The sequence below is a fragment of the Xyrauchen texanus genome, chromosome 9 (assembly GCF_025860055.1).
Source record: "Xyrauchen texanus isolate HMW12.3.18 chromosome 9, RBS_HiC_50CHRs, whole genome shotgun sequence".
NCBI classification, from domain to species: Eukaryota; Metazoa; Chordata; class Actinopteri; order Cypriniformes; family Catostomidae; genus Xyrauchen; species Xyrauchen texanus.
The window spans coordinates 20,861,097-20,982,880 of record NC_068284.1 but is presented as its reverse complement, the minus strand read 5'-3'; the positions used below and the strand labels follow the sequence as shown (position 1 = coordinate 20,982,880).

Here is a 121,784-nt window from a genome sequence, read left to right as displayed (position 1 = left end):
GCACAATCATGATTTCAAGTTTGATTAAACTTACTAGTGCTTGATGCATGCACAGAGCGCTAGATGGTGCTATAGGAAGTGTAATCGAGCTTGAAGAAATGATCACTGGAGCCTTATGGATTACTTTTGTTGACTTTAACTCCTTTTTGGAGCTTTTGGAGTTCTGATCACCATTCATTGCATTATTTTGACCTACATAGCTGAGATATTATTTTTAAATCTTTGTGTTCAGCAGAAGAAAAATATCCATACACATCTGGGATGGCATGAGGGTGAGTGAATGATGAGAGAATTAAATTTTTTTTGGTGAACTATCCCTTTAACATGTAAATCTATTCAGTATATAAAAAATGTACATTTTTCTAGATTAAAATGGACCTCATTACTAAAATCAAAAACAAGATTGTCTAAATTATACTACTTAAACAGTTCTGTAATGTTAACTAAAATATTAGTTAACCTCAACCTTGCTATTGTAATTATTTTTGAATTATGTTAACATAAAACTAACCCATGAGCACCAAGTTACTGTACTGTAATTTATGACCTGTACATGTACAGTGTACTCACATGCACTTTAAATTATACAATATTTTATTTATTAATAAACTCTTCACTTTTACATAATTCATTGAAAATCAACAGAAGTCAATTACTTATATTTAATATATTAATGTTAAAATATGGTTGTTGTGTTTCTCAGTGGAAAGGAGTAGATAGCCTATTGTATATTAGGTAGATTATAATTAAACTGTAAAAACACTGCCACCTAGTGTGAGATTGCGATGCAAAGTCAACGAGATGAAGGAATATTTAAGCATATAAACATTTTATTTGAAATGTCAAAGTTACATTGAAGAATCCAAAATGAGCAAAAACATAATTGACTTATTGATGGAATTCTGCTAGTGATTGTTATTTGTTAAAAAGTGACGCCGTTGAAACTGTTATTGAAAAACAGATATGAATTATTAATTATTTTATGCAGTAAAATCTCGAAATTCATATAAGAATTATTATCAAAAGATAATAATAGCAGACTGGAAAAAATGCTAATAAACTAAAAATGCTTATGCTACATGACAGGCTGATGATATGGCACATTCACATTCAAGTGAACATATGATTTCTGGGAAGCACCACCGTCCTCTCATTCAGGTACATGTCCTTGTACGAGGACAAGAGATCACTGATTTTATTACCCTGCAAGACACAAACATTTACTTTAAGAGATGGCACCTGCTTCAGTTTTTGCATATGTAGTATGTTTATATTACTCTTACCAGTGAAGTTTCACAGAGTAGAGTGTTTCCCTGCACTAGGTTGCCAATGGACATGTGAAAATAGGTGTTTCCACTAGACCAGGAAGTGATCTTACTGAATGGAAGCATGACAAGAACTTCCTGCAGGCAAGCAAGCCAAAACTTGTTACAACTTTATAAGCAAGCCCTATGACATGCTAAATGTAGAGAATTAAATAATAAACGTTAACTGATACATACAAGCAGTGTTTAATCATCTGGGTTTAAGCCCAACGTTATCTTAATGCACCCATGTATATTAGTTGCATTATGTATGTACAGAGTCAAACATATTTTTACCTTTGTTGTAGGGTGGATGATGCTGACTCCTTGTTTACTGATGCAAATCAAAATAATACTGGGGTAACTCTTCTCTGATGTTTGCTGTGAGCAAGATGACAGTCAGTAACAAGAAAACAAACACCATTCTTATTAAGTTTACTTTTTAGATCACCCTGGTTACATTTATACTACAGTATATACTGTACATTTATTCAATTGGTAGACACTTGTATCCAACCTAACCCAAAGCAATTGACAGTGCAATCAACGTGTGTGTTTTGTTAGTATGTGTTCCCTGCAAGCACCATGCTCTGCCAGTTGAGTTCCAGGAGGTAATAGGAACTGGTTACCTTTACTTCGAAGAAAGCACATCCAAAGGTGGGCCATTGTGAGATCACCTTTAGGAACTGGAGTTTGGCTTCATCTACTGTTATACCTGCCTGATTGTTGTATGCATTAATGATGTGCTATAAACAAAAGGCAGAAACAATTCTGTCATTCATCACCAGCTTTCTATCCATATAGACATGAAAAAAAGTGTAAAGTTAAGTTATGGATAGGCAGGCCCAGACAAAATCTGCAGACATTTTTCACCGTGTGTGTGTGTGTGTGTGTGTGTGTGTGTGTGTGTGTGTGTGTTGATTTTGGGATAAAATCTGCAGAATTATTTGGATTTAAATGTGGTAAAATGTGTGAAACTATTTTAATAAAGCTAATTTAATAAATGAACAAACAAGGGCCAGGGGATGGTTAGAACTTGACTGTGTACTAAACAAACAAACAAAAATATCTACATCATAACTATAAAACATACAGTACACAGAAGCATAGTTACATACATTTATTATCAAATGATACTGAGCCATATTTATGCATGAGAATCACCTTTTTCCAGTCTTCAGCAGATATGATACTCTGCTGATCAAAAGGTACCAGATCTTTCAGCATCTTAGGGATCATGACGAACTGAGACTTATCCGTGTCTACCTGAGTACGGAACAGCAGCCCTGCCAGGCTGATTATGTCGTCTTTAGAAACATTGTGGTACCCCCGTAAATACTTTGGTAACTCCTGGGAAAACAAAAGGGAGCGCAAAGTTTCAAAGCACAACTTTGAACAGTTATACAAACATCTGACAAACTTTAGGGTAGATAAAACCACTATAAAGACTGATTGTAAAAGCTGATTTAGAAGTTAATATTTGACTAAAATGTAAGTGAATGGCAGAGTGTTTAGATAGACCACAGACCTGGGGAAAGTGGAAGGTCAGGTCAGCTGTTAGGTCTTTCCCTGGGATTACATTAAACCAGAGCTTTCGCATGTAGAGTACCAGGTAGGGCACAATAGTTGGAGTAGCTGTATTGGTATCAGTGATATTTATCATAGTTAGAGTCTATTTGATTGCAATGCACCTACTGACATTTTTATTACAGCATTTACTATGTGTTACATAGCTCACCCTCTTTGACTTTCTTTCCTTTTTTGATGACGTCTGTGAGTTGCCTCAGATTGTCAAAAAAGTACTCTTCAGAATTCATATTTACTACCTGAAAGTATTAGAATGAACAATCAAAGACTAGCATGGAAAAAAACAAATACCAATAACATTATTAAATAGGGGTGGGTAAAAATTTAGATTTTCCGATGCGTCGCGATCTTCATTTGAACAATCTCAATATCGATTCTTAAATCCCAAGATTGATCTTTTACTCTATGCGTAACCCTCCACTTTAAAGAGAGGAAATTACTTACATTTACAACCAAATTTCGCGTTATATATATATTTGGCAACTGGCTGGTAAATGTTTACATTTCACTCATCAGTAATTGTTTAGTTTAGTGGTGAAGTATTCAGCAGTGAGATTCTTTCACTGCATGTTGAGAGTAAAAGTTGTTCTGTCTGTAATGTGTCAAAGACGAGATCCACGTGACCCATTTATCATTGAATAATGTCTCTTAAACCCTTTCTGTTCAATACAGTCAGTTGTTGATAAAAAACAACAAAAAATAAACATTTCATTCTAATTATGCATAGTACAGATGAGATAAAGCCATTTGAGATGAGATTAAGCCTCTCTCGTTAACATACGCTCATATACAGATGCTCTTTACTGAAATGCCAATTTTGTTAAAGAGACAGTACAAGTTTTAGCATGTGTTCAACAAATCAATATAAATACTTACAAATTATGCAATTAAATAATAAAAATGTGACTCAAAATACTATATGAAATAAAATATCTTATTGATTGAATACATGGGTTTGTTCATTTTTAAAAAGCCAAAATGTGACTGAAATTATGAAAAACGAATAAAATATAATGATTAAAATGAATATTGATGTACCTAGTGAGAAGTTCTGCTGTATAATTAACAGTATTAGCTGGAAGAGAATTTCTTTCATATGTAAGCAAAAGGGACATTTTAACTAAAATATACCCGTATGAATTGATATCGAATCCATATCGGAATCAAAAGTTGTGAATCGGATCAGGAAATCTGTATCAATCCCCAACCCTACTATTAAATTGATTGAAATGGCTGATGTGTGAAACCTTGTCGGATGTTTTCACAAGGAGGCCATATCCATCTGCTGAGGAGAGGAAGAGCTCTTTGGCAATGTTGCGACATAAATCTCTGATCCTTGTGGTGGTGGTCACTTCAAATAACTGAAATTAAAACAAAATAATACAAAAAAAAGAGTTGAACGAGAGCAGCCTTAATATGGATGACAAAATGAAAGAGTAAAATAGATGAAATCTTGCTTCGTACTTCAGATGAATCGTTGGGAAAGTGAACTTTATGGAAGATCTGAGTGCTGTTGTTTTGAATGGCGTCTACTTCCACCTGGTGAGGAGGCAACTTCCTGCTCTCAATACTGTATGAGACAATAGACAATGAAGTGAAAAAAAAATAACAAAATTGTAGATTGATTTCAACATCGTTTTACTTAAAAAGCAACAAATAAAAAATGAAATGAACTTTTTTGTGGTTTATTATGTTGGCTTGACAAAGTCTTGTCATTGGGTTAAGTTTTTTTCAAAATCCTTAAAACGAGGCCAAAATATTTCAATGTAATTCGTCCTAGAGCTTTAAGTCAGCACAGACCATCAGACTGTTCTGACTTGGGTTGCTACGTCTTCTGTAACTGCTCAGCCTAGTTTTCCGATAACTGTTTGTATCCCCTAGACTTCCACTGAAAATGTTATTTTTTTTTATTTTATTCTTTCTTTCTTTCTGTATATTCTGAACACCTAAGCAACTACCTAGCAACCATTTACAACACCTTACCAACCCCCTAGCTACCACCCAGATCACCTTAGCAACCAAATACTTTTGCTTTCAACTTTCAAATCTATCTTTAAACTGCCTAAGTATTACTATTTTATTATTTACAGACCTACCTGAGCATAGCTTGCATTCTTAGATGGCAGGCAGAGGCCAGTGGATCTCTCGGTCTGGACTCCAGAAAACGCTGAACATGCCTCAGTAAAACTTGACTTGGAGGGAAGAGACCACAGCACAGCCACAGCAGTTGCCAACCCCTCTCCATACTCAACCTAAAAGACAAGAGCGAGAATCAAACAAGACTGCATTTAAGAAGCACACAGATGAAACAAAATACACAATATTATATCATAAATAGTTACATAAAACCAAATCAGTAAAAACCAGCTACTAACCCATTGTTGTTGCTGGTCAACTGCTTCATTATTTGGCAGTATATCTCATCTCTTAGTTCAAAGTGCTCTGTTGCTGGGCCAAAAATATAGTCTGTTAGCTCTATGGGTGTACGCACATGCTTGACTGGATAATCTCCCATATATTTAAGAATAGGTAGAGGATATGTTAAAGAAAATAGTAAGCATCAACAGTTAAACTTTAACAAGGCATGTACTGCAATTTTTTCTTCTGTCTTAACAGTTATGTGTTTAAAATCCCATGAAATTACTTAACAAACGCAGTTGATATACAGTATATTAGTCAGAAGCTATTTGCACTAAATGCAAATGTTAACAAAAAGCATCTTCTTTGCACTAAGTGCAAATAGTGTGTGATGAGGAGGAGGACATGGCCAGGCCGTGATGAGCATGGCTGGCTCTGAATCAACTGATCAGTGGGAGAGTGAGATAAAGGGGTGGCTGGCTCAAAAAAATAATAATTTCACTACAGTAACCATAGTATCACCATGGTGTTTTGTAGTAAAATCATAAAAACAACTAAATTAAACCTGGTTACTATATTAACAGCATATTACTGTAGTAACACCATGGTTAATGGCATTAAAACTGTGGCTTCCGTCAAAAACACATGGTTACTACAAAACCATGGTTAATTTTACCCGGATAAAACCTTTCTCTCAACACCTTGACCTTAAACGTGATCAGATTTTTATTTATTATTATAAGTAATATTAAAGGAAATATTAAAAATGGAGACAGGAAACAGGATGGGAAAAATTGGTACAATAGACAAATTTAATCCTGGGTTTAAAAAAAAAGAGCACAAATAGACCCACTACACCACTGCAGCAACACAGGGGGAGCAGTTTGTCCTCAATTTCAGTGTTTTCACTAGAATATTGGAATTTCAATAGCAACGCTGTGTTGCAGGTTCTATTTACACCTAGTGATATGCCTATAAACTATGTTGAGGAATTTCCAATTGAAACAGGAAGTTAGAGACGGACATATCAAAGAGTTTGTCCCACTTCTTAAATAGCCAATAGACTTTAGTTATGTCTCAGCCATGAATCATGATTAGCTACTTGCTAGTAGGTAGCAATGGTATTAGGTGGTCTGTACATTTTAAAAATCTACATCTGCTAAAGATACATTACTCCATCTTTTAAGAGTACACTAGCATAACGATGGTTTCAAAACTAACACACATGGACTAAAAGAAGCAAAACTCCCAATTGTAATTTTGTGTGGAAAAAGTCAATTTTGTTGCAATCAAGAACAAATGATTCATGTTTTCCCTCTCCTCATATGTTCTGCTGGTTTAAAGGATATCTGTGAAGCAGTCACAAGCGAGGTGGCAGAGATCTGAGTTGCCCTGCAGACTCTTGAGCAATGGCTGTTTGAGAGGCTCTTTACTGATGGCCCACAGTTTCTCTTTGGCCCCTTTGACCTTACCTGACTCCCTGTAATCCATAAAAATGGGTACAAGATGACATTATCATTTAAGAAGCTCTGACAGGTTAAATAGAATGACAACTGCAACAAGCTGCTGCTTTTTTTGGAGCAGTTATCATTTTAATCATGAGAGAGAATATCAAAGTGCATGTTGTTACCTGAAATACTCAAAGGAGAACTCCTTTAGTGTCATGAAGGCTACTCTCTCTGTGATCTCCTCCTTTTGTGGCAAGACCGGCATCACTGACTTTCTCCGTGCTGGGCTCAGATTTAGCAAATTCTAGAGGTATATGACATCACAGGCATAGAAATGAATCACATTGCAACACACAGATGGACAGGCTGTCAGGAATGTTGCAAACACAAACAAGCAGAGTAATACAAACAGTGACGTGTTCCCATGCTGTTATACTAAAAATCAGCACTCTTGGAACGTCACTTGTCCAATCAGATTAAAGATAAGAGAAATCACATGATTACCAGTATTTCTTCAGTGGGCTTATTCAGAATTGGAAGAATCTGAATAGCATCCATGGAAACAGCTCCGGTTTGATCTGTTCTCTCATTCCTCGCTTTGATCCAGCCTTCTTCAGGAACATAGTCTCCATCCTTAATGATATTCAGCAAATCACCCTTTCTGAAGCTCAGGAATGTGGTGTCCTCTACAAGAAAGAATAACCAAGAGCTATGAATGAAGACCAGTTCAACAGCCACTTTAAAAACTCAATGAACTCGCTTGATGAGTGCAGGTCATGTGTCGATGTATTTAGTTTTGAAACAGACATCTTGAGCTCGTCAATAAAAAATAAAAAAAACAGCTAACAGCCTTCAGTGCTATGACACGTGAACTATGACTTGATACTTGCTATTGCTTGTCAGAAGTCCCTCTCCTATTTGGGGAAAGAACATTCTCATTGGAAATTTTTATTGGAGTACCTTGAGTGTAAGATTATTTTGTATAAAGTCATCATTATTTTGGGTCTGTTTTCCCGGATGAGAAAGACTGTAAATTTGAATGAGTTTTAGGAAAAACACTAGAATATACAGTATCTGGCCTCAAATTTAATATAATGGAATAACAAAAAAATTTTACATTTTATAGGGTCTTTAAAGTTAACATGACATCAAAATGTACTCTATTTGTTGTCTTAAAGGGACAATACACCCAAAAATTAAGATTCTCTCATTTATTCACCCTCATGCCATTCCAGATGTGTATGACTTTCTTCTGTGGAACACAAAGATTTTTTGAAGAATATCTCAGCTCTATAGGTCCATACAATGAAAATGAACGATGACCAGAACTCCAAAAAAGTCTCTAGGCATGATCATGATTTCAAGTTTGATGAAACTTACTAGTGCTAGAAGTATGCACTAGATGGCGCTATAGGAAGTGTAATCGAGCTTGAAGTCATGATCGCCAAGGAGACTGCTGTCAAGATGTACAATGAAAAAGAAGTTACATTTTGGTCTTTTCTCAACCAAAACCAAGTGGATCGCTTCAGAAGACATTGATTAAACCACTGGAGTCTTATGAATTACTTTCATGTTGACTTTATCTGCTTTTTGGAGCTTTTGGAGCCCTGATCACCATTCAATTGCATTATATGGATCTACAGAGCTGAAATATTCTTCTAAAAATCTTCGTTTGTGTTCAGCAGAAGAAAGAAAGTCATACACATCTGGGATGGCATGAGGGTGAGTAAATGCTGAGAGAATTTTCATTTTTGGGGATCTATTACTTCAATGCATGTTACTGTTCTTATTGTGATCGATACATCTTTGTATTTGTTTTATATATATATATATATATATATATATATATATATATATATATAAAAATAATATAATATATATAATTTTTTACCCTTCTAATCTTTAATCAAAATGCTATAACTTGCTCTTCCGCTGTTGTGACCAAATCTCCTCTGCTGAAGTATGGGGGAGTGCTCGGCAGTTAAGCCAATAGTCAAAAGTTTTAAGTCAGTTTTAACCCCGCCCCTTTTGAGAAACTGTCATGTACACAAACCTGTCATAGAAATGATGAGGTGCATTTTTGGCTGTTTCCCTCCCAAAACCCTGTTCCATGCCCAAAACTACCTTGGTTATGGCCAGCTGGCTTAAATTTTTACAATTAGAAAAGGATGATTCATAGCAAACGTTGTTTGTGGCATTACATGCCTGAATGCTTCCAGAGGTGGTCACTTCTGAACAGAGCTTATATATATTTTTAATACAAGCATTTTGGATGGTATCTTGGGATGAACAGCACATGAAAGAGTTCTTTATTCTTTATATTTAGTGTTTTGTGATTCAAATCAGTGAAATGCAGTGTTCTTTTACTCACTTTCTTCTCGTTCATCTGCATTGAACTTACACATCGGCTCCAGCCTCGTCATAAGCAAAGACTGCAATGTGCTTCATTATTCATTTCTTAAATCAGTGGAAAAGTGAGCTGGTATTGGAATCGTCCTAATTGTCCCGTTAACCAGCTCTGGCATGAGCAGCACGGTGGAAATGGGTATGTGTGTGGCTGTAAACTAAAGCCTATTGGCTATATCTGTAAAAGGGACTAGCCATTCAACATGTCCCGACCCATTTTCCTGTTTCATTAGGAAATGTGTCAAAACACCAAAAAGAACTGCTCTCGTCAGGGCAATTCACTACAACTTTAAATATTAGATGGCTTTATTGATCATTCATAAGAATATAACGCAAATGAGAACACTAGAAGGAAAATCTATATTTTTTGTCAGTTGATAATCACTGTGAAAGAAGCACCTTGTCTGATATTGTCCTGCATTGCCACAGCATACACAGATCTTTCCTTGAGACCTGAAAGGAACATGTCGACCAGCTCCACCAACTCCTTTGCCTTCACAACCTTCAGTTCATACTCCCCCGTTGGAGTCGTCAAACTCACAATCCCACCAGACTTGTCCTCACTGTAGGAGAAAAGAAAAAAGGAAAGGAAATTGAGATGGTTCAACTCTGCAGAACTCTCAAGCAGTAGTTTTTCATGAACACTCAGGTGTAATTTAAGTGCATCTCCATATAGTTTTTACTGAAAAAGGGATTATTTTACCTATGCATTTTGATTCTTAACACTTCTGGATATGAACGCTGCAGAAATGCGGCTTCATTCCCATTCTGGAAGGAGACCCCGTTCCAATTCACGACTACCACAAACTTGTCTTGATGCAATAGCGGACCTCAACACAAAAATTCAGTGCTTCGCATTAACTTAAAAATACAACAATAAATAATACACTGATTCAAAGCATTAAGCAAAGAAGAGCTTTTTTTTTTACCTGAAATCTCGTAAGCCTCAAATAACTTGGAGAAATAGATTGGCCACTTGTTCCGTGCATATTGGACAATCTCAGCCTTCACTTCATCAACAGTTGAAGAAGAGTTTATGTGAGGACCCTGTGAAATCATGCAAGATCACTGCTTGTATTATTCTCCAAAAATAAAATTGTATTCAATAAAAAATATATTTATAAAATAAATATGAATATACCTCTGTGTGCGCGGAGTGGACCAGTTGTATCAGTTTGGCCAAAGACTTGTTCTCAATCAGACTCAAGCTCATAATCTCATGAACTATTTTCTGGGTTGTTTCCAAACTGCTTTCAGAGCCATGCTTTACATAGTAATGTTTGGCTGCAAGCTGCACATAATCATCCTCCTAGATAAAGATTTTAGGTCAGCAACACATTGAGACTAGAACTCATAAACACCCTGAAGGGGTGGAATTAATTCATTGTTCATATTATGATCAAATTAATCAAGTTATATTTTGTTTGAGTTCGAGGTCACAAATGTACCACATGTGTTTACTGACAACTAGGCATTCGAAGCAATTGTGACTAAAGGTTATTTCAGCTTAAGTTTGCACTGTTGCGTGTGGATGAATTGATATATCTTCATGTTTTTTCCAGCTGGTATAGACCTATGTTACAGTGAGGCCTGACTCAACCTTGAGGAAAGATAGCCCATCTCTTTTGTTCTGTCCAATGATGTCATTGCAGGGATTTTTTTGGAGTTTTGAGAGTGACTAAGTCAAAGGAACTGATGTCCTCTGTGATTTATGATGAACCTAGAACTCTTATGACACTTGTGTGTGTGTGTGTGTGTGTGTGTGTGTGTGTGTGTGTGTGTGTGTGTGTGTGTGTGTATATATATATATATATATATATACACTCACCTAAAGGATTATTAGGAACACCTGTTCAGTTTCTCATTAATGCAATTATCTAATCAACCAATCACATGGAAGTTGCTTCAATGCATTTAGGGGTGTGGTCCTGGTCAAGACAATCTCCTGAACTCCAAACTGAATGTCAGAATGGGAAAGAAAGGTGATTTAAGCAATTTTGAGCATGGCATGATTGTTGGTGCCAGACGGGCCGGTCTGAGTATTTCACAATCTGCTCAATTACTGGGATTTTCACGCACAACCATTTCTAGGGTTTACAAAGAATGGTGTGAAAAGGGAAAAACATCCAGTATGCGGCAGTCCTGTGGGCGAAAATGCCTTGTTGATGCTAGAGGTCAGAGGAGAATGGGCCGACTGATTTAAGCTGATAGAAGAGCAACTTTGCCCGAAGTAACCACTCGTTACAACCGAGGTATGCAGCAAAGCATTTGTGAAGCCACAACACGCACAACCTTGAGGCGGATGGGCTACAACAGCAGAAGACCCCACCGGGTACCACTCATCTCCACTACAAATAGGAAAAAGAGGCTACAATTTGCAAGAGCTCACCAAAATTGGACAGTTGAAGACTGGAAAAATGTTGCCTGGTCTGATGAGTCTCGATTTCTGTTGAGACATTCAGATGGTAGAGTCAGAATTTGGCGTAAACAGAATGAGAACATGGATCCATCATGCCTTGTTACCACTGTGCAGGCTGGTGGTGGTGGTGTAATGTGTGGGGGATGTTTTCTTGGCGCACTTTAGGCCCCTTAGTGCCAATTGGGCATCGTTTAAATGCCACAGCCTACCTGAGCATTGTTTCTGACCATGTCCATCCCTTTATGGCCACCATGTACCCATCCTCTGATGGCTACTTCCAGCAAGATAATGCACCATGTCACAAAGCTCGAATCATTTCAAATTGGTTTCTTGAACATGACAATGAGTTCACTGCACTAAAATGGCCCCCACAGTCACCAGATCTCAACCCAATAGAGCATCTTTGGGATGTGGTGGAACGGGAGCTTCATGCCCTGGATGTGCATCCCACAAATCTCCATCAACTGCAAGATGTTATCCTATCAATATGGGCCAACATTTCTAAAGAATGCTTTCAGCACCTTGTTGAATCAATGCCACGTAGAATTAAGGCAGTTCTGAAGGCGAAAGGGGTCAAACACAGTATTAGTATGGTGTTCCTAATAATCCTTTAGGTGAGTGTGTGTATATATATATATATATATATATATATATATATATATATATATATATATATATATATATACACACACACACACACACACATATGTATAAACCAGATGAGGTTAAATTCAATTTAGAACACTTTAACTAATAAAAAAATATATATATGCATTAAAATAAAACTATGGATGAATATTGTTGATGATGTTGAATGTGTTTATTTCTGGCTTCTGTTATAATTTAGAACTGAGCCGTACTACGTTTTAAGCCGACTATGAAGGAATAAATAAAAAAAAAAACTATTCAAACTATCGGTAAAATTTTTGCCAATAACTGGTAGTTTCAAAATGCAACTATTTGCACCAATTAATCAGTACAACCAATATATAGGTCTATGTCTAGTTAGATCCTCAACTAATTTTTTGTTTCTCTATTTTGCCTTTGGAAATGTGGAGAACTTTGTCTACAGTAAACTCGCTCTCAAATGATTGAAAGAAAATTTGGATTCCTGGTTCTCATTGTTCATATGGTCTCTTTAATGCATCAAGCTGTATTCCTCTTTAATGTAACTAAATGTTCAAGATAGGAAAACAAATGTTAAAGTTTAAAGGGATTTCTCATCCAAAAATGAAAACTCTGTCATAGAACATGAGTGTGAGTAAATGATGACAGAAATGTCTATGGTAGTTGTGATCTGTCTATAATTTATAAAATAAATGAAAGTTTCAAGCACATGAGATGATGGACTGACATACCTTATCAGATTGATAGTCTCCATGTTTAAGCCCATGTATTATCTGCCTGTAGATGAGGTCAGTGCTAATAAGGTCATCTGAACAGTTGTGCCATGGAGTGAAGATCTCTTTACGGAAGTAGAGGCGCCAGGGAGCGTGCTGTTCCTCTCTCCCCTGCCTCTTCTCTTCTTGCTCACACATAGACACAGCATCCAAAACATGCTGACCGCCACTGCCAAGAGACCACATCTGTAAGATGTGAGATATGAGAGCAAAAACACGATAAGTGTTTGTCTATGTTACAAATGTTCCACAAGACATTCAAAAGGAAAGAGGTAGAGTTATTTTAATGAGTTGAAATTAGAGGCACCATTGTGGTTGCTCTACGGTATATGGCTCAGGTCCCTCCTATAATATAAGTCTATTGCAATTTTTCTTGTCCACCATAGACACATTTGAAGTTCAATCACTTATAAAAGCATAAGCACACCTCTTCTCAACAAGCTGCATGAGTTGAGGTATGATTCATGTCAACAGCACAAACAGTGCCAGTGAGTAGTAATGTCCACTTATTACAAATGAAGTTGCTTATAGAAGTCATTAAAATATACAAATCACAAACCTTATCATTCATTGCAGCGTATAGGGAGAAGCCGTAGGTGTCCTGAAGGTTTATTTTCTGGATGATATCATTGCACACCTCTGCAGAAGTGCTGGCTGAGTCCACATGTAGGCTGATGCTTCTGCCATCCATCAGACCCACAGCCACTGTCATGGGGTTCTTGGTCTCAACAGCCTTGCAGTTTTAGGAAAGGCTGGTCATGTTTAGGTAATTTTAAAGAAGAGGGATGCATTCTCTATCACTTCAGTCAGAGGGATTGCCTACCTGTAGTTCAATCCAGCATGGTGGTTCATATCTTTCTCCATTTGCTAAAGTCCTCTGCAGTCTCTCTGCACAGTAGGAGGAATATTCACTTGACCCATGGTGTATGAAACTCTTCAAGTACTGTGGCAAAAAGTTTTTGGTGAACATAAAATAATATGTAGGGTATGATTCATTACTTTTTTCCCCCTAAATAACATTTATTGATTCAGACACATGAAACAGAAAAGAAAACATATATACACTGAATCAACTTTTAACCCCCATAATTCCCTTTCACCCTCCCAATTCCTAACCCCACCCTGACTCAACTCCATCAACTCCAACCATAAGACATGGGATACTTCATCATTGTCTGAACCTTGGATTTAGGATGGACCACACCGAACCTCACCGAAATGACCGGCCAGGTTGAACTGCGTTTCACATCCCTGATATCTGCCTGCATCACCTCGGTCTATTGATGGACTACACTCTTGAAATGGAATGCATAGACTAACAATTGCCAACAAAAGCCTTCATCAGCCAATTAACAAGGACAACTGCATCTATGTGAACTTCTGCAGTTAATCCAGGATGGACTTCAAAGACATTGGTCATTATCTTACAGTTCAAACAAAAATCGATGTTTAAACACTGACCCTTAACACTTAGTTTAATCATTTTAAACCATGATTTTAACTATACATAAGTAATATTTACATTATATTCATGATGTTAACCAGAGGGAAACTGGCCCCCACAGTGAGTCTGGTTTCTCCCAAGGTTATTTTTCTCCATTAATCAACATCTTATGGAGTTTTGTGTTCCTTGCCACAGTCGCCTTCAGCTTGCTCACTGGGGTTATTAATACAATTATTATTTAATTACTTATTTTTAAACACAATTAACAATCGTATTTTATCTAATTACACAATGATGATTCATCAACATTACAGACATTACAGTTTTATCTTCTGTTAATGTCTGATCTTCTGTAAAGCTGCTTTGAAACGATGTGTGTTGTGAAAGGCGCTATATAAATAAAACTGATTTGACTTGACTTGAAATGTAATCTGGGACGTTCACCATTCTAAATGAAGCACTTTGCTATGCTATCAAATTTAGGGAAATAAGAGAGGGGTACATCTACAGGGAGAGACTTTAATAACATTAACCTTCCCAAAAGATAAATGTAATGAAGCCCAAATGTCCGAAAACCTTTTTATTAAAGGGTCAAAATTAACACTAAATCACACAAATTTGCTGGAAATAAAATACCCAAATACTTAATGCCCTGTTTGGGCCACTGGAAGGTGCCCGGCTGAAAAGCCATTACCGGTCAGTACGCTGTCAGAGCCAAAGCTTCAGATTTAGACCAATTAACTCTGTATCCTGAGAAATTAGAAAAGGAACGAATAATTCTGTGGAGGCAAGGCATAGATATAGTAGGGGCGGAGACGAATAATAAAATATCATCTGCATAAAGCAAAAAATTATGCGCCATAGCTCCCACCACCACTCCTGGAAAACCGTCCTCTTTTCTTATTGCGGATGCTAATGGTTCCAGGGCAAGACAGAACAATAATGGGGAAAGTGGGCAACACCGACGGGTGCCCCAATCCAGAGAAAAAATAATCTTAAATTAATCCATTTGTTTAAACCACTGCTATAAAATAACTTGATCCATCCAATAAAAGTATTCCTGACCCGTATATTTCTAAAATGAGAAATAGGCGTCAAGTGAGATAGCAATGACCGGAGTCTGATCATTCGCCACTGACCACATGATATTGACGAAATGCCTAATGTTATCAGAAGATCTGCGGCCCTGAATAAACCCCACCTGATCTGTATGTATAAGAGATGTCATAACTTTAATGAATTGGTTAGCCAAAATTTTTTACAGTATTTTTACATCTAACTGGATCAGGGAAATTGGATGGATCAGGGAAATAACTCTTACCCTCGTTTGGATCTTTGTCCTTCTTAAGAATCAGACTGATCCAGACTTGTGTCAAGGTTGGTGGAAGCTTTATATTCTTTAATGATTCTGTATAAACTTCTAGAAAATGTGGAGCCAGTTCTGTAGCATAAGATCTAAAAAATTCAGCAGCAAAGCCATCTGGCCCCAGAGCCTTGCCTGTAGGCAAGGCCTTAATTAACTCGCCAAGCTCCTCCAAGGTTATCTCAGAATCAAGAGAATTGTTTTGCTCAGTTGTCAGTTTAGGAAGTTCTAATGGTTCCACAAAGTTTCTAATATAATCATCAGCAAACGAAGACGTGGAACTAAAAAGATCAAGAATTCGTAAAAGCATTATTAATATCAATGGCAGAGGTAAATATTTCACCACCAGCAGGTTTAACTGAGGGAATGATAGAAAAAGACTCTCTCTGTTTTATATATCTAGCCATAAGTTTCCCTGCTTTGTCCCCCGACTCAAAGTATGACTGTCTTGCCCTGAATTGCCAAAACGCCACCTTCCGTGACAAAATAGAATTATATCTGTATTTCTATCAGGTCAATTCTCTGAGGCAATTAGATAACATTCGGCACTTCAGCTCTGCCTCTACACGTTTAATATTTCCTTCCAATTCCATGAGGTCTTGTGCTTTGCATTTTTGGTGAATGAGGCATACTGTATGATCCGGCCCCAAAGAACTGCCTCCCAAGTGCCTCCCAAGCCACACCCACAGAGGATACTGAGGACCAGTTGGTCTCCACACAGACATTGATTTCAGCCTTTAGCATTTGTTGGAATTCAGGATTTTGCAAAAGGGATACATTAAAGTGATGACTATATGATTTATTTTTCTCCGTATGTGGCAACATCTCTATACACACAAGGGCGTGATCTGAGACTCAAAAAGATTAAATGAGGGACTTAGATATAAAAAATAAATAAATAAATAAATTCTAGAGAAAATCTTATGGACTGAAGAAAAAAATTTATAGTCCAACCAGATATGTTCAAAAGTCTCCAAATATCTGTAAGACCAAGATTTTTACACATTCTGTGAAGCGTCACTGTTGTGCTAGGTGGCTTACACACTTTTGCTTCACTATGATCAAGGACTGAGTCATCAAAAGATTAAAATCTAATCACCAATGCTAGGTGCATAAATATTTGCAAAAATAAGACTTTGTCCCTGAATTTCAGCTAAAACAATAATAACTCTTCCTAATTTATCTTCTCTGTTTGAGACATTTGAATTGAAGATGTTCACTTATCAATGTAATGACTCCCGTGCTCTTACTCGAGCCAGCACTATAAAAAAAAATGTCCACCCCATATCTCTCCAAAATTTTCAGCTTCCTGTGGGGAAAGGTCAGTTTCTTGAAGAAACACTATATCATATTTTTTACGCTTAATAAGGAAAGACAATCCACTCAAATTAACATTTGACATTTTGACATGTAAGAAAAAATAAATTGTGTGTCAAAAGCAGGATTATAAAACCACATTCCAACATTAGTGCAACAGTCAAACCCCAAACATTCTCCAGAACCAAACAAACAGACAAAAACATGTGCATTAACCCATGGCAGCGCCAACTGCCGTCCATCCCTCCAAACTCAAACAGTCCATGTACGCTTAAGAGAACTTCCACAACAACTTTGCCGTTGGATTACCCAAGTCTGGTGATTCTATAAAAATATTGTGAGACAGAATTACACAGCAAAAGTTAATCAATAAAACAAATTCCAGCCAATAGGCAGATTAAACACAAAGAGCATGTAGCTTCACCCATAATACTGTCCTGAAGGTGTAGTATTCTACTAAATAAACTCCAGCTGCTAGGCGGAACCAGCACAAAAAGATTGCGCAGATTCTTCAGGCAGTCAAACGAATGTTCAGTGAGCCGGCCCATTCAGCTGCAACATGAGTACAAGCAAAAGACTTACTCCAATGACTTTGCAAGAAATACTGCACAAAATAAGCTCCAGCCGATAGGCAGAATAAGCACAAAAAGCGTGTAGATTAATTTACAAAACCGTCCCGAAGGTGTGATGCGCTACAAAATAAACTCCAGCCGCTAGGCAGAACAGCACAAAAAGAGCTTCAAACAGTCAAGTGAATGTTCAGTGAGCTGGTCAATCCGGCCGCCACGTGAGCACCACAACACAACCCACTCACTCCATTGACTTTATGAAGGACATCACTTGCTGTTAGCATGTGAATGTTTTATGGCAATCCTTAGCATCTATTCTCAATTTGGCCGGGAATATCAGTGCAAAAGTTACCTTCCGTTGTTGTAAAAGTTTCTTGCATTCCTTGAATCGATTATGTTTCACTCATTGAGTACGCAAGTTACAAGAAAATGCTGTGGTTCTTCCAAGAAAGCCTTCCTTTAATCCTCACCTCACGTAACACAAGGTTTTTATTGGATGATCACAGAAATTTGGCCAGAATTGGTCGGCTCTGTCTCCCTCATCGGATCGCCGAGCCGGAACCCTGTGATCTCGCTCGATTTACAGCTTATGGCCTGCAATGTCGCGCAGACTTGGAAAGAGCCTTCCTAGGAATTCCACAATATTCTGTTCCTCCGCTACCTCCGGGACTCCCACGATAAGGGCGTTATCCAATAGGCTATGGTTTTCCATGTCCTCCAACTTCTCCCAGACACGCTCCAAATCCACCTTGGTCGCTAGCGGATTAGCAGATAATTCCCTCTCCGATGACTCCAGATAATCGGTCCGTTTCTCGACATCCCCCACTCTTGTGACCAGATCAGTAAATTTCACCTCCATCGCAGTAATCAATCAACAAATCACAGCAAGATCCTCCAAGTCAGCAATGACCTTTGTCAGCATTACCAACATGTTCAACATCTCTCGCCGCATTTCCCGCATCTCTCTGACCAAATCGACTCCCTGGTCTGTGGCCTTCTCAGGGGTGTCAGTCTGAGCATGTAAGTGTCTTTTAATGTCTCCAGAGCCAGAGGATTTTGAATTACTGTCATTGTCAGAATTATTGACATATTGTCCTCCTAGAACAGTTATGGAACAGAGTGTATCGAATCTCACCAGTTTATGTCATTAAAAGTTATTAAATCTAGAAAAGTGCGCAGAGCTCGCCGTTCACACGTCCAATCCTCGCATGGCGTCACATGACTCTCGATTAATAACATTTTTAAATATACTTTTTTATAAGTAATTGCATTAACAAACTAAATCGACAATGCTAATCATGGGAATAGAACAGATATCAAAATAATTAGGGCTGGTATTGATAAAGATGTCCCGATTCAGTTCAGATTCACAAGCTCTCGATTCGATTCAGAGTTTGATTCGATGTCGATTCATGTGGGTATTTTTCTGTTATAATGTCCCTTTTGCTATATATTAAAGAAATTATTTCCCAGCTAATGCTGTTAATTATAACAGTGGAACTTTTAACTAGATACATTACAAAAATATAAATTTTACTAATTATGTTTTTATTAGTTTTTCATCATTTTGATGACATTTTAGCTTTTTAAAAATGAACAAATCCATGTATTTAATCAATAAATAAGATATTATACTTAGTTTTTTTGTTACATGTTTATTTTTTAATTGCATAATTTGTACTATTTACAAGTATTTATTTTTGTATTTGTTGAACACGTGATAAAACCAGAACTGCCTCATTGTGAAAACCAGCATTTTTGTAAAAAGCATTTGTAAATGAGCACATATTAACGAGAGAGGATTGGAATGGCTGTATCTCATCTGTAATATGCATGATTAGAATTAAATGTTTATTACAACTGACTGTATTGAACAGAAAGGGCATTAAAAGAGACATTATTCAATGATAAATGGGAAGCGTGGCTCTCATATTTGGACACACATTACAGACAGAACAACTTTTTCTCTTAACATGCAGTGAAAGAATCTCGCTACTGAATACTTCACCACTAAACTAAACAATTACTGGTGAGTAAAATGTAAACATTTACCAGCCAGTTGCCAAATATGTACATTTTGGTCGCATAGCATGAAATTTGGTTGCAAATATGAGTGATTTCCTCTCATTGTAGTGGAGGGTTGCACAAAGTGTAAAATGTCAATCTTGGGATTTAAGAATCGATATTGAGATCGTTCAAATTAAGAAGGCGATCCATCGGATAATCAATATTTTAACCCACCCACAAAAATTATATTTCAGCCCCTAAAAAAAAAAAGCTTCATTTACTCACCCTCATGTTGTTCCAAACTCATATGATTTACTTTTATCCGTGAGACACAAAAGGAGATTAGAGGCAGAATAAAAGCCTTCATTCATTACAAATGGCAAAAAAGTCATGAGTCATTGGAACAACATTTTGGTGTGTAAATGATGACAGAATTTAAATTTTTCGATGAGCAACCCCTTTAAGGTATTTCTTACCATAGTGAGGCGGTCAGTAGGGGGAAAAATACCCAGACAGATGGACAGAAGGACCCAGCCTCTGTTCGTACTTTTCTGGCTCTTATTGTCTGTTAATTGCTTACAGATCTGACAGTAGATTTCATCTCTAAAAAACAAAAATAATATCATCAAAATTCTGTAACCATCATCTCTTTTTTGAGGAATGCAATATATCAGACATAATGAAGAATCAAATGACCCTTCTCCAAACCCATCAACAAGTCATTGATCTTAACCTTATATCTTGTCGTACAATAGCATATCCCACAATAATGTGTAATTTCTCCAAGGGTGTCATTGGGCGATCAAAAGTTGGTCCTTCTCCAAACAGCACATCCTCTTCCTCCGCAACAGCCTGCATTTTAGGTGTTGGTTCTTCAGGAGGCTGTAAATTTCAGTAGAATGATTAGTACTTTACACAACTTAAAAATAGTTGTTGGAGTTGAAGCTCGTAATATTGACTATTGACTTGAAAAATCACATCTAACCTCTTCTTCGGGAATGGTTGAGGGTTTTCTTCTCCTAGTCCCAGTTCCTTTCTGTTGTTTCGTTTTCTTTCTTAAAATTTTCTGCAAATACAAGTCAGACATGAATAAAGACATCGTTAAAATAAGCAGTGAAGGTTGTAAGTTTCTGTAGCATTAAAGGCAGTGTCTAAATTGTTTACATGATCTAATCCAACAAGGCTACTGAGTCGCCGTGCTTGTCTCTGACCGAGGTTCCTCTGGATGGAGTCAGCTATAGCAGACATACGCTCTTGCTTTGGCTCTGGAAGATCTCCCATAAATCTCAGTATGATCCACCAAACTGTCAAACAGGCCTGGTGAAGAATCATGAAAATATCAGAGAGATGAGAAAGACATAAAAGACTATATAAGATGTAATTTCACAACTTGGAAAAAAAAACATATACAAGTATTACATTTCAATAGTATTTGAGTAAAATACAAATTTCATAAAAACATTCTTCAGAATTGTTCTGAATTACAGATCCTCAAGTTCTGAGAATAGCACTTACAAGGATATCTCCCTCATCCTCATGATAGAGTAGGGGTTGACGTAGTCGCTGTTGGATGTTTGAGTGGTTAGAGGATCCTTGGAAGTGCAAAGATGCAAATTTAGAGAAAGAGAACTCCGTGAAATCCTCCTCGTGTTTTTTCTTCTCCTCGTGTTTTTCCTCCTCCACCTCATGTTTTTCCACCTCCACCTCATGTTTTTCTACCTCCACCGCATGTTTTTCCACCTCCACCTCATGTTTTTCCACCTCATGTTTTTTTTCCTCCTCCTCATGTTTTTCCTCCTCCGTATGTTCCTCTTCACGGTTGTCCAGCTGAAATGGCATCACCATCTCCCTCACAGGGCTTTCTATCAGTTCATCCTCTTCCAGCTTCAGTGGCTCTGTCTCAAGATCCTACACAAAGAGATGGATATTGGGTACAAATCATTTCAAGTTAGCCTTAGCTTAGCAGTAGTAGCAGCAGTCAGCATTACAACATGTCTTTGAACATGTCTTACATATTTTTACTGGAGAAAATCAGTTAAAATTATTAATGTGATTTTCTTACATTTCCTTGTGATAACTCTACCCTGATACCACACATATCTTTTTACGTTGTTTACTCATCAGCAATAGTCATATAAGATGTAAATCAATATCTAATGTCCCGGATGTCAAAGACATTCAGCAGATTAAAATTATTTTTAAATTAGATCTTTTAAAGATGTTTAACTGATGTAAATTAGATTGCGATGCTTTTCAGATAAAACAATCTAAAAAAAAAAAAAAGACGTGTGCTATCTGGGTATTTACCGCCAAAATGACAACATCTTAGGAGAAATATATGTCACATTAAGTATTTTCTCTCCCATTAAAATCCATTATAATACATAGTTACTTAAAACAAGACTTATAGTGACAGTGGAACTGGAAGGCCATTTTTTTTTACTGATACTATTTTTAACACATCAGTCATACACTGTCTACAAACTGATGAAATTTTAAACAGAATGCTGTTTCATTGACCTTTAAAAATCGATAAGGCTTAATTCAATTTAATTATGTGGAAGAAAAAGCTTGTCAGAAAAACATTGTCTTCCTTCATTGATTGCAGCTTTGTTCTTTTGGCAAAATGTTTTTATTAAAAGTGAAGATTGATAAAAAAAAGTTGGTTCTAAACGTATTAAGGGCTGTTTACAACAAGTGCTTTTTGTGTCCGCCTGTACTCTATTTTTCTATGTAAACAAGCTCTAGGTGGACCTCTTTAACTGTTGCACAGTTTCTTACACTGGAGATCCACTGACATTTGTAGTTGTACAACAGGAATTCTGCTTTCAAAGACGATTTTTAAACAACAAATTTGAAATAACACAGACAGAAGGCTTCAACAAAAATAATGTCAATGAACAACCTCATGGTACGTTTGTCTTTAAAGGTTTAAAGGTTAAAGTTACCACTGAAAATCTATTAGTCTATGGAAGAAATGAATGGTATTTTTACTTCCTGACCCAGACCGTTGCACTCTATATGGCTGGTAGAAAGTTGGCAGCCCTAAATGCAGTATTTATTGATTGATTGTGTATTAGGTTTATTGTCTTTTATTGCAAATAATTTTATGGCTAACAATGCATATTAAATCTGATGCACAAAATGTAATGTTGTACATAAAACGACCCAATTAACAATGAATCTTATCTGGACGTTATCTGTAGCATACTTTTTACCATCAAATAAGTGTCTTATTTCCTTATTCTGATGTAATGACGACTTACCTCAAATCCCTCAGGTGCCTGACCCTCTTGTCCTCCTATTGTACTGGGCAGGAAGCCAAAGATATTCTCCAGCATTTCCTCATCGTCCTCATTCTGGGATCTGGAGGCCTCTTCATTTTGTCTGAGCACTTCCTCTAGGCGTTGCTGGAGCTCCAATGCTGTCAGTTTCTGAGCCTCTTTTTCCTGCGAAGTCAAGAACTCCTGGAGAGGGATAAAAGTATGAATGCTAAATTAGTACATATAAGCATCATTAGCAAAAAGCTATATGTGCTAATAAGACAGCACACCACATCAACAAGTTCTCCAAAACAACATTGAGCAAAATAAATAATGAAAAACCCCTCTAAAAGAAAAGCTCACAGCAGCCTGACAAAGCTGAATAGGCTTGTGTTTTGGTGGTTTTTGAGGGGATTTGGGAACTTTTCTGCTGGTCATGGCCAACCAGCTAAACCAGTTAATCACTCTAGCCTGCTTTCAAAAACAACACAGAGCAAAATACTGTAAACCCCTCTGAAAGGAAAAGCTTACCGCTGATTTGTCTGGTCTGTTTAGTTGTTTTTTCAAGGGGATTTGGTCACTTTTCAGCTGGTCATGGCCACCTAGCTAAACTCCAACTGGAAGACCAGCTAGACCAGTATAGCACCAACTTTGTCAGGTTAAGAGACCAGCTAAAACCAGCAAACCACTCTAGCCTGCTTTAAGCTGTTTTTTTTTTCAGCAAGGAAAATAAGGCATATATAACAAAACACCCCCACATAAAAGCAGATCTACTACAAAGCTCTACCAAAAAGGAGTAGTGTCTATGCTACACTACTCCACCATGAACTCACATCCATTTTCATTTTCTTAAGGGTTTTCCTGGCCAGAAGTCCTCTGGTCTGTGCCTGCAGTAGTATCACTGCATCTCTTTTATGTTTCAGGTCTTTTCTTGCTAGGTACCCGCGTGTCTGCGTCTGCAGAGTGATGGCTGCAGCTCGTCTGCGTAAATACTGCATATTAAGTAGCCGACTGCGCACTTTCGCCTGCAGCCGAGCAAATCCCTGCTTAAGCTTAAGGGGGAAACAGAAACAGTGTGAGGAATATTTTATTAGGAGAGGACAACAAAGACACTGCATATCTTTTAGGGCTACTCAATGCTTTTCCTGCATATCTTACTTTGCAGAACTCTGTCCGGTCTCTGTGGCCACGCCAACACCTCTGTAATACCAGAGCTGCCCTCCTCTTCTTAACAAAACTCTTTCTGTATGTGGATGGAGGATGACTTAGCTTAAAATTGCTCTACCAATCAACTACATTAGTAAGACTTGGACAAAGAAAAGAGACAATGGGGAATGAACCTGTCTTTATGGGCGAGCATCACTCTCTGAATGACAATTGACTTCCTGTAAAGCTCTTTCTCTCTCTCCAGTTCTAGGAAGGAGTCGTGAAAATCCTGCCAGAGGAAGAAAGAGGAAAACACACAGTGGGGGAAAAAAAAGATAATTTAAACCAGAAAAAAAAAAGAAAAAACCTACATGTAAAACAAAAAAATGTTATGATGTAAAAAGAAGAAGAAATAGCATTCAACACTTTAAGTCACTAATAAAAAAGTTTATGACATTGACCATGCTAATGCAAATTCTCAAATAATGCTCAGTCGTTAGGTTTCGCACAAACTTTGCTGTTGTCGTTAAAGCAAAAGAGGTGCATACCAAATACAAAGAAATGAATGTCATTTTTTTCTATTTTCAATAAACTTTTCTTTCAAATTGTAATGCTGATAATATAATTTGGAATGGGCAAAAAATTAAACAAATTCAAACTTTTACAAAAGTTTTTTTCAGAATGAACCATCAACATTGACATATCAATATATCTGAGATACCCTAAGGAAGATCTTGTTTTTTCCAATCTTCCAATCATCTTCATTTTTGACCACAGCCCTGCAGATGGCTTCACAGCACTTGGCAGCAGGCTCCTGATTAACACAAATCATAATACTTAGTGTTAATGTAGTAATATTTAATGCACTTATATATAGATATATGCATTGGATATATGTATGTGCAGTTATATATCTTAGATGCACAATATGCTTGTGGTGAATAGAACTTTGAAGCTCAAAAAATCACATAAAAGGCAGAATAAATGTAATCCATACAACTCCAGTGATTTATTTATGTCTTCTGAAGTGATGCAACACTTTCAGAGAGTGGAGATTTATAGTAAAATAGGACTGAAATATTAATCTGTTTCTTACCCACATCTATTACACTGCTTCTGAAGACATTTATTTAACCACTGGAGTCATATGGATTACTTTATGCTAACTTTATGTGATTTTTGGAGCTTGAAAGATCTGGTCACCATTTACTTGAACTGAATGGAGCTGAGATATTCAATATCTTTGTGTTCAGCAGAAGAAAAAAAGTCAGACACATCTGTGATGGCATGAGGGTCAGGAGATGATGAGACAATTTTAATTTTTGGATGAACTTCACCTAATTCAACTACATTCATCAACTAACACTTTATTGACTAATTAAAATATTTTGTAGGGCACAACATCTGTGAATAATCACAATGTTCCTTACAGTTTTGGGGTCACAGTCTACGGTCTTCAGCAACACACGATAGCGGTACAGGAATTCTTTAAAGCTGTGGCGGATGGGATATCCTAACTTGCGTATTCTAATGGTCTCCATCATGCCAGAATAGCGAAGTTGCTGCATGCAGAGTTCCCTGTTAAAAGCCTGACAAAAAGATGAAGAATAAACAAGTGATAAAGAGTTTTCTGATGGCTAAAAAATATAGGATATGTAACTAAGGGCATTTGAGTTAATACCTTGGACATCTTTTTGTCATTTGGTTTGAAGCAGCGAATGAAGAATGGCTGGCAGAGAGACAGAGACTTCATCAGAGAATCCAGAGACTGACGGAACTGAACACTCAGGGTCGATATCTGCCTCCTTGAATCATTTCCTTGCTGCGTAACATGAAAGACAAACAATTTATTGCAAAATCATTGTCATTGTTGAACGCGGCAAGTCAATACATCTGTTTATATGTCTGTCTTATACCCGTAATGAGTTCTTTGGTGTTATGAGGATTTGGTTCATTTTGTTAGACGGCATGGTGTTGTTTTTATTTTGCTCAGTCTCAAAGATCTGATTCAACAACTTGTTGGGAGATTTCCGAATCATATCCATGATATCCATGCTCAGGGCATCTCTGTTCTTCTCTAGAAAACCTGATAAAACAAATCTCTTTCAGACCAGGAAATCCACAGACTTAAGAACTGACTTGCTTTCTCAATCAACTGTAGGGGCAATTCACTTCAGTATATGTCATGATGACCAAGGTGTACAATAATGAATTGTACCTTTGCAATCATAATAAACTGTTCCAGCAAAGTGCTGAACCCCAAACTGCATGCTGTGGTTGTTCTTGGACGGGATATAAAGGGGGTTCCCACTGTGTTCTTGATTCATTTTGTTTAACATAGTGGCATCGGTACCCTGGCATGATAAGAGAATAACACAGATGTGTTAGAACCAGACAAGAATAGAAAGCAGACATGTTGCCAGATTAAGCTTACCTTAGGGAAGTTGCTCTCCTCATTTATCAGTGCCAGTATGTTGAGAGGTTTAACAGCCAGCAACTCCAGGGTTTTCTGGTTGTCAGCAAATGCAATGCGATTCCACGAGATCCCTTCTTTACTGTACTCATCCTGCTCCAGTTTAAAGATGTGACTCACAAAGAACTGCTGCAGCTGCTCGTTGGCATAATTAATGCACAGCTGTTCAAAACTAAACAACCACACAAAGTTTATCATTAGATTTAGAAAGTCACCAAACGGAATTGCAAAAATAAAAATTGTTTTTCGAAACACTTCCCATGTATTATATAGTATTTGGTCGATTGAACGGATAGTCTCACTCCCAACTTATGTCATTGGTTGAGCCAATGTTTCTAAGTTAGGCTGGTACGTATGCTCAGATAAACAGCATTATTTTGATAGCCTTATTGAGCCGCTGTGTATAGATATTTCAGGAAAAATCAAGCTAAAAATGGCTAGTGTTGGGTAAGTTACTTACTCTGATTACAAGAATGTAAAATGTAATGAATTACACTACTTTTTTGATAAAAAAAATTTATTAGATTGCAGTAACTAAATACACCAAATGTCCTACTAATAGTTGTCTTGCATACTAAGCTGGGATAGGAAAAAGTTTTTCAAAATCTTTTTCATCAGATTTTATACACTTACCTGTTTTTATTGAAATTCTCAAAGCCAAAAATGTCTAGCAGACCAATGGACTTGCGTGAATTAGAGGAATCATCAGTCTGGGATTTGTGAATGGTGCTGTTCACTTTTGTAAACACCCACACAAACAACCTTCCATACATGGCCTGTTGGGGAGGACAAGGCCAAAAAATTACAAACATAAAATAACTTGCCATTTGCAATAAGGAGGCTGAATATTTAAACACGGTGAGGGTATCAGCTCATCCTTTATCCTAATTTGATGGGTACCTTGGCAAAAGCATCTCTGGTGTCTGTGGCCTGCTCTGAGCTCAGGGGTTTAGTGACTTTCTCTCTGTTTGTCATAAAGGAGCGATGGGTAAGACTATTTTCAAGATCGGCCTTATCCACCTACAAAGTGACATGAAATGCATCAAAATCATTTTGTAGCCAAATATCTGATTACATAAAACACTTCTGAAAAAATACTAATCTTAAAACAGCCTTAGGTGGTTTGCTGGCTTAAGCTAGCAGGTATCCAATCCCAAATTGGAGTTTATCTACTGGTTTAGCAGGTGAAGTAATCATAACCCCTATAAAACCATTAAAACGTACCAGCCTAACCATCTTGGCCTGGTTGGGAGACCAACCTCATGTTATTTTAAATTTCTTTTCTTTTTTTTTTCAGCAGGGAAATCAGTAAGTCTAAAAATATAGAAACAAACAAAATATAGCTCTGAAGAGGAATTTGTCTATACCTTCAACAACTTGGCAGTGATAGAAAAATGTTCAGATGACAGGATGTCACAGCTGTCCATGTTATTCATTACAGTGCCTAAAACAATTATCCAAAGCAATTTAATAACTTCGATTTATGTTATTAAAGGTTACCTATGATAACATTAGTTAATGGAATATTAGTTTACATAATATTAACAAGAAGATTGTCACTGACCTTGAAAGTCGATGTTCCCCATGTGCAGGATGGCAGCAAGTAATTTGAAGATTTCCCAGCAGTCATTGTCTGAGAAGGCAAGGATCTTTAGAGCAACACGGATCCGTCGGAACTCATCAGCATCATCCCGACCATCACTGGTCAAACAATCACCCTGAGACAACCATCAGGAAAGACAGTTATTGTACTTGCTCCAGAGTTAATGATTATCATTACCAAATCCTGATATGGGAATCTGAATTACTTACTAAACCCTAAATGAAACACTCACCTCGGTCAGATACTTGAACTTAGATCCATTACCAAGTGACAGAACTTTCTTTTGCTCATCTGGCATCCCATATAACAGGCAATAGAAAATGTGGTAGTTCTTTTCTTGGGGTGCCTTGAAAATAAAAAAAAAATTATAAAAAGGTTAGCACTACTTTTTTATATATATATATATATATTTGATGCAAGAAATTTTCTGAATTGACTCTTGTGATGTTTTTGTTCAAGTGTTGTCTCACCTGATGACAGACACGAGACTTCTCCAGCAGGTACTGCTCCATGTGAGCTCCCTCTATAACACCCTCTTTATTAAAGAACATCTCCACGTATTTCCCAAAGCGGCTAGAGTTATCATTCCGAATGGTTTTGGCATTCCCAAAGGCTGTGTGGATAGGCATAAGTGAGACAGTTTACTATGGAACAGACTGACATACTTAGTTTAAACAACTTAACACATAATTACCCTCCAGGACTGGGTCGGCCTGTATAATCTGCTGCTCTATCCAGGAGTGTTGTCCACTCACAGCAGCCAGGAACTGCAGGATGAGTTTAGTGCTCTCTGTCTTTCCTGCACCAGATTCTCCACTGGCACACACAAAATATGCATTTATAATGTATTTTTTATTATTAGCTTGAAGCTGGGATAGGCTCCAACATTACCCGTGACCCTACATAGGACAAGCGGCTACTGAAGGTGGATGGATTATTAGCTTGAGTTTGGATGCGATTGTACTTTGCCTCATTTGTAAAACACTTAGCATAAAAGCACCTTGTAAAAAAAGTTATTTAATTGACACAGGAACAGCACAGATATTAAATCAAAGGATGATGTGACCACCTTCACATCACAACTATAACTAGTCAAAAAAAGCATAGTCAATTAATGTAGTAATGCTTTATAATAAGTTTCCATTCATTAACATTAATTCATGCATTGGGTATAATGAAAAAACTATTAACAATATAACTAATGTTAACAAATTGAACCTTAGTGTAAAGTGTTACCATTAATGTTTATACACTGCAGGGGATATCTCAGTAACTATAAGGTTTTGAGTCAAAAGTCTAATTACACACACATGCGTTTCCTCTAGCAGTGGTTTAGTATGTTTGTTTCAAACACCTTGTTCAAAATCCTCTTAAATTAGAATAATTATTTGAAATGATATCCTCCAAAACACAAATTCCAGTATCATTTATAATTAATTTTGCTAGAGTTTTTTTGGTACACTGTAAACTAGAAAATGAGTTTTACAAATAAACATACACTAAGAAATATTTACTGGAGTAAAAAATTAGACAGCTTCATAATTTAAAAGTCCAACATTCAAAAAAGAAACCAGAAAGAAACTCTGTACTTGGAATATTCAGGGTTCTATACACATTTTGAATTGACAGTAACTGTGGCATAATATAGATTGCCACAAAATATTTTTAATTAATTAATTAATTAATTTTTAAGCAAAAATCAAGGTTACACTGAAGCACTTACAATAGAAGTGAATGGGGCCAATTTTTGGAGGGGTTAAAGGCAGCAATGTGAAGCTTATTATTTCATAACAGCACTAACCTACATTAAATAATTTTAGGAGTTACAGCTTTACGTCGTCATGGCAATGAATTTGTAAAATGTAATGTAAATTTACACAGAGAGGGTTAGAAAGTGATTTTATCACACTAAAACTATGTTAACACACATATTGTTTGTCTCATGGCTACACTTTTGAAACAGTATTTAACATTTACAGATTGGGCCCATTCAAGTGCCCAGATTTGTGCTTCATGTTTTTATTTTTTTATTTGTTTTTAATTTTTAAAAAATTCAATCAACATTATGCAACAAATGCGGTCAACTGAACTTAACTTGTATTGAACCTGGAATATTTCTTTTAATAAAGCATTATATGTCAATATTCCGTCAGAAGAAAAGCACAATATGTACCTAATAATGCAGCACTGGTTGCGCTGATCACGGCGCATGTTGAAGTAACAACTGTTAGCAATGGCAAAGATGTGTGGCGGCAACTCGCCCAGTTTACGGCCATGATAAAGTTGAACCTGCTCTGCTGTGTAGATGGGCAACATCTGATAGGGATTTACTGCCACCAGTACAGAGCCAATATAGGTCTGCGCAACACACAAAGGGAAAACACATTGTATATATATATGTATATGTATATGTATATAAAACAGAAACCCTATGGAGACAATTATCTGAACTAATCATTTTTGTTAAAGTGTAAAATAAGGTCACTTACATAGATAATGCCCTGTCTGTGGCGCAGCAGCAGATTTCTGAGCAAGCCGGCTTCACTGAGGTCTCCCAGTCTGATCATGTTATCCACACCCTCCACTGAGGTGGGGTGCATTGGCCTAAGACTGTCCCTCTCCCCCTCTGAGATAGGATGCTCCTGGGAAACCATGCCAATACCTCAGATTTAGTATGTAGAATATTTACTACACTAAATACATAAGCATGTGTATGTTGTAACAGTAAATACAGTGGGTTCCAAAACTCTGAGACCACATTGAATATCTGAGATTCAAAACCTTATGATGAACGTATGACCTTACCTAAACCAAAGGGCATGAGCAGCTAAAAGAGCAGCATATTTCAGCTACCACTTAGAACTTAAGTCAACAGAATAAGAAATGTAGTGTTGTCTATTTAAGTTCCATGATCGCAAAAGAATGGTTACTTTGTTAGTTAAGAGAGCAATAAATTATTAAAGAACATGGAGATAGGATCAAATATTGAAAATCTGGGATTCAAAGCAAGTATATAAAAAAACTTTCAGAATTTGAAAAACGTAAAAAACTCAAATAAAAAAATTTCATAACATAAAGGAAATGTTTAAGATTATCAGCACTATGTGTGGGTCAGTCATTAATAAAGCACATTTTTGTATAAAAGGTCAGATTCCTTTGCTTCCATTAAAGCACATATAATCCTTTCTCAGACAATTCTCAAATCATGCTGCAATAACGCAGATCATCATATTTTGTCATCAAAGCAAAAGGAGACATAACAAATACTAAGAATTGTTTTTTACACAAATTATTCTGATATTTTACATAATTTATATATTTTTTTAGAATACCTTTTGTACTAAATGAGAAATAAAATTCTAAAAGCAGACTTTTGAACCACATGATAGGATACCATTACTGTCGATTATTAGACTTTACGGTATTTCAACTGTCCTAAATACAAGAAGTCACATAATCATTGCGGAGTCGACTCTGTTTACCTGCCCATCATCATCGAGCAGATAATACTGTCCATTTTCTGAAATCTTCACGCATGCTCCAATAGGGATCCCAATGCTGGAGTCAATCCAAATGTGATCCCCCTAGATTCAGATTCACAATAACAATATTTAACAACCAAACATTACCCACCCATTAATTCAAAGCCACCTAAAATCATGACAAAAAATACTTTTATTTGATGAATTTAAAGAATCATAAAATAGATACACACCTTTTTTAACGTCACCATTTGAACAATCCCTTTTGTATCAGAAACATCTAATTAAAATGAAACGCATAAACAATAAATAAAAAATTGCGAGTAGATGAGTATATTAATTGATTGGAAATGTAAGCCAGATTTAAGAAAATATCTCTTCTATAACCTGAATCCTATGAACCTGTTCCTGTGCCTGGGGACAACAAACAATGCTGGCTGACTCCAAGAAATTAAAACAACATATGTATACAGTCATAAGTTTTCCACCAACTTGTATGATGGGAAGAAGGAAGTGTCCCTTGTGCTCATCTCTTTATGGCCTCCAGACTTTGCTCTGTCATGCAAAGTGATCTTGCCCCTTTACCATCAACAACCACTGTGAAGAGACGTCATCATCAATGTGGGAAATTGGCTCCTTTAGTTCCAATGTGCAATGCTGAATTGCAATAAAGGGGGAAAAACACTACTTAGGCAAGGAATTCAAAACCAAGAGTGTGCAGGTTTTGATGGCTTGAGAGAACTAAATTAATAAAATCTGAAATGCTGTCAGTCTTATCAATGGAATACCTATATATTAACTATGACTTCTGCTCAAGATTTGCCTTTTGGACTTCTTACGTCAGATGATACCAGTTTGATTATTTAAGTCAGTGGCTATTAAGCAGTAAAACTGAAATTCCAGTTTGTAAAATCATTCAACCTCAACGAACAGATACAGGACTGCAATTAATTATTTGCTGGGTGTTTCATATAAACAGTGGTTTCATAAGTGATGATAATATAACACACATCAATCACAAATGAGAGTAGCCAGCAAATTACACAGCAGTTAAGGTCATCTCAAAATACATTTTATTCCTGAAGGTTTAACTTGTTTTCAGCCATAAAAACCATAAAGGGCCAAGAAGCTAACAGTGGAAACAAAGCTTCAGTATTTCAGCTATGGCTTAATCTAATTAATAATCTTTATGGAATAAGGAAGGTTAATGGTTATTTTCATGTTACTAGTCTCCTTGGAGACAGGACAGTGAATCCAGCAGGACTATTAATTTACTAGCCAAGCCTATATAACAATAAATTACTTAAGAAAGGGGTGATCAATTATTTAAGTGCCTAGAAACTCCAAACGATACCATCACACCCTGAACACTGATAACCATTACTAGTCATAACTAGTGGCTTCATTTTATTGATAAAACGCCCTGGTAACGTCAGAGGGGCAATAAAACACAGCACCAGAGATTTTTTTGTAATGCTTTGAGTTTTTCAGTGAAAAAGCTACAAAATACTTAAAGGTGATGTGTTTAAGCTCCGATTGGCTTGCTAGAAAAATACAATTGTCATAATGTTAGTACAGTCTTGACCAACACAAAATATGTATCTTTTAAAAGCTTAAATATAGGCACTATGACCAAAAACTGAAATTTGCAGACTGTGACAAGGAGGAGGGTGTGGCCATGCCATGAGGACGCACGCACGCCCTGAATTGTCCTAATCAGCAAGGAGGGGGGTAAAGACGAGCTGGTTCCCACCTCCTCCTTGCCCATCCTGAAACACGATACATTGGTGCAGAAACCCAGGAAGGAGGAGGGATGCGCTGTCGTGGAGTCCTCGCCGCTGCCGTCCGCTGGGAAGCGGAGGACCCGCGGCCTTCCGCCAGTGGATAGAGTCGCCGCTGCCGGGAGTCAGAGGACTTGCTGCCGTCTGCCAGGGGAGCGATACACCCTGAACTGCGTTACACAGACAAATTTATTAAAAACATTTTCACTTTTTACATACTATTGTAATCAGTAAAATCGCTAAACGAATCTGACTGGAATCAGATTAGTGCAAAAATCATCCACATTTGGACACATGTGATCACCAGGAGATGGCACAAAGTACATGACACAGACATGTAGTTATTGTTGCGTTTACATCTGTAATTAAATCTTATGTACAATTATTGTGTTTTATTTGTTTGGAGAGGCTTTTGGATACTTGGAGATGTTTTTGTACACTAGGATAAATAATTTTTGTAATAGGCTACTATAAATTTTGATTGCCTTGTATTGATCGAGTTGTCATGATTGAGAACACAATAAAATAAGTTCCTCAGAGCAAGCTTATTTACACCCAGTTATAAAATAGTGTAAAATTATGGGGAAAAAATATTTATTTTGGCTAAAAAATATAGATATAGCATTTCAGCTATAAGCCTATATTTTTGGGTATCCCGCTGAAACAGGAAATTTTAAAAACGCCCTCTGAGCTTAAAGGGTTAATATGCAGATCCAACTAAAAATACACTAGAGCAGGTTGATTTCCCCCAAAAATAACAAAATAAATTAACACTGACTTTTTCAAAACAATGCTAAATTTAAGAATTTTGACAAGCTCACACGGCGACACTGGCTAAACCAGTTCTTTGAGACTGGGCTTCCTGTTTTTTTCTGACCACTGGAAGACGGGAATGTTCAGGAAAGCAATCGTTTCGCAATTATGTTTGATGATGCTAATGGTGCAGAAATGGCCAGCTTCACCTTTAAAATAGACCTTAGAGGAAATTAAATGTGTGTGTGAGATGATATATACACACACACACAGCTACAGTACATGCACAGTGTCTTCACTTCAGCAACAGTGCAACAATGTCATTCAAATGAAATCAATGATCAAACAGAATATAATGCTTTATATTTTCCGCAATTTTCAATGCTTAAAGCAACATAACGTAAAAAAAATATTGTTCAATTAGAATATATATAAAAAAAATAAAAAAAGAGGGCTTTTATATACTAAAGTTGAACTTAAGATACATAACCTTGTGTATATGCACAATCAAATTTCTCTCAAATCTAAATTTTTGATTGACATGTCAGCTCTAAACATGATTCTCACCACCGTTTATGCATGAGTGAAATCCCTCTGACCAAAGAACCAAACCAGAAAACCAGAGCAGGAGCAGCACTTGTAGACCTGCCAGACGTATGTTACATGCAACATTCTTCACAAATCTACACGCTTTAACGTGAGAACGAACTTAAGTATATTAACATATTCAGACTACATTAAACCACTCTCTCCTCTTCATTAGTAGAGGAACGATTTCTCCACCTACATCATTCCAATCCAAACCCATGTATATATGAGGTACACAGAAGGCACAATACTCCATTTTACCAAAGCACCCTAAATGTTTCCCACAATACCTGCATGGTAAAATACATCTTAGGTTTTATTCACTTAGGACAGCAAGGATGGTATCATTATGGCTTTTCAATTATTATTGTTTTGAGCACTTACAATACAAAATGGAAACCTTACGGCAAATGTAGTGGTCTAAAATGTAAAATGATGGAATACTGCCAATGAGTGCTTAATACAGTACAGAAAAAAGTCAATACCAAGTTCTCATCAAAGGCACCCAAATCAATAGTGGCGAATATAATCTATTAGACTTGAAGATGCGCATTGCTTTAACTGATATCTGTGGTTCACAAACAGATAAAATTTTTCTTCAGAGAAATACGTATATGCATTTTCAAATAGAACCTTACCTAAAATAAACTCTTTGTTACAGAGAAAAAGGGAAAGTTCATCCGAAAATGAAAACTCAAGTCATTATTTTCCCACCATTATTCTGCTCTTTTCCATAAAACATAAGTAACGACAGCTGTCCAGTTTTCATCCATTAACATTGTATAGAAAAGAGTAGATCAGAGATTTTGCCAAATAAATTATATATTAGTTTCTATTTCATGGTTTGGAACAACATAAGGGTGAGTAAATGATGACAGAATTTGTTCATGTGAATTATCCTTTTAAGACTTCTGGATTGCAAGTCATACATTCAGACATTCATATTTCAGTGAAGATAGAGGTAAACATTTTTGTTCCAGTATTTAGATAATAACATTGTAGTTCCATAGCTTTTAAATGTGCTGGCATAGGAAGGGCTAGCCAGATGAAGATCTTTTCTGTTTACATAACATTCAGCACTTGCTTTATTTAGTACTGCTATTAGATAAAGACTCAAACCTAATCTCTCCTGATGGAGACTGAGCAGTGAGGCAGGGCAGTGTGCCAATATGCAAAGGGTCATGGGTCTGTGCCACTGTGTGGTCATGCCTTGTGGACTGAGCTCTGCCCCACACCAGGTCAGTGTGGCTCAGTCTGCCGTCTCATGCTTTGTCTTTACGCTTCAGCTTATTAAGCTTCTTGGTGCTGCTGTTCTTGTTGAGCAGCTTCATGACACGCTCCTTGTGATCCAGAACCTTCAACACGGCATCTCGTGCTTCTGTGACCTGGTCCATTACCAGCTTGCAGCGCTGCATGTTGCCCTGTGCAGAGAAAAAGTGGAGTTATGAGTAAAAGTTGGATTACATCTCCCGAATTTAAAGGGATAGTTTACCCAAAAATGAAAATTCTCTCATCATTTACTCACCATCATTCCATACCTGATGTGTATGACTTTCTTTTTTCTATAGAACACAACGAAGATTTTTAGAAAAAATATCTCAGCTCTGTAGTTCCATACAATACAAGTCAATGGTGACTAGACCTTTGAAGCTCCAAAAAGCACATAAAGGCAGAATAAAAGTAATAAATATGACTCCAATGTATTATCCATATCTTCAAAAGCGATTTGATAGGTCTGGGTGGAAAAACAGATTAAAAGTCCTTTTTTTTTTTTTTTTTTTTACTATAAATCTCCACTTTCACATCCGGTAGCATGTTGAAAGTAAAAGTGAAATTGGAGATTTATGGTATAAAAAAGGACTGTTTTTTTGATCACCCACACCTATCATATCGCTTCTGAAGACATGGATTTAACCACTGGAGTCTTATGGATTACTTTTATTCTGCCTTTATTTGTTTTTGGTGCTTCAAAGTTCTGATCGCCATTCACTTGCATTGTGAGGAACAACAGAGTGGATACAGGGCTCCAGACTAAAAAAATTACTTGGGAGACATTGGCTCCTAAACTGAAACTTTAAGGAGCCAAATGACAGAATTGCTCGATTTAGATTGCTGTTCAGAAATAAGATAAAATGAAGAAAAGACAGCTGATAACCCATTCTTCAGAGTTTTAATAAACATTATTTATAGTTGAGAAGATAAGTTTGCATTCCTTTTTGTCTCAAATGTTCACATCCCTTTCATAATTTATACAAATTTAAGCGATAAAATATTTTTTTATTTCTACTGCTCTTCAGGATCTACATTACAGATAATTTCATAAAGTATAATATGCATATAGTAGAGCATCAATGAATGTTTGCACCTTGTGTAATAGTGTACAAGTCCCTCAATTGTCCTAAGTGTCAAAAGCTTGATTATATACATTTATCATTTTAATTGTTTTAAAATATAGCCTTAGTCTTTCTTTACTGTTACTGGATGGCCCAGAAACAGAGACTACAAGAGTGCAAATTGAATCAAATTGCAGTTTTTTGTGCTACTCCAAAACCAATCAATAATTATCAGAAGAAAAAAGTGGTACACAATACAGAACTTTTAATTATAAAGAAGCCCGAAATACACATGGGACTTATTTTGAAAGTTGTAAGCTCACTGACATCTGATTTGATGAGAAAGTGAATCATATTGAAACTGCTAACCTGAGCTCAAACCCTCCATTCTTTTTGGGCGATTCATGAAAAATATCCGGTTCAAAGGAGTCCTTTGTTCACAAATCTCTCGCACTTGGTTTGTTGTTGCGTGCAGCAACAACGATGCGAGTCTCTACGCCACCATGAAAAGCAGCGCACGCTTTAAAGATGTATTCAATATCTCACAAGACCATATCTGACGAAACCGCATATGAATGCACACAACCCGAATGTCGCCAAAGGCGACTAGATTTTAAATTATTGTCACAGTCAATTAATTTTTTTAGCCCTGTGATATTCTTCTAAAAATCTTTTTTTTTGTTCTGCCGAAGAAAAAGTAATATACATCTGGCATGACATGAAGTTGAGTAAATGATGAGATGATTTTTATTTTTGGTGAAACTTTTCACCTTAATACTGTTTTTATCCCCAATTTGCAATCGGGACAACTCCAGTTTGCAGGTTTTGGGCCAGTCTGAGTTTTCACAGAATATCACATAGTATATGATGGGTACAGACTCCGATTTCTTATGCTCAGACTATGATTCCATCTGATATTTAGAGTTTGATATTATTTTCTTTCAACACGTGACATTATGACTCCTTTCTATCATATACAGTTAGGTTCAAAAGTCGCACATTAAAAGGTTTATTCCTGATTCAATACATGTTAAACTCAATTCGACAACATTTGTGGCATAATGTTGATTATCAAAAAAAATTATGTCGACTTGACCTTCCTTTTCTTAAAAAACAAACGAAGAAAAAATCTGATTCCCACTGAGGCACTTAAAATGGAAGTGAATGTGGACAATCCGTAAATGATAAAATACTCATTTTCAAAGGTATAGCCAATTTTAGTGAATATGAAAATCACTTACTAACCTTCTCTGTGTAAAGTTATATCCAAATTGTAAACTTTGTTTCCATGACAAATGTAACGCCATAAGCCCAAAACAACGTTATAAACAACTTTACAGCTCAAATAATACATGTGTCTGCTTTTAAACATTCCGAAAATTGGCCCCCATTCACTTCCATTGTAAGTGCCTCGCTTTAACTTTTTTGTTTTTTTAAAAAAAGGAGTGACAAATCTAAATTATGATTGAAGCTTGCGATTTTGGAAAGTACTTGCCATTTTTTGGGTGCAATATGCAGTGCAAGCAATCATTGCTTGAAACCAATGAATGAATCCCACCTGTATGAGCTCATATATGCGATGAAGATCATCATCAGCTCCAGCTTTCTTCTTCGGAATGAGGCCTTCGTGAAGACTCGTCAGACGACTGTAAACATCATGCTCCAGATTTGTCTGTGGACAGGAGCCAAATTTCAATCAAGCCTGGCATTTCAACTGTTTGATATTGATAAATTAATCTTCAAACAGAGGAAGTCTCACTAGCTGCTTAAGCTGAGCAGCGCAGAGGTGAATTTTCCAGCCCTGGGCTCTGCACACCACTCCTTTCTGATTGGCCACATCCTGCAGGGTGCCCTTCTTGTCCTCTGATTGGATAACAAAAGCATGCATTAATGAATGACTGATGGCAGACTATTTTGCTAAATGGAAAACAATAAGCCTACACAGACCCTTGACACGTATTTCGCTGTATCTCTGAAAGTGGTGGTACGCCGCCTTCCAGGGGTTGCGGTAGTGTCGTAGCAGAGTGATTGGAGGCCGAACTCGGGTGGGAACATACCGAACTCCCTCCTCATCTGCACAAGTGAGAACAGATACACTGATGCTCAAACTGGGTATTATAGAGGTCACGATATCTTTGTTACATTATTACTTTAAGATCTATGTGATTAATGACTCTGCACACTCAATGTTTGTTGAGATTAGCTGGACAGATCCCATGTAACCTAGTACACTCCCTTTGTTGTATAAAGACTTATCAAATCATATATCAAACAGTATTACACAACTTGAGAAATTCAAAACTTTGATCAGGCCAACTACAGTTGTTCGTCATTCCCAGAACATCTCACAAACTGCCAAAAAGTTTCTAAGCTTTATCTTCCATGGATTATCTTATTCCAGCAATGTTAATACACCAGGCATCTATTCAGTTCAGTTACGACACGGTCACTGTTGCCATTTCACAATAAACAGAGTTTCTTGCACAGTCAGGGAGCAGCAGTCTAAAAGCTGAAGGGTGTGTTTTTAAAATGTTCCACACACAAATAATATATATCTGGTAAAGGTAATTTTTACCAAGTCAGTTGATAAGCTTTAAAATGTACTTTGTTGTAAATTGTCAGAACTTGCTAAATAGTAAAGTGAACAATAGGCCCTTTCCCACTGCAGGAAATAAAGCCAAATAAAGTACTTTTACTTGGAACTACTCATTTTCAACACTTTCGCACCTGAGGAACTATAGTTCCTCTTAGCGTTCAGAGAGACTCTTTTAGCTCTTACTCCGGGGTAGGTACTTTTTTGGGAGAACAGGGACTGTGGGAGGTGCTGCAACCTATGATTGATCAAATACATATGACACACAAAGCAATGTGAAAAACGATTAGTCAGCAGCCGCAATTTGTAAACAAATTTGTAGCTGTTAGCCGCCGCCTGAGAGGAGAGAATATTCCAAAGAATATTGCCTGTTTCACATTATGTATGTGTGTGTGTGTGTGTATGAGAGAGAGAGGGGGGTGAGCAGAGCTGCTGTGCGACTTCAACAAGAAACACACTTCTCGTATCTGTACTGTGTGACTATACAGAAAATGTGAAATATAGAAAAGTGATTTTTTTAACCTTGTTTTTTAGATTGGTAGTGGCTGAGTTGAGGAGCCCCAATCATTAGTCCTGACAGGATTCACCTGTGCTGAGGGCTCCATTGGCTTTAAAGCCGGCTCTCTATCGCTCTTCAAGGTTCCTCTCACGGATTCAGATTTACTGTATTTAATATCATTCGATTTTGTTACAATTCATTTGATGTAATTCTTTTCTTTTTTATAAATGATACTTTGAGCAAGTATCCAAATTGTAATCTCCCTTATTGTCGTGGCTTACGAGCCGGCCGTGACACTACATTGTTTTTTCCCTAGGATAACGGACACAAATAATACAATGTTTACCGAGAGAAGGTAATTTAAATCTATTATAAACATAACCTTTGTGAAATCTAGCTTACATGAAGAAAGTATTGCATGCCTGTTGCTAGTATTGCAAGACTTTATTAAGATTTTATGTTGAGTCATAAAAGCCTTTATTGTAAATGATTGAGTTGATAAACAGATTTATAGTGCATTTTCAACATGTTCTCTCTGCTGAGTTCAGCGTGTGCTGTGTGGTCAAAATAGACTGATCGAGGGTCTTATCTCTCCTCTCACTGCAGATTCAGGATGCAGCATGCATGCACGGCTCATGCGTCAAGTGTAAAAACTAAAACCTGAGGACACTGGCTGTGTCCAAAAACCGGTGAGGCTGTATAAAGGGTACCGCCCATTTATAGGCCTCCGAAGGCAGCATTTTCCAGTTTTCTGAAAAACTTGAATCTTTGTGAACTCCAGTCACTGCCATTCAAATGAACACGGGAGACCAGAAAGGCAAGCTCATGCGAAGAAAATTTGTATGATGCTGAATTCTGAACTGAAAATCTGCATGAAGAGATTACGTGTGACCAGTAGAAGATCGAAATGTCACACACTGACCTTTGGCTCAATTCAAAGGATACATATCAAAAAGCTATCAAAGCTGTGCGTTTTCATTGTTGCTGGAAAGTGCGTAAACTGTATATTTGAACATTTTCATCATAATATTTTTTGTTATTTGTGAAGTGTTATTTGCTAAAACCAGAAGCTCTCCCGTGTGACATCATATCCTGCTCCGTTGCTTTGCCCAGAAAAAATATGCACGCTCAAAGCCTAATCAACGCCCCTTCAGGATGAAAATAATGTGCTTTTCAAACTGATATGAGATCAGTTTCCTTAAAGGGTCATGAAACCGCCCTCTTTCATCTCAAGTCCACCTCACAACTGTTTTTAAAAATGCAACTCAACTGGGCATGGACAGCTGTGAGAATAAGGGCCCCTCCCTCCCCTAGTGGGTGGGGTGGGACAGGGGAGAAACAGGGGAGCAATCTGTCATCTCAGTTGCCCATGCCAGCTCTTACTATATATCAGGATAAAGTATGACAAATTGTAAGAATTGTATAGCTGGCAAAGTTAAAGTCTAACTAAATATGTTGAACGCCGTCTGTTTTTTCCCTTTAAGGATCACAACACCGCCTGTTTCAGCACAGCGGAGTACTCAATTTTTTTTTTAAAGATACAGCCAACGGGGTGAGAGAAGGAACACAACTGTCTGATCTAGTCGCTCAGCATTATTTCACCAATGCAGTTAACCACATCAAAGCTTATCGCAATTGCTCATAAAAGAATGCACAAATAAAGTATATGCTGTATACTTTATACTGTATTTTGTAAGCTCACAATGCAGTACACAGAATCACACTGGTCATTTTATATCTGTAATTTAATGCACAAGTAAATTCCAAACCATATGTGCTCTATTAAAAATGTGTGAACGTTTTTTACACTTAAATAACTTTTGAGACTTATTCCAAGCTGGTGTTGTCTAAAGTGTTAGACACTAGATGACGTCACTAAGAGGGTTACTTTTGTGCATGCGAATGCAAGAGGGGGAAATTCTACATGCGGGGTGCCGTTCTTCTTAAGAGCTCTACTCTATAACGTTACTAAGGTTAAAGTACCAGAACTGTATGTGGGAAAGGGGCTAATGTTTCTAAAAAGCTTTATACACTCAACACTTGCTGTCAATGGCTGTATGACTGTTTAGTGACCTTATCTGGCCTCACAGAACATTTCCGTATCTTGGTCAAACATGTTTAGCTTCTAAAAACTGCTTAGAAGGAACAAAATAAACAGCTAAATGTAATGAAATCAGAACTAACCAATGTATTCTTTAGGAGGTGACTTGCGTTTCTCTGCACGCAGGCTGAGGGGTTTGGGTGGAAACTTCTCCTCGTCTGTGCTGTTGGTCTCCATCATCTCACTCTCTTCAGTGGAGATGACATGTTGCTGCTTCCGGGGCTTCTTCCTGGGCGAGGCTCCTTGGTTGATGTCTGTAGCAGGTACTGCCAACATCTGTTCACCACTGTTGGGCCCATATGCCACTGAGGGGGTATGAGGTGAAAGAGAACAAATTGGAACGAGTGTGTAAAATAGTGGGTTTATCAATGGCAGTCGACATCTAGAGAGCTGGGTGGCCAGGGGCTGATCATAAAATGGCAGTAATATTTACTAAAACACAGAACACACAAAAATGGAAATTGTGCAAGCTGAACTTATACGATTATTTTATCCTAAATAAACAGATTTAGCTGTAAGTTCTATCAACTGACACAACAGGGAGCTAACACATCTGTTAATCAGCTAAGCAGGCATGGTTATTGGCTAATGACTATAATTTCCATTAAAATGTAGCACATTGACTCATTAACACAATTTATCCATTGACCCATTGTAAAAACCTCCTATAAATGTCCTACCTGGATTTGTAGTATCCATAGGCTCTGCCTCTTGTTTAATATTAATCTCGGGGAGGGTGGAGCTGATGGCACATGCTGATGTGGTACTGGGTGCTGGCTGGGTGGGTGGGGCCACTACATTGGCCATAGAGGAAATTGGCAGGGTGACAGCCATTGCAGCAGGTATGGCTGAGAGAGCAGCTGTGGGTTGAGAGGGAGGCGTGGCTAAAGCCAGAAGGGAGGGGACAGGTTGTGAGGCAAGCTGAGAGGGAGGTGGCCCCACATCTTGTGGTTGCTGTTCATTGCCCTGGCTAGGAATAGACTCAAATGCGCGCAGTTACAGAAGGAGTGAGGCTCACGTGGATGTCAGTTTTGGGCTTCACTCTGTCAATACATTTTTAGAGATTTTGTGTTTAGAAATTTGAGTTGCAATTGAAGACTAAGTTATAATACAAACAGTAGGCTAGCTGCATTAATAAACCTGATGATCTTGTAAAATCAAAATCAATTTTGATTATTTCATACCTCGCAGGGCGAGGTGATGCTGATGCACTTCTGATGGCTCCATCGATTCTAGGGGTTGTAGAGTCCCTTAGCTGACATGGAATCAGGCTCTTCCTAATAGCCATGCTTTTATAAAATAAAGAGCCACATTAAGTCCCAGTCTTGAAAACATCAACACATTTTCACAATAAGAAATGTTCAACTATTGGCACGTTATCTGAAAAATAAAATAAAGAAAATCTGTTTATGGGCAAATCTCAAGAAAATGGCATTTCTGGGTAATTTTATAAAAATCTCGATATAAATAATAAATACAAATACAAAAAGAAAATCAATCCTATATTTAGGACCATTAAGATTTTTTTACAACAATTAAGCCATATCCCCTTTTCCAATTGCCAGTAGCCTTCTGTGATACAAAAAAAATCTAATTATCATAGTACTTAAAAAAAGAAAAGTACATTATTGAAAATGTAAAATACATTTGTTAGAAATACAAATGTAAGTAACATAATGGTACTATTTGTTATACTGTATTAAATCTACAATGATTAAGACAGGATAATAATTTTTTTTTTTTAATCTAAAAGGGTTAGTTTACACAAAAATGTAAATGGTCTCATCATGCACTAAACCTGACTAAGAACTCTGCCTAACATCTCCATTTGTGTTTCATGGAAGAAAGTTATATACTGTTGTGGCCAAAAAATACTGGCACCCTTGGTAAATATGAGCAAAGGTGGCTGTGAAAAAATATGTCTTTATTGTTTATGCTTTTGATCTTTCATTCAAAATATTCACAAAAATCTAGCCTTTAACTGAAGTAAACAATTTAAATAAATATATATTTTTATCCAAAACAAGTTTATCACAATTATTGGCACCCCTAGAAATTCTTATGAGTAAAATATATCTGAAGTATATTCCCATTTATATTTTATATTTTCTATTACACCTGGGTGACTAGGAATATGAAGTTGTTCAGCCATGACTTCCTGTTTCACAAGGATATAAATATGAGGTAACACACAAACCAAATTCCCTTAGTCATCCATCACAATGTGTAAGACCAAAGAATATAGTTCTGATGTGCAGCAAAAGGTTATGGGAAGTGGCTATGAGAAAATACCTAAAGCGCTGAAAATACCGATTTCCACCTTCAGTACAATAATGAAGCGGTTCCAATCAACTGGAGATGTTGAGAATCAGCCAGGAAGAGGACATGTGTCAATATCTCCAAGCATCTACAAGGATCACTGCTAGAGAATCGCAGAAATTAGTTGGGTCTTGGGGTCAGAAAGTCTCCATAACTACAATCAGACATCACCTAATTGTTTGGGAGGGTTTCAAGAAAAAAAAAAGCCTCTGCTCTCATCCAACAACAAACTCAAGAATCTTCAGTTTGCTAAACACTACTGGAACTTAAAATGGGACCAGTTTCTATGGTCAGATAAAACAAAAATAGAGCTTTTTGGCAGAAAACACCAGAGATGATTTAGTGCACACAGAGAGATAGCCAAATGGACAAGTACTTCATGCTCACGGTTAAATATTGTGGAGGATCTTTAACGTTATATTCCAGAGGACCTGAACATCTTGTTCGGATACATGGCATCATAGACATTATCAAACACCGAAAGATACAAAAAATAAAAACCTGACTGCCTCTGCCAGAAAGCTCCTGGTTGGATCTTCCAGCAGGACAATGATCCAAAACAAACATCAAAATCAACACAAAAATGGTCCACTGACCATAAAGATCTGCCATGACCATCCCAGTCCCCTGACCTGAACCCAATTGAAAACCTGTGGGGTGAACTGAAGAGGAGAGTCCTCCAGCATGGACCTGGGAATTTGAAAGATCTGGAGAGATTCTGTATGGCGGAATGATCTCAGATCCCTTGCCAGGTGTTCCCCAACCTCATTAGGCATTGAAGGAGAAGACTCAGAACTGTTATCTTGGCAAAGGGAGGTTGTACAAAGTATTGAATGAAAGGGTGCAAATAATTGTGCCACACAAATATAAAACTTGTTGTGTTTGCAATTGTTTGATATCCATTAGAGGATAGATTTATGTTAATATTTTGAATTAAAGATCAAAAGGATAAACACAATAAAGACATTTCTCACAGCCTTCTTTGCTCATATTTACCAAGGGTGCCAATATTTTTGGTCACAACTGTAGATATGGAATGACATTTGAGGGATCTATCCCTTTAAATGGTCCTAAAATATACTTTTTTGCTTTGGATTTTTTAGTTAAATTATTTATTTCTTCATGAGATAAACCCTAAAAGTCAATTAAGTGCCGAGATCATTCTCACCCTTCATTGGCAGGTTTTTTGCGCAGAATGCTAGGTCGAGGGGATGTCACAAGTGAGGGGGCTCCAGAAATGGCACTCTGATTGTGTGTCTGTGCCATAGTGGTGGCAGGCTGACTGTTGTTAAATGCATTGCTAATAGAGTTAGCTATTAGTGTGGAACCATCAGCCAGCACAACTATAGAAAAAGAACACAAAAGGCACTCATCAATACAACATTTTTGCTTTAAATAGATCCTAAAGTTAAAAGGAGCACTCAGTAAGTTTTGTTTTTTTGCCAATATAGCAGTAATCTTGGACTTGTACTGCTATACTGGAACCAAGCGCCATGGATGCAGCGGCATGCAAAAGCATTATTTTCCTGTTATTAAAAATTATCAGTGAGCCAATAACAGAGGAGTTATAAAGATAAAGTGAGTAGCTGGATTAATCATTTCATGTGTGTGGTCATGATTTTAAACATATTTAAAAGTACTTATATATATATATATATATATATATAGATAGATAGATAGATAGATAGATAGATAGATAGGAGTAAAACTATATAATTTTATACTATATTAAATGAAAATTACTGGGATACCACTTTTTATGACTTCTCAAGAGATTTCAAACTATAAACCCAGCCTAATTTCAAACAAATTAACTAATAGAGTTTTTACAGAGCAAGTGTAAGAAAAACTTATGAACTTAAAATCCATTTCAAACCATAGCACATGTTACCAAGGGATATAATAATGACATTTGACAACAAAACATTGTCAAAAGATCATCACAGTAAACATCCAATGAATATTGAATATAATGCAATACAAAACATGCCAGCACTGGCCTAATGATTCAATTAGGGATGACCAGATCGCGATTTTTTCAGCCAAAACCGATCACCGTACGTCATGCCAGGGGCTCCCCGTCCTGTACACGACACCTGTGTGTGTGTGTGTGTGTGTGTGTGTGTCTTTTTGGTTAAGTTTATAATGAAACTATTATTTATATTGTCAAGCCGGTTCTTGCCTCCTCCTTTCCATTATTCCCTTTAAGGCTTACACAAAACAATATCCATATTATCATAAAATGCTCATAATAAAATGTAATAAACAGAAACAATTAAGCAGTCACTACTTTAGCTATATGTATCCAACAGTGTCTTAATCGTAGATGCCTGGGATCAAGGATGCCAGCCAAAATATATAGAGGCTGTCTGTCAATGTTGCTGAACCTTCTTGCGAAAGCTTCTAGGAGTGTCTGTTTAGATGATTTCATTGCTTTGTCTGAGTTGGTTTTTGTCTCAAAGAGATGCTTCAGAGCGCTGATAAATGGGATGACATCAGCCGCAGGTGCTGTTGATGAGCTTATCTCTTATCAATTCTTCAAAAGGAGCAAGAAGGAAAACCCCATTTTCAATTAATTTCAACTGTGTAGCGGGTGAAATTGGGGATGACAGTCAGCTGTGTAAGCTATCAATGCACGTTTCTGTTTCAGCAGAGATTTGAGCATGTAATATGTGCTATTCCAGCACGTGTCTACGTCCTTCTGCAACCTTTTAGTTGACTGGCCAAGTTGTTTTATGATATCTCACAAGTGTGAGTAAGCTTGGGGAGAGTGTCTGAAATGTCCAACAATGCGCCTGCCAATAGCCAAAGCATCACAGATTGCGCACTGTGACAGCACTCCCTTAAAAACCATTAGATGCAGAGTATGTGCCATGCAGGCAGGCTGGGTAAGTTGCCATCTCTCATAGCCTTTGCCATTTCATTGCATTGTCACGCATTTCGACATGCACTTTTCTTTTGGTATCCCTCATGCTCAAAACATGTCATTGTAGGTAGTGACCAAAGCCTCGGCAGTGTGTGTGGCAGGAAATTCCTGCGAGTGGAGAATCACATACTTGATTTCGAAGTTTTCAATTATCTACTGTACTCTCAGACTTAACATAGATACAGGGGACACACTAGAGCTCCAAATATCAGATGCCAAGCTAATCCCAGTCACATTTTGGTGTAGCAGGCCATTTATGTGATATACACGTTTTGATATAACTCCAGTAGAGCTACATCAGAAAAATATTTGCGCATGGGCAGATAATATCGTGGTTTCAAAAGTGCGATAAGGCATTTAAATCCAACATATTCCACGACTGACAGTGGGTGGTTATCGATGTTATCGATGCTTATGAACTACATTATCTTCACTGCTATAGTTTTAGCTTTCTTGATATCAACTGTGTAAGGTTCATTCTTTTTCAATGCAACTGTTATTGTTGGTTGAGTGAGAGGCATTTTGCTGATGCCTTTGCACTTGCCTGCTTTTAATATTCGCCTTACTCCTCGCGATGAGCCGTTCTTAAGTGTCAAATCAGTTTTGTTTTATTAATCCTTTTGGCTGACGTTCCTACTTTATTTTTTTAAATACCTTAACATTTTTTTTAAACATACAATGCAAATTGCAAAGGTAAAGATATGGCCGCGGCCCGCAACACTAATGTTTGAGTATAGGCTCAAGTTTTTTGCGTCATTATAAAAGACCTGTGATAGGTTCACGTGATGGGACAGGACGAGATACCGGTGATAGATTCATAGAACTTGATTATCGGCTAATACCGATCAGAGGCCGATCGATCAGAACATCCCTAGATTCAATTCTCCAGATTTACTCATTCTAAGGAGAATGTTTGGCATGAATTGGTGTGGAGAATTAAAAGTGGACCTTAATGTAAAATAAAGAGCTTATCTGAGGCTCCTCACCTGAGGCCTTGGACTCTGTCGGGGACTGGTTTTGGTTGACTGGTGTAGGCTGAATGCTCGAGGTGGTGATCTGGGCAGAAGTATGTAGGCCCTGGGCCGGGATGGGTGTGGGCTGGATGCCCTGTGTTGCCATAGCAGCTGGCTGGATGTTTTGGGTGTTGATCTGGGCAATGCGGTCCACTGTCATCAGCTGCATAGAATTCAGATGAACTGCAGCTGCAACACCTACACCTGTCTGGGCAGGCATGGCTGCACTGGGGCCTGGAGCCATTATCGTGTCCACAAATCAAGCAAGCAAAACAATTTAAAATCAAAAGCTTTTATTCTATACTGGTGAATAAATTATTTAGTTTTATTTAACATAAACTTCAATAAGCACCAGTGGTACCTGGATATGGGCGTATGGACGACATAGAGCTGGTGATGGGGGTGTAAGTGTGGGTCAGTGGGTACGGTGCTGATGGGTAGGTGGGCAGGAAATACTGGAACTGCACTGGAACAGATTGTCTGTAGAAGGACATAAAACACTATATAATTATCAGGCCTAACAGGCAAATAGTTACCTTAACTTAGCCTTGCACCTGATCTATGAAGATACTCAAAAAATACTGATGCATTATCACAATTAGCCAGTTTACATCAAAAACACAATTAAAATATAAAGCTTTCCTCATTGGGAGAATTTTCGAGTTTGGAATATGTAAGAAAACAACAGAAAATCCACTATTACACTTCCACGACTTTCCAAAATGGAGGAAGAGGGTCAAAAGAGAGAAAAATGCCAAATTTACTGTCACTCCCTCAGCAGATGTTTTTGAAACCCCATTGTAACAATGGAGAGTTTGAATTAATGCCAGGGTAATACAACACAAAGAATAATGTTGTAAATGTATTATATACACTTAAAAAAAATATATATAAAAAGTTAATAAGCCTTATATTTTGATTACCTGTTGTCAGTGCGGTTCTCCATGGTGATGGGGTTGGGAGAGGAGCGATGACCAGAAATAGGGATGAGGTTGCCCCTCTCTCCAGGGTATTCAGATTGTATACGTGGTGGTGTGTGTGTGATGGGCTGCGGTACCACCTTAGCTAAAAGAGACAAGAGCAATGGACATTCTTTACCATTTTACAAGCAAAACGTGTTCCTGGAAATATGCTCATAAAAAGATTTCTACGTAAACTTTGCGTCTCCAACATTCAAACCTCAAAATTTGTATTGATCATATTTCACTTTTAAAATATAGTTTAAATCAATAAATAGATTGGTAGGTCCAGTAGGTTGGTCACCAGCAAATGATAATCCGCTCAAGAGGTCACTAAAACTATGTTTTCGGATTAAATTTTTTTATTGATTCATATCAGTTAACAAGGAAAAGTATTAACATTTCTCAAAATCCACTTTGACCAGTAGAAAGGGGACTTAATACATCATTTTGGATTCAGTCATATGCTCGAGGCAACATTTAAATAAATATCTGAATTAAACAGTCTGGATACTTTTGTCCATACCGAGTGCAAGTGCAAGATAAAGGCAAGAACTTCTTGTTCAATACAAAACCAGGAAACGGGTCTCTCAGGTGGAAGTGACCAATGAGCCAAATGTCTGAGACCTAAAGCATAATAAAAAACAAAATCTTGGGAAGGCCTAGCTCACTTTTGTCAATCGGCCTATGCAATATACTGAAATGTAATCTGGGACGATTACTATTCCAAATGAAGGAATTCACTATGCTATCAAATCGCTTGAAATAAGAGAGGGGGACTTCTACAGGGAGAGAATGTAGCAGGTAGTTGAATTTGGAATACTGATCATTCGCCACTGACCACATGATATTAATGAAACACCTAATGTTATCAGAAGAGCTGCGGCCCCAAATAAACCCCACCTGATCTATATGTATAAGAGATGGCATAACTTAACCGGTTTGCCTATCTAAGGCCAGTAGATGACATTTGGCGCTTCAGTTCTGCCTCTGCACTTTTAATATTCCCCTCCAACTCCACAAGTTCTCGTGCTTTGGATTTTTGGGTGAATTAGGCATACTGTATGATCCGGCCCCTAAGAACCACCTTAAGTGCCTCCCAAGCCATGCCAACAGAGGATACTGAGGACCAGTTGTTTTAAACATTGATATCAGTCTTTAACATTTGTTGAAATTCAGGATTTTGCAAAAGGGATACATTAAAGTTCCAAATATATGATTTATTTTTCACCATATGTGGCAACGCCTCTAAACTCACAGGGCATGATCAAAGAATAAAATATTTCCTATTGAGCAATCAACAACAAATTAAATGAAGAACTAGATATAAAAAAAAACATCTATTCTAGAATATATATTATGGACTGATGAAATATATATCATGTATAGTCCCAACCAGCTGGGTTAAATGTCTCCAAATATCTAAGACCAAGATTTTTACACATCCTGTGAAGCGTCAATGTTACTCTAGGGGGCATACACACTTATGCCTTGAGTCCATCAAAAGATTAAAGTCTCCTCCCAATATTATATCATGAGGGGTGCCAGCGGCTTGCAATATCCCTAGATCTATAAAAAAGCCCTGATCATTTAGGTGCATACATATTAGCCAAAATAAGACTTTGACCCTGAATTTCTGATAAAAAAAAGAATGACTATTCTTTTTATGGGGTGCCCCATCACATTCACATTCCACGTGGAGAGAGACAATACAAAAAATAGATTGTGTGTAAAAAAACTAAATTAAAGACCACATTCCATCATTAGTGCAACAAATCAAACCCTGAACTTCCCCCAGAAACAAACAAATAGAAAAAGCATGCGCATTAATCCCATGCATGACAGTGCCAACCGGCGTCCATCCCTCTAAACTCAAACAGTCCATATATACCTACAAGAGCCCCCGTGACAACTTTGCCATCAGATTGCTCAAGACAGAATTACACAAACTCCAGCCAATAGGCGAAATAAACACAAAGAATGTGTAGATTCATCCACACAACTGTCCCGAAGGTGTGTTACTCCACAAAACAAACTCCAGCCGCTAGGCAGAACCAGCACAAAAAGAATCAAAAAAGGTGCTCCGTTTCCTCAGACAGTCAAACGAATGTTCAGTGAGCCAGAACATTCAGTTGCTACATGAGTGCAACAAATTACCTAATCATTCCTATGTCTTGCAAGAAATATTCCACAAAAACTCCAGCCGCTAGGCAGAACCAGCACAAAAAGAATAAAAAAAGGTGCTCCGTTTCCTCGAACAGTCAAGTGAATGTTCAGTGAGTTGGTCCACTCGGCTGCAATGGGAGTACCACAAAATAACTTACTCCACTGACTTTATGAAGGACATCGCTTGCTGCGAGTATGTGAATGATTTACGGCCATATTTATTGTCCATTCTAGAGAATTATAAGTGCAAAAGCGACCTTCCGTTGATGTAAGAGTTTCTTGCATTCCTTGAATTGATCACGTTTCTCTCGTTGAATTCGCAAAGTCTGGGAACAAGAAAATGCTGTGGTTCTGCCAAAAAAGCCTTCCTTTACTCCTCATTTGTGTAACACAAGATCTTTATTGGATGATCTCAGAAATTTGGCCAGAATTGATCAGGGCCTGTCTCCCTCTCCCTGAGCTGGAAACCTGTGAGCTCACTCGATTTCCAGCTTGTGGCCAGTTATATCAAGCAGATTCGGAAAGAGCCCTTCCAGGAATTTCACATATCCTGACCCTCTTCGACCTCAGGAATACCGATGATTTGTACGTTATTCCGCCGGCTCCAAATCCACCTTGGTCAATAGCAGATGATTCCCTCTCCGATGACTACAAATATTTGACTCATTTCTCGACATGACCCCCACACTTGTATCCACCTGAGAGAAATTAAGCTCCCTGGAAGTGACTGATCGTATTACAGCAAGATCCTCTAATCAGCAGCCACCTTCATCAGCATTGCAGACATGTTCAATATCTCTCACCGAATTTCTCTCATTTCTCTGACCAAATCGACTCCCTGGCTCAGGGCCTTCTCGGGGTGTCAGCTTGAGCACGTAAGTGTCTTTTAATGGATCCAGAGCCTGAGAATTTTGAATTATTTGTCATATTGTCCTCCTAGAACAGTTATGTGTATCGAATCTCACCGGTTTATGTCATTAATAGTGTTAAAACCAGCAAAGTGCACAGAGCTTGACTTTCACACGTCCGCACCTTGCATGGCATAACGTGACTGTCCAAAACTATGCTTTAATAATAAAAAATTCAAAAAAAATTAAAAAGGGAAAAGGGTAAAATATCAAAATTAGGAATGTGTGCGACTAATCAAGTACTCGTTCATCTTATATTCGAGTAGTAAAAACACTATTAGAATATTGGAAGAATTTTTTTTATATGTGGCTTTGCAATGAAACCGCTTCTCTCAATTTAAAGGAGCACTCAGTAACTTACACTGACACTTAGAGGCTTGAATGCAGCATAATTTAAATCAGTAGTTTTCAGTTTCAGATGTCATTGTAGAAATTAATTATTCACAGTCAGCCATTATTATTTTAATCAATGAATGAAAGTGTCAAATAACAGGAGGGTTACTGAGATTAAGTGAGTAGTATTCGGCTGGTCATATGATTCTAACATGGCAGCCCCCATGTGCGGATCCTCTCCATGTAGAATAAAACAGCTTTTAGAAGGTTTCTGATATGACTGGAGTCTTAATTTTAAAGTGAGTGGTCATGATTTCCTACATAAAATAGTGGGTTAAAGCACAGAACTGGTAAGCAAAATGTTGACTGTTCGATCCCCACAGCCACCACCATTGTGTCCTCGAGCAAGGCACTTAACTCCAGGTTGTTCTGGGGGGATTGTCCCTGTAATAAGGGCACTGTAAGTCACTTTGGATAAAAGTGTCTGCTAAATGCGTAAATGTAAATGAGCACACCATCAATCTTGCCGTTGTAATGTATTAGTTGGCGCTGTGTATGCATGAAGGAATAGTTTACCCAAAAAGAAAATTGTCATCATTTCAAGTGTTTGTATTAGAGGTCTACGAGGGACTGTTTTTTTCCATCCTGCTCCCGAACACTACTACTGAATTTTAAAATGTTCACCTGCTCCCTGCCCACAGTGATTTTCTTCTCGACCACTCCGGTTCCTGCAACCCCACATTTATTTTCCATATAGGGCAAAAGCCATACAAATAGACAACAGGTGTGCACAAATAACATTTTATTTTTCTGTTATTGCTATTATCAGATGGCGCGTGACTTGATGCCCATCTGACTTGCCTGAGGTTGGTTTCTTAACATTTAAATTTACCATTTTCCAGTCATTGTTTCACATTCTTTGATGTGTCCACACTTTGCTCGGCCATTCTTGGAAAGTGCCATTGACTATAGCCTGCCCTAAATATTGGATAATTTGATGCACGTGTTGTGTGCACATTTTTACATTGGATTTTCTATTAATGTTATCAAAAATAAATTATAAAATAAAATACAAATTAATGTTATTATTATTTTGCATTCATGAATTAAGAGCCTAATATAAAAATAGACATTCATATCATCATGCACACAACTTATGTACGTACTGTCCGCTACCACCTTCAACTCAGAACTTTTATTTCATACCACAAGAAATCTGATCGGGTCCAGTGGAAATTCCACGGGAACACATGTTTCTATGTGTGAGTGCAAATGTTTTTGTTTGTTATTTTTGAATCTAGATGTTGATGTTTGTGCATAGTGCTCATTTTTAAATAAGAAAAAAAGGTTAACGGTTGAACTTAAATTCTACATTTGAACTCGTTGACTCCACTACAAAATTACACAATATGCCCATCCCTAGTCGGAATTATTTTGTAGACCAAACATTTTATTATATTATATTGAATGTTGCAATGTCTTACGAATGTGAACAATAAGAGATTGGTTGATAAAAGTACTAAATATCTCTAACATTGCATGCCAAATTTACAACCTTAGACGATATAGCAATAGTTCTGTTCAAATAGAAAGAAATATAAACCCAGAGCAGATGAACTAATAAGTTTCTTACCCACAGGGATGGTGGATGTGGTCAGTGTTGTAGCATGAGAGGAGTGAGAGGCTATACTGACAATGTTGCTACTGGATATTTGGGTGTGGGCCGTTGAGCCTGAAAAGTGGTGTTCAAATTAGGCATGTAAATATTTGCACCGAAAGCAATTCAATTTGATTACATTCTTTAGAAAACGATACAATGCATCATTAATTTGACAATTGGTCACAATTTGGTTTGATTCTATAATTTGGGTAAAATTCACAAAAGTTTTACAACTGAAAATAGGTAAAGAACTGAATGTTTGGACAAGAAATTCATTCATAACACATTTGGAATCTTATAGTAATTATCATTGATTATTAACTTCCACAATCTAATCATTAAGTTTTCATTGTAAGATTGACGCATCGCAAAACATACTGGGAATCAACATGATTTGCATACATACTGAATCACAGGTGTAATATAGATCTACCTGTTGTAGTGGGTGATGGTGCAGTGTTGGTAGCCTGAATGGGAGCCACAGTTGCTGCAGCAACAGGTGTCATAGTGCTAAAGATGGGCTTCTACAAGAGTGAGAATCAAAAAAAGGTGGTATAACAGGTCTGTCACTTCCATTTGAAAATATTATGAAAAAATGACACACTTCAACTTCCTTTTGGATAGTAAAATAATCTCGAATCCCAGCTTAATATGCAGAGACAATTATAAGCCATTTGTTGATTGATTTCACCTAAAAGTGTAACACTGTGGCACTATCCAAACATTCCTTTGTATGTTTGCAAGGCTCGTGCAGCCCAACACAGCAACATTGGTTCAACTAAGTGAGTTAAGTGAGTTTGAGGCAAGACTATTTGCTTGTATAACCAAGGTGAATGGTTTCTGGGCACATAAACATTGGTTATTTTTTGCAAATTCCATATGGTGATGCTAGTGGTCCTGTAATGTAAAACCTAAGCTTTAAAATTAAAATGACAAATTCAACCTGTGCAACAGAGTGAGGCAGGGCTTTCTGAGCAGAAATGGTAGGGTGTGGGGGCAGGTTGATCCGTGTGGGTGTGTCCCGTGAGTGCGGAGGTCTTTGAATACTCAGTGTCGCTTGGGAAGGGTGGATTGTCAGTGCCGAGCAACTAGAATCCAGAAAGATAAAATCAGACAGTTTTGTCTTGCCTACAAGGCTAATTCTTATAAAATCAGTGCATGTAAAAAAAAAAAAATGTATACAAAGTGTATTTGTCTTACCCATGTACCATGTCTCCAGAGTGGGCAACCACTGTGCTGATAACTGGAGACTGAGGTCTGGTGGCAGTCACTGGCACTACTGTAGGCAGCACTGCCGTGGAGGTAGTGATTATGGGCCGGGACTGTAACAGACAAGAGATTATCAGTTATGTATGCATTTTATCAGGCTCCGTTACCTTATGCATTAAATATGATAAGCTGTACCTGAATTGGTTGGTGAATAATATGCTGGACAGTAGGCTGGCCTGTGGCAGAGCTCGGACCAGCTGCTGGTCTCAGCACTGTGGTTCCTTTGGAGCTTGACATTACAGCAGCAGCAGCAGCTCCTGTGACCACATTACAAATCCAGTCAGATCACTGACAATATTACAGGAAGAAATACCAGGCTGGCCTGCAAACTCACCTCTGGGTAAATGAGAGGTGAAGGGATGCTGAGGAGTGGCAGAGGATCCGATCTGCAGTGCAGGAGCACCACTGCGGATGATCTGAACGTTGGTCATCAGATGATGCAGGTTACCAGTGTGACCCTGATTGTGAAACATAAAACATTTTAAAACAAACCAAAAGTCAGTCTAAATAAAATTATAAAATCATATATATAACCAGTTACTTATGAGAAGCCAAATTAAACAAAATACAGAGCGTGTCAGACTAGTTTCGTTATCCCACCTTTTTTTCGCAAATCATGTGTATGAGAGTGTTAAGATAGATTTGTTTTTAAAAGCATCTATGAATTAAACTTTAGGAGCAAAATTGGCATTAGTGTTCTGATCACAAGTGGTGATTTGGTGATCCGACTTGTGTTTGGACTTCGAGGGGAGGGTCTCCGATTTCATAAGGACATGCATCGATCACTATGACAGTGTGTTACTACATGATAATAAAGTATGGATGCACTGATGTATTAGCTGTCGATATTTATCGGCTAATTATTTAACAAATTAAATCCATCGGCAAATCGGTTACAAGTATGAAAACGCTGATATGAAAAACCGACGGCTGATTTATAATTAATTAGGTACACAGTAAAAACTCTGTGAATTGAAATGCACAATCCAGAAATAATAATAGCCACATTATGTAGAAGGGTTGGCACTTCTAAAAACATGTAATATTTTTTTTCTTTCTTGTTCTCACGGAAAGGTGATGCCACTTGAAGTGTCGTTCCAACTGAAAGTTAAAAAAAAAATTATAATAAAAAAAGTTTCAGGAAGAAGCTTACACAAGACTGTTAGCAAAGGGTACATTCATACACCAATGCCGTACTCCCTTCAGAGTGCCCACAGCTCTGTCCTTCGGAGTGAGTAGGGCATAGGGATGATCACTTTCAACTGGAATTTGCCCATGGCCTTGCATGGTTACTAAACCTTTCAAATATAATCTGCACTCAGTGCTTCAGTCAGCACTGTGTGAGCAAGCAGTGCCGTCAAGTGGTCTGGATGGCATTTTCCATTATATTACTTTAATACAGAATTTAAAAGGGTTTTGTTCATGTTGACATTTCCATGTCAGTGCTCAACAATATGCATGGAGTTCTGTTGTGTTGAACTGCAAAAACAGACATGCAAAATGTTTTAATACAAAATAATATATTTTTCTGATCAATCATCATGTAATCATATTTAGTTATTTTTTTGCATATTTTTTAATCTTTTATTTATCTTTCTTTGTGGCTCTCTTTAAAATTTTGGTCTGTGTTCAACAGATCTAATTTATTGTTAGAATGTCCAGCAAAAAGGCTTTTGTATCACTTTCTATGTTTTAAAGCATAATTTTTAAATAAAACAGAGATCTGAAAACAAAATAAGGTAAGTGGCAAAATAGTTATCAGCCTATAATTTCTTGATAAAATAGGTATCGGTCAAAATTAATATCGGCGCATCCCTATAATACACAGCAAATAAGTCATAAAAGACAAAAGAAGCACACAAAAAAACTGGCACACTGAAATTTAATCAAAGAAAATAATTTCCTTATTTTAGTGTATTAACCTGATCTTCAGATGTGTGTGCTTGTCAACGGTGTCTTCTGCATGTTGATATCAGACACACTGAGAATGTTTTGTGAAGTTCTCATGCTTTAATATATATTCGCTTTTTCAAAAGACTCAGATAGCATGGTTATTTCCTTTTAAAAATGCATGCATCTCTTTACTCAAATGTGGTCATATGCATTTTTTACCACCTCCGTTTTCAGTAATGACATTTCAGTTAGCATTTTTACACTAATTATGCTTAATAAGCCGACAACGTTTGTGGTCAAGTAAACACATTAAATGGCTTTCCTTTATTGGTGTAAAGTCTTAAACCACTTAAGAATAAACTGATCAACATTGGTAGATTTTTGCCCATTACCCTGATTTTGCGTGCCATGTAAACACCTTTACCAGTGTTCTTACTGGCTTATGCAATATATGCAAGTGTTGAGATCATGCCTCTTCACAGTTTGAAGTCAAAAGCAGAGAATAACTGGACTATTTCAAATTCCATGTAAACATGGTTTTCTTGCTTTGTCTGATTTTTTAAATAAGCTGATTTTTAGGAGTAATAAGCGTACTGGTGTGCATGTAAACTGGCTCAATGATTAGATCACATAATGTTTTGGACCCCATTTCCACCTGTATTTTGCGCAGACCACTTGTGATCAGATCACCAAAAAAGCATCAAAATACCAGGTGCAAACGGGGGTCTCAGATTAATTTCAAAACTATTAGTTTCAAAGAATTTAATGATTCAATTTGTTTGCGTTGCCACTCCCAAAACAAATTGCAGTTGAAATTCTTCAAGTGGCATTTTACATATACAGTATTTAAATCTTTTGGTTTGCTTGTGATAACTTATCCAAGGTTTTTTATTTTTTTTTATTCACTTTTCTGAATATTATATTTTCATTTGTGAAAAACTATGTATATAACATGCCGTGATTATTTCTAACAATATTTTTTACTGCATTTTAGTACATTAAACATTTGAATCTACTTGGTAATAATGGCTTGGTTTGGTTGAAATGATGGTAGCTCTGATTGAAAACATTTTCATACAGCCCTAATTCAGATTTATCCACTTTAACTACCACCAACCTGCTGACCACTGATGGTTGCTACAGGTATACCGGAGGCCAGCGGAGTTTCCATGGTAGCAGTAATATGACTGGGCACCTTAGGGGGTAGAGTGAGGTGGCCTGGTGTTGACACAGGTGCTGGAGCTATCATTCGTCCTGGCATGGCCATCTTTAAAGCAGACTATATCAAACAGAAGAGAGATGAAAGAACAAGTACTTTCTTTTTTTTGCACTTACTTAAATCTGTCTTGCAAGCTAATTTATGGAAAGGGCAGTAGACAAGGTGCCTACTCTTTTTGACTAATTAAATTGCATGAACTTTTATGATTGTCATTTGTGATTACTACATAAAGGATTTAAAAAAAATCAATTTGTAAAATGCTTTAACAAATTCATTGAAAATAACAGTCTCAAACGAATGATTTGCAGACAAATCAGACATATAATTGATAATTTCCATGTTTTCATGACGTGGGAAGTTCTGGGTACCCTGAAAGGGCTTAGAAGTATAAACTGAAGGTACTAGCTAAAGATGAAGTATCAAAAGACCAAAATCCCTGTACCTTCAGAGGACCCTCAGTGAAGGCTAGGGGAAGACCCTGATGGAGGTGGGATGGTGTTGCTGACACAGAGACAGGTGTGCCTGACTGGACAAGGCAATGCTGAGGGAGAGGGAGAGGAGGGGGCAGAGTTGGTGCTGTTCCATGGGGCAGGGGATTAGCATGTTGTTGGGGGTAGGGTCGTACCACTACCATCTCCTGCTTGTCATCTCTGAACGCTGCAGCTCCGCTGGACACCATGTCATGCGGAGCATGATTCGAGTCTTCATATCCTCCTTAAAGTTATGAAGACACAATTGATAATGTTCAATAAAAATCATTCTAAGACGTCTAAAAACGTCTAGAAAATTAAAAACTATCATTTCAATCAACAACTCAGAGCTTGCCTATATACATTAATGAATTGATGTACGGAGTCATCGTGTCGACACCTACCTGTGCTGTTTTGACTTCCTGGAAGTACTGTGTTGTTACTGCCTGGTGTTTGTCCTTGTCCAGATGGGAGTCCTGGACGTTGATATTGCTGAGAACTCATCTTCAGGAACTCTCACGTTCTTCCTGAAAGAGCAAGAGATATAACAGTTGTCAAGGAAATAGGACGCTCTAGCTAGTAGTTTTCTCTGTTAGCTCGTCAGTCCCTCAGAGACCCAAAACACTGACACTGATGATGTCCTCCTTGAACGTGTTTTAAGGAAACCGCTGATTATAAAAACTTAACTTTTTAGCATATTTGTCAGTTGTCTCAAGTAAATCTATATACCCTTCGGATCGCTCTCTAATCCCGTTTTCTTGACCAACCACTGGGTGGCGCCATGATGATTCTAATCAGAGATTATTGAGCAGAGACGGACCACCTCTATTAAAATGAATGGGCGAAATTGGAACACTCAACCAAGAAGCTATGTTTGGAGGACAAAACCTGCAAAATTAATAAATAAATGTTATAATAAGAAAATAAAGGAATAAATGTCTTGATAAAACAAATATAATTATTTTGTAATGAAAGTTATTACTGAATTTATTTTTGTAGACTTTTTTCCTTTATTATTTTCTCTTTTTTTTTTTTAAACTTTTTTTTTTTATTATTATTTATTTATGCATTCATTTATTTATTCCCATCTGTATTTATTTCCATATTTAAATATTCACACATTTATTATATTTTTGTATTTATTCTTACATTTCTGTCTCTTGTATGATAATTATGTGGGCTGGTCCTGCTTACCATTGGTTTATTGTAAATTGAAGCGTGTGCTACATTACTCTTGACTTGTTTTGATGTGACGTTAGGTCATAGCCATATCACGTGTAAACTAAAGCTATTTGTGGGGCTAAAAACATAAGAGCTTAAGTTAATCCAAGATTTATTGGTTATACTACAATCACAAAATAAATGGGGAGCTGTTTCTTCAACAAAACCACAAAATGAGCAAGTTGAATAAATGATATGATTTAACCTTATGCTTTTCTTTTTTTTTTCTGTGTATATAACTTCATATTTTGATGTCCGCAAAGCCATATTGTTTTCTGTTGTTATGATTGTTCATTGTAAAAGATACAACCATGCTTCATTTCCCTGATCGTTTATGTATGTATGTATATATAAGTCCTGTAATAAAAAAAATCTATAGCTGACGCTTCACATATAGCTAGAGAGTTGTGCAACATAGCGAATTAAGTTGATAACCACGCATCAAATGACTATGTTTCATTTAGAATCGAGGTACTTATTGATGGTTAAGGAGAGCTGTAGGCCGGTATGAATGTCGAAGCACATCCTGGATTGTTAAACTCTCTGCAAAACGTTTCCCTGCCTATTCTAAGTCAGGGAGAGCTAAGTTGGGACATCCATCTTATTTGCTTTTGATAAGTACTATTGAGCTCTCAACCAATGATGCACTGGAGCTACGCAAGGACTGCCTCCCTCATTTCCATGCTGCACACAGAATAGTAAAAATAAATACATGTATAAATAAATAATATATATGTATATGAGAATATAATAATATACAAACACATAAATAAAAAGATAAAAAACAATGCAAAATAAATTAATAAATACAAATAAATTTAAAAATAAACATAGAAAATAATAAAGGAATAAAGTCATACATAATAAATTCAGGAATACGTTTAATTAAAAACTAATTATATTTGTTTTATCAAGACATTTATTCCTTTATTAATTTTTGTATTATTACATTTATTTATTTATTATTTTTGCAGGTTTGGGCCTCCATAGCTCTGAGCGCCCAACGGCCAACAGATGTAGAAAGGAAGTCCCGCCTTACAAGTAAAAGAGCCAATTAACTTTTAGCTACAGACGTCGTCTGCCAATCAACTCGGGCATGCGCATTAGCTATACAAACCGAGAAAATTTGGGTTTATATCGTAATATGAGCTAAAGAATCACAATTTATGATACCAGTGTTATCATATTTTACTGTTGATGTGAAATTTGTTCTTTGGTCGTAATTTTGACAAGCCGTTTTTGAGATTTTGGTCTTTCTCCATTCAAGTAGATAGGAGCTGCACTGGCACGACTGGAAATAGCTTCCCGAGAGCGTTCCAAACATGGCCGACAGTGGACTGATTTGCTAGAAATACTTTGTTCTAATTACCTGTTTTGTATATCTGGTCTCGAGACGTCAAGTAAAAATGGCCAAAACGAGCGATCCAGAGGAGAACAACAACCATTTAAGTGTTACTTGGAGTAAAAATACATTTCAGGCTCAACTTGTGCACTTGTTGGCTGTCATAACATCTCAGAATAATTAATGATCTCAACATAACTAACCTCTGACCATCACTTCATGTCATCTGCACACTCAGGTCAGGCACTGTCTATAAAAAACGGTAATCTCGATTCTGTGAAGTATCGGCATGGTTTTTAAATGTTTTTACTAATGTAATACCTTAAACATTACGTTACCCGCTAGGAATATACACCGATGTGAAAGAAAACACTGGAGACCGGAAATTGAAAACAGTCAAATCGTGGAACCGCGTTCAGGAAAACGGTAAAATAATGAATAAATATCGTGTTTTTACAAATCGAATCAGCATCCGTAACTAGTAGCTCAAAGATCTCATGAGCCACTCTGACACATGAAAAATCTCCGATACAGAACTACGACTATCATGTTGCAGCTATAGACATGTGTATGCACCGAATACGTGATTTTAACAGTACCCCTGTATTTGCAGAAGGAAAACCACGTAATCACGACGACAGCACTCTCCATCCACTCCGTATCCCCGGCAAAACGACCATGGGCATCAACGGGATTCTAGCTTCAGTAAGTCATCTTCCTTCCGGCCTTGAAGTTCAAAATAAAAGTCCTAAAGTCCGAATTTTCTAGTCCTTTTAAAGGGATAGTTCACCCAAAAAAGAAAATTCTCTCATCATTTACTCACTCTCATTCCATCCCAGATTTGCACGACTTTCTTCTGCTGAACACAAACAAATCATTTTAAAACTATTTAACTGCATAACACTTCTGTATTTTAGGGTACATACTGTATGGGCACCCATCTAAACACATACTATTATAAACTAAATTGTGAATAAGCTTTAATGAAAACACAATTTCACCTCAAAAGTATACAAACATACACTATATGTAATATAATGCAAGTTGTTACTTACATTTTGAATTTAGATACAGTAAATTCAACCACTCTGTTTTAACACTCGATATTGATATGCTACTTGACTACTTCTAATAGTAGAGGCAAGGACAGCAAAGAGACTTAAGTTTGAATTTCAAGAGCTTCACGTTGCATGAGTTTATAATGTATCTTCAGCACTTGCAATAATAAGAAGAACAGCTGATAAAACAAAAATAAATAATTGTATGTTTCTGAAACCTTCAGGGTTATCTGTTATACCTTCTCATAGCAGTGAGCATTAGAGGCTTGATTGTATCCTACTGCTCACTGGCATGCTAAGTGTTATATGCTCATAAATGTCTGCTTTTTAAAGTGAGTGATTATTAATTTGGGTTTATGGCACACAAATCCTTTTCATTGCAATTTACTCATGATGTATCTTACACCTGACACAAATGTTTCACTGAAAACATTGTTTACTTTATAACCATACATTATTTAGAATCAAAAAGGGTAACTGGCAATTGACAATAAAGAATAACATGTCAAGCATTTATGCTTTTTAAAAAGCAATGCTATCAGACAATATGTATCTGACACAAATACATTTCACTTGTAATACTTCAGGTTGACAGAAAATATGTTTTTTCCAATTGCACCACTGGAATGCAGACAAAAACTTCCCCCTTCATTCTATGTGCATATTCTCTCAAGTGACTGGATCATCAATATGTCATCAATAGATTCATGTAAAAACATTGACAAAAATCTGTACATTTTTGCAAGTCAATATTATGTATAAAAAAAAAAAAGAAGAAAAAAAAAACAAAAATCATAAATATAGTTATCAGATAATTACAAAGCACTGAAGTGACCAGAAAAAGTGCACAGTTACTTAAATAAACTACAACAAGAACCTTTAAATGCTTAACAAATTGACTTGATTTTGCTAACCATCAAGAAACAAATGACAATGCATAAGACCTTTCTAAGATCATACAAGCAAAACTGATCTCTCGTAATGTGTTCTCTCGGACAGGTGTTGAAAAGGGCTTTGAATGTCAATTTCAGGCATTTCCATGTCAACAGATAATTCTTGGTCATCCCAAGGCAAATGAGTGACTCACTAAAAATTATAATTCACATGATATTTTAAAAAGGCACTACAAAGGCAGATCGTTTTTTCCCCATTAGCTGATCTGTGGGAGCATCAATCACCAAAGCTTGAGAGTATGTACTTTTCCAGGAAATGGGGCTACAAGGCTATGCAGAAACAAACAGTATGCTGATAACTTTTGATCTAGCTAGGCTTTTTGCACACCACCACACATTGCAATCAGGTTTACATACAGTACATGGAGCAGAGGAGTAACAGGGTAGAGAGGAGACACAGTCTTTCAGTCGTTGCCCTTACATAAAAAGGCCCTTCCAGGCACGAGCAAGGGATCCATCCCATCAGTGTTATAGCTTTGGTGCAAAACCAGTCTTGAAATGTACCTGCTTGTAATAAGGTATTCCATCCATGGTGCATATGGCGAGATCTTGTCCATTTTGGACAGTATTGTGCCAACAGTTTGTTTCTTTAAGTTTAGTGCAATAAGCAGTGCTGTTTTTTATTCGATAAACCCTGAATACCGCCCCTTTATGCCCTTTTGTCCTTGTGTTCGCTTATTTTCATTACGGAATAACGTTTTTTTATTTGTTTGTTTTGTTTCCTGTGCATTTACATGTTGGTTTCAATACCTTTCCCTCTGCCCTCAGTAAGTCTGGAGGCCTTTTTCTCACTGATGAAAATCATGGAAGAGGATCTTCCTTGTTTCATGTAGACGTGGCTTCCAGGTAGCTCTGGAGTTTACGTACAGTAGACTCATCCAAGGAGAACAGGTCAAAGTCAAAGGTTGTATTGGTGATATTAAAATGGCCAGTCTTTTCTATGAGGTTTACAATCTAAAATACAAACAAACACAGCAGCACAAGTCAATTAAAATGCAAAAAAAACAGCAATCACTTCCTAGTCGTCATGAGCAGCACAAGAATACAGAAAACACATTATCTACCTGCTGTAAAATATTCCTCTCTCTTAGAGCCATCAGCCTGCGGTGAAGGTCAACAAGCTCCTCTGTATATGCCTGGAATCAGATCATTCATTTAGAACGGCAGGCAGCTTGATGTACAATAAAATCCATATTTCTGACACTAATGAGTATGATTCAGTTATTTACCCTTCCTACCTTGTCGTATCCCCTCTTGAGCATTTTCTCACGGATGCAAGAGTCTGGACTCTTTTTTCCTAACATCTGAGGATGGATACAAACTGACCTCTTCAAACTGACATTATATTGCCTAGGTTTACATTGGACAGTTTGTTATTTTGACATTATAGTCACACGTCACTCTTACCTTGAGGTTTGCTGAGCTGAGTTTGGGTGGAGGTGATGGGGCTTCCTGGCTGGGAGGACGGGACTCCTCATTCCCATCACTCTCACTGTACATGCTTAAACTGAAAACAGAAAAATCTTAGTGAAATTTTGAAAGGAATATACAGTACATCAAATTCAAGGTACTACATAACTGTGTAATACTAGAATGTTTAAAAAAAATTAAGAGTAATATTTAATTTAGTTGACCAAAAATGAAAACTCTGTTACTATTTAATCACCCTCATATTTTTTTCTTCAGTGGAACACAAAAGGAAATGTTAAGCAGAATATCAGGGACTGACAGCCTCAGTCACCATTCACTTTATGGCAAAAAGATGCAATGAAAGTCAAAGATAACATAGGCTGTTAGTTCCTAACATTTAGCCTTTTGTGTTTCATGGAGGAAAATAAATTAATGCATGTTTGGAGCAACATGAGGGTGAATGATGACAGAATCTTCATTTTTGGGTGAACTATCCCTTTAATGTTGTGTAGTAACGTTCACAGCAGTAGTTAAAACTAGGCTGGGTAAAAATATAGATTTTCGAATGCATCAAAATCCTCGTTTGAACAACCACTATGTGGCAACCCTCTATAATTCAAATAAATCACTCGCATGTGCAACAAAATCTCATGCTATGTGACTAAAAATATATATAATTGGCAACTGGCAAGTAAATGTTCAGATTTCACTGACCAGTAACCGAGTAGTCTAGTGAAGAAGTTATTAGCACAGAGGCTGTCTGGCTGATGCCACTAGTCTTAAAGAGACAGTACCGATTAAGCACGTGTTCTACAATATTATTGTAAATACTTGTAAATAGTACAAATAATGCAAGAAAACAATAATAATATGTAACATAACTCTGTATATGCAATTTCAAGACATTAATTGATGTAATAGACTGAATTTGAACTTTTTTCAAAAGTTAAAATGATCAATTTGATGAAAAACTAATGATAAAATATAATTTGTCAAATTTATATTTTCGAATTGTACCTAGAAGGGTTGCATAGAAGGTTCCTTTATAATTAAAGGGATAGTTCACTCAAAAATGAAAATGTAATTATCGTTTACTCACCCCTATTTTGTTATAACACCAAATTACTTTTTCTTAACACAAAGGGAGAAACTGCGAAAAATGTGTATTCTCAGTAATGTCATACAATATCAATTTATGGTGACCACATCTTCAAGCTTCAAAATGACACAAAAGTATAATTAAGAAGTCTAATAAATTATTCCATGAAACTCATGATTGTTATGAAAGCATACGATAAGGTTTGGTGTAAAACAAACCAAAATCGTATATATTATTTAGTAAAAATATTCACTGACCGTTATTCTCCTGTGCACATGAGTCTGCATGCAAGCTTTTAGAGCTCTTTGCTCGACAGCAACAGTAGTTCCCTTTCGATTCATTTCACTCTACATCGCTGTAAGCAGAATGGGAAATACTTTCCCCAACAACCTAGTTGAAACCTTTGTACAATAACGCCAATCTTCTGATTGGCAATCGTAATTTGAGTTCTACCCCTTTAGGCGCGCAGTCGGTGTATATAAGCAGCATCCTCGCCGGTACGATATATGCATGATGAGCTCCGGCCCTTTGTGGGAAATCAGGGCCTCATCACGTTTGGCTGTTCTGACGATGGGGATGACGCTGTGTCTCTCGTAGCCTCAGAATACGGTCAAGTAGTCCACAGAGGATGCTGCCGCCTCTCCCCCAGCGAGGGCGAGATGCGTGCACAAGCCAATGATAAAGAGCTGATACGACTTGCGTATTAACTCGCCCCATAAATTGTTGGCCTAAGAGTCAGAGGACCACAGCTAAAAACCAGCCGTCAACTCAAGCTGACACATACCATGACAGAGTTATGCATATGACACGAAATTTTGTGGTTGCCTCAGGAAGGCTCTGTGGGTCACAAAGAAGTCACCGGTGACGGCTGTTCTTTGGATCAGCATGGAGAACCCCATCATGCAAAGAAACACACATATTTAGGCGCTGCTCTTTCCCAGCCATAGGTCACCGGGATAGCGCACAAATGTGTTTCTGTGTATGGTGTTCGCACAAAAATGTAACACACACAATTTCACCCGCTCCCCTGTGATGAGCAGCACTCTGTCTCCTGTAGCGAGCCCTCACGGGCGTGTCATTCTACGTGTTTTGCTCTGGGGGTTTGACGTCACGTTATGCGGCGGGATGGGATTCTGTTCCCCATTCTGCTTACAGCAATGTCGAGTGAACTGAATAGAAAGGCAATGTCTCTGGTTACACAAGTAACCTTGGTTTCCTGAGATGAAGGGAACGAGACATTACAAAAGCTAGCCGCAACTATTCATAACAATTCACAACTACTTCGGTGAATTGAGGAAAGAGTAATGCCCTCTGTCCCTCAGTCAGAAAAGTCTGAAGTAATGATGATTGGGTGCCCGCATATATAGGCCGACTGCACGCCTAAAGGGGCAGAACTCCAATCACCATTGCAATCAGAAACAAGAGAACAGAACTTACAAACATGTTTGAAGAGTTTGTAGTGGAAGAATAGATGCATTTCAATGACCAGACTTATTCTGGACATTATTTCGATGTTAATCAGAGTTTTTTGTCCTAAGCAGCTGTGACGAGCACCGGGACATTCTGTTGACTGCTTGGTTTCTATATTTGGCACCGGTCCAAAAAGCGGTGCGTAGTGCGAACGCGATGCAATTGTCTGTGTTCCGCGAATATTTTGGGGTATTTTAATAAGGTATAACATGCAACAGCCAGTGAAGCCTTATTTGTTTAAGCTGGAGTCCACAAACAAAAAGTGTGATGGAGGAGGCTGAAGGTAGCTATCAGTACCTCCGCTCGCCATACGCATACCAGTAACTCCACTGGCTGTAGCATGTTATACATTATTCAAGGACCCAAAAGCATTCGTGGAACACAGAAATTCACCTCACTCTCACACCACGCATCACCTGAGCCAGATCATAGCGGAAGAGGTTACCAAAAATAGAAACCAAGCGATCGACAGAATTTCCCGTTGCTTAGGAAAACAAAAAACTCTGATTTACACAGAAAATTACATTTATTGCATGTTGTTTGGCGTCTGAGTAGAACATGGTCTGACTGTAGCTACCTCCAGCCCCATCTCTCTGTTTGATGGAGGATTCCACTTCAAACAAATAAGGCTTGACATTAAAATGTCTTCAGACATGTTTGTAAGTTCTGTTATCTTGTTTGTATGCAGCCATGTTGTGTTTTCTGTTGTTAATATCACTTGTGGTCCTGTTGAAGTGAAACAAAATGAGTTTTCATGTGAACACACCATCTTGCGCATGCTGCGTTTCTACTGTAGCTCTCATGCAAAGAGCTCTAAAGCTTGTGTGCAGACACATGAACATGCACAGGAGAAAAACGGTCAGTGAATATTTTTACTAAATAATATATTCGATTTTAGTTTGTTTTGAACCAAACTTTCTGAATTATACTTTTGTGTCCTTTTGAAGATTGAAGAGGTGGTCACCAAACTGCCATTGTATGACATCACTGAGAACAATTTTTTTTTACAATTTCTCCCTTTGTTTTAAGAAAAAGAAAGAAAGTCATATGGGGTTATAACAACACTAGGGTGAGTAAACAATGGCTGAATTTTCATTTTAGGGTGAACTGATACTTTAAGTGCATTGGCAGAGAGAATTTGTATATGTAAGCAAAATGGACATTGTAACAGAAATGTACACATATGAGTCCATATCGACTCAAATCGAAAGCTTGTGAATCCGAATCAAGTAGGAAACTCTGTATCAATACCCTGCACTAATAACCAGTATGTACAAAACTATTTTCTGCAGTCTGCACTGACATTTGATTTTCATTGTAAAAGTAGAGGGTGCCTTATCCCATTGTGTTACATAGCACAAACATATCTTATTATTAAAAGATAATCTCTTGAGTAAAATAGTGTTGGTTATCCAAATATTTGTCAGTTTTTTATAATCTAATAAATGCCTTCAGTAAACTTTTTAGTAAATAGGTTATGGGTGTATGGCACAGACCGAGAGTCCTGGTTGGGTGGAGTTGCCTTCATGGGCGTCTCAACCTCTGAGCTGCTGTCATCATCAGATCCTTCAGAGTGCATATCCTCTACCATAGTACGGAGTGTCCCTGGACACAATTATCACAATAATATCAACCTTGATGTGGTGGACACTAGTGAGCATACAATTCACATTGTATGACTAAACTCCTCAAATACCTTGGCCTTGCTTTTGGGAGGGCTCAAAGTCAGAGTCAGAGCTGGAACTGGAGCTGGAACTAGATGGACTGGAAGGAGCCGATTGCTTCAAATATAGAGAACATGCCTTGATTACTCACAAATAAACAACATCCTTGAGCTTTATGCTGCCTTCACATGCTATCAAAATTATTCTACCAAATAACAGGAAACATTAAGGACTGCAAATTTAATTTTTGCACATTTCATGGGGAAATCTTTTTTCACATTGTAATACATGTTAGTAAGCTAGCCGAAAATAATTCATTTTATGGCCATGTAATACAGTACATGCAAATTTCTCTGTGATACAATTGCACAACATGCACCAAAAGGTTACTAATATATGTAAATGTATATGACCAAAAAGTTTTTACAATAATTTTGATACCACATGAAAGCAGCATTATTCCACAAAATGTTATTTAATCTCATGAAATCAAGTCCAGCTCACATTTAACCCCAAAATCAAAAGAAAAATAAAATAATATTTTGCATCAAGACAAAGAAGCCTATTTTAAGAGCATTTTGATTTTTTACATTATTTTCTAGCCAATTATGCATATGCGTCAGCATGTTTTACTGTTGAGGTTTTGTCATTTTTAATTATTCTCAATGGTGATTCTCATTAGATTCCTATTACTGTTCAAATAACAGTAAAAATCTACATTAATACTATGATTTAGTTTTTACATTTAAATCTGAATAAATTCAAGCCAGTTAAAAAAATACTACCATTTATAAATACAACACGTTACAATTTAAATCATATATCATTTTTTTTCAATTGAAGCATTTTTGCATTAAGGTAATGAAAACCAGGGAGGAAAATGTGCTTAAAGGTGCACTCAGAACTTATTTTCCTCATTTAAAAGGTTCTACTTCTAAATAAATGAATAACAATTTTGAAATATATGTATAAAATAATGACCACTCACTTTAGATGAAGACTCAACTCCAGTCATATCAGTAACTTTATAAATGTTCTTTTATTTTATATGGGGCAGGGGCGCCTCATGGGGCCAGCTGAATACTACTTGCTTAATCTCAGTAACTGCCCAGTAATCGGACACTTTCACTCATTTATTAAATGAATCCTGGTCTACTGTGCATAGTGAATTTCTACAATGGCATTGGTAACTGAAAACTACTGTGTTTGAATGATGCAGCATCCAGGACACTAGGTGTTAGTGTATGCCATACTTCAAAGAAATTACTGAGTGCACCTTTATTTGTAAAAATGTATAACAATTGCATAGTCACAAAGCAAACATCGTAATGGTCCTATGAATATGAAACATTTTCTTTAAACAAAATATAATTTCTTTATTTAGATTTTGTGGTGATATATGTCCCAGTCTGTTTTTGTTAGATTCAACCAAAGCTGTGTTTTGCTGATGGAACGACAGTCTATACATACCTCAGATTTTGAAGAGGCTTCATCCTCAGAGTTGGACCCATTAGAGTCTGGCTGCCTTTTCACTTCTAGTGCCTCCGGTTTCATCTTGGACAAGTGGCCTTTATCTTTGGGTGTTTTCTTCTCTGGGTAACTGGAGGGTGTTGTTGAGGTGATACGGGGGGAGTTGCTGCTGTAAACCCCACTGACTGGCCCCTTCATGCCCTCTGAGCCCACCCTCTTCTGTTTTTTGGTGCTAAGCCTCGGAGACTCAGTGGCGGACATGGGCCGCTTGCTTGGGGTTCGAGTGTCCAGCTGACCCCCTCCACCTGTTACTGCACCTCCACCTTTTGGAGACATCCCATCCATCTTGGACTCTCTGACTGTAAGTTTAGGCTCTTTAAAGGCTGCTTTGGGCACAGTTTTCCCCTCGTCTTTTCCTTTGCCCTCTAGGGCTTTCTTTGAATAGGAGGATGATAATTGGTCTCGGTTTGACTTGCTGCCCTCACGGTCGCTCTCTCTGGATGTGGCTTTGCTCTCTGAGTCCTTCCTTGTACGCTCTCGGTGCTCTTTGGTTGCCTTATGGGCTTTGAGCCCTTTGCTGCTCCCACTTCCTCCATCTTTACTAGCTTCCTACATACAAAATGTAATTGATTATTTAAAATAATTATCTTTGACAATGCAGTCTTCTATCAACCAAACATTTAAATAATTTATTTGTTTCTGTAGTTATCTAGGCCACATTCCTAAAACCCCCAATACATTAAAAGCTATCAGTCAAAATGAATTCAGAAACATCCTTTAGTGTAATCTTTTCAATTACAGTATATGTTAATGAGAGTTTATCAAATATAAAATCCTAGGGATTGGCATTTCGAGTGATTTAGTACTCAAGCACTCTAACATAAGAAAATGAGTAATCAATAACGAGTAATGAAAAATTTAGATCACTTTAAATAATGACAGAATTTTATGTTTGGGTTAACTATTCTTTTTAAGAGCCCATATTAATCTGATTTACAGGTTCATCATTTTATTTTGGGTGTCTACTAGAAAAGGTTTACATGCTTTAATGTAAAAAAAAAACATTATTTTTCTCAAACTGTACATTGCTGCAGCACCTCTTTTCACCCTCTTTCTGAAACGCTCTGTTGTAGCTCCTGCAACTTTAAAGCCCTCCTTTCCAAAAAGCCTAGTCTGCTCTGATTGGTCAGCTGGCCCAGTATGCTGTGATTGGTCAACCGCATAGAGCATGCATCAGAATTGTAACGTCCCTTACCATAACCTAGTTTCAGCTCCCAAGGCTTCCTGAGCAGTGCATTCCTGAGGCGGGCATTATGCAAATGTGTTACTTAGTGACAGCTATGTCATGGAAGTAATGACTGGACTGCAAAACAGGTGTTTCAGGCAGTTCAGGAGCAGTGTTTTCAGTGGGAGAGAGTGATTCCTTTTGGCGTGGAATTTGTGCTTTGTAACTTTGTAGAGCTTTTACATGCACAAACAGCTATATTTCAATAAAGGAAAGGTAAAATCCCAAAAAGCTTTTGGTAAAAAGCAAAAATCACTGACAGGGAAGTACTGTCAAAGATTCTTTTATTTACTGAAATAACCTCCATATCATCGGATAGAGGATATCAACGGTCAACCAGCGTGTTAAGACAGTTCCGTCTACGTTATGCTAAGCTTGTAGGCTCCACCTAGATAGAAGGGCTCTGGTGCTGTGCTGTGCCGTGTGCGTCAGTGTAATGACTCCAGGTGGACACATTACAAAAGTTCCGCTCTTCACCACAGTTTTTATGCAGTATTAATAGTAATTGCGATTAAGATTTATTTGTATTTTTTTTATTAATCCCATGCGTTAATTCTGACAATCGATTATTTAAAGTTGAACAAGTACTCGATTATTTGATTACTTGTGCACATCCCTATAACACACCACTGCAATACATTTGAAAAGGTTTCATCAGGTTTCCCACACATTTTGATTAATGAATTATCCAGTCATTTGTAATTACATCATTTTAAAAAGACTGCAGGGCAGATTTCACTATGTTAGGTACCAGTCGATGGAAGGAACTGATTACAGCAATAACACTTTTACAAATGTTTCCAATAAGACAAAAAAAAATTAAAAAATAAAACCTGAGATTGAATGTGCTCTTGAAGACCCATTTTATGTCCCATAGGAAATGATATAGTAGTCCCACAGGTGGTTACAAACAGACTGAAATAATAATCATTTATTACAGTGCATAAGTTCAGAAATTTATTAACTATATGAAATTTCCTTACTTTTAAGGTTTTATTAATTTCCATGATTTTTCAAGCCCTGTAAATCCTAAAAAAATTTAATTATCAGACTCACCATTACCATGGGAACCCTGCTTCATGCTGGATCAATTCTCAAAGGAGCGATTCATTTAAAAGATGCTATATTTAATTGCATTCATCCATCTTGAATATTTAAATGACACAATGATGCCACAGGCATCAGTTGTTTAGCTGAATACCAAAGAGACATCTGTCTCCATTCTCCATTCAGTCTTACATAATCCAAAGGATGACACAGATGCTAAAATATACAACCACTCTACAGCTCATAAACTATCTGGGTGAACATAAACATGAACAAAGCAGTTTTACTTCTATCCTGTATTTTCAATTGAAGAACACCGCAGTATCAAGCCTTTCCGCCTGTTTACGAAATAACATGATTAATGCATAAACCACTGTAAACAATTTAAGCATTGGAACAACTGACTTTCTCTACTAGTATTTTCCAAGAGGAAAAGAACTGAACTACATTAAAAGTATTCCATATCTTAGTACAGATCAACACTCTGGATAATGACTAAAGCCATCTTTACACTACAAAGGTGGCACAGGAGCTGCATCTGAAGTTGCATATGTGTATTTACACAGACTGTTTAATGCTGCTCAGAGCAGGAATAAATGCATTTACACAGCAACTACAACTGCATAAATAATGTTATGATGTTTTAAGCATAAAATTATGAAAGTAGAAATACGAAATGAATGAAAATATGAAATTATACTTTTAAATACTAAACTAAATAATTTAATATATGCTCTACAATAACTTACAACAAAGTTTAAGGCTGCTCTGATGCTGCATTTCATTTACACGGAATCAAAGCAGCATCAGAACTGCCTTTGATACTGAGGTGAGTCAAAGCAGGGATGATTTTGCTTGTATGCAGCATTGTGTCTTTACACAGAATTTTGAGCAGGAACAGGGCAGCCTTAAGGCCCTAATATGCTTCGTACGAAACCTAAGAACAAATGGGTATGATGGCATTTAGAACAAAATCTGGCCAAAAATATTTTTTTTTGCATTTGTTTCAGTAGTTCGTAGCAGCTTGCCTGGGCGAACCTTTAGAAAAAATTCTTACCGGCTACTAAACACCTTCTCACTGCCACTGATCCACATCAATTGTAGGTGTGACCTGGAACTCCACCTCCCTTGAGGCCGACAGCTAATTTTGTTTGCATTGTTCAGTCAGTCAAATTCAATCAACATGAACACACCAGTGTGCAGTTATTAGCGAATAGAGACATTTTCCATTTTTTGTCATGCGATTTGTTTTATTTTTTATTATTCAACAAAATGAATCAAATCTACACAATTACTCCCAAGTGCCCATTCACTCATGTGCCATCTGCAACAAAAGCCATTCACACATCTGCCCAAGGAAATGCCAATCATTATTCTTTCGGCTTTATTCTGCACATTAGCAATTTTATACACCAATCTTTGCAGTCGTAGCAGTGTCATAATTAATCACAAAAACTGAGTGTAACCTATGCATATTATGACCGTGTATAGCATGTTACTGCATTAGCGTCATGAATTCAGAATGTAAACAAGTCAAATTAAATATTTTTTACTGCATATACATTTCTTTAAATCATCATTGAGTGGTTAAAACAACTTATTTTACTGACCTTGTGTGAATTCTTCTCATAGAATGAGGCAAAAAGTAATTGATAACAGGTTTTAATGTCACATTATTTAAGGTTTTGCATAAAGTGGAAGTCTGGATATTCACAAAGTTTTTACCGTTGCTCGGCTTTTTAGAACTTCTTTTTACCCCCGAATGAAGAACTTCTCTGGAAGTATATCGGGGCCTTTAACGCGGCCGTGTTAATATGATGAGGGACTTTTAAGAACTTAAAGGGATAGTTCACCAAAAGAAAATCTGTCACCATTTTCTCACCATCCTCATGTTGTTCCAAAACTGTATGACTTTCTTACTTTGGAACACAACAGGAGATGTCAGGCAGAATTCACTTTCATTGCATCTTTTTTCCATACAATGAAAGTGAATGGTGACCGAGGCTAACATCATCTAACATCATCTTTTTTTGGGTGAACGATCACTTTAAACTTATCTTTTGAAATAAATGTCTGATGTGAATATGACAAAATTCTTAGGTGAGACATTTTTATAGAGATGGTTTTGGTTCCACCATAATGGAAGAACTTTTTAAACAAGTGATTTGACAATCACTGATGCATTTACTAACCTTTACAGCATGGGAGGACTTGATCTTCTTGGGGTCGGAGAAGGCAGAGAGTGGAATAGTTGGCAGCATTGGATAATCTGGACTGGGCTTTGGCATCATCTCTGCTCCCTCAGGAACAACTATAACCTAAGAGTCCCAACAAAAGAGAGAGAGTGATAGACTGTATGTTTAAAAGAGCTGATTACAGATGTAAATACAAAGCAAAGACAAACAGTCACGCTCACCCCACCAGCCTTGACCAGTTTACGTCGAAACTCGTGTGTGGGGTTGTTAAAGGTGAGCTTCTCGCACCGCAGATGATTGACAGGTGGGTTGCCTTCCAGGTTCAAAAAAAGGTCATAATTAAAGCACACCTTTTTAGGTTCCTCCTGTGATAGAAGAGATAAGCATTTTCAGGCTTTTAAGATGTAAAAATAAACAGGGTAAACTGGATTCCAACACCTTTTGAGCAACACATTTCTGAGTTGTTCATAATTATTGGTTTAAGACTTTTAAAAATATTCATTTGCATTACTTTTCCAGACCTGGAAATCGTCATTTTAACATGACATTTTTCAAGGTTTTCCATGACTGTGGAAAGCCTGTGTGCAAATGTTTTAAAAAAATATTCGGGTGACAAAAGTATAAACCGCTAAATCAAAACCGACACATCTGTAAAGACTTAAGTAGTGTATAAACAATGTACAGTATGGTAAGGTCACATTACAGTCTTTGGTAAATTCAATTTGAGAAAAGATGACAAATGGAAAATGGAAAGCAAACCCACAAATATTCAACTAAACATTCTAGAAAAGTAAATATAGAAATAGACAACAATTAGACATAGAACGCAAGTCTTAAAGTATAATACATATTCATATATTCTTACCACTAGTGCCCCTACTAAGGTCTCTGTACCGCAACAGCTGCATGTAAATTCTGTTTCTGTGTTGGTAAAATATGTTAGCCCCTCGAGCAAACACTGTTTTTAACCTGACCTTTAACATTTACAGAATTGCAAAACTCTTCATCGCAACGTTTTTCCGATACTGGCTACAGTTTATAAACTTCTGCCTAAAATAACACAGCAAGGGCATTTTCCTCACGCACATCTATCAAAATCATGCAAAAGCAGTCTGGCTCACCTTTTCATGCATTTTGCTTGAAATTCAATTATTCATGTCAAATCTGTAAAAATGCTGATACTGGTGTATATATGTGACACAGAGATGTGCTTACCTTGTTTTTGAAGTAAACTTCAATGGACATGAGGAAGCCAGCATAGCCTGACTCTTCAACTTTATATGGAGGCTCTTTACAAACTGTATGGGGGGAAAAAAGCATTTCATGGACTTTGTGTGCAGACACATAGCAAAAGTAGAGCAAAACAGTCTAAATGTTTACACTGAAACAGTGGCATGAAACTAAATTGTACTATCTATATGAATAGGCTTCATATAACACAGGCTACAACATTACTGGTATAATTACTGTCATTTCTGTGCCACTAGCAGCACCAGAATTTCCAAAACACTACGGCCCCGTCCTTCAGTATTCAGAAAAACAGGTTGTCCCACCTTAAATTAATGTCATAGGTTGAGCCTGAAGCTGACATGTCAGTTGACAAACAGATTCAAGTTTTAAAAGTGCCACAGAGCCACAAGCAGGTATTGCTGCAGCCCAGAGATCTCCAAACGGGTGTGGAAACTCCAAAAGAGGGCGGGGTAACTCCAGAAGAGGAAGGAGTTACTCTAGAAGGAGGATGGGGCAACTCCAAAGGTGGTGATACTTCCACACAGTTAAAGGGGGTCGCACACCAGACAGATGACATGGTGCATTCTAAAATTCTAAACAATTGTTTTCTATGAATGTATGCACAGTGCCACCGGGCGTCTGTCAGCTAAAACTCCAGAGGCTGCTCAAATTTCTGCCACACCATGGATAGTAACTCACATAGTTTTCTATTAAACTGAACTCAAATCATTTTCAAAGGACATAGATTACTATATTTACTCTAGCCATGATATATTGTGCATATGTATCTTTCATATAGTCTACTTTCAGTTACAAGTATGTATTTTGTGGTTTGACGGTTTGTATGAAGCCCATTCAATGCTACAGATAGAAACACCTACTCAATGTCCTACTCACAACTTTGACATGCCAGACCGCTCAAACAAACAGAGCAATGTTTTGAAAGCGCCAAAGAGCCACAACTGGGTATTTTTGCAGCCTGTAGATCTTCAAAAAGGGGGCCGGAAACTCCAATAGATGGAGGGGTAACCCCAGAAGGGACGGAGTTACTGTAGAAGGGGGTTGGGCCAAAAATTGGGGGGGGGGGGGCATTTCCACAGACGATTATAGAAAGGGTTAGGTTATAGGCTCTGTATATCTTTACTGGCGGTTCAGAACTCCCATCCCTTTTTGGAGCTCAGCCTGCAGCTATATATATTTTTCCAGTCCCACAGTCTTATCACTTTTTCAGGAAAATGAACCTATGAATGGCTTTCTATAGTTGTCACTGCATGTAACATTGGGATAGGAAAAACTTCTTTAATCACACACACAACACCTTTTAATAATGTCTTACTACAGGTATAATTATAATTACTATACTTAATGAGAAATGTGTCAATATTTAAGTACTTTTTTACTATAAACTCTGACCCTGCCCAGTTGGTGGCAATATGCATGAAGAATGCGAATCGCCAAATACAAAAGAAGTGAAAGTGGAGATTTATAGAATTTAAAAAAAGGACTTAAAATTGTATGTTTCTCACCTACACTTATCATATCACCTCTGAAGACATTGATTTAACAACTGGAGTCTTATTGATTATTCTATGCTACCTTTATGTGCTTTATGAAGCTTCAAAAGTTCTGTTCATCATTCACTTGCATTGTGTGGACCTACAAAGCTGAGATATTTTTCTAAAAATCTTTGTTTGTGTTCTGCAGAAGAAAAAAAAAAAGTCATACATATGGGATCGCATCAGCGTAATTAAATGATGAGAGAATTTTCATTTTGGTTGAACTACCCCTTTAACATGCTGTAACTATAGACAATATATTTTGCTTGGGCTTTGGGCATTAACAACTTTATCATTTTTGATAGGTTAAATACAATAATGGAAATATCCTTCACAACAGAATAAGATGGGTGCAAATTCCATCAAGGTGTTTTCATTGGCACAAACACCTACCTAAACGTTATCCTTTAATCCAAATAGGAAGGGACTTCAACCTACATGGCAGCAAGTACAAAGTTACAGTGTAACTAGGTTCACCCAAAATATAACCTGCCTCTTTTGGGTTTTGGGAAGCTGTCGTGAAGGCGGAAGACAACTCTTTCCACAAAGTGCTGGATGTCACATGACTCTGGACCTCGGACAAACACCATCCAGTCATGTGTGAAGCCATCGGTGGTGACCTTCTTCCTTAACTGGGCTCTGTGGCCCAGCTCCAGTTTCACCTGCACTGTGCACTTAAACAACAGTCATCCATTAGTCTTTCAATTGTGGACAAGATGATAACATGGTGCCAATAATCAGCTATGACTACTGAACATCAGATTTGATCTTACTGTGACCTCTATTCAGTGAAATGGAAAAACGGCTGTTTTGTATTAGCGATCCCCAAATTTAATCAGTGAGTGATGTGTACAGACCAGGGTGAAACAACGCACAGGACTAAAAAGGAGGTCTTGAGGAAACCTTGGTCAACTTCTTGTCAGATTTACAGTTTATTTCTGCAAGAAATCAACCTGCTGACAGCTGGAGATGGAAACTCTTAGTTCTGTGACATTCATCATGTGTGCGATGGTTTATTGTTTACAGCATTTCTTGGTATGGAAACAAAACAACGGATGGACTTGTGGGCTTAAGTGTTAGCTCTATGGTTAATATATTCCTTCCCAATGTTGACTGAGTTTGTTTCCTATCTGCAAACAAGAGCCTAAAGGATTTTGTCCCAAGACATGAATAAATACAAAACTAAACAAGTGGTGCATCAAAACCTGCTTAACACAATGTCAAAAATAATGAATGGGGAGTGTGTAACCACATCAGACTTTGTTAGTAATACGATCAAACTTTAAATTCACACAGCATAATTTAGCTTCAAAGCACTACAAGTCCCTCCCTTGTTAAACTTTCTTTAATAATTTAATGATTCACTTTAACACTCACATAGCTGAGTTAACACCCTTAACAATGGCACTGGCATTCTCTCATTCAATATCTAGAAACCAAGCTTAACGCTATTTAATTATATAACCCAACATCACACGTCCATCCTCCCTTGAAATGGAACAAGGTGGCTCTCTCGAAATCTAAAGAGCAGCCTACCTAGACAGCATGTTTGGGGCCGTTATGGGCGCGAGCGAACGTACTCACAAATGCTGCCTAGGTAGGCAGCTCGCTAGATATTGAGCCACTAGCTAGCTGGACACATAGTATGTGCTGGAACTCGAGTCTTTATCTGTCCTATATCTCAAACCTGATATTTATAAAGGACATGGTGATTTCTGTAAACCTCTCTTCGTCACACCTTATATTTACATAAAACACTGATGTAATTACTCGGGTTTCCTGCTTTAAGCATCGCTGGCACACACGCAGAGTGACTAGCTGGCTAAGTTAGCACCCTTGGCAGTCATCATAGAAACGTTGGCCTCGCGACTATTAAATATAAATGCTTTTATGATTAAAAACCATGCACGTTTCACTACATTATCTATCTGGCAGTGTTATTAAAGGCGTATTACCATGTTTTCCATTGTTGCCTATGTTCCGGTTGTTCAGTTTATTTACAGAAGCGTTGAAGTAGATTGAATGTGCATCCTCGCTGTTACACTGAAGGAGTGTGAAGGGAGAAACTGAAGCGTTTGAACAAATGGCCGCGACACGGATGGTTTTTAAAATAAAAGCAGAATTGCTCATATCTACCGGTATTTGTCTTCCACATTAATTTAAACTCTGCGAAAATAACTGAAGTTATGCCACCCATTACTGTATATTTTACGGAGGGGTCTTCTGTCAGTTTTCTTCCTATAGTGTTTCTACAAGAAATGTTGCAAAATAAATATCGTTCCATGACAGTTTAAAAACTTTTTTTAAAACTTTAAACATTTGTTGACTGACATAATGAAAAGAAAAAAAAAACTCCAAGCACAGAATATCATGTAGACATTAAAATAATTCACATAACAATTCAATTTTTTTCTGACAGGTTTTATTTTCAGGTGGCAAAAACTACATAAACTATTGATCTGAAAAGGTATAGTTCAGACAAAAATAAAGAAATTATCTGATCATTTACTCACCCTTGTGCCATCCCAGATGTGTATGACTTACTTTCTTCTGCAGAACACAAAGATTTTTAGAAGATTATTTCAGCTCTGTAGGTCCATACAATGCAAGTGAATGGTGACCAAACATTTCAAGTTCCAAATATCACATAAAAGGCAGCATAAAAGCAATCCATACGACTCCAGTGGTTTAAAATATGTTTGGGTGAGAAACAGATCAATATTTAAATCCCTCCGTCTCACCACATAGCTTTTAAAGACACCACTGAAGTCATTTTAATTACTTATATGCTGCCTTTTTGTGATTTTTTTGGAGCTGGAAAGATCTAATCACCATTCATTTGCATTGTATAGACCACCAGAGCTGAAACATTCTTCTAGAAATCTTAATTTGTGTTCTGCAGAAGTAATAAAGTCATATGAAAAGCAATGAGGGTGAGTAAATGATCATCGAATTTTCATTTTTGGGTGAACTTTCCCTTTAATACAAACAAACATTTTGGCACCATTTTAAATAGTCATTATTTATTGTATCATTCTAATACAATAACAGGTGATGAAGATGTCTATAGGCTATTTATTTACACTAGAAACAACTGAATACAAGCATCTGCAACATGCTCCAAAGAGATACAAAAAACAATAACTGAATAAATACTGATATTAATTGTATGCTATTCCAAATTATTCAACAAAAGACAAGCAAGACATTTTAAGTTTGAGAATATTGTCTTAGGGAAGACGAAATATGCAGCAGTTTTTCCCTCCTTCTGCTTGAATATTGTTTGTTGTACAGTTCCAGACCATAGAAATTCTAAGAGTCCTCATTGTCAGTGAAATAAAAACATTTAAGTTTCTCTCTCTGTATCAAAGGCTACAACAAATATAATTTGTCAATCATTAAGTTTAGCATCTCATTTCATGTTAGAGCTGTGTATATGTTGAGTTTTCCGAGTGTGGTGAAGCCTTGGCCGTTAAGGAACCATTGCCAACCTCTGTATCTGTAAAAATGCACAGCAGATTCAGTTTTAGGGTGAAGGAAAACAAATTATAGAGATTCAAATGCATCTTCAATTATCAAACTCAGCATGCCGAGAAGCATGGAAATGAAGACAGTGATATACCATATCTATATTGTGTATTTACTTCATTAAAGTGCTACTGTAGGACTTTCTCATGAGGGCAATCCCCATGGCCTACTCTACAAAATAACAAAAACTAAAAGGGTATTAAAGCTGAAGTATGTAACTTTATCAGTGTTAAAATAATGTATTCTCTCCCAGCTTAATATGCTTAGACAACTATGAGTTAAATAAGTTAATTGTCTCCAAACTGTAAACATGGTCACTGTAAAAATTCCTGTATGTTTTGAATGACCCGCTTAGACCCCAACCAACAATGTTACTCAACCAATGCTGTGAGTTGGGGCAGGATTATCTGACTGTTTGAACAACAGCAGATGAGGAGTAAAATGAACATCCTTCAGCTTTAAATTAATTCAGCGGTTTATAAATAAATGATCAAATTGTGAGGCGGCCATACCAGTATCATTGTTTACTTTGCCCCCTGAATTCTTGTGCAAGTTGATGTGAGCAGTCATCTCCCCTCTGTCTGGGGTACAGTGGCCGCATTGTAGGCAACTGTATCGGCCTCTGGTGTGTTCCCATAGGATACGAAAGTTGAAGGACTGACCTGGCAGATTTAATAAGGATGAGTCATTAAAAATAACTCAAAGATTAACAGCGTAACTCATATTCGTAATTAATAATTCATTGAGATTCACAAAGAAATAAATGGACAGAGCAATATATAATGAAAACAGAAACCTTTATCAGTAAAAGTAGCAAATAAATGCATGATTGACTTGAGCTGAAAAAAATCTATGGTGAATCATCTGCTTACACACCCAAGAGCAATATATTATTCAAAAAATTAAGAGCATAATTAAACATCAAAACACAAGCACAAAGGCACTGATATAAGCAAGCACTGTCAACATATCCACACTTGATCAACGAGGATACAGCACCATCTCTTACCAGAAATGACCACCTGGATTTTGCAAATGCTGAGGGTAAAGAAAAAAGTAAAGGAATCCTGTCCCTACAAACAAACTCTCTGATGTATTGTTACATTTGTTAGTGTAGGCCCTGAATGTATGTATTTAGGATTGAATGGGAGTGGATTGGATGGTTCAAATACATGGTACACCCAGGGAACACATTGAGCCTGGTTAGAGGAGGAAAGGGAAGGAGGATTAGCACCTAAAGCATAATTTGAGGGAAGCAGCACCAGATTTTTCCCTAAAGCAATGTGTGTGTGAATTCTCTGTGCCTCACCTGGACTTCATCTCTACTTAAACTCTGCCTGCTCGGAGAGTTCCATCTTTGCAAATGCGGCCCGGGCGGGTCTGGCAGGACAGTGCAACATGACAAAACACAGTTCACTCAAAGTGGCCATGACCAAGGCTTAGGCATTCCCTCCCCCCAAGTGACTTTAAAATTCACTCTCAAACGGACTCACACCTGTTGGTCAGCAGGTGAGATCAGTTGAGCAAAATGGCAAATACACAGGTGAACAGGGTCTAAAATGTAGGATCACTTTAATGTATAGTTCACCTAAAAATGAAAGTTCTGTCATCATATTGTTCCAAACCTGCATGACTTTCTTGCATGGAACATAAAATGAGTTATATAGCAGAATATCCAAGCTTCCCTGTCTCTGATCACCAAGACATGTCATTGTATGGAAAAGAATGAGAATGGAGTAGAATGGTAAAAGAGAAGCTTGGACATTCTGATAAATACCTCCTTTTGTGTTCCACAGAAAAAAATTAAGTCATATTGAATAACATGAGAGTGATTAAATAAAGACAGATTTTTCTTTTCTGGGTTAACCATCCCTTTAAGGAACACTGTGATCTGTTGGAACTCACCTTGGTTCTTCCTCCATACTGCATTTGATCCTGGAGATGATGGCAGTGTCAGTGAAGAGGGCAGACTGGGAGGACCAGACTTGGGAGTCCGCTGCTGCTTTAGGCTGGGATCTGGCAGGAAGGCTGGGTTAACAGGAGACAGAGCAGGTGGAAAGGGACTATAGGGGGATTCAGGCTGATAGGAAAGATTTTGGGTTAAGGCAGGCTCAACAGTGGCAAGGGGCAGAGTTGCAGGGCCTACGGAGGTGGGGTTCATGAAAACATTGTTTGCTGGAGACTGCTGGGTCACTGGTATGTTAGCTGTTGTTGGATATGTGGTCAGAGAGGGATTAGACTCCATCTCCTCTGGCCCATTTGTGTCCAAGAATGATCCAGATGACTCCATGTCACCAGCAGTGAGTGAAACACCAGTGGGCTCTGCATCAGGTGCCATTCCAGTCTCTGTCTTTGCAGCCTTGTTCTTGGCAACCTTAGCACATGTTTGCAGGTGTTTAAGAAGGGTACGGTAAGAGCGTAGTTTGGCCTTGCAGCTTTCGCACCTAAAAGATATAAAAAGAAAGAAGGTTGTTTTTGCACATAATATACAAATACATTTGAGACAAATTGTATAACAGAAATGCTGTGCTGGGTAGGTAAAAAGCAAAAAAACACTTCCCTAAAATCAAAAAATATATACCGCTTTCAAATCACCAATAGAAATTAAAACATAAATATATATATATATATATATATATATATATATATATATATATATATATATATATTTTTTTTTAAGGTTATTAAAGATATGAGGTCTTAAATGAAAGGGGAGACTGTTTCAGATAGCACAACCTCAATAGCCACATCCACACTAATAAGTTTTTGGTTGAAAACGCATTGATTGTGTTACATTTACACCGCTCATCCACACTGAAGAGGTGTTTTACTACTCCGAAAACCGAGACTTTCGAAAATTTTCTTAAGAACCAGATACTAAGGAAAACTGTAACATTAGAAAACAGAAAACTGAAGCCCCGTTCACACCGTCAGCAATTTTGTAACTGGATGCGTCATGAGACAATTTGTTTTCAATGACAGCTGGCGACTTTCGACGACATGAGCGATAGCGACCACAGAGCACAACAGTGCCCGCCCACTTATTCAGCCGTCTGGGTTCCAAAGTATTTTTCCAATTAATTTTTTGCATAGGCTTCTCATAAAATCGCCCATAAAAGAGTTGTAAGCCATGAACCAAACCAACCAGCTCCGAGGTGAATCACAACTAGGCCTGTGTCGATACAATCAAATATATTATTTATGTTAAACTATGTGTATTCATATCATGTAAACACACAACAAAGTTGGCACACTGTTACTTCTAATTCAATATAATGAGCTCACAAAGAGACAAAAATGTGATATTTCGAGCAAATGCTCTTCATCAAACATCAGTTTTTAACTTAAATATACCAAAATTAATTGGAATTCATCAAAATCTTAAATCAAATTAAGACATTGTGATGTATCGCAATACATTGAATCGTGACATGTGTATAGCAATAGACATATCATGAAGTGCCAGGTGATACCAGCCCCAAAAACATTACAAACTTTGTTTTGAGGCAAAAAAGTATTTGAAAATTGGACAAAAAGACAAAAGGTACAAGACTGTGTACTTACCATCTTTCACAATGGCACGAACTACGATCCCGTGAAGCATTGCGAACGATTTAATTTAATAAAAAACAATGGGAATATATAAAACTATTGATTTTAGTTTGTTGATTATAAGTACAGTAACAATATATTTTAAGTTTATTGCAAGATATTCCAATATGTACAAATATATACAGTAGTCGCAAAAAATATTGTCACCCTTGGTAAATATGAGCAAAGAAGGCTGTGAAATGTGAAGGCTTTTATGCATAATTTACAGTAGTGGCCAAAAATATTGGCACCCTTGTTAAATAGAAGCAAAGATTAGCGGGATGATGTAGACTGGATGATGTACCAGAAATAGCAGTCTGCATTGTGAGGGAGTTTAATTCACACATTGATTGTTCATTTTTGATGCATTGAGCACAGGTGCAGTTTATTTAAAAACATTCTCCCCAGCAGAATGCTTCTTGTTACAGGCAAAACATATGATTCAAATAAGAATATCTTGATTTTGACGGCAAAACATCTTATCTCTAAACAGATTTTCTAAACATATGGCCATATGTGGAGCCGACCAATAACATTAGAGAGAAAGCAGAAGGAATGTCCACTAGCCACACAGAGTTCAGAGACTAGTGAAATCTAGCAACAAAATCTCTGAAAGTGTGAACTTGGCTTGAGTTACCAACCGAAAATGTATTGTGTGGAAGTGGACTATGTGAAATTGCGAATTGCCCAAAGGTGTCCAGAAGAAAGTTAGCGTTTTTATTTGATACTGACAAAATGGCATGCAATAATATAATGTTACCACAATGTACCCTCATTTAGAAAGAAAGTAGCATGAATGCAAAGCAATAGAAACTCACAGAAAATAATAATTTGGCTTATGGTGGTGCCTCATATGCTCCATGAGCTGCTGCATGTTGCTGAAGGAGCCATCACATCCTATTGAAGAGCAGAGAAAAAATTTCCCTAAAGAATAAAGAAGAATGCATTAGACATCAATTGATGGCTTGTTCAGTGCAATTAATTTTAGCAATATGTCTTGGAGAAACAACAAATATTAAAGTTATCACAAGTAGCATTTCATTAATATGCATTAGTCTGTGCTGCATCCTGAGAGGAAATAATTTTTTACCAGGAAGAGACTGGGCGGTGTTCTTTTGATGGTCTTGCTGATGACTATTCAGTGCCTCTGGACTGTTGTAAGTCCTCTTGCACCCATAAAATGAACAGGACATCTGACAACCTGTGGATGATAGGATACCGATTGTACTAGAACTGGACTTTAATATTACCAATCATTAAAACTTTCATTCAAAGTATTAATGGGTTAGCTCTAACCCATATACTGACATACCCTCCATGGTGCTTCCTTACAGTTGGGGTGGTGGGATGGATTATGTGGTTAAATATTCCAGCCAGACACGAAGATTAATTGATCTAGTTAAGATTAGAGATAAATTAGAGATAAATTAGACATAAATACTCATGCACACTTTCATTAAATAGCACATATCTGGTTCTGAAATGAGTGAGCAGAGTAAGAACACAGCAGGCTTCGAAGAAAATAGAAAATCAACACACTTTATCAAGAGCAGAGTTTAAAAAATAAACAATCCAATGAGGTCACTGATCAAACTAATAGATCATCTCACCAATGTAAACAATCTGGAATGTGCGCAGATAGCCAGCAGACGGAGGAGCCAGCAGACAAACAAACAACATAAACATAAGATTGTCTTAAAAGAAAACATATGCATGCGAAAACACTTATTGTCAATGAACACACTGGTCACTTACGAAGTATGTATTCGTTGAATGTTCGACTTTTTTTTAAACTATAAATAATAACACATTAATTTGCCAAACAAAAGTAATTATCAACCTTCGTCGCACCCTGGCGACGTGCGAAACGTGACTGTTGAAAATGTCGCGAGAACACACAATGTACATATGACGTCATACGACGACGTTATCGAGTTCGTGGTCTGTTGGATAATGACAGCATTTGTTGACAGATTTTATGTTATATACGATGTAATACCTCTTATTCTTGTGGCATTGAATAAAATAATAATAATAATAATGACAACATTTTAGATTATTACGTTTTATTTCCCATCGTTGCATTTTACTTCAAAGTGTACAATTCACATTTAGTGGTTTAGAAAACTTGAAATATTAAGTAATTTTCCTTTAGGGTTTGTTGGATTTAGTTGATTTGTTATATTTTCTGTAATATTCCTTGAGCCTTGCAGTCTGACAGCTTTTCAACTAGTATGCCCTCTGTGCTATTAAATGTTTCTGTGGTTGATCAACCAAAGGATTCCAAAATTGTGTTTATAACTCTAGTGAATTTCTACAATTACTGACACAGCTTGCAAATATGATATATTAAGACAAGTCAGATTTAGCTGTTTTCTGGATCTATTATAAGCTTTGATCCCCCCTGACTGGTATGCAGTCTTCCATTTAATTGCTTTCCAAGTCCTAAGTATGGAATGATATTCCGGACATTATTCAAAAGGAATTGCAAATTGTATTTGCAATTGCGTTTTCAATTTGTGGACGCATAAAATGTGACGTAATCCAAACGCAATTGCAAATCGCGCATTACCGTTTGCATTTTCGTTTAAGTGAACGCACAGTGACTGCCAAATTTCAAATGGAAAAGCAAAGTCCGTTTGCAACTGTGTTTCCCATATCTTACGAGTTTTGCCCCTGTCATATTTAAATAGCAATTTCAATTACCATGTCTGCTTTTTCACTTTCTCAGCGTCGCGTATGTAGCCAGCCAAAACTCAAATGGAATACTAATTCCCTTAGTATTTCCATTTCCGATGCCTTACACGGAAACCTGTCAATCAGGGTCAAGGGTGGGATTATGCTATGGGGCGTGTTTGTCTTGGGAAGTGACGTCACTCACAGTCTATCACGATCAATAATTAGCGCTGCACTTTATTCATCTATAATCTCACACTGGACTGTCAACATATTCTCCTCAATATACTACTATATATATATATATATATATATATATATATATATATATATTCATATACTCCTACTTATTGTATTGTATATTGTGTGTATTGTTTACTGTACATTGTATATTATTATTGTGTTGTGTAAGTATGTGTACATTTGACTTGTAAATTGTGTTGTGTAAATATGTTGTTTACTGTAATTGGTATATGTCTCGTCACTGTCATGACTGCTATGTTGCTCGGAACTGCACACAAGAATTTCACCTACTGTTGCACTTGTGTATATGGTCATGTGACAATAAAGTGATTTGATTTGATAAACCGGCCTCTGTTCAGGGCATCACCTCTTGACCGTGGACTGTGAGTGACATCACTTCCCAAGACAAACACGCCCCATAGCATAATCCCACCCTTGGAAATGGAAATACTAAGGGAATTAGTATTCCATTTGAGTTTTGGCTGGCTACATACGCGACGCTGAGAAAGTGAAAAAGCAGACGTGGTAATTGAAATTGCTATTTAAATATGACAGGGCCAAAACTCGTAAGATATGGGAAACAGTTGCAAACGGACTTTGCTTTTCCATTTGAAATTTGGCAGTCACTGTGCGTTCGCTTAAACGAAAATGCAAACCGCAATGCGCGATTTGCAATTGCGTTTGGATTATGTCACATTTTATGCGTCCACAAATTGAAAACGCAATTGCAAATACAATTTGCAATTCCTTTTGAATAATGTCCGGAATATCATTCCATATAATTCCATACCTAAGAGACTTTAGAGTTTTGATATTGTTAATCTTGATCCAGATTAAGCCAATTAAATTAATGAAAAGAAACGGACTGAAAATGTGTTTCCTAATTTTAAAATGTATTTTTTAAATGTGGCATTTACAAAGCAGGAAACCGATGGAGTGCGTACTCCAGGTAGGGAATGAGGTTTTGCCCCAAGTGAAGGAGTTCAAGTACCTCGGGGTCTTGTTCACGAGTGAGGGGACAATGGAGCGGGAGGTTGGCCGGAGAATCGGGGCAGCAGGGGCGGTATTGCACTCGCTCTATCGCACCGTTGTCACGAAAAGAGAGCTGAGCCGAAAGGCAAAGCTCTCGATCTACCGGTCAATTTTTGTTCCTACCCTCACCTATGGTCATGAAGGTTGGGTCATGACCGAAAGAACTAGGTCGCGAGTACAAGCGGCCGAAATGGGCTTCCTCAGAAGGGTGGCGGGCTTCTCCCTTAGAGATAGGGTGAGGAGCTCAGTCATCCGTGAGGAGCTCGGAGTAGAGCCGCAGCTCCTTTGCGTTGAAAGGAGTCAGTTGAGGTGGTTTGGGCATCTGGTAAGGATGCCCCCTGGCCGCCTCCCTAGGGAGGTGTTTCAGGCACGTCCAGCTGGGAGGAGGCCTCGGGGAAGACCCAGGACTAGGTGGAGAGATTACATGTCCACACTGGCCTGGGAACGCCTCGGGGTCCCCCAGTCAGAGCTGGTTAATGTGGCTCGGAATAGGGAAGTTTGGGGCCCCCTGCTGGAGCAGCTGCCCCGCGACCCGACTTCGGATAAGCGGTTGAAGATGGATGGATGGATGGATTTACAAAGGATTTTTCAAAAATTCTAAGATATTTCCTGACATTAAATGTATACAGGTGCATCTTCAATTTATAATAAACAATTTATTCAAAACAATGTCAATGTCTCAATGGCTCCTATGTCCAGCAAATGTAGCTGTAAACACTAAATTGAATTTGTACAGCGCCTGTCCCGATTTATTTCTGAATCCATGACGTTAGAAACAGCATGCCCCGCCCCTTGCATCGAACTATCCAATAGTATTCTGATATTTTAATGACGATGCTCAAAGCAGCGGCTTTTATTGGATACTCAGTATAGAGTGGGCGGAGTGTGGAATAATATGTTATATATTCGTTGAGTTCTCCAGATTAGCTCTCAATGGACAAACGCGTAGTAGAAATCTTTTAAACTGTGGGTTGGAGCAACGGCGTGAACGCGGGCGCCTCACGGCTAGTAACTGGGTAAGATAAAAAAAAATCTTATTTCTCTGACTTAAATGAAATGTCTGAATCATTACGGCGGACTTTTTGACAAGACCAACTCTAACCCTCTTCTTACGTTCATGCATGCAGTTCAGACGTAGAGTACTTGGCCAGCTTGATGGTTAAAAAAAATATATACAATCCTATGTTTATCCTTGTGTGTTCTGTTGTGGGATATAACAACCCAGACTATCTGTCTTACTGGAAGTGCATGTGGGCCATACTGATGCTGTTTATGTTTCTTTGTGTGTGCAGGAGTCATCTGTTGCACGACCACTTTGAAGTGATCAGTATTTGACTCAAATGAGCCACTGCACTGTAATTTAGGCACCAAGGCAAACTTCATTATTTGAAAACATGGTGCAAAACAAGACATCAGAAGTCACCGGATTTCATCGCTCCTTCAAGGTTGGTCCTTGAACTGCCTTATGAACATGAACATCTTGTGTTACATTTTGTGGCAACTGTTTATTCTGAAATTACCAGTATCAGGGCTCCCTCAGTCATAGCAGAAACTGGAGTAGGCATAGACATTTTGGTAAAGCTTTACATTTATTCATTTGGAAGACACTTTTATCCAAAGTGACTTAACGAAGAGGAAAACATAAGTGAATCATCTTAAGGAGACAGTGGTACGAAAAGTGCCATATTACAAAGTTTCACTAGCATCAGAATCATATTCAAAACAGATTGAAGTGCAACAAGATTTTATTTTGAAGTGATACATTTTTGTTTCTTATCATTAGTTAATGCATTAGGTATCATGAATTTATAATGAACAATATATATATTTTTCACAGCATTTGTTATTATTAATAAAAAAATTATTGTTCATTAATTGTGTGTGCATGTGTGCGTGTGTTCTGGTCCATCATTCAGGGTCAAAACCCTTACAACACGGAATCAGATTCCCATCTTGAGTTGTCCTTGAAGTTGGACTGCTCCTCAAGACATGGTATGGCTCTTTTTGCCATCTGTTTCATATAGAGTATATTGACTGTTGATATAAGTTTAAAGGTCTTCATAGATGCAACCTCTTTTGAAGACGATATCAGCTATCTCTGATAGGCAAAGTTCATAACAGATTAAAGCAATAGATTAATCACATATTGTTCATCTGACACATTTGGCACAATCCATGACCAAGTGTTTTGTTTTTTTAAATCTGTTTTTCTCTTTTGTCAGACAAGCCATCCAGCCAGCCCATTGACATCCCTGATGCCAAGAAGAGAAACAAGAAGAAGAAGAAAAGATGCAGAGCCACAGACAGTTTCTCTGGACGCTTTGAAGGCAAGTCCTATTTGTTTGTCTTGCATTAAAATCCCAAAGAGCCTTTATCCTTAAAGGTGCATTCAGTAAGTTTTTTGTCATCGTGTGATCTTGGAATTGTGTTTTTGTTTTTTTTCTTTGTTAAAATACTTTCTCCATTCCTTGCTTATTATTATGCAGACACATATATATATATATATATATATATATATATATATATATATATATATATATATATATATATATATATATATATATATATATCTCAACCAATGGTGTAAGTTTAGGGTGGGATTTACTGCTGTGTAGGATTGAGGATTTCTCTATTTTAATTAAACTAAAAAGACTCTCAGAAATATTCAAAGAATTACTTAAAAGGGTTAACTTTCTTTCTATAAACAGATGTTTATAAACTTCAAGATGATGTTCTTGGAGAAGGGGCTTATGCTGTTGTACAGACCTGCATCAATCTGATCACCAATAAAGAATATGCAGTTAAGGCAAGTATCAGCTCCCTCTCTAGTATACATGTTGAACCAGCGCATGCTGCAAAACAAACTAATCTCCGAGTTCACGGAGCTATGAAGAAATCAAGGTGTTATCTATGTGCTTGTTAGACTCCTGTTAAGATAACAAAATGCCCGCTTAGTGAGTGAATGCTGCTTCTAAAAGTTGCCTCTGAAGCCAAGATTGTTAATGTTCCCTTTTAAACCTTTGTTCAGTTAAGACATTTTTTGGGGGGATGCAGTTTCATATGGTTGTGCAATATACAGTATCTCACAAAAGTGAGTACACTCCTCACATTTTTGTAAATATTTGATTATATCTTTTCATGTGACAACACTGAAGAAATGACACTTTGCTACAATGTAAAGTAGTGAGTTTACAGCTTGTATAACAGTGTAAATTTGCTGTCCCCTCAAAATAACTTAACACATAGCCATTAATGTCTAAACCTCTGGCAACAAAAGTGAGTACACCCCTAAGTGAAAATGTCCAAATTGGGCCCAATTAGCCATTTTCCCTCCCCGGTGTCATGTGACTCATTAGTGTTACAAGGTCTCAGGTGTGAATGGAGAGCAGGTGTGTTAAATTTGGTGTCATCGCTCTCACACTCCCTCATACTGGTTACTGGAAGTTCAACATGGCACCTCGTGGCAAAGAACTCTCTGAGGATCTGAAAAAAAACTTTTTGCTCTACATAAAGATGGCCTAGACGTATGAGTGCTGCCAGCATTGCTGCAGAGGTTGAAGGGGTGGGGTGGGGTCACCCTGTCAGTGCTCAGACCATATGCCGCACACTGCGTCAAATTGGTCTGCATCGCTGTCGTCCCAGAAGGAAGCCTCTTCTAAAGATGATGCACAAGAAAGCCCGCAAATAGTTTACTGAAGACAAGGAGACTTAAGGACATGGATTACTGGAACCATGTCTTGTGGTCTGATGAGACCAAGAAACTTATTTGGTTCAGATGGTGTCAAGCGTGTGTGGTGGAAACCAGGTGAGGAGTACAAAGACAAGTGTGTCTTGCCTGCAGTCAAGCATGGTGGTGGGAGTGTCATGGTCTGGGGCTGCATGAGTGCTGCCGGCACTGGGGAGTTACATTTCATTGAGGGAACCATGAATGCTAACATGTACTGTGACATACTGTAGCAGAGTATGATTCCCACCCTTTGGAGACTGGGCCGCAGGGCAGTATTCCAGCATGATAACGACCCCAAACACACCTCCAAGACAACCACTGCCTTGCTAAAGAAGCTGAGGTGAAAGTGATGGACTGGCCAAGCATGTCTCCAGACCTAAACCCTATTGAGCATCTGTGGGGCATCCTCAAATGGAAGGTGGAGGAGCACAAGGTCTCTAACAGCCTTCAGCTCCGTGATGTCGTCATGGAGGAGTGGAAGAGGACTCTACTGGCAACCTGTGAAGCTCTGGTGAACTCCATGCCAAAGAGGGTTAAAGCAGTGCTGGAAAATAATGGTGGCCACAAAAAATATTGACACTTTGGGCCCAATTTGGACATTTTCACTTAGGGGTGTACTCCCATTTGTTGCCAGCGGTTTAGACATTAATGGCTGTGTGTTGAGTTATTTTGAGGGGACAGCAAATTTACACTGAAGAAATTACACTTTGCTGCAATGTAAAGTAGTGAGTCTACAGCTTGTGTAACAGTGTTGTCACATGAAAAGATATAATCAAATATTTACAAAAATGTGAGTGGTGTACTCACTTTTGTTAGATACTGTATATTTCAATTGTGAACATTTCTGATCAAATTTTATCATTAGGAATTCAAAAATATTCACCTTCTAAAATAATCTGTTTTTTCCCCTTCATCTTTATTATTTGACAGGTAATATTCGGTCCATTTATGTTTAGTTTTTGCAAATTCGCCTCTTTAAATTCTAGCAAGCACTGTTAATGAAATGTGTTTCTTTTTCAATTAGTGCAAATCCATGTGCTTTTGTTTCAAATATATTTGTCATTAATATACTTCCGTAGCCCTGGATGTAGTGTTACATAACATTTAAGATGGAGGTTTGTGTTGGGACAGATGGCTTGGTGTCAAAGCTTCAGCTTTCATTATAAAATACCTGTCACTAGCTTTGATTCATGGCTGTTTGAGCGGTTTTGTATTATGTATTCTGTATGTGTTCTTTTCTCTGGAACAATAGCCTCAGCTCTCCAGCTTTGGTGCTCCGGGAGCTGTGCAACAAAAATAAATGAGCACAGTGCCTGCTCAGCAGAGAAACTTCCTCTTTTCAGTTGTTGACATTTTGTAGCATGGCATATAATCTGTGAAAAAGCAGCATGATCTCTCATTTTGCATCTGTTTGACCTCCAATAAAGGGAAAAGTGTTTATACCCATTTTCCACTTTGATATAAAAAGGAAACTGTGGGACACTAATGAAGCATGTTCAGGATGTTTGTTGCATTACAAAGCAAATGTGCAACTTTACAAAGAGAGCATACAATTTAAAACAGCAGATTATCCACATTGCTGACGTCATGGAATATTGTTAATTTTAAAGAGTTGTAGAATGTTTTAGTTTTTTCACCATTGTTTAATTTTGTAGTTAATTGCATACTTTGGTTGAAATGTATTGTCAGTGCTTAACATTTGTATAAATGTGGCATAAATGGCAATCTACAGATTAAAGTGAATGTTCACTCCATTGATTACATGGAATGATGCTCGTAATTCAAAGATAAATGGTTTTGGTTTGTGGCTAGGGACTGATGGCAGGGTTAAACCAGAACATGTAGTCAATTTAGAGGGGCAAACACTTGCCTATTAGCAAAATAAGATTCATAGAGAAGTTTTGTTAGATCCTTTGTATTGTCCTAGTTAAACAGTGCATACCCACACATGTAGAATTGTGGATTCTGCTGATCGCACCCAGTTAACTAAACCAGAAACTGTGGCATTGTCTGATCTTTTAAAGAGCATTTATTGATAATATATATGCACCCATGTACACCAATAAAAGCAATTATCTGTACTATCGGACATCTGCAGATTGTTTAAAAACAGCCAATTCTCAGGGGCACTTGTTTCCTGTCAATCAAAAGTGGGCAGAACAACACTTCAGACAATTAGCCTAAAACCCTTGCTATGTATGGAAGACTTTCGCTAAGTCAGGATATCCATACTTCCCTACTATGTATTATGCCAATGGAGTAGTATGTCCAAAACTTCAGTATTCATAAAATGGTAAGCAAGAAATACCTTAATGACTTACCGTTTACAGCGAGATTATGAAGTTCAGGTTGACTCGACACTTTATGATCTCAAGAGGAGACATAATGTTCAAAAGCTGGATTCAAAAAAAAAACTGTAGAGAACTGCAACTGTAAATGCTATATAGGCCTATACCAAGAAAACACAATGGAGCTTGTTTAACAAAACCAGAGTAGATTATCTTTCCAGTTGTGGGATGCACATCCAGGGCACGAAGCTCCCGTTCCACCACATCCCAAAGATGCTCTATTGGGTTGAGATCTGGTGACTGTGGGGACCATTTTAGTACAGTGAACTCATTTTCATGTTCAAGAAACCAATTTGAAATGATTCGAGCTTTGTGACATGGTGCATTATCCTGCTGGAAGTAGCCATCAGAGGATGGGTACATGGTGGCCATAAAGGGATGGACATGGTCAGAAACAATGCTCAGGTAGGCCGTGGCATTTAAACGATGCCCAATTGGCACTAAGGGGCCTAAAGTGTGCCAAGAAAACATCCCCCACACCATTACACCACCACCAGCAGCCTGCACCGTGGTAACAAGGCATGATGGATCCATGTTCTCTTTCTGTTTACGCCAAATTCTGACTCTACCATCTGAATGTCTCAACAGAAATCGAGACTCATCAGACCAGGCAACATTTTTCCAGTCTTCAACTGTCCAATTTTGCATTGAAGCAACTGCCATGTGATTGGTTGATTAGATAATTGCATTAATGAGAAATTGAACAGGTGTTCCTAATAATCCTTTAGGTGAGTGTATTTGTGTCATGGGACAATGCCCACATTGCCTGAAGGATGTTGGGAATTGTGGCAGGCCTCTGCTTTCCCTACTGAGGAAGAAGCGGGAACCGAAGTGACCATTAACAAGACTTTAATAACACAAACTTAAAACCGCTTTTCAGCATAACCAAAACACACGTCGACAAGGGGTGTAATAGTTCAAATTTATAACTGTTCAGTTTGTATCACGGTTTTAGGGTCACGTTTTCGGTACGGCTTTGTATTTACAATGTATAGAAGAAATATACATTACTGCCAAATCCAAAGTGAGAATACTCTATCAGGGACTCTTTTTCTCCACTTGCTATTTTCAACTACACACAACCCTTGCAGTACAGTGATGTCATCAAGGTGACTCGCGTGAAACACTGTCAGAGCATATTCGTTCAGGTGCATTAGTGGAGGTTGTAAACGTGCGTGTCTATTTGACACTTTATTTTCTTCACAAAATCTTGTGTTCCAGATGCGTCAATAAACTTGAGGTGAACCATGGTGCCAGTTTTTCCCTAATCAAGGGTGGCGTATGGTTTTTTTTTATTTTTTTTATTTATTTTATTTTTTTACAGCGAACCGTTACACCCCTAATGTCGACACGCACACAGCTCCGGCTCCTCACGGCCTGGCCACGCCATCCTCCTCACAGGAATTTATTAAAACTACTTGCATGCATGCATACCTAAAGAACTTGCTGTTTGGACACCGAGAAATGCGTTCATCTAAAACCGTACATACTCGTATGGAATTAATTTGAATTGGGTAACAATGACAGCAGAGTTGAAATTTGTAAGCTTTGCACTGCTAGAATTTCACAAGGTTGAACTACCGTTAATTTTTAACACAACTAATTTGATTACTCGCCTTGAAACTTGACACAACATATGAAGTGTTTGTTAAAGCGAAAGCAGCGGCTGCTTCAACTAAAAAGGGACAAGCTTCATTCAGAATTCAGTTAAAGTGAGTTAAGAATGTTAATGTGCTTTTGATTTAGTGTGTTTACAACTGGGACCAGTTACCCTGAGACACATCTGAAACAAGGTAGCATAAAGCAGAACCACCAAACTATCAGCAGATGTTGTTCTAAATATTCAGATATCGTATCGGAACACACATTTTGCATCGTTGCATCCCTAATTAATGATCAACCTTTAGTGGGTGGGAAAGACTGCTATTTTGACAAACCGCACATGTGATCTGGGTGCTCTGTATCTTGTGTGTATGAGGTGAAACCTGGTTGTCATGTGTCTTGTCCTCTGGCTTTCAAAAACCTTGTGGCCATGTGGTAACCTGATGAATTAGTGGTCTAAGCTGTTCTTTTATTTTGGTGACTAGTGGTGTATCACGTGTGCACCAATCTCACAGACGCATTGTGAGTGGGAGATCCACAAAGACGCCACCATTAGGGACACACAGATCTGTTGACTTGAGCTGAATACTGTGGTGACGTGGACATTGAGATTTGCCACTCAGGTTTTCAAAACCAAATGTGTGCTTAAAGATCTGTCTCTAGTTATCAAAATGGCAGGTCAAAACAAACATGTGTTCTGTCCTTGAAATTGGAGCACTATGTCCTTCCTTTGGTTTGTATTCTAGGTCATTAAAACAATATTTCAATTATACACAGATCATTGAGAAGAGGCCAGGGCACAGTCGGAGCCGTGTCTTCAGGGAGGTGGAAATGCTCTACCAGTGCCAGGGCCACAGGTACAGTGGTCAGATGCAAGACACTACACTACATCATGATGCAATCAAATGCATTAAGATAATGTTTACTGTAAAAAAAAATTTAAGATACTTGAGGGCTCCTTAGTTGCCACACTGGTGGGAACCTCTGGATAATATCTTTGGGTATCAGGTGGGTATCCTGAAAGAAGCCTAGATTTCTTGCAGGAACGGAATAAGTTTCTCAACTGAAAAGACTGCCTGGAGGCTCTTCAGAGGGTTCCACCTGTGTTGCAATGTGAGGAACCCCAAAGGGTGCCTTGATCATCTTTTAAGATTGTTACCTAATTGTAAGACATTTTGTCACTACAGAAACATTTTGGAACTGGTGGAATACTTTGAGGAAGAGGACAAATTTTATTTGGTCTTTGAGAAACTGAGAGGCGGTAATGTGACACTACTTTTGTTTTAAGTATTTGCAAATCTACAAAAGTTACTTAATATTTATGCATCTATGAATTTTTTTTCCAGGTTCTATCTTGACTCACATACACCGAAGGCAACACTTTAATGAGCAGGAGGCCAGCATAGTGGTGCAGGACATTGCCAGTGCTCTGGACTTCCTACACAACAAAGGTTGGGACCTTCTATGTTGATTGCAAACCAATGTCTTCATGCACTCTTTAAATGACTAACACAGACGGTGTAATATAATCTCTCCTACTTGTTACAGGGATGGCACATCGAGACCTTAAGCCAGAGAACATCCTCTGTGAACACAGTGACAGGGTGAGTCTCTCTCTGCACTTGAGGAGACATGAGACAACTGAGGAGAACATATTTGCACTGCATTTTTGACCAGATTTTTGACAAATCTATTGGGTACAGTTTTCTTTTTTTTTTTTTTTCTTTTTTTTCCTGTTCAACAAACATGAATTTGCTCCGTTATCTGTCTAGGGTTACTCAGTGCCTGCATGTCATCTTTCACAATGACGTTTAGGGTTGTTTGTTTTTTTTCTATAGATTTCTCCAGTGAAGATCTGTGATTTTGACCTGGGTAGTGGGATCAAGTTGAACAGCGACAGCTCTCCCATTTCCACACCTGATCTCTTGACTCCGGTTAGTTTGACCCAGCAAGATATTGTCGATGGTCTGGATATTAATGCTCCCTTTTTATTGAACTCGATTGTGAAACACTGTTCACATCATTAATTGCGTAATCTGACAGTTTGCAGGACTTCATTTTTATCTGTAAGAAATGTATTGATTGTGTCTAATGGACTCCTAGTTGGAGGGGAGGGGTTTAAAAATTAGAGGATTCGAATGTGTCCATAGAAGTCATTTCAGAGTTAGAGCAGTTAATTAAAATTTAATAAAACATTTGTCTTCACAAGCTTTCATTTTTATTTGAAATACCATGCACCAATGGATCATACAGTAAACATTAAGACAAGGAGCATGCATTAAGAAAGTAAATGGATTCAATAGTTATTTGATGTTGACTTAAACATGAAGAAACCAAGTTTAGGTTTAGTATTTGAGAAATTGGGAACGCTCATGCATCCAGCTATTTATTTCCTGGACGTCCAAAGAGTATCTAAATTATCTTTAATGTACACCAAGGGAATGTGACCTGTTTTTGTCACCTACAGCGCTTGGTCTTACATAAACGTCACCCTATTAAAACAGGAGTGCCTTGTTTTAGTGGAGTTTTTATTACCACTTCGCTGAACTGTTGTACTGGAATTCAGAGCAAAACAAGATCAATAGTGATAAATGTGATTTGCGTTACAGCAACACCAAATAAAATTCAAACTGATCTCCTGATGATCCGAACAAACTGTACAGTGGGTTGAAAGGGGAGTGTTTAAGCTTTGCAGTTTCAGTACTTTTGAAGGGAACAGGCAAAGTTCTTTTAATATGACTTCTTTCTAGCACTAAGAACATAAACAAATTTCCTCATGTGGATCTTTTCAACCTTGCCTCCATTTTGTCTTGCTCTTCTAGCTACACCCTGGGTTTCAGATGCTGTTGAAGCACTCATAAAGGGTTACTAGAGGTTGTGGTTTTATGTATATTATTTCTTTGTAATTGCTACAGTCTTTTACATCAAACTGCAGCAAAATATTTATTGGCCAGATGGGCCAGAATCTATGATCAAATCGAAATGGTAATTGAAAAGATTAGGTCACTGCATTTCATTGGAGACAGACTCATGACAGCTCTTGGTGAGAGAATTCTGCTTGGAAATGTGCCTTTGTATCCCACAACTCAGTTGAAATGTTGAATTTTTCCCTCAGTGGCATACTTGGTTAAATAACCTGTGGTAGATTTCCCCTATTTAATTTCATGCATTTCTTCAATGGCTATGGTTTTGCTTACAGGAATGGTAAACTAAGGAAAGTCCCTGCTTTGCCAGAGCTAAAGTCATCTATTGCTATAACTGCATATTGTCTGTTACAGTAGTTAAGGAAGTAAATGTTAAAGGAATGGTTCACCCAAAAATTCAAATTATTTTTTTTACTCTGATGCCATCGCAGATGTGTATGACTTTTAGCAGAGCGGAGCACAAATTAAGATTTTTAGAAGGTAGAACTCTGTCATGGTCAAAGTTTGATATGATATTTGAGCAACAATAAAGTAATCCACATGACTTCAGTCAATCAGTGAATGTCTTCTGAAGCAAAACAATACGTTTGTGTAAAATATAAATCGATAATTAAAACATTCACTTTTCAGCTGATGCAAAGCTTGACTCAAGCATGTCAGCTAGTTCACTCAAGAATTCGGAAGCGACGCTTATTTAAAATAGAAGAACGAATGTCACGTGAGTTCGGCTATTTCAAACTGCATTATATCCTTGGATGGAAGCACCGATTTTAAAGTTAAAAACCTTTTATTATGGACTTGTGTCTTACATAAACCTATTTTGCTTCAGAAGATTACTTGAATGACTTTTGGACCGTCAAAGTGCTGGCACCCATGTACTTTCATTTGGAAGGAACTGAATCTATCTTAATTTTTAACACATTTGTGTTCTGCTGAAGACATCTGAGATGGCATCAGGGTAAGTAAATAATGAGAGAATTTTAATTTTTGGGTGAACCATTCCTTTAAGAGAAACTTGCGCCACACCATTGCTAATTTAAAGTGGCTGAAGTCACTGAAATCGAAGTTTACCCTGTTCTAAATTATGAAAAATGTTATGTGGTCTATTTGTGTACATTTTAAAACTTTCTTTTGTAAAGGGCATATTCTTTTCAAATGCTAAACCTGTAGCCTACATGTTGTCTGTATATGTTGTCTGTTGTCTGGAGGGTTTGCTTGGGGCTGGTCACGATAAGTGACAGGGACCGCTTTGTGTGATGCTCCTAAGGCTCCTCCAGCATGGAGGGGTGTTATGTAATAGCCCAGTCATGCTGAAAACAGCCAGTTTGACTAAGACAATTGGGGATCATTGCTGCTCTCTGGGTTTGTCACAGTACAATCCAGTTTCTGTAGCATTCTGACACGGGAGACTTGTGTCTATTTTACAGAGGGCTAAAGGATCTTCTGTTATCTTTCATGGGTTAGCAGATGGGTCTCTCCTCGGTTTACAAAAGCATTGCATCAGTAGAGCTACTGGCCAAACCTCTTACAGTAGTGCTACATATCACGTTTTACCATGGCACACATCTTTTGGCCGTTTATTAAAAAACTTTTATTATCCTTGAAAAGGATGCCCCTGACACATATGCCAAACTCTGATGGTTTAGAGGATCACTTAGTTTTTCTTGCGAGGTTACCTTCTTGGCTGCAGCTCTGTCAGGGTCAGAGGAATGGCAGTCCAGGCTGAGTTTTGGGATGTTATTTGAGGACGCGCACACAGTTTCCTCCCCTTGGAGTGCACAGAACATCTGCACAATGTATCCAGTCTCCTCCCTTTGAAAATGCATCATGACTCATACAGTAGTTGTGTAACATGTAATTAACAACCAGACTGCTGCTAAGTTGCACTAGCATTACAAATAAATGTGTCCGCTTGTGGCCATTGCCCTGCTAAAATGCTAACCTCCTAAGTTTGCTCCCAGAGGGCAACCCCCCCATTACATTGAAGTATTAATGCATCATTCGTGATAGATGTTCATATTAATGCGTTGGGTATAACACCCGGGCAGGGTTGGGCCTTGTTTATCCCCAGCCAGTTCAGAGCGGCTTAAATCCTTTTTCCTAAGCAGCAACCTTTTGGCCTAGTTTCCACATGACTCAGTGTAGCCTGTGGGCCCTGCTGGAACAGTTGTCTGCTGACATGTCCAGGTCTGAATCGGATCAGGCCACCCCAGCTTAACTGGGAACAATGAACATGATAATGCCTATGAAAACAAAGGCAATAGGCAAAAGAGGCCAGGCAAAAGGAGTGGAGGTTGGTGCACTGCAGTTCTGATAAATGTTGCAGTTTTGGTTGCTTGAACCATCCTCCTCTTGGAATTGTGAATATGTGCAGAATACATAAAGTGAAACCAGAACTTGGGGCTGAATTGTTTCTCTCTCAGTCCACCACTAGTCTCCTTGTGGCATTTGAAAACCACATGGGAGATTTGAGCCTGGGTGTACTTTACCTTGTGGGTCCATCAGTCATATGTATTCTCAACCTCCGACAACAGTCCCACAGACTGACCATCTTACAATTATTGCGAAGAAAACTGGAAGTTACTTTCTCTCTGTGTGCCTGGAAACGAAAGGGCTGTTTCACCATTGTGCTGAATGGTTCTGAGCACAGTGAGTAATAGTTTCAGGAGCATTTCTACTTGAGCACGGTTCGGTACAGTGCGATTTTACCGAATCCATAGCACAGTAAGCAAACCATACTTCGTACAGAGAACTGTACTGGTGGCCCGCCTGTAGTAGCGTGGCGACTCGATTGGTCAGTCTATTCTAATCCTGATTTCATAGCAGTACACTAGTTAAAGAAACCAAAACTGTGCCAATGACCCTGGATCAGTACAGGACAGCACTGTTCTGCAATGAGAATCGTTCAGCCCAATGGTGGAAAATAGGGGTGTAACGGTATGACATTTTCTCTGTATGATAACCGCCACAAAAATGAGTGTTTCAGACATTTCATAACCAAATATTAAAGTTACAATATCTTCAACTTTAATCCTTTTTTAACTTTAAGTCTTGAACATCAGCACACTCTCTTAACCTGACAAAGTAAAACAAATAAACGAGAAAAAACAAAAACAAACACAAACCGGTAAAACAATAATAATGTTTGCAACATGTACAATAGTCAGATGATTTTACCAAAAATATTTTGGTGTTTTCCATCCATCCATCCATCGTCAACCTCTTATCCTGTGTACAGGGTCGCGGGGGGCTGGAGCCTATCCCAGCTAACATTGGGCGAAAGGCGGGGGACACCCTGGACAGGTCGCCAGTCCATCACAGGGCTATTTTGGTGTTTTATTAAATTTAATTGTAGTAATTTATTATTATTATTATTCTCCAGGTTAAAACTTGATATGCGTTTGTATGCATTCAGTAATTTGTTGCATTTATGATTTAGCTTAATTTTAAACTAAACCCACTGAAAATATATTCATTTGCAGTTCATTTATTGGCATTTTGTCCAATACAGTCTATTTTCTGCCACTGTCAATTTCCTGTATACCAAAAGCCATGCACTTTGTAAACCCTATTTAGTACTACAGTATCTTTTACAAATAAAACGTGGTGGTGGTGGTGGTGGTGGTGGTGGCGGCTGCAGCGGCGGCGGCCTACTGTTGCGCTGCACTTTAACAAACCGTTGGGCTGGCACATCGTAATGCTTAAATCAGTTTGCTGATTTTGTGAATGTGACCAAGCATAAACATAACTTTAGCCTACCTAGTAATTACACCTGTAAAATTACATTAAATCTGATGTTTTTATGAAACGGGGCTATAATTTATTATCCTATCTCCGCAAATTCCGTGGGATGGTGCTTAAGGTTCAAAGTGTTTCCTGCATGAGCCAATAGTTTTTTGCGACAGACTTTACAGACTGGGCAATACCAAAAATTTTTATTTTCTTTTCAATCCAATATCAATAATTTAAAATCCAATATCGTCGATACTGATACTTTTTATTACATTTATATATTTCTTTTTTTTGCAATTTCTTGGGATAAAATTGGTAATTCAAAATATAATTTTTAGTCATAATTCAAGATTATAATTATGTTTGTGAGCCTAAACAAAAAATTATTAGAATTCTGTTTTGTTTACCCTTACAAAAATTAACCATGGTTTCACTACAGTAACTGAAGTTTAACCATGGTATTTAGTTAAAACATAATTGCCATACAATTAACCATGGTTACTACAATATTACTTTTGTAAAACCATGGTCAACTATTGATGATTTATTTTATTTTTTTATTACTGAAGAACAATTACACACAATTATAAGAAATAATAAATGTCACCGTTAGATTTGTTATTTTAGTGTGAATTTACTCCAGAAGCTGTTTATCTGATTTTCTATAATTTCCTCTAAGGCACTGATTCCTCTTGTTTGAACAAGCATTGTGATGGCGCAAGTGCTTGTCAGCATGCATGTTAAGATGAGCAGAAGTAGATCCCATCCTGCACAAATATTTACTAATATAGCCTAATCCTTTTTATTTCACTTTGAAGCTTATAATTATTGTTCATGGTAAACTAATAATATTCCTAGTTTAAAAAAAAAAATGTAATCGATATGTTTGTATGAGGACTGATATTTTTTTATATAACATCAGTATCAGAAGTATTGATACTTTAGGATCGATATGCCCATCCTTACTGGGTAAACATCAATACTGATGGTGCCTCGTGGGTCTTTAACATACCCAAGGTAATCCCAAACCGCAGACTTAAACTGCTTTGGCTTAAATAAAGGTTCTGACTCTGACATGTCTGTATGATGCCCTCGTGCTGCACTTATGTGCTCGTGACACCTGCATGTCACCTTTAAAATTGAGTGACAGTCGAATGTAACATGAGAGCGCAAATTAAAGACTTATTTTATCTCTCCAAGTTTATGATGCTGTGTAAATGTTGCTGATTCTGTCATAATTAAACTGATTTGGATTTTAGAAAAGTTCTGGAAAAAAACTATATATATATATGCAATGCCGTCAACGAGAATAGTTCAACACAAGGTATATTGTGAAACCTTAAAACCATTACATCCCTAGTGGAAAAGCTCCTAAATTCATTTTTACAAGGTAGCGAATTGATACAAGAGGAAGAACTAGTAAATTTTCCAGGTTTATGTAATCAAATCTTTAGTCAATTGTGGCACTTTGCAAGTTGAGTGGATATCCACTAGCTAGGCTGTAAATTCTGTCTGAATTATGTCAGTCTACAGAAAAAGTCTGCACTTATTACATTTTAGATGTACAGAAATTCTGATCTGTGTCAGTTGGACAATCTCTAAGTGGGCGGTTCTTTTCCAGAAAGATGCAATGTGGACCAGACCATATGCCGTTTACTCAAAAGGAAATGTTTCTTCATTCGGATAACAACTCTGACAGAAAAGTGTTTTACCGTATGTCTTTTTTTTTTTTTTTTTAACAGTGTGGTTCCGCTGAATACATGGCCCCTGAGGTGGTGGAGGCCTTTAATGAAGAAGCTAGCATTTATGACAAGCGCTGTGACTTGTGGAGCCTTGGCGTTATCCTTTACATCATGCTGAGTGGATACCCGCCCTTTGTGGGTCACTGTGGAACAGACTGTGGTTGGGATTGGGGAGAGCCCTGCCAAGCCTGCCAGGTACATGCACACTTGCACAAGATGATAAGCATTTAGCTAATTGGTAAAGCTATCATCACTGCAAATATTGAAACCAGTATATTTTATATTACTTATTAAAATTGTGTCCACAGAGTATGCTGTTTGAGAGTATTCAGGAAGGGAAGTATGAGTTTCCTGAGAAGGACTGGGCACGTATCTCCCCTGCAGCCAAAGACCTTATCTCCAAGCTGTTGGTGCGGGACGCCAAAGACCGCCTAAGTGCAGCCCAAGTGCTGTGGCACCCATGGGTGAAGGGGGTAAGTCGATTCCCTCCCCTCTGTTGGACATTAAAGACATGGAAATATACTGTAGGTTGCAACTTTCCATTTCCAATGCACTTCTTCTCTAACATGTTATTATGAAGGGAAAACAAATCATGTAAACATGGACTAGTGACTGATTTATCTTCTGTTCTCTTTTCTTTAGTGTGCACCCAACACTGTATCAGCATCCATTCTACATCAGAGGTAGGTAAACTCCCTACTATTTTCAACGTATTGAATCGCATTATGGATTACTGGAAACTTAAAGCTAAAATGCTGTGTTTGGTTCATATACTTGTGCCTGTCTGACCTTCAATGTCCTTTTGTACTGTCTCCAGGGGTGGTCGCGCTCAGGACCTGACGTTCTTCGCAGGACAGGCCATAGCCATGAACCGGCAGCTGACTGAGAGGGAGGAGAGTGAGCAGCAGCTCAAGCAGGAGCTCTCCTTCCCCCTTCTCCTCTCCAGCAGCTCTGGCTCCATGCTGCTCTCTCCTACCTCCAGGTCCAAGCTGGCCTGCCGCAGGAAGGCTGCAGGAAGTCTGCACACAGGGCCGGTGTGTGCTGCTGAACTCCACCAGCTCCTCGCCCCTCTTGTTATTGTGGGCGATTGTGCCTAAACTTTACCATGTTCTTCGGCCTCAGATTTCCTCCAACCGCCTCTGTTGGAATCTTCAACTAGACAGTGCATTAACCTCCAACCTTTCTTCCCACTTCATCTGTAGATACATAATCTCCTGTGGGAGGAATGTTTTTTTTTTAGCACTTAAAGCACAAAAACCTGAAGTTCCCATGCAAATGTAGTTTAGATTGGATAAAGGCTGGAAAAGATGCTGCAAACCCCCCCCCCCGTTGAGCTGCTTTCAATAATCTAAAGCTGGGTCCCACTCAAGCCATTTAATATTTTTCAAAACATCAGGAAAAAGCACTTATGCAATCTTCTACAAATGTCTACTGATGACTGACTAATTGACCTAAAACTGTTGCTGGGACTTAAACCGAGGCAACCCGATTTATTATTAGAGTTATGCAGGGCTGAAATATCTGCCATTTTGTGTGGGGTTTATTTTTGTCCTGAATTTTCAGACCTCATTTACCAATCTTGCCCTAACTCCATTATGCGTTCCTGTAAAAACACCTGTTTTCTGCCAAGAAAATCTCAGCAGTGTCTTTGCTGTGTTTTTGGCAGAAACCCCAGGATCTCTCAGAATAAGGAACCAAAGCAGATATATATATATATTTAAGCGGATTAGGGTACAAAATACTCTTGTCACATTATTGGAGTTGCAGTTTTGTATTCAATTGGAGGGTTAAGTCTTTATAAGAGGGAATTGAGCAGGTCAGCACAACTTCTGGACAAAGTCTCTCAGGAAAACAGGAATTATTACATTTCTACTCCTACCATGTAGAGGTTTTAAGGAACTGAAATAGGTGAATTTTCTGGACTCTGCCACAACTTGTAGAGGAAATTTGAGGAAAACAAATATTCAACTTATTTTCACCATTTATTCAGTTAGTCATTGAACATTTCATGAACACACAAATAACTTGAGTGTGCTCTTGTCAATGATTTAATTCACTGATTGAATAAAGGTGATTTATTGCATGGAAAAGACCCTTAAGTGCTCTGTTAGTCTTTTTTCTTTTTTTTTTTTTTGGTTTTGGACATACTCCTAAGAAAAAGTTCAAATGTAATGAGACTTTAAATCTTGAAGCTCAAATACACAGGCAACCTCCAGACACCGATGTGCCATGCTGCTGTATTATCTTGCCCCCCCCCCCCCTTATTTTTTTGAAGTCCCCTTTAATTTTTGGTCCTCAGAGAGTGCAGATACATTGACCAAGATCTTAGTTTATCCTAAAATGTAATTTTGTTACTTTTTGTTCCATACACTTTCTTTTTGTGACATCTAGACAAAACTTTGGTTTTCTGAGTGGGCTGATTAACCCAGTGTCATAAGCAAATATGCTGATATACCGGCAACAAAACCAAATTGCCTGTTATTACTGCAGGACTTTTTTAATTAATTTTTTTATATAAATTCATGTTTGTTAGTCATCTGTCTTACAGTAAGACTTTCTTGTGACTCCTATATAGTTGATTCCTTTTTTTTTTTTTTTTAACTACCTAGGGAAAAGGACCATTTTTAATTGTCTTTTTGAAAGACCCTTTTTATTTGTGTTTCTGCAATGTAATTTTATAGAATGTTCTGAACCCCCTCATATACTACATGAAAAGACTTGATCTACACTCTTTAGGGACCAGTGTGTAGTTTTCGTGTCTGTCTTGTATGTTCTTGTGGTTGTACCATTTATATTTTTTACTTGACCCAGGGGGGCTAAAATAAAGAACATTGAAACTTATTCTACTAAAGTGGTTACATTTTCTTAATTCATAAATAACTAGCTCAGGGCCTAATATTTTAAATAGAAAATTGCATCACAAAGTTGTTTATCATTAAATTGTGTACTAGAGGGTAGGGAGGGAGGATCTGCCTCTGTCTGCACCGATGCTTTAATAATCACCTATTCCAGTTTCAAGCAAAATGAAGAACGTGGATCTCAGTTGTTGCATTTATTCATGTTTCAACTGCAACACCACAGTATTGTTTGGCTAAAAACAACCTAAAGTGGATGTTCCTGAAACTTTTCAAATGACAACTTTTGTAAAGTTTTCTTAGAAACAAATATAATTAAACTTGTATCATTTACTCAAGTTGTTTGTTGTGCTAATAGTATGTTTGTCACTCACAATTTAATGATTCCAATCATCCTTCATAGAAACGCACACAGACATAATTTTTCACATGCCTATGGGTAAGATACCCATGTTACAGCTTTGGTAAAAAGTACGGCATCCCATATAACATGTAATCCACATGCCAATTGTTATATGACCTCATCCAAGTGGTTGTTGCAAGCCTCCTGCTTGTTTACAGGTGTCTCCCTGTTGAACTACATATCCTCAGCTTACACATGTAAATACTTTGGACCTATCAGTGAGTGATGAGAACATGCATTTCTGTATAACAGTTGCATTATTTACTTGGGCAGTTAAGGGAGTAATTGATCCATATTTATGGGGAGTAAAATATTCACATTTCCCCCATAATTGTCATTACTGCGATTTGAGGAATGTTTGCTCATAGTTTGATGATCCTATAATACAGTGAGTTACAATCTAACTGTAGATGCAAATAAATTATTTTAATTATATCAGCTTAGATAATTTTAATTAACCTTGTTTGTCACATTACAGTAATGAGACTTGGGGGTGCTTAATTGTCATGAATATTCTTAAGATGTCACAATGAAAATAATTATTAAAAATGGGCTTAGTTGGGGGAGCCTGGGTAGCTCTGCGAGTTTTGATGCTCACTAACACTCCTTGAGTCACAAGTTCGAAACCAGGGTGTGCTGAGTGAACCCAGCCAGGTCTCCTATGCAACCAAATTGGCCCAGTTGCTAGGGAGGGTAGAGTCAAATGGTGTAACCTCCTCGTGGTTATGATTTAGTAGTTCTTTCACTCAATGGGGCACGTGGTAAGTTGTGTATGAGTCGCAGAGAATAGCACGAGCCTCCACATGGGTGAGTCTCCGCGGTTTCAGAAGTGGAGGCAATTGAGACTTGTCCTCCTCCACCTAGATTGAGTTGAGTAACCACATCACCAAGAGGACCTAGTAAGCAGTGGGAATTGGACATGTCAAATTGGGGAGAAAAGGGGAGCATCTTTTCTTTAAAGATACACTCAGTATTTTTTTCCTCATTTCAAAAGTTTTATATTTGCAAGATACTGTATGTATGAACTATCATGTTATTTGACACTTCCACTCATAAATGAAAGTAATCATGGCTGACTGTGAATCCAACATATCTACAATTGTTATTTTTTTATTGATTCCATCCACAAGACAGATAAACACAACATATAATCGATTATGGTTTACAGTTATGTAAATTAGCCCTTCCCCCTGAACATTCCCCTACCTGACACAAACACACACTACAGTGGTACAATTATAACATAAATATATATTTTTTTAAATCTAAAAAAGATATACTTTCAAAAAACAAGAATGCACATACACATCAAACAAAATATTTTAAATCCTTCTCCACTGCCCCTCCCCAAGAACCCTCCAAAAAAGCCAAATATCCACCCCACTTCCTATAACAAATTCCATTTTCCCAACCTTCTAAAAATTGCTCCTCAAGTGCTGCCACCCCGCACCACTCCCGAAACGAGGGTGCCCCAGCCGTCTTCCACCCCCTAATTTGCCTGCCAACCATAACTCTGGCAAGGACCCAACTTTTTAAGTGGCTATCCCCAAAATGAATGACCGCCCCATCACCTAAGAAGCAGAGTCTAGGGCAAAATGAAAGTTGTGTGTCCAATACGTCACACATAAAACTCTGAACCCTCAACCAAAGTTATTGTTTTTTGGGGATGTGTTAAGATACATGTCATCTTCTGATTGGCATCACCAGCAGGTGGGTGTGTCTTTAAGACCAAGTCTATACAATTTAGAGGATGTCCAATATAATCAATGCAAAATCTTAAATTGCATCATACGCACCCTTGCATCTCTAGATGTAGACTTGATTTTTATATAATCTTAGCCCGCACTCCCTCCTCCAATACCAAGTTTAAATCTTTCACCATAATCTCTTGAGAGAAGTTGAAGCTCCGTCCCCCAGACTCTGAATTAACCGGAAGTAATACACTGATGCCTCATTACCTTTTCCAAAAGCAGTAATCACCACTTCTAGAGTAGGCCTATCTGCCCCTTGAGGGGGGTTTATACTACTCCCAGAAATAGTCCTGAGCAGGTGGCGTAGCTGTAAATACCTAAAGAACTGAGATCTGTGAATCCTGAAATGTTGAATCATAGTTTCAAATGATCTCAACACTCCACTCTCATTTAAGTCACCGACTGTATTAACTTCCTTCTCAATGCAGTCTGACCAGCAGAAAGGGGACTTATTAATACATAATTTTGGGTTCAGCCATATGCTCAAGGCAACATTTAAATAAATGTCAGAATTAAACACACTGGACACTTTTGTCCATGCCATGTGCAAATGTGAGATAACGGGGTGTGATTTAACTTCTTCGGTTAGTTTAATAGAAAGTCTTTGCAATGGCAAAATAGGGGCAAGAACTTCCTGTTCAATACCAGGGAGGGGCTCTCTCATTTGGAAGCGACCAATGAGCCAAATGTCTGAAGCAGAATGCATAATAATTAAACAAAATCTTGGGTAGGCCTAGCACACCTTTTTCAACCAGCCCATGTAATTTATTGAAATGTAATCTGGGACTCTTTCCATTCCAAATGAAGGGCTTTGCTATGCTATTAAATTGCTTGAAATAAGAGAGGGGGACATCTACAGAGAGATTTTGCAGGAAGTTGAATTTTGGAATACAATACATTTTAATAACATTAACCTTCCCAATCATGGATAAATGTAATGAAGCCCATCTGCCCACATCACTCCAAAACCTTTTTATTAAAGGGTCAAAATTAACTCTTAACTAAATCTCACAAATTTGATGGGAATAAGTAAGATCTGAAAAACTCTGTTTCAAAGCCATCAGGCCCCAGAGACTTGCCTGTATGCAAGGCCTTGATTACCTCGCCAAGCTCCTCCAAGGTTATCTCAGAATCAAAATAATGTTTTTGCTCATTTGTCAGTTTAGAAGAAGAAGAAGAATCAGAATCAGCTTTATTGCCAAGTATGCTTACACATACAAGGAATTTGTCTAGGTGACAGGAGCTTCGAGTCAACAACAATACAAACAATACCAAAAACAGCAGCAAGACATAGGTAATTAAAAACAAAAAAGAACACAAAATAAATAATTATACATATACGTACATACACTCACCTTCATACATACCCACATACACACGTAGTGCAAATCTAATACAATCTGTTATATAAAGAACAAAAACCTGTATATTATGTACAGAGCAATGTAAGTAATGGCAGAAGTGGATAAGTTGGATAATATAAATTTAAATAAAAATTAAACTGTGTATTCTTGAAGGGGGGGGGGGCAACCAATAATCCTCTCAGCAGACCGAACTGACCTTTGTAGTCTTCTGATGTCTGATTTCGTAACTGCACCAAACCAGACAGTTACTGAAGTGCAGAGGACAGACTCAATGACTGCAGAGTAGAACTGTTTCAGCAGCACTGGTGGCAGGTTGAACTTCCTCAGCTGGCGAAGGAAGTACAACCTCTGCTGGGCCTTTTTCACAATGGAGTCGATGTGTATCTCCCACTTCAGGTCCTGTGAGATGGTAGTGCCCAGGAACCTGAATGACTCCACTGCTGCCACAGTGCTGTTTAGAATGGTGAGGGGGGACAATGTTGGGGTGTTCCTCCTAAAGTCCACAATCATCTCCACTGTTTTGAGCGTGTTCAGCTCCAGGTTGCTTTGACTGCACCAGACAGCCAGCCGTTCAACCTCCTTTCTATATGCAGACTCATCATCATCTCGGATGAGGCCGATGACAGTGGTGTCATCTGCAAACTTCAGGAGCCTGACAGAGGGGTCCTTGGTGGTGCAGTCATTGGTGTACAGGGAGAAGAGTAGTGGGGAGAGCACACATCCCTGGGGGCACCAGTGCTGATGGTACAGGTGGTGGAAGTGAATTTTCCCTGCCTCACAAGCTGCTGCCTGTCCGTCAGAAAGCTGGTAATCCACTGACAGGTAGAGGTGGGAACAGGGAGTTGGTTTAACTTATTCCGGAGTATATCTGGTATGATTGTGTTGAAAGCCGAGCTGAAGTCCACAAAAAGGATCCTTACGTATGTCCCCGGTCTGTCCAGATGTTGCAGGATATGATGCAAACCCATGTTGACTGCATCATCCACAGACCTGTTTGCTCGATAAGCAAATTGAAGGGGGTCCAGAAAGGGTCCAGTGATGTCCTTCAGGTGGGCCAACACCAGTCTCTCAAATGACTTCATGACCACAGATGTCAGGGCTGACAGGTCTGTAGTCATTAAGTCCTGTGATTTTAGGTTTCTTAGGGACGGGGATAATGACTGAGCGTTTGAAGCAGCATGGGACTTCACACTGCTCCAGTGATCTATTGAAGATCTGAGTGAAGATGGGGGCCAGTTGGTTAGCACAGGAATGAAGGCAAGCTGGTGAGATGCCATCTGGTCCTGGAGCCTTCCTTGTCCTTTGCTTCTGAAAGACACGGCACACATCGTCCTCACAGATCTTGAGTGCAGGTAGAGTAGCAGGAGGGGGGAGGAGGGGGGTTGCAGGAGGTGTTAATGGTTGTGTGAAATGAAGGTCCGAGTGCATGTGGGGTGTGAAATCGGGCCTTTCAAATCTGCAGTAAAACACATTCAGGTCGTCAGCCAGTCGTTGGTCCGCCACAGGGTTGGGGGTAGGAGTCCTGTAATTAGTAAGTTGTTTCAGGCCACTCCACACTGATGCAGGGTCGTTAGCTGAAAACTTGCTTTTCAGCTTCTCAGAGTAGCTTCTTTTAGCCACTCTGATTTCCTTATTCAGTGTGTTCCTGGCCTGATTATACAAGACTCTATCCCCACCCCTGTAAGCCTCCTCTTTGGCATGACGAAGCTGTCTGAGTTTTCCTGTGAACCATGGTTTATCATTGTTGAATGACAAAAATGTCCTAGTAGGGATGCACATATCCTCACAGAAACTGATGTATGATGTAACAGTATCTGTGAGCTCGTCCAGGTCTGTAGCTGCAGCTTCAAAAACACTCCAATCAGTGCAGTCAAAGCAGGCTTGTAGTTCCAGCTCTGCTTCAATAGTCCATCTCCTTATAGTCCTTACAACTGGCTTTGTTGATTTTAATTTCTGCCTGTAGGTCGGGAGAAGATGAACCAGACAGTGATCAGAGAGTCCCAAAGCTGCACGTGGGACAGAGCGATATGCATCCTTTAATGTTGTATAGCAGTGATCCAATATATTCCTGTCTCTGGTGGGGCATGTAATGTGCTGTCTGTATTTGGGCAGTTCGTGTGTGAGATTTGTTTTGTTAAAGTCCCCAAGAATAATAATGACTGAGTCCGGGTATTGTTGTTCTGTGTCTGAGATTTGATCAGCCAGCTGTTGCAGCGCTAAGTTCCCAGACGCGATTGGAGGAATGTAAACACTCACCAGAATAAACGAAGAAAACTCCCACGGCGAGTAGAACGACTTACAGTTAATAAAGAGCGCTTCCAGATTAGGACAGCACATCCTCTTTAGTGTTGTTACATCTGTACACCAACGTTCGTTGATGTAAAAGCATGTTCCACCGCCTCTCGTTTTCCCCGTTAACTCCGCGATGCGATCCGCTCTGAACAGCTGGAAGCCCGGCAGATGTAATGCCCTGTCCGGAATGGCTTCACTCAGCCAGGTTTCAGTGAAGCACAGTGCAGCAGAGTTTGAAAAGTCCTAATTAGTATGTGTGAGGAGATGTAGTTCGTCCGTTTTGTTGGGAAGAGAGCGGAGATTTGCGAGATGAATGCTCGGCAGCGCTGTTCGAACGCCGCGCTGACGGAGTTTAAACAGTGCGCCAGCTCGTCTCCCTCGCCTGCGTCTCGTAGCGCATCTAAACAACACAGCAGCGCCTCCAACTAAAATGTCCAGCAAAACGTCAGAATATTGAAAAACCGGGAAAAGATTATCTGGTATGTGCTGCCGAATGTTCAGCAGTTCGTCCCTGGTAAAACTGATTGGTAAAAGATTGCTAAACACAGGACAAACTAACAAAAACAACAAAAGAATTGAAGAGCTCCACACCGAGGCGGCCATCTGCGGCACCATGTTGTATCAGATCTATTAGGGAGATCTAATGGTTCCACAAAGTTTCTAATATCTTCATCGGTGGATGAAGATGTGGAACTATAAAGATCAAGATAATATTATTTAAAAGCATTAATAATATCAATGGCTAAGGTAAATATTTCACCACCAGCAGATTTCACTGAGGGAATGGTACAAAAAGACTCTCTGCTTTATATATCTAGCCAAATGTTTCCCTGCTTTATCCCCCCGACTCAATGTAGACCGTCTTGCCCTGAATAGCCAAAACGTGCTTTGGATTTGTTTGATGAATGAGGCATACTGTATGATACGGCCCCTTAGAACCGCCTTCAGTGCCTCCCAAGCCACGCCCACAGAAGATACTGAGGACCAGTTGGACTCCATATAAACATTGATTTCAGCCTTTAAAATTTGTTGGAAATCAATATTTTGTAAAAGGGATGCATTAAAGCACCAACTATATGATTTATTTTTCTCTGTATATGGCAACATTTCTAAACTCACCAGGGTGTGATCCAAGAATAAGATGTTTCCAATTGAGCAATCAACAACAGATGAAATGAAGGGCTTAGATATCAAGAAAAAAATCTATTGAAGAATAAATCTTATGGACTGATGAAAAAAAAATGTAGTCCCTCCTGGATGGGTTTAAGAGTCTCCAAATATCTGTAAGACCAAGATTTTTACACATCCTGTGAAGCAATGTTGCTCTAGGGGGCTTACACACTTTTGCTTCAGTCTGATCAAGGACTGAGTCCATCAATAGATTAAAGTCTCCTCCCAATATTATATCATGAGGGGTGTCAGTGGCTTGCAACATCGCTTCAAGTTCTATAAAAAAGCCCTGATCATCAGCGTTAGGTGCGTAAATATTACCCAACATCAATCTTTGCCCCTGAATTTCTACTAAAACAATAATGACACTTCCTAATTTATCTTCAATCTGTCTGAGACATTTGAATTGTAGATTTTTCCTTATCAATGTAATGACTCCCATGCTCTTTTTATGGGGTGCCCCAACCCAATCACATTCCACATTGAGAGAGATTAGCCACTCATATTAACATTTGACCTATCAGGAAAAAATTGATTGTGTGTCAAAAATAAAATGATAAAGACCACATTCCGACATTAGTGCAGCAGCCAAACCCCAAACTTACCCCCGAAACAAACAAATAGAAAAAAGAAAAAAGTATGCATTAACCCCATGCACAACAGCGCCAACTGGTGTCCATCCCTTTAAACTCAGAAAGTCCATGTATGCCTATGAATATCCCCATGACAACTTTGCTCTTGGATTGCTCAAATCCGGGGCTTCTATAAAAATTCTGCGAGAAATAATTACGTAACAGAAAATAATCTATAAAACAAACTCCAGTCAGAAGATTAATTCACAAAACTGTATCGAAGGTGTGTTCCTCCACAAAACAATCTCCAGTCACTAGCAGAACCAGCACAAAAAAAAACATAAATAATTTAACACTTGCAAAGTGCGCAGAGCTCAACATTTACATGTCCGCTCCTTGCATGTCGTCACTTGACTCTCCTATTGAGTGCACCTTGAAGCTTATTATAATTTCTTGTTTTTTCTTGATTGGGGGTGTAATATGGCCCAGACATGCTGTCAGGTTTCATGAAATTCACCATTAGTAATGTTTACATTAGTAACAAACACAGGCTTGGCGTTACCATCCTTGTGCTAGTGAAATAGCTGGTATGATCATAGGCGGAAATTGCGGGGGGGTCAGGACCCCCCCCCCCCACCATCTAAGGGTTGTCCCCCCTAAAATATCATTAAAATATGTGTATTGTAATAATATAATGATATATTCTTAAAATAATTGTTTAAGAAATAAAATAATACAAACGCAAACGAGGCAACAACAAAAAAAACCTTCAAAAATTGCTCTTGAGAATTGTTTTGTTTATTGTCCCCCAACATTTTGATGAAATTTTCGCCCCTGGATATGATACAACGTGCAAAAAGCACTTCATTTGTTTCGAGTGTATGCCAAGAAAAATACACAGCTCTTAACTGACAGCAGCAGAATGTTGTGTCTGCAGTAAAGTCCGCCTACGGTCTCAGATACCGCCAAGCCACGCTGAAGACTACAGACTGTCAAAGCAACATGGTGAAACCACAAATGTTTAACTTAAATCATTTTACTGGAAGAAATAGGATATATAAGATAAGCGACTGTGTGTTGGAATAGTTACTGCATGTCCTCATGTTGATAAGATAAAAAGTTATAATCTGATAAATGGCATTATAATGATGTCAGTAAAACAAAGCATTTCTAAATATAAATAAACAGTTTAATGTGGCAGGTATGAAAGCATCAGGACTTACAGGAATATTGCGGGTTCAATACAATTTAAGCACAATCGACAGGATTTGTGGCATAATATTGATTACCACAAAAAATACAGACTTGTTCCTATTTTTTCTTTAAAAATTCAAATAAAATAGAAAATTAAGGTTACAGTGGAAGTGAATGGGGCCAATTTTTGTAGGGCTCAATTTAAAGGCAGAAATGTGAAGCTTATAATTTTATAAAAACACATGAATTCTTCTGTTAAAACTCACATATTATTGGATTCTTCATTATTATTAAATCTTCAGTTTTAGAGACATTGTAAGCTTTTAGGGTTTGTTGACATCATGTTGTCATGTAATTAATTTGTTAAATTGGCTATAACTGTACACAGAAAGGGTTAGTAAGCGATTTTATCACACTAAAATCATGTCAACTGGCATATTGTTTACGTATTGTGTCTATTTTTGTGAAACAGTTAGTATTTAAACGTTTACGGATAGGCCCCTTTTTCAATTCCATTGTAAGTGCCTCACTGTAGCTTAAATGTTTGCTTTTTTTATAGAAAAGGAGAGGCAAGTCAAAATTAATTTTTGTGGTAATCAATATTATACCTAATGCTGTCAATGAGTTTAACTTGTTGTATTGAACCCAGAATATTCCTTTAAAGCGAACACGGGCTTCCCCATGTGTTGAAAACCTGTCATTACAATTTCTTTACAGCTGCACTTCATCATTTACAGCGAGGCAAACAACAGTACATGGCAACATCTTATGGATTTAACTGTTGTCCTGAAAATGTGAGATGAGATAATGATGTTATGAGATCATATTTGTTAGGATTTCAACCAATTCTATTTAAACCCTCATGTTCAGTTACATTAGTAATAATGGCTGTATTGTTTTTAGAAAAAGTATTTATAAAAAATAAAAAAAATGCTCAGAGGTCATCTCCAAAAACAAAAAGCTGATTCATTTGATGTGTGGAGCTTTTTCAAACTTACCCATTGTATATAATGCAATCAACACCAGCAAAATGAAAATGTAACAGGACATTGAACTTAGCTGTCCCTAACCACTGAGAGACAAGTAGAAATAGAGTCTGCAGAAAAAAAGAAACTTGATATAATGAATGGAAATTACCCACAATGAGGCTTTTTATTTGATCAGTTGATGAGCAATGTGATAAGTTGAAGCAGAACATAAAATCCCACACATCAATGGCATTTTGCTGGGTCAGATAAAAAGATCCTCAGGCTGTTGAAACATCACACATAAAAACATGCTGCTCAATTATTTTTAGATAGTGGGCAATTTATCATTTACTGATACCCAGTAATTGATATAAAATAGCCTACATTTGGTGAGCTGACATGTCCTGTAGTGTCATATGCTGTAGTCTACCTACAAATATTTTAAACAGTATTTTGCCAATCTTTTATAATTATTTTGCCTGCAGTTTTTATGACCATAATAATTGAGAGGCTACATAGAATATCCATTCTATTAGGAAATAAAATATTATTTGATATAAGGTTGATTTATGTAGTAACAATGAAAATGAGCACCTAGCAAATACACTTTCCTTTATGCTTTCACATACATTTTAACCTAAAATCTTGATATTCATTTAAAAAAAGTTAATCGACATGTATCAACTATTCAAATGCAACAGATTTAAGAATTCAAACAGACTTTTTATAAAAAAATATTTTCATCTGCCAATTTCCATGCCAAAATAGTCTAATTATTTTACATATTTCAGTCTTTGCATGCCTTTTCTAAGTAAACATACTTATTTGGCTCAAGTTAAGAGAAAGGTATTCCCAAAACCCAAAAATGTTAATTCTATCATCATTTACTCATCCTTATGCCATCCCAGATGTGTATGACTTTCTATCTTCTGCTAAACACAAACAAAGACTTTTAGAAGAATATTTTAGCTCTGTAGGTCCATACAATGCAAGTGAATGGTGACCAGATCTCAAAATATAAAAGTTGAGTAATCCATAATACTCCAGTGGGTTAATCAATGTCTTCTGAAGCGATCCAGTTGGTTTTGGGTGAGAACAGACCAAAATGTAACTTCTTTTTCACTGTAAATCTTGTCATTGCAGTCTTCAGGCATGTTGATAATTTCAAGCTCGGTTATACTTTCTAGTGCTCTATGCACGCACGTTGCGCTAGATGGAGCTGTAGACCTTATTCACGGTAGTGCCATCTTTGATTTTTAATGGGAATGAAAACAAGGCTCTCATGATTTTAGGTGAGCTGGAGCAGAACCAGTGCTAGCAATGCTAGCATCAGAGTCTTGAATTTGATACGTACAGCAATCAGCAGCCAGTGTAGAGAGAGAAGGAGTGATGTAACATGCACTCTCTTTGGTTCCTTGAAGACCAGACATGCTGCTGCATTCTGGATCATTTGCAGAGGTCTAATTGTGCATGCAGAAAGGCCGGCAATGAGAGCATTCCAATAATCCAATCTAGATATGACAAGTGACTGAACAAGGAGTTGTGTGGCATGTACAGAGAGCAAGGGTCTTTATTTTCCTATTGTTGTAGAGTGTAAATCTACATGATTGTGCTGTCTTTGAGATGTGTTCTAGATTTGCCCTAGATTTCTGATAATTTTGGAAGGTGTTATTGTAGATTGTCCCAGCTGAGAAGAGATGTTTTGCTCAACAGCAGGGTTGGCTGAAAAAGATGAGAAGCTCAGTTTTTGCTAGGTTGAGTTGCAAGTGGTGAGCCTTCATCCAGGCAAAGATGTCTGCCAATCAGGCCGAGATTCGAGCCATCACAGTGGGGACATTGGACTGGAAAGACAAGTAGGAGGCTACCCCAGTAAGTAGCTGATGTGACTTGAACACCTCACCTCTCTAGGCTACCTTACAAAACCTACCTGAGAGATAGGAATTGAACCAGCCAAGCACAGTTCCTGCAATGCCCAGAGTAGAGAGTGTGGACAGGAGGATCTGATGGTTGACTGTGTCAAAGGCTGCAGATAGGTCGGTAATTTTCTACTTGTGTGGGGTTACGCGCAGATTTTCTAAGCAGTGGAGTTACTCGAGTCTGTTTAAATGTGGTGGGAAAAGTTCCCGTAAGTAGAGATCTGTTAATTATGTGTGCAGGAAGGATGGACGGAGAGATGGCTTGGTGAATTTGGGAAAGAATAGGGTCAAGAGGGCAAGTGGTGGGGTGGCTGGAGTGGAGAAGTTTAGAGACCTCAGTGTCAGTCAGAGGAGAGAGCATAGAGATAGAAGAAATGGATACAGGTGATGGGTGTTTGAGAGGGTGTGGTTCTGAGAATGTATTGCTGATAGCTGTAAACTTATCAGTAAAAAAGTGGAGAAGACATCTGCTGTCAGCGAGGTGTAAGGCGGTGGAGGGGGAGGACAGAGGATTGTGTTAAATGTCCTAAATATTCTGTGAGTGTCTGTGGTGTTGTTGATCTTGTCCTGATAATAGGAAGTTTTTGCAGATGTAACATTATCAGAAAAGGAAGCAAGCTGAGACTTTTTCAGATCTGCTGGATCTTTGGATTTCTGCCATCTCCTCTCAGCCACTCTAAGGTATGTCTGATGTTTGTAAAAAAAACCTCAGAGAGCCAGGGGCTGGGTGGTGTCATACGAAGTGGGAGGCAGGCGCACTAACAAGAAGGCTGAAGGCTACAGCCTCTATCATCAATCACTAGTGCGCCTCTTAAGGCCAGGTGAGTGAGGTGTACATACAGCACTGCTACCTACCAGCTTGCTCTCCTAAACCTCACTCCCATTCAGGTCACAGCACCACTGAAACAGACCTGCTCGATCCACTCCAAGCAGAATTTGAACTGGAGTCTCTGGCGTGGGAGGTGGGTTGACTAACAAGGAGGCTAAAGGCTACAGCCCCTAGCGTCAGTCGCTAGTGCAACTCTTGAGGCCAGGGGAATGAGTATTACATACTGCACAGCTACCTACCAGCTCGCTCCCATTACACTGGCACCGAGGAGAGAGGACAGATGCTGCCTACACAGGTTGTTAAAGTAGAACATTTGTAGGTTTGTAGGAGAGTTTACTTCCAGGGTGGAAAATAAATTATGTGAGGGAAGAGAGGTAGAAACAACAGTGAAAAGGCGGGTGGATGAGAGAGAATGGAGGATAGGGTGAAAAGAAACCATGGGGGAGTATGTGCTATTACAGATAGGAGTTTCACATTAAAGTGGATAAAGTAGTAATCAGAAACACGTAAGTAACAAGTACATTATTGGTAGTACAGTTACGTGTAACAAGTATGTCCAGCTGGTTGCACGATCTGTGAATTGTGGTAGTAGAGAGTCAACCAGTTAACCAGAGGTATCACTAATTATTCTAATGGTGACTTCACAAAAATAGCAACTATCAACCAGCTACAAAACAACAACACCAATCATAAGGATTAAAACATCTGCCTTTACATTCCCCTGCTTCTGTATATAACAGATTTGTATTTATACACACACACACACACACACACACACACACACGCACGCACGCACACACACACACACATATTATATTTGATCAAACATACAGAATTTATTCAAGTACAAGGGCTTATGGTATTCCACACAGCTGCAAGTTTGTAGTACTTGAAGGCAAGTTAAAAAAATTATTGTGATTCTAAAATGTGACATTTCAAGTACTGTTTAATAT

The 121,784-nt window shown here is 37.9% G+C and overlaps 4 protein-coding genes and 1 pseudogene across 10 annotated transcripts; 1 reads left to right on the top strand and 4 right to left on the bottom strand.

The window, feature by feature from the left end:
- Positions 1-923: 923 nt before the first annotated feature.
- Positions 924-31,840, bottom strand: LOC127649167 (unconventional myosin-VIIa-like). The gene is made up of 47 exons (XM_052134139.1): positions 31,823-31,840; positions 31,590-31,691; positions 30,597-30,749; positions 30,281-30,465; positions 28,802-28,923; positions 28,578-28,720; positions 28,340-28,453; positions 28,069-28,222; positions 27,872-27,948; positions 27,405-27,524; positions 27,138-27,280; positions 26,466-26,676; positions 26,250-26,385; positions 25,948-26,117; positions 25,713-25,853; positions 25,462-25,620; positions 24,753-24,845; positions 24,226-24,320; positions 24,044-24,128; positions 23,719-23,937; positions 22,889-23,089; positions 21,138-21,368; positions 20,787-20,939; positions 20,608-20,688; positions 20,356-20,504; positions 20,099-20,225; positions 13,746-13,865; positions 13,482-13,655; positions 12,881-13,108; positions 10,245-10,412; positions 10,033-10,150; positions 9,807-9,933; positions 9,503-9,666; positions 7,202-7,383; positions 6,880-7,001; positions 6,599-6,729; positions 5,267-5,420; positions 4,988-5,143; positions 4,356-4,461; positions 4,139-4,252; positions 3,043-3,130; positions 2,833-2,939; positions 2,469-2,654; positions 1,940-2,050; positions 1,602-1,685; positions 1,284-1,403; positions 924-1,203 (listed from the first exon to the last, which is right to left on the bottom strand). Exons 1-47 carry the CDS (start codon positions 31,838-31,840, stop codon positions 1,111-1,113), a joined length of 6,435 nt encoding a protein of 2,144 aa, XP_051990099.1. The 3' UTR covers positions 924-1,110.
- A 2,658-nt stretch (positions 31,841-34,498) lies between these two features.
- Positions 34,499-62,656, bottom strand: LOC127649168 (histone deacetylase complex subunit SAP130-like; annotated as a pseudogene).
- A 371-nt stretch (positions 62,657-63,027) lies between these two features.
- On the bottom strand, positions 63,028-80,442 carry LOC127649055 (protein ENL-like). Of its 4 annotated transcripts, none has more exons than XM_052133950.1 (12): positions 80,328-80,442; positions 78,866-79,046; positions 76,802-76,884; positions 75,808-75,951; positions 75,584-75,709; positions 71,060-71,668; positions 69,622-69,706; positions 69,422-69,530; positions 65,354-65,453; positions 65,176-65,250; positions 65,011-65,082; positions 63,028-64,900 (listed from the first exon to the last, which is right to left on the bottom strand). In XM_052133950.1, exons 1-12 carry the CDS (start codon positions 80,337-80,339, stop codon positions 64,772-64,774), a joined length of 1,725 nt encoding a protein of 574 aa, XP_051989910.1. In that variant the 5' UTR covers positions 80,340-80,442; the 3' UTR covers positions 63,028-64,771. The 4 variants fall into 4 exon arrangements, with proteins under 4 accessions (XP_051989910.1, XP_051989911.1, XP_051989912.1 ...); XM_052133951.1 differs by having other exon boundaries at positions 65,185-65,250; XM_052133952.1 differs by lacking the exon at positions 65,176-65,250.
- A 345-nt stretch (positions 80,443-80,787) lies between these two features.
- Positions 80,788-87,369, bottom strand: LOC127649037 (zinc finger protein 414-like). Of its 4 annotated transcripts, none has more exons than XR_007971254.1 (7): positions 86,804-87,013; positions 86,582-86,692; positions 86,310-86,415; positions 83,806-84,344; positions 83,210-83,280; positions 82,413-82,562; positions 80,788-81,871 (listed from the first exon to the last, which is right to left on the bottom strand). XR_007971254.1 is itself a non-coding variant. In XM_052133923.1 (7 exons), the coding sequence occupies exons 2-7, from the start codon at positions 86,808-86,810 to the stop codon at positions 81,795-81,797; spliced, it is 990 nt and encodes a 329-aa protein (XP_051989883.1). In that variant the 5' UTR covers positions 86,811-86,886; positions 87,247-87,369; the 3' UTR covers positions 80,788-81,794. The 4 variants fall into 4 exon arrangements, 3 of the variants coding, with proteins under 3 accessions (XP_051989883.1, XP_051989882.1, XP_051989881.1); XM_052133923.1 differs by lacking the exon at positions 83,210-83,280 and adding an exon at positions 87,247-87,369 and having other exon boundaries at positions 86,804-86,886; XM_052133922.1 differs by lacking the exon at positions 83,210-83,280 and adding an exon at positions 87,102-87,234 and having other exon boundaries at positions 86,804-86,886.
- Positions 87,370-90,380: 3,011 nt separating this feature from the next.
- Positions 90,381-108,589, top strand: LOC127649208 (MAP kinase-interacting serine/threonine-protein kinase 2-like). Its single transcript, XM_052134209.1, has 14 exons — positions 90,381-90,458; positions 90,735-90,887; positions 91,359-91,434; positions 91,665-91,769; positions 92,151-92,248; positions 97,897-97,976; positions 98,307-98,380; positions 98,466-98,570; positions 98,668-98,723; positions 98,958-99,053; positions 105,518-105,712; positions 105,826-105,990; positions 106,160-106,200; positions 106,335-108,589. Exons 2-14 carry the CDS (start codon positions 90,837-90,839, stop codon positions 106,612-106,614), a joined length of 1,422 nt encoding a protein of 473 aa, XP_051990169.1. The 5' UTR covers positions 90,381-90,458; positions 90,735-90,836; the 3' UTR covers positions 106,615-108,589.
- The last annotated feature ends 13,195 nt before the right edge of the window (positions 108,590-121,784 follow it).

Coding starts and splice junctions, on each gene's coding strand:
- LOC127649167 (XM_052134139.1), bottom strand. Junction 20,940..21,137: donor AGGATGAGGGAGATATCCTT/GTAAGTGCTATT, acceptor ATTCTTCACCAG/GCCTGTTTGACAGTTTGGTG. Junction 2,655..2,832: donor TGACCTTCCACTTTCCCCAG/GTCTGTGGTCTA, acceptor TTGTTTTCCCAG/GAGTTACCAAAGTATTTACG.
- LOC127649055 (XM_052133950.1), bottom strand. Junction 69,531..69,621: donor CTCCCAAAAGCAAGGCCAAG/GTATTTGAGGAG, acceptor AATTGTGTCCAG/GGACACTCCGTACTATGGTA. Junction 65,251..65,353: donor TCAGCTCAGCAAACCTCAAG/GTAAGAGTGACG, acceptor ATCCATCCTCAG/ATGTTAGGAAAAAAGAGTCC.
- LOC127649037 (XM_052133923.1), bottom strand. Junction 82,563..83,805: donor AGTATGGAGGAAGAACCAAG/GTGAGTTCCAAC, acceptor TAAATCTGCCAG/GTCAGTCCTTCAACTTTCGT. Junction 81,872..82,412: donor CAAAGTAAACAATGATACTG/GTATGGCCGCCT, acceptor GCATTTTTACAG/ATACAGAGGTTGGCAATGGT.
- LOC127649208 (XM_052134209.1), top strand. CDS start 90,837: ATGGTGCAAAACAAGACATCAGAAGTCACCGGATTTCATCGCTCCTTC. Junction 98,724..98,957: donor TCTGTGAACACAGTGACAGG/GTGAGTCTCTCT, acceptor TTTTTTCTATAG/ATTTCTCCAGTGAAGATCTG. Junction 99,054..105,517: donor CACCTGATCTCTTGACTCCG/GTTAGTTTGACC, acceptor TTTTTTTAACAG/TGTGGTTCCGCTGAATACAT.